The following is a 139,152-nucleotide window of genomic DNA, read 5'->3' as shown; positions in this document are numbered from 1 at the left end:
TGGTCGCGTGGTAAGGGTGCTGCCTTTTGGGGGAGGTTTATATTTGCATAAGCCGGGGGAGAGCTTGGCTGCCAGAGAGCTCTGAGCAGAGGCTCGCAATAGCAACACAAATGCTCTGAAGCACTTAATATAAAACCTGGTAAAGAAACAGGCCAGTTAAGACGAGACTGTCACCCAGGCAGCATCCAGAGTGCACGTTCAGCCCTGGAATCCTCCGAAGGGTTTGCTTGACTTCGTGGCTGGATAGATACGGTATTCACTTGTCCAAACAGAGGCCCCGAGAGCCTCCGCTCATCCCGAGCAGGAGCGGGAGGCAGGTTGTGTTGTTCTTGCTCCATAAATGGGAGGTGGTGGGGGCTGGTGGAGGATTTCAGCAACCGCAGTGAACTTGGTGGACTCAGACACCCCACTCCAAGCTATAAACACAACGGCATTAACTGGGTTCCAAAGAAAGGAGCTGACTGTGGCTCAGATCATGAACTCCTTATTGCCAAACCCAGACTTAAATTGAAGAAAGTAGAGAAAACCACTAGACCATTCAGGTATGACCTAAATCAAATCCCTTATGATTATACAGTGGAAGTGAGAAATCGATTCAAGGGATTAGATCTGATAGATAGAGTGCCTGATGAACTATGGACAGAGGTTCGTGACATTGTACAGGAGGCAGTAATCAAGACCATCCCCAAGAAGAAGAAATGCAAAAAGGCAAAATGGTTGTCTGAGGAGGCGTTACAAATAGCTGTGAAAAGAAGAGAAGCAAAAGGCAAAGGAGAAAAGGAAAGATATACCCATTTGAATGCAGAGTTCCAAAGAATAGCAAGAAGAAGTAAGAAAGACTTCCTCGGTGGTCAATGCAAAGAAATAGAGGAAAACAATAGAATGGAAAAGACTGGAGTTCTCTTCAAGAAAATTAGAGATACCAGGGGAATATTTCATGCAAAGATGGGCTCGATAAAGGACAGAAATGGTATGGACCTAACAGAAGCAGAAGATATTAAGAAGAGGTAGCAAGAATACACAGAAGAACTATACAAAAAAGATCTTCACAACCCAGATAATCACAGTGATGTGATCACTCACCTAGAGCCAGGCATCCTGGAATGCAAAGTCAAGTGGGCCTTAAGAAGCATCACTACAAACAAAGCTAGTGGAGGTGATGGAATTCCAACTGAGCTATTTCAAATCCTAAAAGATGATGCTGTGAAAGTGTTTCACTCAATATGCCAGCAAACTTGGAAAACTCAATAGTGGCGACAGGACTGGAAAAGGTCAGTTTTTATTCCAATTCCAAAGAAAGGCAATGCCAAAGAATGCTCAAACTACTGCACAGTTGCACTCATCTCACATGCTAGCAAAGTAATGCTCAAAATTCTCCAAGCCAGGCTTCAACAGTAAATGAACCATGAACTTCCAGATGTTCAAGCTGGTTTTTAAAAAGGCAGAGGAACCAGAGATCAAATTGCCAACATCCCCTGGATGATCGAAAAAGCAAGAGAGTTCCAGAAAAACATCTACTTCTGCTTTATTGACTACGCCAAAGCCTTTGACTGTGTGGATCACAACAGACTGCGGAAAATTTTTCAAGAAATAGGAATACCAGACCACCTGACCTGCCTCCTGAGAAATCTGTATGCAGGTCAAGAAGCAACAGTTAGAACCGGAGGTGGAACAACAGACTGGTTCCAAATTGGGAAAGAAGTATGTCAAGGCTGTATATTGTAATCCTGCTTATTTAACTTACATTCAGAGTACATCACGAGAAAGCCTGGGCTGGATGAAGCACAAGCTGAAATCAAGATTGCTGGGAGAAATATCAATACCCTCAGATATGCAGATGACACCACCCTTATGGCAGAAAGCGAAGAAGAACTAAAAAGCCTCTGGATGAAAGTGAAAGAGAAGAGTGAAAAAGTTGGCTTAAAACATTCAGAAAACTAAGATCACGGCATCTGGTCCCATCACTTCATGGCAGATAGATGTGGAAACAGTGAGAGACTTTATTTTCTTGGGCTCCAAAATCACTGCAGATGGTGACTGCAACCATGAAGTAAAAAGATGCTTGCTCCTTGGAAGAAAAGCTATGACCAACCTAGACAGCATATTAAAAAGCAGAGACATTGCTTTACCAACAAAGTTCTGTCTAAGCTACGGTTTTTCCAGTTGTCATGCATGCATGTGAGAGTTGGACCATAAAGAAGGCTGAGCGCCGAAGAACTGATGCTTTTGAACTGTGGTATTTGAGAAGATTCTTGAGAGTCCCTTGGACTGCAAGGAGATCCAACCAGTCCATCCTAAAGGAAATCAGTCCTGAATATTCATTGGAAGGACTGATGCTGAAGCTGAAACTCCCAACACTTTGGCCACCTGATGCGAAGAACTGACTCATTTGAAAAGAGCCTGATGCCGGGAAAGATTGAAGGCAGGAGGAGAAGGGAACGACAGAGGATGAAATGGTTGGATGCCATCACCGACTCAATGGACACGAGGTTTGAGTAAACTCCAGGAGTTGGTGACGGACAGGGGGGTCTGGTGTGCTGCAGCCCATGGGGTCACAAAGAGTCGGACGTGACTGAGTGACTGAACTGAACTGAACTGAACTGAATGATTCTATATGAAATAAATTTGGTATTGTTAAGTTTTTTTGCTTGAAAAAAGAACATGACATCAACAGTGAAAGATGACATTCTTAACAACTCGTGTATTGAGGTGAAGCCTCTATAGGTTTTCATTGCGGTGTTCTTTCAACATTTTGTAAGAGTGACTTGGGGCTTGTCTCTGGCTGTGTTGGCCCCGAAGGCAGAACCAGAGAGTATCTCCCTGGGGGACAGAAGGAGCTCAGGGCCACGCTCTGAGCTGTCCCACCGCAAGGACAGGGAAGCTGGGAGATTTATTCACCAACTGCCACTCAGAGGACCAGCGGCTCCTGGAACAGTGGTTTTCCTGCGTGTCTGGGCCACGGGCGCCCTCAGGTGGGGGGCGCAGGTATTCGCAGATAGACCGGTGAGAGGGATGTGGGGGACGTGTCCCTCCGGTTGTAAGCAGACGGAGAGACAGAGGGGCGGCGGCGGGGCGAGAGAAGGACAGACAGGGAGAGGGACAGGGAAGGGCGATCTGCTCCCAGCCCTAGCAGCCGAAACACGGCCTCCGAGTCCCAGCTCAGACTCTGGCCCTGGTCACCGAGCCCTGCTGTCCCGACATCCCTGGTCACCCGTCCACCAGGACAAAGTCCTGCTTCCTGGGGTCTGTGGGCAGAAGAGGCCGCCTGGCGGCTGGCCCCAGCCACTGTGGCCTCCTGCCCTGCCACCGGTGTCCTCGGTCCTCTGCGCAGTATCTGTCCTCCAGGACTGGGGTGGGTGGGGCGGGGCGAGGCGTCTGGAGGGCGCGGCAGACGCGGGCGGCAGGCTGGTTAGCGCGGTGAAATCCAGACAGTCCCTCCCCCGAGGTAGAGGCGAGGTCAGCAGGCCAGAGGGGTCTAGTCCCCGCCCCTGGGCAACGTCCCCCGAGCCCCGCCCCATCCCTGTGTCCTATCCCACCCCTGGGCCCTGCCACTACACCCCGCCCCCTGCCCCGCCCCACTCCTGTGCCCCGCCCCACTCCTGTGCCCCGCCCCACTCCTGTGCCCCGCCCCACTCCTGTGCCCCGCCCCCGTGGCCCCCTCCCCGCCCCAGCCCTGCGCCCGGGCAAGCTTTTCTGTCCACACAGCAAACACTCCTCTTCCCTCCCAGAGCGTCCGAGCCCTCTGCTGAGGTCAGGGAGCCGTGGAGAGTCTGTAAGAGGCACTTCACAGGAAGCGGCATGAAGTGTTTGTGCAAGGATGCGCCTCTCAGCTCTGCGCAGAGCTGAGAGCTGGGAGGGCGTTTCTGGATCCTGCATCGTGGCGGTTGGGAGTGGGGGTGGGTGTGTCGAGGGAGCAGAGGGGGTGCCCTCCCAGGAGAGACTGTGGCAGATGCCCACCCACCCCCCTCCAAGACCCCCAGCCTCCACTCTGGGCCATGGCAGCTGGAGTCTCCTCACAGGCCTGAAACCGCCTCTCCGGAAGGTGAGAAATCTCTTCTGCCTCTAAAATCTCAGAAGAAAGCATTTCTGCTCCAGCGTCTCTGTCTGGAAGCCGAGTGAGGGTAGAGAAGGCCCCTCGGCTCTGCGGAACCCTCACAGCCCAGCCCCCGGGCACAGAGCAGGCTGCCACCTGCTGGCCGGGCTCACCAGAAGCTGCCTCTTCTTGTGGCCTCATCAAAATATTTATTATCGTACTTTTAGTGCCATTCCTTAATCACACATCTTACATCATTTCATTCTTAAGTGATTCATTTGACAGCCAGCTTGCAACATTTCTAAAAATTTAACAATCAGCTTTCAAGGGCTAATATGAGCCAGCTTCGCCTACTGGATGGCGTTTGGGGTGAGGGGGGATGTGGACAAGGCGCTTGGGGTAGGACGAGGCAGGTGATCCCTACGAGGCCAGAGCCTTGGGGCGGTGGCTGGCCTGGCCTCCTGCCCTGGGTTTCCAGAAAAGCCGCATGGTCCAAGCAATTGGCTGAATGCTTAAAGTGGGGGCATCCTGCCGGGGTGCTGCTGAGGGTCCCCAGCCGGCTGCCCACACCTCCAAGTGTCCAGTGGTGCCCACATCAACACACTGGCCAGCCTGGGGGTCAGAGCAGTGCCTGACCACTGAGGGCTCATTCATTGAGACAATCACTTTGACAGAGAGCTCAGCACAGGAGCCAGGCCTCTGACTTCAGAATCAAGGCTCCAATCCCCTCAGTCTTTGTGAGCTGGGTCCCTGTTGTAAGACAGAGTATACTCCTACCCATCTCGGGGTAAGTTTCCTCCTGCCTGGTCGCTGACATGAACTCTGACATGCAGTGTGAAACACCATTTTATCCTGCCCAGGAAGGGGGGTTCCTCATATAGTGACAATCACATGTCCCCTGGGAGCTCTTTCATCTGAGGGCTCGACGGGGCCGGATGTCCAGGATGGTAGGCGGTGCCAAGGCTGGCACCCGCCCCCCCCGCCCCGGCCCAGAGCAGAGACCCAGGTGGAGGCCAAGAGAGCCTCCATGACTCAGCCCCGATGTCGCCAGCATCCGGTCCCCCATGACCCCTGGCCCCCAAGCCTGAGGGGCCGTGAACCTGCTTCTTGATGGGAGGGGTGTCGCAGAGTTGGGAACCACATCTTAAAACCTCCACCAGAGACTTTGCCTGAACTGCTCCATAAATATTTGCTCGGTGGTTGGATAAGGAAAAAGACCAGCTTGCGGATTATTTTTAAAAAGACTACTTTTTTTAGAGCAGTTTTCGGTTCACAGCAAAATTGAAAGGAGGGTGCTGAGATTTTCCATTCGCCCCCTCCCCCGACAGAGGCACAGCCTCGCCCAGTAGCAAGGCCCCCACCTGACGCAGGTGCATTTGTTACAGCGGATGAACCTACATTGACGTGTCGCAGTCACCCCAAACCCACGGCTTACATTACGGTTCACGCTTGGCGTTGTCCATTCTGTGGGTTCGGATAAACGTATAATGACTTGCATCCACCGTTACGGCATCTTACAGAGTAGTTTCGACGCCCTAAAAATCCTCGGTACCCCACCTATTTTTCCTTCCCCTTCCCCCCCCCGCCCCGCAACCCTAACAACCACTACTCTCTCACTGTCTCCATAGTTTTGTCGTTTCCAGAATGTCGTATAATTAGAATCATACAGAATGCAGACTTTTCAGATTGCTTTTTTCACTCAATGACATGCATTTGGTTTCCTCCATGTCTTTTCAAGGCGTGGTAGCTCATTTCTTTTTAATCCCTGAACAATATTCCATCATCCAGATGGGCCATCGTTTATCCATTCACCTACCGAAGGACATCTTGGTTGCTTCCACGTTTTGGCATTTTTGAACGAAGGTGCTATAATCATCCATGTGCAGGTTTTCATGCAGACAGATGTTTCCCACACTTCTGGGTAAATACCAAGGAGTGTGATTTCAGGATCATGTCAAAAGGCTGTGCTTAGTTTTGTAAGAAACCGTCATACCATCTTCCAAGGGGCTGCACCATTTTGCTTCCGGCTTGCGGACCTTTTTTGGATCACAATTTGCTAAAGTTATTCACCTTGAGGTTGAGTTGGTGGCTCCTTCCCTTAATGCTACAGCCAGTTTGGCAGGAATTCAAGTCAATTTGGACAATATGGCTGTGTGCTTCCCGGAACCAAGGCTCTGGGGCTGCTGGAGATGCTGGCACCTCTTTCAGAACTCGACGTCAGAGTCCAACTCAGGGCGCTGGACAGGCTGGCTGCCAAGATGCCCACAGCATCCTCGGGCCATCACAGCAGAGCTGGGCCTGGGGCAGGGACCCCCCCGGAAGCCTGGAGATGCAGCCAGCAGAGCCTGGTCAAGAGTCAAGTCTCTTCCAGCTGATGCACCAGGACCCCTCGACCTATGACCCCTCTGTGATCTCACATTTTGGCTGGCGGTGTCCACGACAGGGGGACAAGGCTCTACCTTTGTTGGCAGCTGGCCTGTTCAGAGCCGTTCTGGGCTTTTGGGTCCACACCCCCCCACCCATGCCCGCCCAGTGCCAGCTCCAAAGCCGCCTGCCCGCAGCTCCTCAGATCACTGAGTCTTTGATCCCAGCAGGTCCCCCCTGAGAACCTTGATTTCCAGCCACATGCCAAGCAGAGTGTCAGGTTCTGGGGGGCAGAGTCAGGCCCAGCCTCTGTGCTCTGGAGCTGGCAGTTTCATGGGAAGACAGACACAGAAGAGACAGCCCCAGCTCAGTGTGGAGGTGAACATCATCCCAGGTCCTGCCTTGAGGCCAGCAGGCGGGTGTCAGGGATTAGCTCCCCTGAGCAGGAGCAGACAACCGGGCTTTGATGGCCCAGAAAGGGGAGGGCAGACAGGGGGAGGGCCAGCTGTGCAAAGGCCCCGAGGCAGAGATCGCTGGTGTGCTGTGTGTTCTGTAGAACATGGGGGATGGTGAGGAAGGGGCAAGACTGCAGCGGGCTGGCAGGGCCCCATATTTCACCCTGGGTGTACCCCAAGTCCTGCTCGAGAGCAGTGGAGATCTGCAGCCCAAGCCCCCCAAGGGGCTGGCAGACACAGGCCTGTGTGACCTGGGGGCTGTGGCAGCTGAACCGAGGTCAGCACCGGCCCCAGGCCTCGGGCTCCAGGAGGATATTGACCTTGCAGAGAGCTGTCTTCCTCGCAAGGCTGAGCCCCATTTTTGCTGAGCATCCACCAGGCGCTAGGCTCCACGGAGGGTGTTCACAAGCAACCAGGGGTCCTTACATGAGTACCAAATGGGTTTTCCCCATTTTACAAGAAATCTGAGGCTCTGAGAGGTTGAGAATGTGATAAAAGACACAGAGCAGAGCCAAGGTTTGATCCAGGACTGCCTTGACACCAGCATGGAGAGGCTGGTCCGCAGAGAGAAGGAAGGAAGGAGAGAGGAAGTGCGTGTGTGTGTGTGTGTGTGTGTGTGTGTGTGTGTGTGTGGTGGCCCATCAGTGTCACTGGGGTACAGCAGCTGCTCCTACAATCAGCAGCTCGAGAGCTGATGGCGTGCCCTCCTCCCATCTCCACGTCCAGTGACATCACAAGGGCGGCTGGACACCAACCACGGGGAAGCGCTGACTCCGCAGCAGTTAACAGGGCTGCAGATCAAAGCTGGCCATCAGCTAGGCTCCTGCCCACACTGACAGCGTGTGTGTTGAGGTCTGTGTGTTTGTGTGTGGGTGTCTTTGTAGGTTTGCGTCTGGGTGTGCATGTGTCTGGGTGTGCCTCTGAGTATTGGTGTGTCTGAGTGTGTGTCTATGCGTGTTTATGCGTTATCGTTGTGTATGCTGGAGCATGTCTGCATTGTTCTGTGTGTCACGGATACTTACATGTGTGTCTGTGTGTCGCTGTATGTTAATGTCACTGCGTCTGTGTGTGTGCTGTCGTGTCTCACTGCATCTGTGTGTCTCTGGGTCACTGGGTCACTGTCCATACGTCATTGTGTGTGTCTGTGGTGTCACCGTGTGTGTGTGTCACTGTGTGTGTCACTGGGTCGCTGTGCACACTACCGTATCCGCGTGTCACCCGTGGCTCTGGGTGTCATTGTGTGGTGTCACTGTGTCTGTGTGTGTGTGTGTTGTTGTGTATATGTGATTATGTCTGTGTGTCTGCTGTGCGTGTCTGTGTCTCGCCTCCCAAGCTGAAGGTTGAGGCTTGAGTGAAATCCAGTCTGAGCGAATAGATGACCCTCCGGTTTGCCTGCAAACGTCCTTGAAGAGGCGAAGGACACAGCGGGAGGGGTGGGGGAGAGGGGGAGCCAGACCGAGGCCGTGGGGCAGACAGGAGAGATGGAGCCACGCAACAGAGTCTGCGGCGGTCTCCTCGGTCAGAACCTGGGCAGAGGGGCCCCTCAGGGCTACCACAGGCCTCTGAGACCCTTCCAGGCCCAACCCCAGCCCTTGAGAATGAGATCATTGGAGAGGATTCACAGAGATAAAAATATAAACTTTGTTGCTTACAAAAATCACTGGAGCCTTGAAAGCCTTCATCTCCACGTTGTCATGGCGTTGACAATACAGATAAGGATCAAAGCGACCAGAATAGACTGGAAGGGCTCTGTTATAACTCGAAGACGCCTCACGCTCTCTCCTGTCTCTGCAGAATATTCTAGATGAGACCCCCACCACTCTGAATGCACCCTCTCAAGTCCTGAAAGAGCATCCCTTCTTGAGGTGAGCCTCCAGCTCCCCCAGTGTTGTGTCTCACCGTCTGACTGCCCCCTGGCAGCCCTGTGACCCGCGCTGGGCCAACCAGGATTCTCCCCTGACTTGGCCCAGGGGGACGGGCAAGGGTCAGGCGTCTTGGGAGGTGGCAGTGGTGGCCGTGAGCCGGAAGCTGTGGGCGGCCAGAGACGGACCCTCACCCTTGCTGCCAGGATTCTTGTCCCTGATTCCAACCGCTTCTGAGGCCCAGCCCCACCCACCCTGGCCCCGGCCCCGGTTTGATTACATGAGCTGGGCTGACATCCCCTGAAACTTCCCAAGTCCTGATCTGGGCCCCCAGCTCGGCCCAGCCCAGCCCGCCCCACGCAGCCGGAGGTGAGGTGTCCCTTCTACACGTTGACCCATTTCCTGGCTTCAGCGTCACCTCCCCAGGAGTCTTCCCTGAACGCCAGTCCACGAACCCACTCCAGCATTCTCCACCGTGTTTAGTGGAAGTTGTCACCAGAGAAGAGAGAGACCCACTTGTGTTCATCTGCTCCCTGTTACTGCGAAAGCCACGAGGGCAGAGGCCTCGTCTGTCTGCATTGATCGGGACCCCTGGCGCTGCACGTTTCAGAAACCCAGTTCCAGCTGCCTTGAGCAAGACAGCGAATGCACGGTTTTCGTAGCTGGGGCATCTCCAGAGATGTCGCCAGGCCTCTGGGGCTCTGTCCATCCATCAGCCTCTCTGTGCAGCCCTTTCAGGCTTGCAGCCGGGGTACAGTGGTCACAGAGGCCACGGAACAACCTCCCCAGGCAGGGAGCCCTCTCCCACATCCACGTGACCAGGCTCAGAGGGGCTTCAGTCTCCTGGTCACTGCTGAGTGAGTCACCACAGCTTGGGGTTGGAGCATCACGGCTGACCCGCTGTCACGGGACTGGTTCAGTGGAAAGACATAAGGTCACTGAGGGGCTCCTCCAGCTGAAGGACAGCCGTCGTATTCTCTACAGTGACCATGTGACTCTCCAGCGCCCACACTGGCTGCGTAGGTTTGGCCCACATGTGCACTGGACTGACTGCGTCCTCCTAGACTCAGCGGAAACCCTAACCCTGGGTGTGATGGTGTCAGGAGGTGGGGCCTCTGTGGCCATCAGGTCACGAGGGTGGCGCCCTTGTGAATGGGACTTGTTGTTGTTGTTTAATCGCTCAGTCGGGACCGACTCTTTGCGACCCCATGGACTGTAGCCCGCCAGGCTCCTCTGTCCATGGGATTTCCTAGGCAAGAATACTGGAGTGGCTGACTATTTCCTTCTCCAGGGGATCTTCCCCACCTAGGGCCTGAACCTGAGTCTCCTGCGTTGGCAAGCAGATTCTTTACCACTGAGCCACCTGGGAAGGCCCCAAGAATGGGATTAGTGCCCTTATGAAAGGGACCCCAAAAGAACCCCAGAGGGCCCCCTCACCCCTTCCCGCACGTGAGGACTCAGGGAGAAGCCATCGTCTCTGAACCAAGAGCAGACACGGGACAAGCCGCCAGCACCCTGACCTTGGACTTCAGCCTCCAGAACCGCAAGATATAAATCTCTGTTGCTTAAGCCTCCCAGCCCGTGTGATCCTGTTAGAGCCGCCCGAGCGTCTGTGACCGATTGGAAGGCGGGTAAAGGAGTGAACACATAGCTGGCTCCTCCTTGCCCACCTCCAGCTCTCAGGGAGGCCTCGGGGGACCCGCAGACCTGCTCCACTGTGACCCGGGACGCAGGGCTCAGCCCCCGCTTACCAGCGGGAGAACCCAAGCCCAGCTAGCGGAGGTCACGTCTGTCCTGGTCTGGACGCGGGTTGGAAGAGAATCTCCAGACCCAGAGTATTTCAGAAAGGAGTGAGTTTATTAAGAACTGAGAGCAGAGATAACGAGGGCATCGTCAGCTGACCTCCCACCAGTCCCGGGAGAGCCGACCTCCTTCATGGGTTAGTAGCCGATGTTTACAGTCTCAGGACAAAGAAAATTTCTGCCGGAAGGGTGGCATCAGGAGATGGGTGAGGGTGGGTGTTTTTACCTAATGCGGGGTTAGGAAGCTGGCCAGATTCGATCAGGGGAGCCCATGGCAACGGTTGCTATGGGGCTCAGTCAGATCCAGAGACGACCCTGGTGTGGGGCTTTGCACCTGTGACCTTGGCACAGGGCTCCACAGTGCTGTCAGCACTCCAGGGCCCGTGGCCTTGCATGCCTTCCCAGAGCTGGAGAGAAAGCCAGGCCGGGGCTGGGGGCTGGGGTCGCCGACCTCCAGGGCCATCAGTGCAGGAGGTCACGGGAGAGAGCACAACTGGGAAAGAAGCCGGGGGCTCCGCTCCAAGGGGACGTGTCCTGCGATGCTCAGGCAGGGGAGGGGGAGCCAGCAAACCCAGAGCGGAGCACGCAGGCAGAGACGATGGCCAGGGGCAGGCCTGGCAGAGGCGTCTGGGCACGGGGAGCCGGGGGCCGAAGGCCTGCTGGGAGAAGACGGGGTGTGGGGCGGGCTGACCATGGCTACAACCGGAGGGGACTCCAGATGGTACCCGAGCAGCTTTTGGCCCGTAAGATGGTAAGATAGCCCTGGCTGGTGGTTCAGAGGATCAAGACTCCACCCGCCCTGGCCCCGACAGCCCACTGTCTCATGGGTGCAATGACCAAGGCCGGGGTCAAGGCGTGACCCGCCCACGATCACAGGCTGCGAAGCTGGGAGAGAGAGCGCCCCAGAGACCCTCCTGGGCGGCTGCCACCTCCCCTCAAACTGGAGAAGCCACAGCTCCCTGGGCCCCCGGCGGCTCGGAAGGCAGCCACCGCCATCAATTATTAAACATCCCTTAAAAGCCCAAGAAAACTGAGGGGGGCTGAGACAGGGCAGGCTGGAAGCAATCAGACCCCACGCGGCCTTCGGCTAAAAAGGGAAAATTAGGCCCGTGTGGGGGTGGGGCATCAACCCACAAACCTCAGAAGCTGGGAGCTCCCAGGTTTGAGCCTCCCTGGGTGAAGGACAAACCTGCTGAGAATGGAATTTTGCAAACCACGGGAGGGTGTCCGGGTCTCCTGCGTCCCTGTGACACCCTGAGACCAAGGCGCTGTGACATGTGACCCCCGTGTCAGCCACATGGGTTGGTGGGTGGGCGGAGGCCTTGTCTGAATCCTCCACCCTCTTGGGCTCCACAGACAAATGCCCGAGGACCCAGAGGTGAATGTTTGGTCAAGGGCAGGGCTTGCTCTTTCTTTTTCCTTATTTTTTGGCTGCTCCACGGTAAAGAATCAGCCTGCCACGCAGAAGCTGCAGGAGAGGCGGGTTCAATCCCTGGGTCAGGAAGATCCCCCTGGAGGAGGACACGGCAACCCGCTCCAGTCAGGTTCTCTGCTTGGGAAATCCCACGGACAGAGGAGCCTGGCAGGCCACAGTCCATGGGGATGCAAAGAGTTGGACAGGACTGAGCAACTGAGCGCTCACACACATGAGGTCGTGAAAGTGGGCCATCAGGAGAGAGATCCTTCGAGAAGGAGGAGGTTAGGACAGACACACGGAAGCATGACCCGGTGAGGACCCAGGGAGAAGACAGCCGTGGGCAGCCAAGGAGAGAGGCCTCAGGGGAGACTGACCCTGCTGACACCTTGACCTTGGACTCAGCCTCCAGAAGTATGAGATCACAAGTATTGTCATTTAAGCCGCCCGAACTGTAGTACTTGGTCACAGCGGCTCTAGGACACAAATGCAGAGCAGACATCTATCGTCTGTCCCGAGGAAGGCTCTGGTGGGCCAGACTCAGGCCGTATGCCCATCCCCACCCAACCACCGTGCTCCAGTGGGTGCTGTCCGTGACCGGCCCCCTGCTGTGTGACCAGGGGCAGTGGGACGGGGAAGCTCTCTGAACCAACACGCACTATGGCAACCCCAGCCCACCCCCAACATTTCAGGGCCTGCAGACCACCATCGACCCCTTCCTTTACAGGCGGATGAATGGAGACACAGATCAAGGTCACCCAGAGAGTCAAGGACAAGTCTGGGCTTTCTCTGGGAAAGCCTGAATCCTATTAAGTCCTTAAACGCATTATCAGGGGACCTACGTGCATTGAGTTCCTAATCCTCCAAGAGGGTTAGGAGAATTCAGCCAAGATAAGCTCCTTCCAGGGACAAAACACCGCCCTCCCCCAGCACTTGCTTCTGGGAGCTGGCACCAGCCCCTGGAGGATAGAGGCCTCGCAGCAAACACCCCTGGGCCTAAGGATGCTACCGCCCATAATAACAGCCACCGCAAACAGTAGAGGTGTTCCGAGCCCAGCAAGGCTTCCCCAAGGACAAGGCGTTCTGGGCTGGGAACCCACGAAAGAAGGTGTGGAGTCCGTAATTCCCAGTCAGATCTGCTCCTCAATGTGCAGGGACTGAGGCAGGGATCAACTAGGGGAAACAGAGCCAGCATAAGGCAAACGTCTCCAACTTCTTAAGGACCTGGAAGGCCAGGTATGAGTGGAGCTCCCTGCCAGGATGTGGGTGTGGCAGGTGGCGCTGTGTTGACCTCCGACCTTTGGACCCTGATCCTGGCCAACCCCAGTGGGTGAAACACAACACATGTGTGAAACCAGGCATTGCAGGCTGCGTGCACACACACGCAGGGGTCCCCTGGGTCCCCCCCGGGTCTCAGGGTCCACACACCAGCCATGCGGCCGATCATCAGGGGCCTAGGACTGCTCAGACAGGGGGAGCCAGGGAGTGGCCTGGGTCAGGGGTCCCTAACCGGAGCTTAGGAGAGGTTCTCCTTGGCAGTGTCCGCCTGGCAGAATCTGGGAGTGAAGAGTGAGGTGGATGGAGCTGGCGGCGGCCAGCCCTAAGGACCTCGAGAGCCTGGCTAAGGAGCTTGGGTTTGTCCTGAGGGCAGGTGGGAGCCATAGAAGGCTCTGGAGCCGTGAGTAGCACAGTCAGCTTTATGCTGGGAGGGACGCCACAGGCAGAAGAGACGAGGGTGCAGAGCAGTGGCCAGGGGCCAAGGAGATGGATGGAGAGGGGACCCCGGGCTGGAGTCCAGGGCTCAGGAGTCAGGGATGTGTTGAGGGACCCTCAGAGGAGAGGACTGTAAGACCCTAGACGTGGGGTGGGGGTGGGGGGGAAAGAGTAGTGTGCTGGGACACCTTAACAACTGGCTCTCTGGGGTGACAAGCCCTGACCTGTAGCCTCTGCCAACGCACCCGCCTGGGCCGATTTCAGGGCACCCACACGCCTTCATGGAAAAGAGTCAGCAAGAGGAATGCGGTAACCCACCTGGACGTTCCCGCCGTCCAGATATAGTGGACATGGTCTCAGAAGCTTGCTGTTGTTGCTGTGAGGTCGCTAAGTTGTGTCTGACTCTTTTGCGACCCCACGGGGTACAGCCCGCCAGGCTTCTCTGTCCATGAGATTCGCCAGGCAAGAATACAGAGTGGGTTGCCGTTCTCTCCTCCAGGGGATCTTCCCAACCCAGAGATCGCACCCACTCCTCTGGCGTCTCCTGCGCTGGCAGGTGGATTCTTTACCACCGAGCCCCCGGGAAGCCCCGAGGGTGTGGTGCCTTGATGGTTGTTGTTCCCTTGCTCAGTCGTGTCCAACTCTTTGCGACGCCATGGACTGCAGCATGCCAGGCTTCCCTGTCCTTCACCATTACCCGGGGTTTACTTAAACTCAAGTCCATCGAGTCAGTGATGCCATCCAACCATCTCATCCTCTGTCGCCCCCTTCTCCTCCTGCCCTCAATCTTTCCCAGCATCAGGGTTTTTTCCCAGTGAGTCAGCTCTTCTCATCAGGTGGCCAAAGTATTGGCGCTTTAGCTTCAGCACCGTTTAATTAATTTTTAACAATGGCTGAATTCAACAACCGTCGAGCAGGATTTCCTAAGAAGGTAATTGTCGGCTCGCAGAGCTGACAGAGCACCTCCAGCACGGCGCTGGGAAGCTGGAGTGTGCAACCTAGAAGTTCCCTCACTAAGTTCTTGGCGGGGTAGGGGGTGGGGGTATGGAGGACTGTGCCCATTGCCCTCCAAGGACCACCTCCAGCCTCGTCCCCTGCCTGAGGGACCGCCTGGCCCCAGATGCCAACCACGCCCACAGATGCAGATGTGCGCCCCTGGTGGAGACCCCACAGCCCAGCCCACACTCCCTACGTGCTCTGAGAGCCCCAGCGGCTCCTCTCACCACCTGCTGCACCGCAAGGGGAGGGGGACCCCCAGTTTCAGTCTGCCCTGGCTGTGGTCCCCCCACCCTGCAGGCTGAATATTCTCCAATTGCCCAGGGGGAGGGGTATCTGCCACCACCAGACCACGCCAGACACTGGTCAGCTGTCACAAGCCCTCTGCGCTGAAGCTGTTACCCTCAACAAAGCAGCCCCAGGGAAACGAACTGGACTTGGACAGACTTGGACACAAGTCTGCCCCGGGAGGGACAGCCCAGCCTCACCAAGAAGTCCTGCTCGCCTGGCGCCGGCTTCGTGCACTCTGTTGTTTTATTGTTGGTTCTGCAGATCGTGGTCAAGAGCCCCAGTGGCAGGCTTGACGGCCGTCACAGGTGACTAGCGCAGTTCGCTGCGGTGACACAGATACTGTTGCCAGCCCATTTTACAGACGGGGCACAGAGCTCAGCTCAGCAAGGCTAAGGAACGTCCCAGGTCCCACGGCTGGGAGGTGGAAGACTCAGGTGAAACCCAGATTTGTCTGATGGCAAGGCTCAAACCCAGGCTCAGTGGTGAAGAATCTGCCCGCCAGTACAGGAGACATGAGACCCGGGTTCGATCCCTGGGTCGGGAAGATCCCCTGGAGGAGGGCATGGCGACCCACTCCAGGATTCCCGCCTGGAGAATCCCATGGACAGAGGAGCCCGGTGGGCTACAGTCCAGGGGGTCGCAGAGTTGGACACGACTGAATGACTTTGCACGCACGCACACAAAGGCTCAAATCTAGCCTCTCTGCTCTCCCGAGGAGGGGCAATGACAAGGCATGGCGGGGCGCCGCGCGCCGCAGGCCACGGTCTCTGGGGACCCTGACAAGCAGCGAAACTGTCCGGGGATGAGGCGGGTATTGGTAGATCCCTCCCTCTCTCTGTCTGCATCCCCATCTCTATTGCCATCTCTGAAACATCCTAGTCAACAACCTCACCCCCCCTTACAGGGACCCCCGCCCCCTCCAGCACTGCTTAGAGAGCGGTCTAGGCAGATGCTCTGCTGGATGGATAATCCATCCATCCAAGGAGAGGTGTACCTTGCTCGGTTGACTTTTCTGGATCAGTGAATTACCATCTTTATAATCAGAGGAGACAATAAAGCTATTTTCAGCTCGGGAACAGTGAGTGCGGTGGCAGATCCAACCCCAAAGTCTGGTGCCGGGAGGCCGACTCTGTCCTCGCGGCTGGCAGCCTCCCCCTGCCGGGGAGGGGCGCGTCTACACGGCGAGGACGAGCGAGGCAGGCAGGAAGCCTTCAGGAGTGCCAAGGCTGGATGGGCCCCCCTCAACGTTACCGGGGCAGGTCCTGCGAGGGTGGGGGCGCAGCAGCCCGCAGGGCCCCAGGGCACCCCGCATGGCTCTGCTGGGCACGGCAGCCCCAGAGACTGACTGCTCGGGTGTTTTCTCAGCACATGGGAACAGATGGCTCCAACTCCCACCCACGGAAGCCAAACATTTCCCTGGTTACCCTGCTAATTTGCTCACAAGGCTCCTCTTGTAAATAGAGAGTACAAAGGCTCCTTCGCGCCGCGTGTCTGACGAGCAAATTCTGACTCCACGGGGGAGAGGCCTCAGAGAGAGCACAGCAAAGTCCCAGGTAAGCCCCAGGTGAGGCCAGGCGTGGGCCAGGTGTGGTCCAGGCGTGGCCAGGAGCGTCGGCCATTCAGGGCCATTTTCCTGCCACTCCCCAGAGCCTGGCTGGGAAAATTTGGGCCAGCCTGTGGCACGTGTTTCCTCATCTGATCTGTGAAATGGGCGTGTTGATGGCAAGGGACCCGGATGCAAGCCATCACGGGTGCTCCAGGAATCCAAAGATCTGGGAGTCTGGTCGCCCTGCCTGCCTTCCTCTGGGGTCAGCTTGGTGGCCCCAGGGTCCAGTGCCACTCTGTCCCCAACCCCAGTGGTAGCTGGTTCACCCAGACCCTTTTACTGACCGAGACCTTCTCCAAACCCAGCCCCGAGGCTCAGAGACGGGCTGACTCTTTGAGGCTTCTCAGCTTGGGCAAATGTTCGACCCTGGGCAAACGCCTTCCCTCCCCTGGGCCTCACCCCCATCTGTATACTCGGGAGTCCTCAAGCCTCCTTCAGAGGCCATGAGGGTCCAGTGACCCCCAGTGAGTGCTCAGGGTCACCCCCAACATGCCCAAGCCAGGGGGAGGCTCCGGGCTCAGGGGACAGTGGTGCCGAACCTTTGTGGGTGGATAGCAGTTGGCAGGATGGGGAGGGGTGTGTGGACGGGGGTGGAGGGAACTAGGTGGGCAAAAGCTTGGGCAAAGAGTCGCCTTGTTGTTGGGGGAGGGGAAGCCTCAGGAAATTGGGTGTGGCTGGAACCTCAAGGGAGGGGCTGTGGGGTGGGCGGGAGCGTCATGGCAGGTGGCTCAGAGCCGCAGGAGGCAGAGATCAGCGCTTGGGGTGCAGCAGCCAGCCCAGGGTCCGCCAAGGCTTCCATCCCCCACTGTCCTCAGTGGCTGTAATGAAGAGCTCTTCCAGCTAAAAGCTCCTGGAGCCTGGCCAACAGCTGCTGCCGCCCTGGCCAGCCTCCAGCAGGGCCCCAGGGAGCCTTTATGCCTGCTCGCTGCCTGGCCTGAGGTGTCCTGAGGGGCCGACCCCAAGATGCCACTGATGGCTTGGGGCCCTGGTCCCGGAAACCTGGCCCCCAGTGCGCCTCCCTCTGATCTCCAACCCCAGGGGTCTGGGGGGGCTCTGGGGAGCAGTGTGCCCCCACCCAGGACAGACAGGGGTGGCTGAGAAGGGACAACATCTGCCTGGCCTTGCTGTGTGACTTGAGCAAGGCAACTGGCCTCGCTGAGCCAGGCCCCTCCCCTCCTAGACTCACTGTGAGGATCTGAGCAATGACCTTGGCCCAGGACCGGCTCCTAACGCTGTCAGTGCCAACCTCCCCCGACCCCGCCAACCCTGTCCTGCTCAGCACCACACACACCATCCCTGCCCTCCTGGGAGAGAATCCTGGGGGTTTATTTATTCAAGTTGCCTTTTTAGCCCAGAGGGTTGGTTCTCATTTTCTCCAAGTTGACACTACGATGCTCAAAGGCAGAGCACAGCCAGGGATGAGCTGAAGGCGCGCATCCCAGCGTGTGATGCCTGCAAGGCTCGGGCGGGGGGTCCCGGCCGGCCCAGGGGGCCTTTCTGCCCAGGTCAGAAGCCTGGTGCCGGGGCCTACCCTGAGGTGACCGACACCACCCATGTCCTGGGGTCACTGTGAGCGTGGAATCCGGCTCGTGTATGGCGTGACTGTGCAAAGACACGCTGTTCCCTCACCCCCACCTCCCCACTGCCCCACTGGCTTCCCCAGCTCTCAAAGGGGGCTCCCGGGCCCCTGCACAAATTAGAGGAGGTGAGAGGGGAGGTGCCCCGGGGGGAGACCCTCGCCCCTCCACCGTCTGTGGAGGCCTGGCCCTGCCCAGCATGGCAGCTGGTGGGCCCGGGTCAGCGCCCAGCCTCTGTCCGGGGGGGCCTTCTGTCTGCCTCCCCCTCCCCAGCCCCTCTCACCGGTCTCTGCCTGACTCTCAGCTGCATGTCCCAGTCGATGGGAAGATTCTAATGGGCTTTAAGTTAATAAGTTGAAAATAAATTAGGTTTGGGCTCTGCAGGAAGCAGATGGACTGGAAGAGCCGTGGCTGGGGTGGGGCGGGGTGGGGAAGGGGAGTGGCGGGGCCCCTTCTCCCCCCGCCCAGCATCCCAGTGCATCACTGAAAATATTCTCAACATAAGGAAGAGGCGGAAGAATCATGCTGGGGCCCCCCAGCGGCCCCCCAGAGGAGCCTGCCTGGACCCCACTCTATTTCTGAGAGTACAACTCTCCACCCCCTCTCTACCCAGCGACCCACCTTCCTTCAACGCAGTCCAAAGCCAACTGCAGACACCGGGACACTTCGCCCCCACACCTGCAGAGCGGTAGCTAGAGGTCAATATTTGGGGATTTTTCAGACAAAATTTACCAACAGTGGAAGGCACGAATCTAAAGTGAACATTTGCGGAGTTTTGACAGATGGACATGTTGGATTAGCCAAATCTCTATCAAAATAGAGAGCATTGCTCACCCTGATGCCTCCCCCTCCCCAAGGGTAAGCCTCGACTGGATCACTGGGCGTTCATCTTGTCTGTTCTAGAATTTCATGTGAATGGAGCCGCACGACGGAGCTCTGCACCTGTCTTTCCTGTCCGTCTTTTCCATTCGGCATAACTGCTCCTGATGTCATCCGGTTACTGGGGGGAGCAGCAGCGTGCCCCTTTTCGCTCCTGAGTAGGAGCCCATGGCAGGGCTGGACCACAGCCTATTTAACCACCTTCCCTTGCAAGGCCCCGGACTGTTCGCAGTTTCTACTATTATGCATAAAATCTGTATCTGCCTTTTTGTGAACATTTATTTTCGAGATTACCTTGAGTCCGTCCCTCCCTCCAAAAAAACCAAGCCCACTCTGTAGCTGGAGGCGACAGGAAAATACCCCCATACACCGGCTGGTCTTTGGGTTGAGCACATCCCCGCAACACGGAGTCCCACTGGGGGGCCATGGTGGTCTAGGAGGCACCTACTCCCTGGGAAGGGATGGACGGTGAGTGGGCAGGCTTGGTAGCTGTTGTCACTGCAAAGGTGGGAGTTATTCTAAAACGTCCACCTTGGGCCCAAAGTGCGTCCCCCGAGATTCGTGCACAAGGGCACCCACCTGGAGGGCTGCTTAGATAGGCCACCAGCAGGAACAAACCCAAGAGCCTCCAGGAAAGCCATCACCCTAGGGAAAGATCAAATGTAGAGTATTGCCAACAAAACATGGTCTTGGGTCAAGCAAAATCTCAAAGTACCATTGTCAGGGGTAAACGATGTGGTTAAGAAATATTTAAGGGCACTTCCCTGGTGGTTCAGTGGCTGAGACTCGGTACTCCCAAGGCAGAGGGCCCCAGTTCGATCCCTAGTCAGGGAACTAAAAGATCCTACATGCTGCCACTGAGATCAAAGATACTGTATGTCTCAACTAAGACCTAAATATTTAAGGTAGTGGCTTGAAATGTTCTCAGTCAGATGAAAAGGCTTCTAAGAATCTTAAAAGCAGGCACCTCAGACGTTCTCTGTTAGACTAGAGAGCTTCTAAAAATTGTGGGGACCTTGTTCCTCAGCCCAGCACTGAGAGATGTGTGGGTGTGGCTTTTACCTATTAATAGTGGAACGGATTACAATTTGATACATAGGAAGCCCACAGCATTTTTTTTTTTTATATCAGACTGGGCTGAGCAGCTGAACCAAATCTCTGCTTCTGGGACAGAGCCCACTAGCCTACCCACCTTCCCACCCATTCGTGAGGTGTGGGGAAGGTTACAGAGTGGGCTCTGGGTGTTACCCCTGCAGACCCTGAGGGATCCTGGGAGAGTCAGTACGAGCAGGTCAGCTTTCAGGAAGCTCGCTCTGTCTGTCTCGCGAGCTGGGTCAGAGGGCACAGTGGGGGAGGCCAGGAGACCAGGGAGGAGGCCCTGGTAGCACTCCCCTGACAGGTGACTTTGCAGGGAGCTCTCGAGGCCACTGAGAGCAGCGCCCAGCGCTTGTCGAGCGCAAGCCGGGCAGGGGCCTTGGTCCCCGGCGGTGGCAGCCGCTGGCCACTTGGGCATGAAGCAGACCCCACCCCGGCCTCTCCCTGCGCCAGCTCGCGCCTTCACGAGCCTGGGTGACATAACAGGGGTGACGGTGGCCCCTCCCTCAGCCCCTGCCACAGCCCGTCACCTGCTTGTTCCAGGAGGCCTTGATTGGCTGCGTTTTTCAGCCTGGCAGATGGCGTTTCTCCAAGGGAAGGCTTCTCACAGGGATGGGAGGACAGGCATCGACGAGCAGGGTCTTTGCTGCCATCAGCGAGGTGGGGGTGTCGTCGGCAGTGACAGCGGGCCAGGCCCTGGGGCTCACCCAGCCCGGCACCCCCACAGAGAACACTTTCCTGGGTCCTGCCACTCACCCCCGAACCCTCAGGAGGCACAGCCAAAGACTCGGCTCTGACCCGATGGCTGGGGGCCTCTCTGGGCCTCAGTCTGCCCGCGGGTAGGATGGGGATGGCTCAGGGGTCCCCGGCACAGGGCAGCTGGCGGGGCGGGGGAAGGAGGTCTGTGAGTGTGCACTGAGGTCTCAGCAAGTGTCGGCGCCCCCTCCCTGGTGCAGCGTGTTGGGTATTTCACTCCTCACAATCGTCCTTCCAGTTCTCCTTTTCCAGGTGAGACCCAGAGAGGGGCGGTGCATGGCCTCAGGCCACACAGCAGGGAGGCTGAGCTCTCGCCAGCTCCTGAGGGCTGGGGGTCCCCGTGGGGGAAATGAAGTCTTCCTATCTTCCTCAGAGGGTGAAGCAAGGTCCTTGGGCATGAGACCCACGGCATGGTGCACAGCAAGGGCAGGGCAGAGGGTACAGCACGAGCCAGTGTATCAGTTATCACAGCCACAGCCATGCCGCGTAACAAACACCCTCCAGAGGCCAGCGGCGTAGACAGGAGGTGTGTGTGGGTTTCACATGAGCCCTACGGAGCTCGTGGCTGGACTGACCCTGAGGAAGGGTCCTGATATGGCAAGCTGTGGGAGTGGCCTGGCCCCACTCAATCCCGAGCCCTATTCAAATGCATCCGCCTCTCCCAGGCCCATTGGAGCCCCCACAACACAGCCCTGACCACCCCCACAATATCGCCAGCTCCTGCTAAGGTCCTCTGGACACGAGCAACATCAGTCACCCTCCCAGACCTTGGCCCTCATCTAAACCCTGACGTCGCTCCCCTGTCTTAGCAAACTGAAACTTTTCTTAGCAAATAGAAAAGGCAGGGGACTTTCCTGAAGAGCCAGTGGTTAGGACTCCGGGGTTCCACCCACAGGGAACCTGGTCAGGGAACTAAGATCCTGCGTGCCCTGCAGCATAACCAAAAAAAAAGTCAGAAATATAAAGATGGTGATGCCTCTCCAGTCCCCACACTCAGTGGCGACTACGGTTTAACATCTTGCTGAGTCTCCTTCTAGTCTTTCCTCTACGCAGAATACATATACTGTGTGCAAACCGTGTATCGGGCTTGTCCAAATAATGTGAAAAAATTCAGTGTACAAGAGGGGACGGTAAAAAAAATCAGTGTCCTTTCTCTGATCCCGCCCCCACCATCTCCTTTCTCAGAAGCAATCGCTATTTGGTAATATTTTATTATGGTGTTATGCTGATATTCACAGGTGAGGCTCGCCTATTATTTTATTAGAGAACCGTGTTCTTCAGGTTTACCAGGCTCTTTCTTTTCTCCTGTGCTCTGAAAGGATGACGTCGCACTGTGGCTCTCCTTTCTTTAAAAGTTGGGTAGAAAAAAAAAAAAAAAGTTGGGTAGAATTCCGTAATTTTGTGAAACTGCCCACACCTGGGGTTTGGGAGCAGAGAAGACATAGTTCTTTAACAAAATTCTCTATTTCTTCTCCAGTAAATGTTCTATTTAGATCTGATTTCTCATTTGATGGCAGCTTGTCTGCTCATGTTTATTTTCCCGGAAAATCATTTTATCCAGTTTTTCTAATTTGGGCCACAAAGTGCCAAGTATCTTTTGTATTTCTTCCCACTTCCTGTTTATATGTCATCTGCTTTCACATGGCCAGTTTCCACACTAAACGGTACGTCCTAGTGGTGACAAATTATTCCACTAGTTTTCCTGTCTTTTTTTCAAATGTAACAATCATGTCATCTGTCTTCTCCCCATGATGAATAGTCCTCGTCTTCTCTTCTTGGATAACGAGACTATTTGCAATGTCTGGCTATTATGGCGAATGTTTTTGTTTAGAAAGCCTTTTCTGTATTTTTAGAATTATTTCCTTGGGCTAGATTTTCCAAATTAAAGGCATCTTTTTCAAGGCAATTTACTTTCTGGGAGGATTGTTCCAATTCACATACCCCTACCCCAGGAATCTAGGCTTAAAAACCTCCTCCGACTAAAACACTCCAGGGACTTTCCTGGCAGTCCGGCGGTTAGGACTCCTTGCTTCCACTGCAGGGGATGTGAGTTTGATACCTGATCAGGAACTAAGATCCCACATGCTGCTCAGTGTGGCCGAAATAAAGAAATAAGACACGCCAGGGGCTCCAACAGAACCCCCGCTCAGGCTGGTTTCTGCCCTCTGCCCCTCTTCTTCCCCCCGAGTGGCTTCTCACTTTCTCTGTTCCAGGTACACTGATCTTCTTTCTGTTCTTGAATAGAATGAGGTTTTCTGGCCTCGGGCTGTGCACTGGCTGTTCCCTCTGCCCAGAGCACCCTTCCCGCAAACCTCGCCCCCAGAGGCAAGTCTCTCCCACCCAGTGTCACCTTCTCAGAGCGGCCTTCACTGACCTCTAGACAATGACGCCCACCCACCCCCGTAGGCACATGCCGCTGTCTCCCCCACCACTGTCTCTCTGTCTTCCAGGCATTTGGAGCTTCCAGAAATGATTGCACTTGCTTATTGCCTGTGAAACCCCATGGAGGCAGGGACCCTGATGGGTTCCCTGCACCTGGAACAATGTCTCACAGGCACCAAATAATTTTTCCTTGCACCAGGGCAGCTCCATCAGGGCCTCCTACATTGGCCCTTTCAAAGCTCGAGAGCCCTGGGAGACACCAGGCTCATTAACTCTGAGATTAAGGACTTTGAACAACTGGCCCTCTCTCCCAGCCCACCCTCTGCTCACCAGAGGTGAGTCACCAGACAGGAGGAGAGGCTAGTCTGGTGTGGAGTGAGGGAATGGCATCCAGGTAGGAACTTGGCATGGTCTCTGCCAGGCACCTGTGTGGATCCCTCCTGGGGGGCTCAGCCCTGAGTCGAGGGCTTCCCACGGGCAGGTTCATCCACCTCCCACATCTCCTCCCCTTGAGGTTGGACTCCTCTCCTGACAAGGAATTTTCCCTCCCTTCTCCCGGCATGGTGGGCTCCTCCCAGGTCACAAATGAGCAAACCAAGGCTCCCAGAGAGGTGCGCACAGGGACCAACAGCCCTGGGGGGGTTGTAAGTCCATCCACCTGGGAGGAAACTGAGGCTCCGAGATGGGAAGCCGCCTCCGCAGCGTCTGATCCCAAGCAAGCGAGCAGGAGGACCCCAGGGCAGGAGTGGGGACGGAGGCTGCAGAAGCCCCTAGACCTGCTTGGAATGCACAGGGCCTCCTGCTCGCGGACTCCTACTCATCAAAACTTGCATCTGGTCACCGGGTGACCTGTCCCACCCACTCTTCAAGCACCACAGGCCTCCCACGTGAGGGGACCCAAGCTGGGGTGGTGAAGGGGGAAGAGGGGATGGGGAGCGGAGTGGGCCTGGGCACCCAGGCAGGGAGGTGGGCATGGGCAGTGGTAGATCAGCCACAGGTCACCCCGAGGTCGCCGGGGCGGGGGTGCCCCCAGACCTCAGTCTCCGCCCCTCCGCGTCCCCGCGGGCTCGGAGGGCGTGGGGGAGGGAGGAGGGGAAGGGGCGGGGCTCCGTGCGGGGGGCGGGCCGGGGCGGAGCGCGGGGTCCCCCGCTGTGCTCGCCGCGGCCGCTGCGCCCCCGGACACGCTCGCCGACCCGGGGGCCGGCGGACCGGGACCCGCGGAGGACGCCGGCCGCGCCGGGCCCGAGGCGGGGTGCGGGGAGCCGGACGCAGCGGGCTGGGGCGCGGGCGCCCAGGGGTCCCGGCGCGGGGGCGTCGGGCGCGGGCGGGGCCGGGCGCCCCGAGGACCCCCCCCCACCCCCAGACCCGACCGGACCGAGGTAAGCGGCCATCGCGAGGGCGGCGGGCTGGGCGCGGGCCGGCCGGGACGCAGGGACCTGTCGGAGCCTTTGTCTGAGGCGCGCGCGGCCCGGCTCCGTGCTTCCCCCCCACTCCGCGCCGGCTCCGGCCGCCGAGTCCAGGGGCGCGGACAACGGGCACCCCGGGCACCCCGGGCACCCCGGGACCCTCATCCTCCCACCTCATCCCGGGATGAGCGGGCTCCCACGCGCACCCTGTCCAGCCTCCGGACCGGGCCAACCCGCCACCAGCCCCTCTACGAGCGCAGGACCCAGACCCGGGAAGCGGAGAGTGGCCGGCGGCTCCAGGCCCTGCCCGGCCGGGCGCCACCCCCTCCCCGGGCACATCCCAGCATCCTTCCAGCTGAAGTTCCTCCCTGGAAGTTCCTCCGCCCTACCGCGCCCCTACCCCTGCCCGCCCCCTCCCAGCTCTTAGGAGAGCGGCTGAAAGAGGTGGGGCCTGCGCCCAGAGGTCACCTCCCAGGGGTCCTACCGTCTGTCCTTCGCCCAGGAGCGCCGGCCTGCGAAGCGACTGCGTTGCTGTGGGGCTGGTCTCGCCGAGGGAGCCGGGGCTGGGGGCACTGCAGCACCAAGGCCAGGGGCCAGGGGCGGGGCCAGGCACCCCGGACCGGCTGGCGCCTGTGGCCGGTTGGCCAATGCATTTGCGCCAGCCTCCTACCCTGCTCCAGGTAGGGGGTGGCCCGAGGGCCTGGAAACCCACTTTCCTGTGGGCAGAACCACCAGGGAGAACTTTGGGCCAGTCTGGAAGGCTTGGCTGCGGAAAGAGCAGTAGAGAACTCACAGGCTGGCTCAGATACGGGGTCCGGGTCCAGGGCCATGCAAGGGCGTCCAGCTAGCCAGGGCCAGGGGCTCACAGGAGCCTGAGGCCCCAGGGAGACTAGCCGGCTGGCCTTCCAAGCAGATCCCAGGCTCCCTGTGCCCTCTGGCTGGAGCGCAGCCCCTGAGGGGGGTCGGCCTGGCCTTGGGGTTCACACACCCAGAGCCTTCACAGTGCCCTGGGGGCACAGTTAGAACTCAGTTGCCTCTGAAATGGGGGGAGCCAAAGGCTGTCGGCCTGGCAGGGCTCCAGAACACGCTGTGTGGCCCCTGGACCTGGCTCTCTGTGCCTCAGCCTCTCTTTCTGCGAAGCGGGGGCCTTCAGGTCTGCTGGGGTGTGGAGAAGACCCCTGTGCCCCTGTGCCTGTCCATAAAGTTTAATTAAAGCGGGACCCAAGGAGGAGGGGCCGGGGGAAGAGCTAGGCTCAGGCCTGCCTCTGTGGGGTGGAGCTGGGCGTGGGGGGGTCTGGGGGGACGGCTTGGAGACTTGCAGCCCAGGAGAGGGAGGGGCAGCCCCCTCCAGCCAACCCCCCTTGCCCTGCCAACATGAGACGTCATATCGGGGGTCCTGGAGCCACTGAGCACCTCCCAGGAGGGGCCCTGGAGGAGCACAAGGGCACAGTGGCCCAGGCAATGTGAGTGGCGGCTGCCCGTCTCGCCTGCAGAGCGTCTGGGAGCAGCGGGGTGGCCTCCTGGCTCCATGCAGAGCACGTCCGCCTCCCGGGTGGTGTGGCTTCTCAGCCAGGCTGAAACCTCAGCACAGAGGCCGGGCGTGTCCCGGGCGCCACCTCTGTCTCAGGAACACAGGCCAGGGGGTCGGAAGCGGACATCCTCCATGGCTGGAGGGAGAGGTGCTCGTCGTTGCAGACCCTGTCCTGGGCCCACCTGGGAGGCTGGGTGGCTGGGGGACCCAGGGTGTCCAAGCCTCCAGGGCAAGACCCTGCCCAGGGCCACAGCCTTTCACTCCCAGACTGAGCTCCATCCTGAGTCCTGTTCGGCTCCCCAGCTCCGGATGTGGCAGGAGGTCCAGGGCTGAGCCTGGAGGGGGGTCACGCCTGGCTTCCCAGGTCCCCCCACACACATTGCTCCTGGGTGCCCATCCAGCCGGCAGGGACAGAATTTCCCCAAGACCCACCTGGAAGCAAAGAAGGCTCCAGACTCTGAGACCCCAACTAAAACTCTCTATGGGGAGCAAAGAAGCAGGGGGAGCCCACCAGAGGCTGGGGAGCAGGTAGGCAGGCGGGGCTGCTGGAGGAAAGGAGATGAACCAGGCAGAGGCAGGGATGGGCGTGGCTATGGGCCAAGCTCAGAGAGAGTAAGAGCAGCTGTGGGCACATGGGGTCCCTGGGGGAGCGGTCCCTCTCCCCGCTGCTTCTGTGGGTGCCCTGACCCATGCTCCAGGGGGAGGGAATCAGGAAGTAGGGGCGCCACACTCAGTGCCCGATGCTGCCACGTCCCATCTCTGTCTCCGGTTCCCTACAATGAGTGTGTATCCTCTTCACAATCAGATAAATGATTAAAGGTTGTTACAAAAACAAACTGGTCAGTATTTTAGGGAAAAAAGCTAGACACCGAACTTCTCCAATGGTGCTGGAGAAGACTCTTGAGAGTCCCTTGGACAGCAAGGAGTTCAAACCAGTCCATCCTAAAGGAAATCAGTCTTGAATATTCTTTGGAAGGACTGACGCTGAAGCTGAAACTCCAATCCTTTGGCCACCTAATGGGAAGAACCGACTGATTGGAAAAGACCCTGATGCTGGGAAAGATTGAAGGCGGGAGGAAAAGGGGGCGACAGAGAATGAGATGGTTGGCTGGCATCACCGATGCGATGGACATGAGTTTGAACAAACTCTGGGAGATGGTGAAGGACAGGGGAGCCTGGCATGCTGCAGTCCATGGGGTCACAAAGAGTCGGACTCGACTGAGCGGCTGAACAACAACGTCCGTTGAGGATCAGTTAGCTCCTTTCCTCCAAAGATACAGATTTGAACTGAGGCAAGAGCCAGAGAGGAAGGACTTCCCGCCACCCCACGGGGCTGGCCCCACAGCTGCCTGTGAGACTGGGGTGGCGGGACAGAGGAGCTGTTCACCCAGGAACGTTCATTTTCATCGGCCATCAAGTGAGTGGATGTTGGAACCTCCTCCCAGAAGGCAGTGGTTCATGGGACACTCGAGCGCCGCACTCAAACCACCCCTCCCCCACCACCGCATCTGTTTCCCTCTCAACCGTACCCGCCGCTGCCGCCCTCATGCAGTCCTCCAGTCTTGTTCCCTGCTGCAGCCAGGGAGCATCTTAAGACACAAGTTACGTGACATCACGTGTCCGCTTAGGTTTGTGTCCAGCGCACTGTTTCAAGATGGGCGGGATAAGGACTCTGCAGTTTCAGTACTGAGGGCCCAGGTTCAGTCCCTGGGTGGGGAGCTAAGATCACATAAGCCATGTGGCATGGCAAAAAAAGGAAAGAGAGAGAAAAAAAAAGAGAGATGAATAGAGAGGACAGATGGCCCTGGGGGGCGCGGGCCTGGCAGCAGGGCAGTGGGGCAGTGGTCCTCTCCTGGGCTCCCCATCCGGCCTCCTTTGCTTTCTCTGCAGAGCGGCCACCATGGGCTCGGTGGGTAGCCAGCGCCCCCGGGAGGCCAGCATGGCGAGCACGCCGCACGGGAGCGTGGTGATGAGCTTCAGCTTCGACAGCGGCCACCTGGAGGAGGCGGCGGCCGGGGCCACCCAGGCCCAGGGCGGTAGGACCAGGAGCATCCCGATTTTCACGGACTCTGGTGAGTGAGGGGCAGCGGAGGGTCAGCGTTGGGAGTCCTCCCAAGCCTTCCTAGGATGGGGAGCCTCGGTGGGGGGGATCACTGAGTCCGGGGGGTGCACTGGTCAGGATGGATTAGACCTGCTGCAGTGACAGAGGAGCCCACGGTCCCAGTGTCTTCACCAGCGCCGTGTGTCCAGGCGTGTTCAGGGAAGCCTCCGTCTTAATGTGGGCTTCCACGGGGGCAGGTGCACTGACCCGTGTGTAGACTTCTGTCTGCAGGCGACGTGTGTTGTGTTGGCCACGTTCATTAGCCAGAGCCAGCCTTGCTTCACTTCAGCGCAGTACCCAAAAAGACTGATGTGAGATGCCAGGAGCCTGTTTACTCCCTGAATGTGTGTCCTAGGGCAAAGACCTCAAGCTCTCTGAGCCTCGGGGTCCCTCGGTGGAGGAAATAGGCAGAGTTGCAGAGTGGGCAGCATGCGGGTCTGGAGGAGGCAGATTTGGGTTCCAAAGAGCTCCCGTCTCTTTGTCTGCTCAGGGACCTTAGGCAAGTCATGAAAACACACTAACCCTTTCCCCAGAGGCTGCAAAGTCCTGGTGTGTTGATGTTCACACCTCTTCTTTGCTCCCCAAAACTTAAATACTGAGATGCAGAGTTAACTGTTACAAGCACACCTTATGTTGGATGATACAGGGGTGAGAAGGTGAATAAAATAAGAGCATTTGACTACTGTAGCCTGCCAGGCTCCTCTGTCCATGGAATTCTCCAGGCACGAACACTGGAGTGGGCAGCCATTCTCTTCTCCAGGGGATCTTCCCGACCCAGGAATCGAACCCAGGTCTCCCACGTTGCAGACGGCTTTACCGTCTGCGCCACCAGGGAAGCCCTAACACGCATACACACACGTGCTCAGATCAGAATGAGGAAGAAATGCCTGAGCAGCCAGTCCTTCTGTCTGCCTAGTCACACGACAGTAGCCGGTATTTATAACTCCTTTCTCCCACCCCCCACCCCATATTCCCTGTGCCCTCCAGCAGCACCTTAGCCGGTCAGGGCTCTTTTCCTGAAGGCTCTGGAGCGCTAGCAGTCCTGCTAGACTTGGGTTGGTGTCGTTTTCCATGGACTGTATCACGTAGAGCGGACATCCTGAGAGAGGCCGTAAGGAGTCTCCCGTCTTCCAGACCCACACATCTGGGAGCACCCGGATGTCCCTGACGGTCAGGATCAGCCCCCCTGCCCCTAGTGGGCACAGCAGTTCTGTCCTCTGCAGGATCACTGTGTCTTGGGGTGGAGCCATCCCGCCCTTTAGAAGGAAGCCCCCTGCGCCAGTGGAGCCTGGAGACATGGGGTGGGGAGCGAGCGTTCTGCTGTTGTTCAGTCCCTCAGTCGTGTCCGGCTCTTTGCGACCCCATGGACTTCAGCACACCAGGTTTCCCTGTCTTTCATCATCTCTCAGAGTCTGCTCAAACTCATGTCCATCAAGTCAGTGATACCATCCAACCATCTCATCCTCTGTCGCCGCCTTCTCTTCCTTCCCTCAATCTTTCCCAACATCAGGGTCTTTTCCAGTGAGTCAGCTCTTTGTATCAGATGGTCAAAGGATTGGAGCTTCAGCTTCCGCATCAGTCCGTCCAATGAATATTCAGGACTGATTTCCTTTAGGATTGGCTGGTTTGATCTCCTTGCAGTCCCAGGGGCTCTCAAAACTCTTTCCAGCACTGCAGTTTGACAGCATCAATATTACTAGTTAGGGGACCTCTGCAGGTTGTAGTGATTCCGCCTGCTCTAACTTCCACCGTGGTTCGTGGGTATGAGAACGCTAACTCTAGGAGAACCAGCCCCATATATTGGACACGGACTTAGAGTGTAGACAGCCTCCCAGAGAACACTGTCTCAGCCCCACTAGTTCTTGACCCCAGCTGGCCCTGTACTGAGTCCGCAAAAAGCCATTTCAGCGTTCTGTCCAGCTAGGCGCTTCGGTGGCCATGATGATGAGGGTTACGGAGGCAGAGAGGGTCGTGGAGGCGGTGGTGAGGGTCAGGGAGGTCGTGAGGGTCGCGGAGGCGGCGGGGGTCCGGGAGGCGGCGGGGGTCGCGGAGGTGGTCAGGGGTCGCGGAGGCGGCGGGGGTCGGGAGGCGGTGGCCTCTTGGTGCTGGGCGGCAGTGTGGTGAGGGCTGCTCTGGCCTGGCGTGGGTGGTTGTGGATCTGGTGGCTGCGATGGTGATGACTCGGGTGGCAGTGGCCGTGAGGGTGGACAGTGGCCCGGTGACCGTGGCCCTGGCTCTAGTGGCTGTGAGGTGATGCCAGCAGCCGTGATGCACAGCTGGCTCTGCCAGCCTCGGCCCTGGGATGGACGGCAGCCATGGCGACTGCCGCCCGGGTGAGGAGGGACCACTGTATGGTGATGGTGGTGGTGGTGGTCCGATGGTGGCAGCAACCACGGAGTTTTGTGACTTTCGATACTGGCCATGCTGGCAGGGGTGTGGGCAGCCACGGCCACAGGGATGGAGAGTGCCCACCGTCGGCGTGGCTTCAGGGGCTGAATGTGGCAGGCGTGGCCATGCTGATGGCGGTCACGGTGGCGGCTTCGGTGGCAGGGACACCGGATGGTGGGATGCCGCGTCTGTGGTTCGGTGACACTGAGTGGCTACGGCTGTGCTGGTCACGGAGGGGGGTGGTGTGGTTCACCGTGCCTGTGGCGGCGGCCTGCAGCCCAGCCTGGTGGCCACTGCCACGCACGGGCCTGTCCGCCTCTCGCCCGACGTCTGGGTTTGTCGGCAGAGGAGCCGGTGCCTGACGACCGCTACCACGCCATCTACTTCGCGATGCTGCTGGCTGGCGTGGGCTTCCTGCTGCCCTACAACAGCTTCATCACCGATGTGGACTACCTGCATCACAAGTACCCAGGTGGGCCCCAGCTGCACCCTGCCATCCCCGGTGCCCTGCTCGCTCGGCTCCGGCCTGCTGCCTCCAGAAACCCTCTGGCAGCACCCTGCTCCGGGGGCCCATTGTCTTCAAACTCTAGCTCGGCTGTGAATTGCTGTGTGACCCCAGGGCAGCCCCTCGCCCTCTCTGGGTCGTTAGCCCCTTTGGGGCAGAGGGAGGAGGCAGTGCTCTGTGGGGGCAGGTGCAGTGGGCGGGGCTCCTTTGAGCCCCGGCTGCCCCCTCAGCGCCCCCCACCACCCACAGGAACCTCGATTGTGTTTGACATGAGCCTCACCTACATCCTGGTGGCGCTGGTGGCCGTGCTCCTGAACAACGCGCTGGTGGAGAGGCTGAGCTTGCACACGAGGATCACCGCAGGTACGCTGCCCGCTGCCCACCGGCTCCCAGCCTCCCCTCTGGCCACCACGCGCCCCTCCATTCCCTGCGCCTCACTCTCCTTGTCAGTCAGATGGGTGCGCCTCCTCCTAGGAAAGGAAAACCAGGCTGGGCTCGTGGGGTGCAGCACATGCCGGCATGATGCCCGTACCTGGGGAGGCTGCTGTGTGCCCCACATGTGTCCTGGGGCCCTTGCTCTCCCCTGCTTTTTCTCTACCATTTGTCTCCATGGTAACATTCAGCTTCAAAGTCCAGCTCAAAAGGCGCCTCCTCCAGGAAGTCTTCCAGGTGCCCCTCTGAGACCTCTAAGATGTCCTGCCCTCCCAGTCCTAAGGGGAACAGCAGAGAGAGAGCAGTCGGACCTGGCCCTGTGTGGGGGTGAGGGGGCTCCCCCAGCCCACTGCTCACTGCTCTCCGCTCTGGCCTCTCCCCACCCAGGTTACCTGTTAGCCTTGGGCCCCCTCCTCTTTATCAGCATCTGCGACGTTTGGCTGCAGCTCTTCTCTAGGGACCAGGCTTACGCCATCAACTTGGCCGCTGTGGGCACCGTGGCCTTCGGCTGCACAGGTAGGGCCAGGGGGCTGAGGTGGGTTGAGTTGTGTGCTGGGGGAGTGTTATACAGGGTGAGCCAGGCTCAGGGCTGGTGTGTGTTCACATGCACACGGGTGTGTCCACTTTCACACATCACACACTGCACACCCACAGGGCTGTGTGCGCTGGGCACGCAGTGTCGGAGCACCCGTGCCGCGCACATGTCCACACGCCCAAGTCTTATGTGGGCATTAAGGCACCTCCCTGGTTTTCTCAGGCATCAGCTGTGCTTCACAAACTCTCAGGCATATATTTCCGTGTCAGTGTTTCTCTTGGGCAGTAGCTTTCCAATTTTTTTTTAAAAAAACCTTTTTATTTTGAAACTATTTCACACTTGTGAAAAGTTGCAAGAATAATATAATGAGTTCGCATATACCTTTCACCTTATTGTTGTTCAGTCGCTAAGTCACGTCCAACTCTTTGCGATCCCGTTGAGGGCAGCAGGCCAGGCTTCCCTGCCCTTCACTGTCACCTCGATTCACCAGTCGTTAATATTTTGCCACAAATGCTTTCTTTCCTTCTCTGGCTTTCTCTGTCTCTGCCCACTTCTAAAGTAGCTGTATGTATAAATTTCCCCATTCAGTTCAGTTCAGTCGCTGAGTCGTGTCCAACTCTTTGCAACCCCATGAATCGTAGCACGCCAGGCCTCCCTGTCCATCACCAACTCCCAGAGTTCACCCAAACTCACGTCCATCGAGTCGGTGATGCCATCCAGCCATCTCATCCTCTGTCGTCCCCTTCTCCTCCTGCCCCCAATCCCTCCCAGCATCAGGGTCTTTTCCAATGAGTCAACTCTTCGCGTGAGGTGGCCAAAGTACTGGAGTTTCAGCTTTAGCATCATTCCTTCCAAAGAAATCCCAGGGCTGATCTCCTTCAGAATGGACTGGTTGGATCTCCTTGCAGTCCAAGGGACTCTTAAGAGTCTTCTCCAACACCACAGTTCCAAAGCATCAATTCTTCGGCGCTCAGCTTTCTTCACATTCCAACTCTCACATCCATACATGACCACTGGAAAAACCATAGCCTTGACTAGACAGACCTTTGTTGGCAAAGTAGTGTCTCTGCTTTTGGATATGCTATCTAGGTTGGTCATAACTTTCCTTCCAAGGAGTAAGCGTCTTTTAATTTCATGGCTGCAATCACCGTACATATATATAAATGTAAAATAATGAACATTTTCTCTTTAAACCATTCAGGAGTTACTCCAGACATCATCACACTTTTTGCCATAATACTAACAGTTCAGGGTGTTTCACTATAGTAACAGTTAAACCTAAGACGTTTCCCCTAGAACCATGTCTACAATTGCCCAAATCAGGACACTGCACACTGACACCACACTGTCATCGAATCTATAACCCATGTTCAGATTTCACAGGCCGTCCCTATAATGTCCTCTATAAGTTTTGTCTTTCTGGCTCAGGACCACGTGCTGCATTACTGGTCTTTAATCCAAGTGGCCCTCAGTCTTCCTCTTTTACGGCAGCAACGTTTGCAAAGGTCCAGGCCAGTAGTTTTGTTGATCACGACTTCCATGAAGAAATGCATTTCACATTATGACTCAGCAAACGTGTGTGTGTGTTTATAAATGGAATCAAGGCTTTGTGAATCATATTCTCAATCCAGGTTTTGTACACAGGTCTGCTCTATTTTTAAAAAAATCCCGGTGACAACCACGAGATCCTAGGTTGCCAGTCCTGCTCGGGGGCTTCCTTCTAGACGTGGAGTCATTAGACTGTAGGGTATGAGCCAGGGTGGCTTTATCGTCCCCAGAAGCTGCTGCAGTTCTGTCTTCAAATATATATATACTTGCTTGCACCGGGTCTTAGTTGTGGTGGGTGGGTTCTCTTAATAGTTCCCTGACCAGGAATTGAACCCAGGCCCCCTGGATTGGGAGCGTGGAGTCTTAGCCACTGGACCACCAGGGAAGTCCCTGCACTTGTGTCTTATTGGTCAGGACGAGAGAGGTTATGCTTGGTAACAAATGAGCCCAGAAATCTCAGTGGCTTTGCAGAGCCAGTCTTACTCCTGACTCTTGCTACACATCCAGCCTGTCCCTGGGGTACCTTCCACACTCACTGGTACTGACGGTGGCGCTCCATTTGTAACACGTGGCCTTGTCTGTAGCTGCCCCTGAGGGGGAAAAAAGAAAAGACTGGAAGGCCAGGTGGGCTTTTCCTGCCTGGTCCCGGAGTGATGTGTGTCATTTCTGCTTGGCTTTCAGTGATCAGAGGAGGTGGGGGAGCCTGGCTCGCCCAGGGTGGGGACACGGAAGGCAGGCAGTGCTGTTCCCGCCACCCTGCACAGTGGCTGGGCCACATCCCTCTGCCCCCAGCGGTGTTCATGTCCTTTCCCCACCCCTGCCAATACAAGTGTTCTTGAACTTCTGAACAGGGGATAAGTGGTGTCTCACGGTTACCGCTTTCTCTCTCTCTCAAGTGCAGCAATCCAGCTTCTACGGGTACACAGGGATGCTGCCCAAGAGGTACACGCAGGGGGTGATGACAGGGGAGAGTGAGTATCTGCAGACCCCAGGAGTGGGCGCTGGGCCTTCTGGGCTCTGAGGCCCTCTCCCTGGGACTGAGGTGGGGCTCAGGAGCCCTGGGCACATGGGGCAGGGACGCCTGGCTGGAAGCAGGGGCGGGGCTCCCAGACGAGGAATGTGGCTGTGACAGGCATGGTCTCCTTGGTGTGCGGTCCTCCGGGATGTGAGGCAGAGGTGGGTCTAGAGTGTCTCGGAGCGCCTGTGTGAGGCATGCGTTTTGTGTCTGTGTGTGCATGTGTGTGCACATGTGTGGGGTCAGCCGATCCACACACGTGATGTCAAGTGCTGTCCCTCAGCACCAGGCTCTCCTCGCAGCCCCAGACCCGTGAGCCACCGCCGCTTGGCATCTCAGACTCACTACCCCAAGCCCACCGTGTCATTTCCCAGGGCCTCAGTGAACTGCACCCCCACACTCAAACCTGAAAGGTACTCAGCACCCCATCCTTCTGCAAGTTGTGTGGGCCTGCCTGCCTGCCCTCCGGCTGAGCCCTTCTCTCCAGCCCCCGGTCCAGGCAGCTGACCCCCTCATGCGGTGCCCCTCTTCCGCACAGCTGCAGCTCCACCCTCCACCCAGCCCCAAGCAGCAGGGGCCCCCAGGAAGGTACCTGGCCTGCTGTGACTCCCCACCTACTTGGTTCCAAGCCCACAACTTCCTTTCAGCTCCTCAAATAGAAACACGCAGAGCTCATGCCAGCCCCCTGCCAGGGATGCTCGCCCTGCCCTCTTCCCCCGCCTGTACCCCCAAATCCTGGTGTTCTATGTGACCTTGGGGTCTCTCCCCTCCAGCCTCATAAGGAAAGGGCCTGTGTACACCGTCCCCACTGTGTCCTCAGGGCGGGGCGGTACTAGGCACACAGCAGGCACTCCATCTATGCTTCCAGTGGGGCGGGAGGGGGTGTAAGCAGGCGGCGGGCTGGGGAGGGGCAGTCTGCGTGGACGTATCCTGTGGGCAAGTCTTAGGGTTGCGGTTTAGCTTGTGGGGCGGGGCCGAGCGGGAGGGCGGGGCCGAGCGGGAGGGCGGGGCCGAGCGGGAGGGCGGGGGCCGAGCGGGAGGGCGGGGCCGAGCGGGAGGGCGGGGCCGAGCGGGAGGGCGGGGGGGGGGGGGGGGGGGGGGGGGGGGCCGAGCGGGAGGGCGGGGCCGAGCGGGAGGGCGGGGCCGAGCGGGAGGGCGGGGCCCGAGCGGGAGGGCGGGGCCCGAGCGGGAGGGCGGGGCCCGAGCGGGAGGGCGGGGCCCGAGCGGGAGGGCGGGGCCCGAGCGGGAGGGCGGGGCCCGAGCGGGAGGGCGGGGCCCGAGCGGGAGGGCGGGGCCCGAGCGGGAGGGCGGGGCCCGAGCGGGAGGGCGGGGCCCGAGCGGGAGGGCGGGGCCCGAGCGGGAGGGCGGGGCCCGAGCGGGAGGGCGGGGCCCGAGCGGGAGGCGGGGCCCGAGCGGGAGGGCGGGGCCCGAGCGGGAGGGCGGGGCCCGAGCGGGAGGGCGGGGCCCGAGCGGGAGGGCGGGGCCCGAGCGGGAGGGCGGGGCCCGAGCGGGAGGGCGGGGGCGGGTGTCACGGCCCCTCCTCCGCAGGCACGGCGGGAGTGATGGTCTCGCTGAGCCGCATCCTCACCAAGCTGCTGCTGCCGGACGAGCGGGCCGGCACGCTCATCTTCTTCCTGGTCTCCGCGGGCCTGGAGCTGCTCTGCTTCCTGCTGCACCTGCTGGTGCGGGGCAGCCGCTTCGTGCTCTACCACACGGCGCGGCCCCGCCACTGCCGCCCGAGCCGCAGGGCCGGCTACCGCGTGCACCACGACGTGGCCGCCGAGGACGTGCACTTTGTAAGTCGATAGGTCGGGGTCTGGAGGCTCCAGGCACGGCCGCCACCCTGTCCCAGCTGCGGCTCCCCTCCCGCTGTCGTCTCAAGCTCCAACTCCTTCTGCGGCCTGAGGCCCTTTCTCACGGGCCGTCCTTCCTCACGTGGACCACGGTTCCAGTCCCCGGCGGCACACATGTCTGGGTCCTGAGCCCCCTCTGGCTATGACAGCCCACCCCTGAGGCCTTAACACTCCCCCCCCCCCGCCCACGCCGGCTGTGATGGACCACACCTGCGGCCTGAGGTCCGTGCAGAGCGGTCCTGGGGGCTGGGGCGCGCTTTGGTGGCGGCAGGGCCGCCTAGCCCGTAGAGGGCCCAGGGATGGCAGGTGTGGGGGCTAGGCACAGGGGCGCCGGGGAGCCGCCCAGGAGGAGGGCAGGGCAAGGGGAGCCAGAATGTTCTCTAAGGAGTTGTTCCCGCGAGTCGCCCTCACTGGGCCCTGGGCTGGGGACACAACAGTGAGCCAGAGGCCGGCCCACTTGGGGCCCCCCTGATGGTCAGGGAGGTTCCCCCAGATGGTTCTTGGCTGAGGCCTGACCCATGCGGCCGGAAGGGCGTGGGGGGTGGAGGGGAGCACAGACCCAGAGGCTCGGAGGCGGGAACCCGCACGCAAATCCCGTCCCCCTGCCGTCCTCCCTCCAGGAGCACCAGGGCCCATCGCTGGCCAACGGCGGGTCCCCGAAGGACAGCCCGGCCCACGAGGTGACGGGCGGGTGCGCCTACACGCGCTTCGACGTTCCTCGGCCAAGGATCAGGCGCAGCTGGCCCTCCTTCCGAGGTGGGCGGGCCGGGCCCGGCGTCGGGTCTGCGCGCGGGGCGGGGCGGCTGCTCCGGCGGGTGCCCCTGGACTCGCCGCCCTCTGACCCCGCCGGCCGCCCACAGCCCTGCTCCTGCACCGCTACGTGGTGGCCCGCATCATCTGGGCGGACATGCTCTCCATCGCCGTGACCTACTTCATCACGCTGTGCCTGTTCCCGGGTCTCGAGTCCGAGATCCGCCACTGCATCCTGGGCGAGTGGCTGCCCATCCTCCTGATGGCAGTGTTCAACCTCTCTGACTTCGTGGGCAAGGTGGGCGCCGCCCCGGGGGAGGGGAGGGCGCCCCCAGTTGAAGATGCACGTGGCTCCGGGTGGGGAGGGTGGGAGCGAGCCATGGACCAGACCAGGGGCAAGAGGAGGGGCAGGTGGCACTGGCCCCGGGCTCACTGGTGAGGGGTCTCTGGTAGCACAAGTGTGGACACACGCAAGGGGGCAGGAGCACCCAGAACTGGCTAGCCTGTCATTGGGCTTTTCTAGAGGAACACAAGGCTCAGAGAGGGAGAGCCATCTGCCTGCGGTCACACAGGGGGGAGGTCTGAGAAACTCCGAGCCAAGCTTAGGTAGCGGGTTCCAGCTGCCGCCGCTTCCTGCAAGGTGATGCAGGTGGGCCTGACTCCTTGGGCCGCCGTGTCCTTGTTTCCCAAATGGGGTCACGAGCTCACCTGGTGAGGGCGCTGTGAGAACTGACGCAGGACACGACTCGTGTTTAGCTGGGTGCCGAGCACACCGCAAGGCCTGTGTGTCGCCATAGTGAGGGGTTTGGTCGGTTTCCGGAGGCAAAAACGGGAAAGGACAGGGACACGGCCTGAGCCGGGAGTGTCCAGGGACAGGAGTGGGTCTGGAGAGGCGAGGGCAGAGACTGGGGCCCACAGGTCCGTCTCCCTGCAGATCCTGGCGGCGCTGCCCATGGACTGGCGGGGCACCCACCTGCTGGCCTGCTCCTGCCTCCGCGTGGTCTTCATCCCCCTCTTCATCCTCTGCGTCTATCCCAGCGGCACACCCGCCCTCCGCCACCCGGCCTGGCCCTGCGTCCTCTCCCTCCTCATGGGCATCAGCAATGGCTACTTTGGCAGCGTGCCCATGATCCTGGCGGCGGGCAAAGTGGGCCCCAAGCAGCGGGAGCTGGCAGGTAAGGCGCCCCCCTCGGCCCACTTGCCTGTGAGACTGTCCACCGCCAGGCAGGGAAACCCAGGCCCGTAGAAGTCAAGGCCACACCGGAAGCAGTTGTGTTTGGGTCCCAGCGACAAGTCAGCTCGCAGCGCATAGGCTGGGACATTCGTCAGCCCCCTTCCTCACCTGTCCCATGATGACTCCGTGAGCCTCTGCCGCGAGGCAGGCACTGTGCTAGGCTCCAGGGACACAGCAGCGATAGGCGCAGTCCCTGTGCTGATGGGGTTGACCATCCAGAGCCGACAGAGCACACAAAGACGCGCTGTGCTGGAGGAACGCAAAAGCAGCGATGGGACGGAGGAGTCGAGGTTGGGCCTCACGGTGGAAGCAGGGCGGTCTGGCAAGGCATCACCGGGGAGGCGGCTTGAACAGAGCCCTGGAGGAAGGTGTGAGGGGCCAGCCACGTGATGGTGCAAAGGAAGTGGCGGGACTAGCATGTGCAAAGGCCCCCGGGGGCCAGGGAGGTGGCGGGAAGAGGTGGGGGGAGCCTGGAAGGAAGCGCTGGTTCTGGGATCTGTTTTGACCGTAGGGCCTGAGAGCATGAGAAGGGGGCGGGGGTGTGGTCAAGAAGGACTCCCAAGTTTGGCCCTGTTTCCAAGGGCAGGAAGGCTGGACGGTTGTCAAGTGAGACAGAGAGGGGGCTGAGTGGGGAAGGGGCACTGGAGGTGGGTTCTGGTCAGGGTACCTGTGGGAAGCCCGGTGGACACTCCAGGTCATCCTTGAAAAGGTGGGAGGCTGGAGAGGAGGTGCAGGCCAGGCTGGGCCGCCCAGCACATTCCGTCAAGGTGGGGCAGCCCTTGGGCGGCAGGAGCTGGCTGTGGTCACCAAATCACCCCCCGAGGAGCAGGGCTTCGGCTCCAGCTCAGGCGGTGGCCCGCCACCCCCCAGGGCCCCCCACCCGCTGAGGCCCACTCCTGCCCGCAGGGAACACCATGACCGTGTCCTACATGACGGGGCTGACGCTGGGCTCGGCCGTGGCCTACTGCACCTACAGCCTCACGAGGGATGCCCACCGGAGCTGCCTGCGCCCCTCCGCTGCCAACGCCTCCTTCCTGGCCGGCCTCTGAGCCCCACCCGGGGAGGGCCGCCGGGACTCCCCCCATCCCTGCCTGTAGTGCCTGGGGGCGCCCAGCCGCCTCCCTGTGCTGAAGCCACCACCTTCTCCGGGCGATCTGGCCCCAGGGCTCTGCCTGGCTCTCGGACATGCTGCCCCGGGTGCAGCTGTGCTCCCGCTCCGTCTCACGCCTGCCCCCGCCCCCCACCCCTGTCTGGCGGGCCCTGCTCTGTGGGGTTACTCACAGCCGTCCCTGCCAGGGAGAGCAGACCGCCAGCCCGTGTCCCCTCCTGGGTCCGCTCTGAGGGCCCCACAGCCCTGACCCCACTGTCCGCGGCACCTCCTCCTCCACTGGGGACCCCGCTCCCACAGGCCTCCTCCCACACCCCTGCTACAAGGGAGCTGCAGCCTGGGTGCGCCCACCCCACGCCAGCACCACCCAGGCACCCTGGAACCCCCCTGACGCCACAGGCCTAGGGGTCTGTCTGCCCAGGGAGCCCGGTCGATCTCCCCGTTTCCTCCAGCCACCTATGGTACAGGAGGGGACAGTTTGAGAGCCACAAGCAGGGCCCATAGCCTGGCTGGAGTCACACCCCTGACCTAGGCCTTGAGCCCTGTCCAGCGAGGGACAGATGTGCCCAGGGGTCCCTGGCAAATAGAAGGGGGGCTGTCCCTCCAGAGCTCCAGGCTGGCTCAGCACCCCGAGCTGGGGGATTCCCCGGGCATCCTGCCAGCAGCGGGCTTCTCCAGGGGCAGGACAGGCGCCCTCCCACCCCTTCCGGGTCCCGTCCACCTGTCAGTCCACTGACTGTACCGCACTGGCCATTAAAGATGAAGGCAGAGCCTCTGCCCCACCACCGCCTCCAAGTCACGTCTGTGCTGCTGCCGTCTCTGCCCGCTGGGGTGGGAGGAGGGGTCCTGGTGGGGCAAGGCTGGCAGCGACTGGGACCAGTCTTCCCCGCACGCACGTGGCGGGCCCAGGGCGGATGTGTGAGGAGGGGCGCAGACAGGATGCGCCCTGCGCTTTCAAGGGCGCTCGGTGCCCTTTAGCCCCAGGGCGGTCAGAGGGGGCGGCTGGCGCCCACTGGAAACGGGGACAGAGAACGCCCGGCAGCTCGGCCGTCGTCCGGGGTCAGAGTGAGGAAGCGGGCGGGGGGCGTTCTGGGGTCAGGCCTCGGCTCTGTCGCTGACAGACTGTGCCTGGAGCAGATTCCTCCGCTGTTCTGTGTCTCAGTCTCCCCAGAGCCGGGTCGGTCTACTCTCTGACGTGGGCGCATGGGAGGAGGGTTGGGGAGGCGGGGACCCGGCCGAGCCCACGCGAGACGATGCCACAGGGTCCGCTCCTCGGAGCTCCGGGGAGGGGAGGAGGAGGAGGGACGGGGGATGGGGGAGCGCGCACCAGCCCATGACTCAGTTTCTCTAAAGCGCGAGGACCATCCTGGATGGAGGAGCTGAGCTTGCCGCCTTCGCCATCGGCGCACCATACTCTCCACGAATCGCCCTCAAACAGCAAAGCCATCCGTGTCCCATGCACGCCCGGTGCGCTGGGGCGCTGGGTGGGGGCCGTGGGGTCCAGCCTGAGCTGCCCAGGGCCGGGGGCGGCGGGGTCAGCGCCAAGACCCTGGCCCAGCCTCCCCTGAACCCCGCAAGAATGCGGCTTCTCCATCTCCCGCCGGCGCAGGGCCCCGCAGAGCGTCAGCACCCTCGTTATCTCTTCCAGAGTGGATGCAGCTGGGAGCACTCAGCTCCATAGGTTTTTGGTTTTTTTGGCTGCGCGGGTCGTCGTTGCAGTTCAGGGTCTCCGTTGCTGCGCGTGAACCTTCTACAGTTGCAGGGCCTACTCTCTAGGTGCAGTGCGCAGGTTGCTTGGTGCAGAGCTCGGGCTCATTAGTTGCGGAGCGTGGGCTTAGTTGCCCCGAGGCATGTGGGATCTAGTTCCCTGGGCAGGGATCGAAACTGCGTCCCTTGAATTGCAAGGTGGATTTTTAACCACTGGGCCAACAGGGAAGTCCCTAAGGTAATTATCGATATTTTCTTATAGCCCTCTTGCTAATTGCCTGGGAGTTGCATTTTATAGGTCTCTTTTTTAAACTTTCTTTTGTTGTGATTTGATGCTTGTTTTTAATGTTTGTATTCCTTTTTCTTTTTGTGTGTGTATTATAGATTTTGGGTGCTTTTTTTTCAGCTTTAACATTTTTATTGAAGTATAGTTGACTTGCAGTGTGTTAATTTCTGCTGTACAGCAAAGCAAGTCAGTAAATATCTTTTAACATATTCTTCCCATTATAATCACAGAATGCTGCAGTTACCTGTGCTGTACAGTAGGACCTTGTCACTTATCCATTCTCTATGTAAAAGCTCACGTCTGCTAACCCTAACCTGCCACTCGGCAACCGTCAGTCTGTTCTCTATGTCTGTGACTGTTTCAGTTTCATTTGTCATATTTCAGATTCCACGTGTGATATCATATGACATTTCTATTCCTGAGTTCACTTCGTATAATACTGTCTGGCTACAAATGGCGTTACTTCATTCTTTTTTACGCGTGAGCAGCATCCCATTGCATGTGTGGACCACATCGTTATTCATTCATCTGGCGGTGGACATTTAGCTTGTCCCCATGTCCTGCCTGTTGCGACCAGTGCTATGAACATAGGCGTGCATGTGCCTGAGTTCTAGAGTTTTGTCTGAATCCATGCCCGGGAGTGGAATTGCTGCATGTGTGGCGTGCGCCCCCTGGTGGGCGAGGCTGGCCCGAGGCTGCAGCCGGCTTCCTGGAGGGCAGGGCCAGAGGCTGGCGCCCGGGAGCTGGGCTCTGCTGGCCTCGGGTCCACAGGCCGCCTGTCCACAGATGGGCCGGGCTGCATCCCCCACCCAGTTAGTTGTTCAGGAGGCGGTGTCCTAGCACTGGGGCATGCAGACTGTTGGGTAGGACCAGCTCTTGGAGGGGGTGCCCCACGGCTGTGCGCACCAGCATCCACGTGGTTGGAGTGCCCAAGAATGGCTGCTGCCCGCGTCTGTGTCCCCAGGGTGAGCCATAGCTGCCCACCCCCTGCCTCCCCAGGAGACCTGCCCCCCGCCAAGATGTGGGAGACCTGGCCAATCTCCCATCAAGGTATGGCTTTCACCCTCGAGGCCTGGAGCACAACAGATTCTGTGTGTGCCCTTTAAGGGTGAAGTTTCTCCCCCTAGCCTGTGGAACTCCCAAAATTAAGCCTTGCTGGCCTTCAAAGCCAGATGCTGGGGGACGTGTCTGCCCGGTGTAGGACCCCGAGCAGGGGAGCCTGGTGTGCAGCTCAGAGGCTCACTCCTGCAGGGGTCTTTCTTCTCCAGTGTATGGCTCAGCCTCTGGCGGTGTGGAGTGGGCTGTACTGCACGTCCACCCCTCCTGCCTGTCTCACTGGGGTTCCTTCTTCGCATCTTCAGTTGCAGATCTTTCTGGCAGGTCCTGGTCCTTTCCACTGATGACTGTCCCGCAGAGTTGTGATGCTGGTGTGCTCACGGGTCCTTATGCCCTGCCATTTGGCCCACTCCAGCCTGGCCGGGAGAACTTTGCACTGACGGACACAGGCCAGCCTCCGCCCGGTAGCCACTGACCGTGTCTGCTGACCAGCGTCAGCGAGGACAGCGTCGGTGTGGCTAAGGAACTTTCCATTTCCACTAGACTGTCGCTCGCCAACAGTCGCAGGCGGCCGGTGGCTGCTCTCCTCCTCCTGGAAATGTCAGCCTCCCTCCAGGAGCTGCATCCCAACGCCAGGCCCACCCCAGCCCCTGAAATGAACCACGCCAGACAACCGTACTTTTCCAATTATAGCTTTTTCTTTTTTCTTTTCTTTTTTTTTTTATGAAAAAGATCACACAGAATTCGCCAACAAACAAAATTCCAAAAGAAACTTAAAAAAAATGGAAAACAATAATTCCCCCAAAAAACAAAACCGAAGTCTGGCTTTTCCTTCCCTTAAGATTGTCTGGACGAGGCCTCCCGTCCCCTGGAAGGCGCGGGGGCTGCTAAGTGCTTTCGTGGGCTGAACGGGGCGTCTCCCCTCTCAGCCTCTGCTCTCCCTAGGTCCTTCTCTATCGTGGGGGCAAGTACAGTACAACTGGGCTGGGGGCGGGTGGGGGGTGTGCTTGGGACAGGAGGGGGGCCCGTGAAGCAGGGTGCTAGACACTCACAATCTAACAGGAAATAAAAAATAATATTCTGCACGTCAGAATGTGTTCGTTTTTTTTTTTTATAATTTCGTAGCTATTTTTTCACAGTTTTAAAAAGTTTATATTTATATATATTTATATATATTTATCTTTATATATATAATTAAAAAGTTGACTCCATTTAAAGGCGTATGATACAGGGGAGAGTCTCTTGGTACAATAAAACTGTACAGGCTAAGAACTGCCGCCTCCCTGCGGGCATGGGGACGAGGCTTCAGCACCATGGGCTTGTCTGTAGTGTGAGGGTCTGGACCGGCGGGTGGGCCCTCCCCGGGGCCTCAGGGCATGCAGCCCCCTCCCCCTGGCGCCTGGCCAATGCTGCTGGACCACCCCCCAACCTGGCTCTGCTCCCCGAGTCCAGGCCATCCTGAGAGGGTGGAGGGTGGAGGCTGGACCCCAGGCAGGCCCGGCCAGGTCAGTGAGGCTGGGGGCAGGAGGCCAGCCCAACCCCGCGGTGGGAGGCTCAGGGTAGGTGCTGTGCTGAGGGGGCTGGGCACCAGGAGGACCCACCAGTGGTGGGAACCTCCGAGCAAGCATGAGTCTGGTTGCTCAGACACCCCCTCCCACCAAATCCCCAGCTGGCATCAGCCCGAAGGTCCTGGGGCCTGGCCTGGCCAAGTGCTTACAAGGTGCTGGGGGGCCCCCGAGGGGCCGGCAGAGCCATACCCTGATCGCTGAGAGGGGAGGGGGTCTGGACGTGCATGCATACGGGCACACACATGTACACACTTACGCGCTGGGGAGTCCACGGGCACCCCTGCATGCACACAGCCCGCGCACACGGCCGCCGAGCCCGGGCAGGCCGCCGGCTCAGCAGAGCACGGGCACGCCGTCGGTGGAGAAGATCATGCCCGTGGTGGGCTCGTAGGTGCCCGCCAGGTAGTACAGGCCCTCGCTGTCCTGGTGCTTCTTGGTCTGGAGCATCTGCTCGTACTGCTCCAGGCCCACCACCAGGCACTTGTGCGACACCGTCTGCACGTCGTTCTCGTCCACGTGCGAGGACTGGTACAGGGCGCGCTGTGGGCACACGGCGGCATCAGGGGCGGCGGGCCAGAGGGGAGCCCCAGAGAGAACCCAAGAAACACGGCGGGCGTAGGAGGAAGGCGGCCGGAGACCCAGAGAGAGCCCCCGGGACAAGGATACAGGCAGAGGCGGAGAGGGCCCCAGAGACGGATAGAGAGATACCGCACAGAGACCCAGGGACCTGAGGAAGACGACAGCAAGGGCGACAGAGGCGGAGACCGGACAGCAGTCAGAGAAGCGGGTGGGAGCCCGAGTGGGCGGGGTCACGGGAGGCCCCACCCCCGCGCTCCTACCTCCATGAAGTCCTTCCTCTGGCTGGAGGCCCGCAGGGAGGCAGGGAGGCTGCGGCCGGACTTCTGGTCCCAGGGCTGTGTGCACAGACAAGGGGCTGCTGTGAGCCTGGGCCCGGCCCTGCCTGACCCCTGGCCCCTAACCCGGCCCCCAGGCCCCAGAGCAGGGCAGCCCGGCCCACCTGGCCCTCGTGGAGGCGCTTGCCCGGGCTGGTCTCCTCGGGGTGGTAGAACCACTTGACTCGGACCACCATGTTGCTGCCCCAGGACTCCCACATGCTCTGGATGCGGCCGATGTAGGGCAGGTTGGGGCGGCCGGCCGACAGGAAGACGGCGCAGTCCCCAATGCGGATCATCTCCTTGCCGCGCACAATGGCCTTGTAGAAGAGCTTGCGGGCCTTGCCCTTCATGCCGCGGCGCTGCAGGCGGGCGGGCGGGTCAGGGCGGGTGCGCCACCCCCACCCCAGGCCCTGGGTTCTGCAGCGGCAGTGCAGGGCGAGAGGCCCCTGCCTGCCCTGTTCGGGAGCCCTGGCTCACCCCCGCGGCAGAGTGGGCCTCCAAAGGGACTTTACGTGAACTAAGACTCCGTGCTAAGAGCCGGGTCGGCGGAGGGCTCCAGGATGCCCACCCCCCACCCCCCCCCCCGCCCCAAGAGCTACAGCGCTGCAGACGCCACACCTAATGCTGAGTCCCAGCAGGACCCCCGCTCCTCCCGCAGGGTCCTGACACCAGCCTCTGAGGCAGAGCCGGCCCCTGCTGACCTCCAACTTCCAGACAGGGATGGGGAGGTCGCCCCAGCCCCATGCTCTCTGCTCCACTGGACATAGATTCCACTCAACACTCCCAGAGCCCATCACCCTCCGGGCAGCGTCAACCTGCATACACCACCCTGAGCAGAGAGCAGTGCCGGGTCTTTGCACCAGTGGGCTCTACCAAGGGCCAGGGAGGGAGGCCTGGGCAGTGTCAACTTCCAGGCACAGCCGACTGCCCCCCACATTACCCCAGGAAAGCCACTGACAGAGATCATAGCTTGGCCAACAGGATCCAGCCCTGGGCTGGTGGCTGGACTGGATTTCTCTTAATTCTCTCAACAAACACTCCCTGACGCTCTCTCAGCGCTCCTGCTGGGACAGGCCAGTGTGCTCCCAGCTCCGGCGCTGGGACAGGCCGGTATGCAGGCTCCAAGGAGTCACTGGCCCCAGGCCAACGCTGCCCAGAAGCCAGGCCGGCGCAGCTCTGCTCTGCCCTCCAGTGGAGCCCGCGCGCCTTCCCTTCAAACCGAGTCGTAAAACCCGCCTTTCCCTTCTCGGATTGGCCACTAGGCGGCGCCAAAGGTGTGGGTTTTTTTCTTTTTTTTGTATAAACAAGGAAAACCTGCATGCTAGTTTCCTACCTTACCGGGCTGGCCCTTTTCTATTTTTAATTCACTGAGTCCCTGGTGAGACTTTTTTGTTTGTTTGTTTAGCCACATCATAGCATGTGAGATCTTTGTCCTCGACCAAGGATCGAAGCTGTGCACCCTGCGGTGGAAGCAGGGAGTCCTAACCGCGGGACGAGGAGGGAAGCCCCTGGCAGACTTTCTTACCTGCTCTGTAAACCGCTCAAAGTGTTTTCAGCTCAAGGCATGTTACAAACTGATTCAAGGTGAGACGAGTGGCTAAGACCTCTAAGCCGGCTCATCTTTGACAGCAAGTATGTCAGGCCTCCATGGCTACCTTCTTCAGACTCAGCGATGCCCCCTTGATCCACGGAGTGCCTAGTGGGGCTGACCCCGCCCCTGTGGCCAACACGGGACCTGATCTGGCCAATCCAAACAGCCCACCCTCCTTCTGGCCACTGTGATTGGCTCGGGGTGTGCTCAGGCCCTAAGCCAAAGGAGGCTCCACCCACTTTCCCTGGAACCCTAATTTTTAAAAAAAGATCCTTCCTTCCCACTGTCACTTCTGAGCTAGCAGGTCAGCTGAAAGCCTCGGGGCTGACTACTGCCGAGAGAGAGGAGCTGCCGGAGAAGGAGAGCAGGACAGAGAGAGAAGGGAGCACAGGTCTGAGAGGGATCTGAAGACAGCCTTTGGGCTGCTGGATCTAGCTGGACCTGAAGCTGGAAACCGAAGACTTTTCTATTGCGTTTGGCCCTGTGCTCAGACCTCTGCAGCAGTAAGTGCACTCAGTAACAGTGACACTGGAAAGTGCAGAGAACAGATGCTAAGATAGGGAAGCGGCCAGTCGCCCTGGGGACAGGGTGGTGAGGGTGGGCCTGTCCTTGGCTCAGAAACCACCGCCAAGTCCCTGGATAAAGTGCCTGCCTGGATCAGGGCTCTGGCGGGCCTGGTCAGGAATGTCTGAGTGTGGCTCATCAGCAAAGACCCTAAAAGAATCCCTATATCCCAGTTTGCTGTCTCGAGTAGTGGTCTTGCCAAGAGAGGCGCTTTCAGCCTGGAGCCCGCAATCCAGGGTGGATGAAAGTCAGATAGCTCACGCCCTGCAGGGTCAAGAAGCAGATCTTCTGCCCCAGATGACCCCAGGTGACGAATCAAAGGCAAGGATGTTGGAAGGAGAGCACGAGCTGAGGGAGTGGGAGGACATCCCCTTGTCTGACAAAGGGATCCCCCACCCTATCCTACACAGTCTTTGGGGGTGCAGCCTGGGGCCAGGTGGAGCTGTCTGCCCCACACCAGGGGATCCAACCGCCCCTGGCTGGCACAGTGGCTAGCCCTAAAAGGCTGCTGCCAAGACAGAAACCCCCAAGTGAGTCCCGATAACATCACCATAGAACCGAACCGCTAAAGCCTGCCTGCCTGGCAGCACTGGCGTTACGGAGGCCCACACCCAGCAGGGCACCTGGCTCCCGCGTGGCCTCAGGACCCTGGCTCAGGGCAGCGGATGCTGTGGGCAAACCTGACCTGACTGGCTATAACCATGGACCAGGAGCCCGGCTCTTCCTGCCCAGGGGCGTGGGGCGGACTGGTGGCCTCTGGGCTGTTCCCCTTCTACATATAGAAGCTTCACGTATCTGCGTGCACATGCAGGTGCGTGCATGTGCGTGTACAAGTGTGTCTGTGTGTGCACAAGGCACAGGGTGGGCCAGGAGGGGTCCTTCTGCAGAACTGACCCCGACCCACTCCAGGGGCGGCCATGAACGCTGGGCCTTCTGGGCCACCCTGACTAGCTCAGGGCGGGCAGGGACCCAGCCAGGCCCAGGAGACTCAGCCCTGGACTTCGACCTGCCAAGAGGGAAAGAAGTGCCTCTGCTAAACTGCTAACCTGGCCAGCCAGAGTGAAGACCAAGAAACTCAGGACACTTGGCCATGCGGCTTTGAGACCAGCTGCCCGGTCACTACAGGCCTGCCACAGGAATGTGTGGGTCAACCGGGTGCCTCCAAGGTGGGTCTAGGTCCCCGGGACCAGGGGGGCAGCGCTGCTCTGGGACGGGTGGGACTTGGGAGTCACATGGACTCCACGGCCGTGACCCAACCCTCCACTGGGGGGCTGCTGGGACGACAGGGAAAGACGACCCCTCGCCGCACCTACCTGGGTGGGCTTGCCAAACCACTTCCAGAGCTGCCGGGCGGGCAGGAAGGCGGCTATCTTGGGCCGGTTCTCCACGGACGGCAGGCGCTGCCGCTTGGCCAGCTCCTTGGTAGTGGGGAGGTGGACGCCCTCTCTCTTCTTGGGCCGACTCTTGGCCCCAGCCTGGGCCTTGGGCGGCAGAGGAGGCGTGGGCTGTGGCGGGGGAGCCTGGGCCGCGGGCGCCGGCGCCTTCTTGCCGGGGGAGTGGGCCGAGGAGCGGGCTTTGCCCGCCTGCTTGGGCGCCTTGCTGGGGAGGGCCGGCGGGGCAGAGGGACCGGCCGTGGGGGCAGGGGCGGCCTCGTCATCCGAGCTGCAGGAGGAGTCGTCTGTGGTGGAGGAGGAAGAGGACGAGGAGGAGGAGGATGAAGAGGAGGAGGAGGAGGACGAAGACGAGGAGGAGGAGGAAGACGAGGACGAGGACGAGGAGGACGAGGAGGAGGAGGAGGACGAGGACGAGGACGAGGAGGAGGACGAGGACGAGGACGAGGAGGAGGAGGACGAGGCCCTGGAGCTGGAGGCGCTGCAGTTCCGCCCGCCGCCGCCCTGGCCGTCCTCCTCGCCCTCCGTCTCGGAGCTGCTGCTGCTTCCGCCGCTGTCGCTGCTGCTGCCGCCGCTGCTGCTGCCGCTCTCCGACTCCTCGGCCCCGTCCTGCTCGGCCTGGCCCTTGTCCGGGCTCTTGGGGGTCCCCGAGTCCTCGAACGCGAGCCCGACCGCGGGCTCCTGGGCCAGGTCGCCATCCGCAGCCTTGGGCCGGGCGGCCTTGGGCTCAGGGCTCCCGGCTGCTGGCGCGTAGCTGCCCAGGCCTAGCAGGCCCTTGGGCTCCTCCCGCAGAAGCAGGGCCTCCTTGGCCTTCTTGCTCTTGGGTGACGTCACGCCCTCGTGGTCCAGCTTGACCAGCAGCTCGGCCTCCTCCCCCGGCCTCCGGGCGCCCTTGCTGGCCGACTCCTCCGCAGCCCGGGCCTTCTTGGGCTTGGGGCGGGTGGCGGGCATGGCGATGGGCACGGTCACGAGGGGGGCAGGGGCCAGGGCTGCCGCAGGGGCTGGCAGCTCCCCAAAGGGCTCAGGAGCCGGGCAGCTGGCAAAGGTGGATGGTGCTGGGCTAGGCTGTGGGGGCGCCGGGCGAGCCTTGGGGGTCTTGGCCCGCTTGTCCACGGGTTCTGGGGGGCTCTTCTTAGAACCTGGGGTGCTGACGGGCTCCAGGGCCAGTGGGGTACTGGGGACGCCATCTGCTGAGCCCCCCTCCTCCAGGACGGCAGCTCTGTCTGCAAGAGAGGAGGAGCAGCCCCGTGAGTCAGGGCGGGGGGTCCAGCGAGCCCATTTCCCTCCTGGCCCTGCAGGGCTGGGCAGAGCTGGGGGGCCTCTCAGGTCCTCGGGATGAGCGGCTCTCACACCGCCACTGCCCCGGGCGCCCTGCACTGGATTCTGGAAGAACACGCCTGCCTGGACCTCTGGCTCAGCCTCTGAAAGATCCACAAGCGACCTGAGCCTGCTTCCTGTCAGCGTTCCCGCACAGGCGGGCAGCGGGGTCTCTGTGCAGACATCCCAAGAGTGTGGCAGACCCCACGTGCCGGCGGGCCGGCCCCCAAAACGCACCGCTCTTGGCTTTGGTGCTGGGTTTCCGCCCACGACCCCGAGCCTTGGCGCCGGGCTCCTCGGACGCCGGCGCGGCCCCGTCCTTGTTCTCCCCGGCATCTTTGCTGGTCTTCCGGCTTCGGCGCTTGGCGCTTGGCACCAGGAGTGCCGGGGACGGCTCCGCACCTGCGGGGCAGGACAGACAGCGGCTCAGGCCCGGCCTCCGCCCCCCCACTGCTGCTGGAGCGTCACTCGTCATGGGCAGAGGGGTGGAAGGGAATCGGACGTTGCAGCGTGGCCTGGACCAGCTACTGGTCAGGCCGGAGGCCCGTCTGCAGGGACGCAGCTCAGGGGTCTGCACCTGCATGTAGTGGGGCTTCCTTGAGCCGGGATGAGGCCTCTCCCCTCGGAAGCCCGGGTTTCCTACTGGTCAAGGGGCGGGGGGGGGGGTCCCAGACCACCACTCACACTGGATCTTGTAGTCAGGTGGCAGGAGGCGGATGTGCGAGAGGGGGATCCTCCCGGTGTCCCCGTCGTCGAACTCCACGGTGATGAGGTCCCCGTCATCTTCCAGGCCCAGCAAGCCTGTTGGAGGACAGAAGGGTCAGGGGAGGCCCGCAGGCCTGGGCCCCCGGCAGACGCGGGGCAGAGGGGAGCAGACACCAGACACTGAGCGGCCCCGGGCGGACGACGCGTGAGGGCAGGTGGGCAGTGGAGCAGGACGCGGGCTTTGAGCCGGGCAGTCCCGGGAGTGTGGGCTCCCTGGGTCCAGCCAGGCACGTGGCCATGTCCACCTATCCAAGGCCCTCCCCAGAGTGACGAAGGAACAGCGAGCGTGGGACCACACAGCAGAGGGAGCAGGCCGGAGGACAGCAGCTGCAAGAATGCAGCCTCTCGGAAGATGACACCCGAGTGGACGAGCAGGACTCCCCCATGCTGGGCCCACGGCACCAAAGGGAAGGAAGCCAGCTTTCACAGGGGACCCCCGGGGTCCCCTCTCCTGAGTGCCGAGCGCCTCTGCAGGCAGGGATGCAGGGGTCACTGGGCAGACTAGGAGTCACACGGCAGCTGCAAGCTTCCCGCCAGGACACTGGGCACAGCGGAGGAGGGTGGGCACCACACCAACCCGGGCGACAGGCAAGTCCAAACACTGAATGGTGACCCCCAGCCCCACTCCGAGGTGCCGGACGCGGAGCCCCAAGTCCCGAAGGACGGCGCCACAGGAGGGCTGGCGGGCGAGGAGCCACCGGTGCTCGAACTTGGCACCCCCGTCGTCAGGCCCTGCCCACACACAGCTTCCAGTCCCCTTGCTGAGCACCGCCAGGGATGAAAGAACAGCCTCCAGCAAAACCAGCAGAAGGACAGAGGTACAGACCGGAGCCCGCAGAGGGAGGGGAGGGGACCGGAGAAGGAAACGGAGCTGAAGAAACCTCAAATGGAAACACGATGGCCTCAGGGAAAAAGCGGATCCAGGAAACAGAGAGAGAGAGCGCTAAAAACAGGAAAACTCAAAGAGTAAGAAAGAACCTTTAGGAATGTTAAAAACAATAGCAGACCCATCAAAAGGGCAACGGAATAGAAGGGCCAGAAGGCAGGGGTGAGGAAATCTCCCAGAAAGTAGAACAAAAAAAAAAAGAAAAAGATGGGCAAAAGACAGCAGGAGAGGGCCACCAGACTAGTGTGAGACCCAGGGAAAGAGGGTAAATGAGGGGGGAGACTCTCCAAGGAGAGAGATGAGAGAAATCTCCAGGAACTGGAAATCTACTTCCAAACCAAAGCACCCTTCCCCCAAATACCCAACAAAACACACACACAGAGACAGAGAGACACAGAAAGAGACAGAAAGAGAGAGACAGGGAGGAATAGACAGAGACACAGAGAGGAAGAGAGAGACAGACAGACAGACACAGAGGAGAGAGACAGACACAGAGGAGAGAAAGACAGACACAGAGGAGAGAGAGAGACAGACAGACACAGAGGAGAGAGAGAAAGACAGACAGACACAGAGGAGAGAGAGAAAGACAAACAGACACAGAGGAGAGAGAGACAGACAGACAGACAGACACAGAGGAGAGAGACAAAGAAACAGAGAGAGACCACATGAGACTCCAGATCTGGGAATAGGGTCGGCGCCAAGTCTCCCATGACGATTCGGGAATAACTCTGGTGTAGGATACCTCCGACATCAGAGTCCAGATAAAATAGAATGCTGACTTCAGAAAAAGCGAGGGAAGGTGATTTCCAATGTAGAATTTATACCCAGATGAACTACCTCTAAAGACTAGGGGAGAACAAGGAGGCTCGGACGTGTGTGTACTTGAGGAGTTTCCTCCTATGGACGCTTTCTCTCCGGAAGCTGTGAGAAGGTCCTCTGCCACAAGGAGGGAAAGAGACAGAAGAGACAGACACGAGACGCGGCACAGGCGAGAGGTGGGATTCTCAGCAGGACTGCAAGGGCAGGTCCCAGCCGCCAGCTCGTGGGGCTCGGGAGGCTGGAGCCCCAGGAGAGCTGGATGGGGAGGCAGGGCTCCCTTTGTCAGGGGACTCCGGCCCAGCACTCCGTCCCCATCTCCTGGGCACATACAGGTGACCTAGGTGGCCGACAGGTGGACTCCCTTTGCCCGGGCTTGACTTGGGCTGTAACACACGCCCAGACTCCTGGCTCCCAGACGCACTGGCTCTGCACCAGCTCAGTGTCCACCGCCTGCCCACCTGCTAGCTCCGTCTGCATCCACACCCATGTCTGTGGGCTACTGTTTCCCTGTGCCTGCCCAGCTGTCAACCGCTTATTCTGCTCACGGGGTTAGATTCCCTAGAGAAGCCGCCTTCCCGGCTCTTCCAGCCCACAGGCAAAGCCCGGAAGCTGCCTCACTCCCTAGCAAGGACGAGCGCAAGACACGTAAGCCAGGTGACCCAGGCCAGGTCAGTGCAACTCCATCCTGGGACTCAGACGGGAAAGCGGGGCATTCCATGAGGACAGGGTCTGTTCAGAAGGTGAGCGAGTCCTCGGGCGTGGGGAGTGAAGCCAGCACAGCTGAGAGCATGGCTGACGCACACAGGGACCCTGAGTCCTGATGAGCCCGGGGGGCAGTCCCCGCGCCAATCACGCTCAACGCCGATAAAACTCAATGCTTAAGTCTGTCTGAGCTGGCCTTCAGGAACCAAATGGATCCAGGCTGACACGCTGAGAAATGGGGGTGCCGTGAGGGTCTTGGGGGCGGGTCTCACCTCGGACCACCGTGCCAGGGTAGAGGCAGCGGTACTGCTGGCTCCAATAGGCCGCGATCCTGGTCCCTTGCGGCAAGTAGCGCGTGGAGGCCGGCCTCACGTCGATGATCTGGGGAGGGGAGGAGTGAGCACCAGGCTGGCTGTGGCGCCGCCCGCCACCCGACGCCCTCACCGCCTCCTGCAGCAGCCCCGCGGCCCCGCCCTCACCCCGCCCCCGGCCCCGCCCTCACCGCCTCCTGCAGCAGCTGCTCCAGGCAGTAGATGTGGGGCCGGTTCCCGCGCTCACCCTCCACCACCACTCGGTATCTGCAAAGATGGGGCGAGGAGATGTGAGGTCCCCTCGGTCACCCCCGCTCCAGCCCACGGCCAGCTCTACCTCCGCGGCCACCAGGATGGGGTGTGCAAGCCGGGGGTTCCTAACTTGCCGCACAAGCTTGGGGCAGGTCTCCCCACTCTGGGCCCATCTCCTCCACACGACCAGGCGGGGTCACAGACGCAGGCAAGGCCAGCATGCCCTCTCCTGCTCCCTCCCACTGAGCCCTGTCCACCTGGGGGCCACCTGGGAGTCTGTCCTGCCCCCTGGCCCACCCACAGAGTGTGCCCCCATCCTATGGGGGGAGCGGGGAAGCCACAGCTCAGAGAGCTGAAGCAAGGCGCCCACAGAAGCCCAGCAAGGCTCTGGGTGGGGGTCTGAGGCTCTGCGCGGGGCGGCCCGCCCCCACTCACATGTCTGGAGAATGCAGGGTCTGCACGTGCCCTGCGTACAGCAGCTTGTCGTCCATGGGGATGAGCACGCGCAGGCCGTCCTTCAGTTCATCCTTGTCGATGATGCAGGAGCGAGGGGCTGCGGGCGGGCGGTGAGACGGGGCTGGAGCAGGGGCCAGCCTGGCCACCCCAACACCCCTCCCTAAAGTGTGCCCGCGCGCACACATGCCCACCGCGCACAGGCCCCCATCCCCAGCGTCTGAAAAGACCCCAGGCAGGTAGGAACCCGGCTGACGCCCATGCAAGGACCAGCGCTCGCTGAGCCTCAGCCAGAGGCTCCGTGCCATCAGACCCCACTGCGGCCCTTTAGCCGCAGTCCCCGGCCTTCCCCACCCCCACCGGGAGCGCTGTCTACTCTGGCAGCAACACCCCATGGCTGAGCTCCCTGCCCTGACCAGGCAGGCCAAGCCTGCTGCTCCCTCTTCCCCTCCATTCTCCTCCAGGCCCACCCACGCTGCTTCAGCCTCCTGGACCCAGTCTTCTTCTCTGTAGGACCCTGGACGCAGCCCCTCACTGCCATCACCTCACTCAGAGAAACCCAGATCACTGGGTGGGATGGACGGAGTGACGGGCCCAGGTCTCGGTCCCTGCCTGCACCCACACCCCTGCCACAGCCTCAGCGTGGGTACAATGGACTTCTCACCTCTTGACCTTGGGCACGGCCATGTGACCTGCTTTAGCCAGTGGTTAAGGGGAGAAGCACTTGAATCTGAAGGGAGGCCTCCCTCCAGGGCCTTCCGGTCCCTCTCAAGCCTCTGGTAGCAGGGCCATGAGAGATGCAGCCCTGAGCAGCCCAGCAGCCCAGGTAGGGCAGACCTGTCCCTGGTGTCAGTGGACTGCTAGCCATCCCATTATCACCAGCCAAGCCCAGCTGAGGTCACCCCGCCGCCCTGCCGGCAGCCTGTCCCACCCATCACCGAGTCTGCGTGCTTGGTCCTTACACAGCAGTAGCTGACAAATACACTCCTCAGTAGGTGACAAAGCTCCTCGGGGCTGGCCCCGCTCTTCTCACTGTACTCCCCCACCAATTCACAGTCTTTAATCTCAAGCTCCAGACCCCCAGGTCCAAGTGCCTACTAGAAGTCATCTCCCTGGGATGTCATCTCCCTGGGATGTCCTCCAGGCACCCCAAACCCCAGCCACCAAAGCCCGGCAGCTCCCTCTGTGACCCACCTCGATGACAGCTGCCCCCACCTGCCAACAGCCGTCCACAGGCCTTGCCTCCCCGCATCTGCTCACACAGCCCCCGAACGCTCCATCCCACCTGTGTGCCCCTAGCTCCCCCCACAGGGGTCCCACCCCCTGGACCCACTCCCCGGCCCGCCGCTCCCTCGGATCCCCCAGCAGTCTGCTAGCTCAGCTTCCTGGTGCCCACTCCCTGCCCCAGCCCTCCAGTTCCCGGTCTACACACCAGCCAAAGAGCTCACCATGAAACCGCCCTGACCGCCCTGACCTCCGCCTTACTGTTTTCAGGGCAAAGTCCAAATCCCCACCAAGGCCCTCGAGACAGGGGTTCTGCTCCGCCTGCCGCCAGTCCAAGGCCGCTCGCCCGCCCCGACTGACCAGCTCAGACTCACGCTGGCCTTGCTGCATCTTACTTCGGGCACTGCCATGCTCCCGTCCAACCGTGGGGCCTCTGCACACACCATCCCCCCGTCACCCTGTCCCCTCTGTGCAAGCCCGGCCTGGCCCACTTGGGCCCTGCTGGCAGCCGCCTCCGGGGAACCCCCTGCACCCCCATACTCCAGGCCTGAGCCAACGCGGCACAGCGGGCGCTCACCTGGGGTCAGCGGCCGCTCGGCCGCCCCACCTCGGGGCAGGTGCTCATCCTCAGAGAAGCTCGAGTCCTGGTTGGGCTCAAAGTCCTCCTCAGCGGCCATACTCTCCATCAGCTTGCTCACGGCTCCCCCCTTGCCCCGGTTCTGAGAACAGAGCAGGACAGACCGACGGCTGAGGCCGGGCCGGACCCCAGGGTCACCGTCAGGCTGCCATGCAGCGTGGCACAGAGAGTAGCCAGATCCCACCTGAGCGCCAGGAGGAGGACAAGACGTGCTGAGTGAGCACCTCCAGCTGCACACAGATCTTGGGGTGGGGGCACCCAGGGTCACCCGCATCTGTCAACTGAACAAAGCAACTCTGCCGTGCCTGGGCCCCCGGGGAACCTCACCTCCTTCTTCACCTCCTTGCCCTTGGCCTTGGCCTTGCTCCTCTTGGCGGAGGCCGGGGAGCTGGTATGAGGGGCCCGGGCCTCGGTGGGCAGGGCGGGAACGCGGGGCGGTGGCAGCGAGGCTCCAGATCCGGCCTCCTTGCCCTTCTTCTTCTGGGGATGAAGCCAGAGAATGGCTGTCAGAGAGCAGAGCAGGCCCAGGGCCCACACTCACCCTCCCGCCCCCGGCAAGCATTTCTGGTTTTAATCTTGCTTTATTACCACTATATATTACTTGTTATTAAAAAAAAAAGAATATCGACGTGCATGTAACTGAGTTCCTCTCCAATGATCCCACCAAGCGCAGAGGTGACTGGAGGGAATGATAACAGCGTGGCGTGTCCTTTCCAGAACTTTCCCCAACCACACACAACCATGTAAACTCACAGGCTACGCAAATACATTTGTGCATACACAGTACTTTTTTTCCCTTAAACATGGATGGGAATTTACCGAAAATTCCGCTGTGCAGCCTCCGTCCCCCCACCCTCTGCCAAGTGTATCTGGGAGACACGGAGGAGAGGCCTCCCTTTTTATTGTGACCAGCCGGCCGAGGTGCCTTGGCGTGGAGACCTGAAATTCATCTGGCTGCCTGCCTGCCTCTCCCTCTGCTGAATGAGGCCAAGAATGACGACAGTGTCGCTCGGCGAGGCAGGCACATTCCTGGCAGGAGCGTGCAGAACCGTGCCCCCACTGCCCGGGGCACTTCTGGGGACCAGCGGTTACCTTCCTCTCGCCCCAGCAGTGGGGGACACCTAGCTCAAAGCCCCCAAGGTGGATCTGGGATGCTCCCTCCCCTGGGGGCATGGAAAGCAGGCCAGTGCACGGGGACTGTGCAAGGCTCCACTTATCAGAGCAAAGGAGTGGGAACAACCTAGATGTCCAGCCACCCGGTGTATCCACAGATACAGTTACAAGCTTCTATCCCAGGGGCCAAGGTCCAGCATGGGAAACGCACGTGATGATATTCGGGGCAGGAAGCCGGCTCAGACCATAGAGGTGACGGGAGGCAAGGGTGGGGGTCACACTGTGCATTTTAGAAGAAACGTGCCTGATACCAATGACCGAGTCATGGGCCAGGGGAGACGGAAATTAAGACAGAAAAAAGGAGACTGGGCAAATGCTACCAAGACAGCAGCAGAAGTCACAGCTTCCACAAGAGACGGGCGAGCGCCAAAGCCAACAGCGTTAAAGGACAAAGTGGGGAATGTTACACGGACAAATGCGTCCGCTTTAATCTCTATTTGGGGGGAGAAATATATATACACAACTTTATATATGCTGAAGCAACTTGGCGCGCATACACACACACACACACACACACACACACACACACCCCACCCCACCCCACCCCACCCCATCCCACCCCACCCCCACCCCCCCGTATTTTCTTATTTCTGATGTGTCTTGTAATCCTGTTCCCATTTCTGAAACCAGAAGGCATCTTGGGGGTGGAAGGGCAATTTTTCACGTGGCTGTGTCTCCTTTCCCACCTGACTTCTATTATTGAACAGTCAGCCTGTCTTACGGGGCATGTCTTTGCAGTTGCACACTCAGGAGGGAAGGGAAATCGACAGCAAAAAAAAAAAAAAAGTTATCGCTGCAGGGAATTTAATTTTCTTCCTTTTCTTTATCATCAAATTACTGTTACAATCAGATAAAACTGGTAACTCTGTCTTTCCCACTAACCAGAAAGCCCATTTCTAAGAAACATTTCTTCTTTCCAGAAAGCCCATTTCTAAGAAACATTTCTTCTTTTAAAAAGAGAAAAGAATTCCAAAGGTGACAGGTTCTGTACACAGAGCAGAATGTTCATCGCTGGGAGGATTGCCATGGCCAAACACCATCATCAACCAGATCACCGGTGGCCAGCATGGCTGCTGGCAGGCGATGTGGAAAACCACGGGGTGGCCAGATGGTGGGGTGCTACTCCTTCACTTAGAGAGTGAGTTTAAAAAAGAAAGAAAGAAGAGTGAACTAAAAAGCTCCCGGCACACGGAATGCACAAGATCTAACTGCAAATCCAGAGAGCAGGACCCAAGAGTGTATCTCACAGAACGGGGAACTCTGGCCCTGGAGCGATTTCCTTCGTGTCTGACGTCTTAGACAGTTAATCAGTTCCGCCCCGTCTCTGACTGTATCATCAGCAGGCTGGGATCAGATGAGCCCCTGGTCCTCTCCTAACGGAAGCTGCCTTTTGGGGAAAGGCTCAGAGGGGCTGGGAGCCCTGCGGTTAAGGGCTCAGGCAGCAGGCCTCCAGTGCTCTAAGTTCAGCTCTGATAATCATCAGCCGCTGGGCTGACTGCGACGGTTCCGGGGCTACCTGCGAGGTGCAGTCTGTAAGACTTCCTTACGTGGTTTGTAAAACCCTCCTTACATGGCCTGTGATGTCAAAAGCAGTATGTACTTGGTCTCTCCCCGCCCCCTGCTGTGTTCCTGATACAGCGCTCCTACGGCGCCCTGGCATTTCTGGGCTCACAGGCGCATCCTCTGTTCTACGAAGGGGACGCGTGATGAGCCTGTGGATGGCCCCATCCTGAGGCAGAAAGACCAGCCACGACCCAAGCTTGACACTTCGGCCTCATCCCCCTTCTTGGGAGAGGAGCAAGGGGCTGGACGGAACCTGAGTGACTGCTCTCCATCATGCCTCTGTGATGAAGCGGCCACGAAAACCCCTCAGCGCTGGGACTCCAACCACTGGAGGGCTGGTCCACACACCGAGGCGTGCTAGAAGGGGCACGGGGCTCGGAGCCCCTTCACACACACCCTGCCCCGCACGTCTCCTCCACCTGGCTGCTCCCGAGCTGCACTTTTATGAGAAACTGGACCAGTAAATCAAGTGTCTTCCCGAGTTGTCATTTTGGGGAATTATTGACCTGAGGGGGGCGGGGTGGAGTCATGAAAATCCCTGATTTACAGCCAGGTGGACAGAGAGCACAGGGAACCACCTGGGACTTGCGCCTGGCCTCGGGGGTGGAGCGGGGGCTCCACCTGTGGGGTCTGCGCCAGCTCAGGGGAGTTGGAGTCAGACATGTTTCAGCAGACGACATGCGCGTCCCTCCATCGGCACATGCAGCATCCATGCAGAGCGGTGAGGACATGCCTCGCCCCCACCGTGGACCCCCCGGTACAGTCATCATCATCATGTATTATTCCAGCATCTTCTCTCCAGGGACCAGAAAAACCCGGGGTGGCTTCGGCCGTGAGGTGTCACGAATGAGGGGTCCCTGTGGATGCCGCTCAAACCGCAGCCCCTTTCTTACTACCGGCCGACACCGAGTCCCATCTCTGTTGGTGGCTTTCTCGAGAATGACACTGTGGTGTGGGGGACGTGGGGCAGAGGGGTCTGAGCCAGAGACCAGAGTTGTGAGCTGGCTGTGAGGTTATGAGTGCAGCCACCCAAAGCTGGAAGGGCAGCAGGCCTCATCAGTACAGACTTCTCACAGAGTTCTCAAAAGGTAGGTGTTCCCTCGGACCGGGGAAAAAAAAAAAAAATCCCACCTCGATTTTCACTAACTTCTCAACAAACGCGGTTTTCCTTGTGGTGAGCCTTCATCACCGACAGCAGTCACTGCCGGGAGCATGCGATAGTTCCCACAGAGGCCTTGGAACGCCGCCCGAGCCCGTGTTTCACACAACAGCACTTACTAGCCCAGCTGCCGGGTGTCCTCAACAAAGACGCCCGTCGAGGGGGCACCCAGAGCAGTGCCCAGCACCGACGGAGCTCTCAGCATCGCGCTGCCCCCCGGGCTCCCGGCCTCCCCGCCCTGGGCCTACCTTCCTGGGGTCCTTCCTGTCCCTGGCGCGGCCGGCATCCTTGCGTGGGCTGGGCAGGCCAGCCTTGGCACAGCGGCCGGGCTTGGCGGCGGGCGCGGCGCTGCTGGGGGCGGGGGGCGCCGAGGCGTCGTGCAGGAAGATCCGCTCACTGCGCCGGCGCGTCCACAGGTCGTCGTCGCTGGCCTCGGGGCCCGCCTCCGGGCCTGGCTCCTTGGGGCCCCGCGACTTGCGGGCCTTGCGCCCCTTCTCGGCCGCCAGCTTGGCCTTGTCGGGGCTGCTGGGGCCGGGGGCACGCGCACCAGGCGCGGCCAGGGCAGGACCTGGCTCCCCCAGCCCCTTCTTGGGCCGCAGCAATCCAGCGGGTGACCGCTTCCGCACCTTGACCTCGCTCTCTGAGTCGGTGTACTCGAACTCCGTGCCTGCGTGCAGGTGAGGGGGGCGGCTGTGGACGGGGCGCTCTGCGGCTCTCCACTTCCCACCCTGGCCACCCCACCCCTGCTGCAGGGACGAGGCCGCCCAGGGAGGCTTCTGCCGCTTCCGGGGAGGAACCCGAGGCCCAAGATCAGGAGGACTGTGGCCCACTCCCATCCTGAATCCCCCCAGGCTGCCCAGACTCTGCTCCGGAACCTTCGCCCCGAAGCACCGTCTGGGAATGTGGCGTCTCCTGCCTGGGCACGTGTAAGCTTCCCGGCTCTTCCTGGGCCTCCTCGGGAATCCCGGAGCCCTGGGAGGTGAGCCGGGGAGGGCCCCACACCTGCACGGCAGCAGCTCTAAGCGAGGCGGGCGGGAAAATCCACACAAAATCCCCGAGCCCCAGTAGGGCCTCGCGTCTCAAAGTTGGGGGGTCCTAGACACCCACTCCCCTTTCAAGAGGACAGGATTCCCCAGAATCCAAACAGATCTGAGACCCAGCTCCTCCCCACAGCCAGGGGGCTACTTCCCTCTGCTGCAGGGCAGCCCCCAGCTTCCGCCCAGCTCCTGGGCTCCTTGAACGCACAACCTCTCCCCAACATCCGCTGTCCTCTGTCCTTGTAAGCCCCCTGGTCTTCGCTCCTTCTGGCTCCTCTGCCCAGAGCACCATCTCTCCCTGCCCTCCACCTGAATGACTGCAGCCTCCTTTCTGAGAAGACCCACTCCACGCCCTGGGGAGTCCTCGGGCCACCCCTCCTCACCACAGGTACACGGCACACTGCAGAGGTCCCGTCTGTGTTTGTCTATCTTGGTGTGCTCCGCCCCCAGAAATAGATCCCCACCTTCTCCTGGAGCCCCCAGCGTTGTACAGCACAGAGCTTGGCCCAGAGCTGGTGGCCAGGAAAAGACTCTAAATGGGGGTGAGTGGTGCTTCTCCCCATCAGGGGAATGAAGAGGGCCTGCCTCCTCCAGGCAGACCCCAGGGACGAGATGTCTGTGACAGTCCTGGGCAGACCACCCTAGAGAAGGACTTGCCCCAGGTCCCCTGAGAAGCCAGGGCTGAACCTCAGGCCTACTGACCCTTGGGCAGCCAGCAGCCTGGCCACAAAGGCTCTTGTGGGAGGCTGAGACCCATCACCCCAACAGATGTAGCCTTGGCGGCAAGGGCAGGGCCGGGGGGGGGCCACACTCCAGGAGAAGGAACCACTTGCAAAGAACGAGGATCCTATTAATTCATCTTTTGTTAACAGACTTCCTGCTGCAGGGGAGACGGCTGGGGCTTTCTTGGCTGATTAGGGTGCAGGCCATAAGACACTCTTGGCCTGTGAGCTCTGCTTCTGGGCATGAGGGAATGAGACCCCACCTGATGACAGGTCCCTTGCAGAAAGCCACCTGAAATCCTGGACACACACAGGACACTGCAGGCTCACTGCCCAGGGAGCCAGGGCGGGACAGGGCGGCGACCAGGACTGGACACTCGCCTGGGAGAGCAGAGGTTGGAGCCTCTTGCTCATGGTAAGACTGGGTAGGAAGGTAACAGTTAAGAGCCTTTGGGGCAGCACAAGCTGTGCCTGGAACAGAGGACGCGGTCTCGTCAGGGCCCCGCGGTGAGGACAGGCACGAGGCCCGCAGAGACGGAAGCAGGGATCAGAACCCCCACCCTTGATTCCCAGCCAGCGTCCAGTGAAATGTCTCCTCCCCAAAGAAACAGGCAGAAAGGAGGAACAAAGGAACAGGCTGAGAAAACAGAGAAAAAATAGTAAAGAAGAAAATAAGACAAAAATAGGCTGAAAGCCAAGGGATTAAAAAAGACGTACAATACAAACAGTAACCAAATTGAGCTGCAGTGGCTGCAGACACGCCTCACTTCACTGTGAAGCTGCACCTTTTCACCAACTCGAGATCGGCGGCAACCCTGCGTCAAGCAAGTCTGTGGACGGTAGACTTCTTCCCTCTATGCCTCTCTGTCACATTTTGGTAATTCTCACAAGATTTCAACTTTCTCATCATTATACTATATCATCATGCTTGTTATATCTGTGACCAGCGATCTCTGATGTTACTACTGCAACTCACTGAAGGCTCAGAAGACGGTTGTCGATTTTTAGCAATAAAATATTTTTTACCTGAGGCGTGTGCTTTTTTTCTTAAGACATAATACTATTGCACCTCTACGACTACAGTAAGGTATAAACATAACTTTTATCCGCATCGGGAAGCCAAAACATTCGCGTGGCTCACTGTACTACAATATTGGCTAAATGCAACTCTGCGTTGGTCTGGAATTAAACCCACATAATCTCTGAGGTATGTCTCTACTGTTATCAGACAAAATAGGTTTGAAGACAAAAATCGAGAAATAAAGAAGGACGTTTCGCAATGATAAAATGATCAATCCATCAAGAAGACATAATTATAAACGTAAACGTAACGCAGAAACGGACAGAAAGGATTATACACCATGACCAAGGGAGACGCAGGCCAGGAAAGCAAGGTCGGTTTGACACCCTTTACAAAATCAATATAATGTACCATATTAATCGGATGAAACATAAAAACCACACGAACAGCACATCAACAGACGCAGAAAAAGCAACTGACGAAACCTAGTACCCTTTTGTGATAAAATCACTCAACAAATGAGAAACAGAAGGAAACTTCCTTAACCTGATAAATGGGAGAAAAAAAAAAACACTGTTAACATTATATTTGGGGTTCCCAGGTGGCTCAGTGGTGAAGAATCCACCTGCCAAGCAGGGCACTTGGGTTCAAGGAAGAGATCCTGGGTCAGGAAGATCCCCTGGAGAAGGAAGTGGGAACCCACTCCAGTATTCTTGTTTGGGAAATTCCGTCGACAGAGGAGCCTGGCAGGCTACAGTCTATGGGGTCGTAAAGAGTTGAACATGACTTAGCAACTAAACAACAACATCATACTTGACAGAAGAAGTATGAGAGCGTTCTCACAAAGAAATCTATGGAGCAGGGAAGCCAGGGGGAAAAAAAAATCTATTCTCATCGCTTCTGTTCAGTATTGCACGCAAGACCTAGCCCGAGCAATCAGGCAAAGAAAATAGAGGGAATATTCATTGGAAAGGAAAACATGAAACTGCCTCTATTTGTAGATGACATGATCTTATATACAGAAAAGCCTCAGGGATTTACTTTTAAAAAATTATTGGAACAAATGAGTTTAGCGAGGATGCAAGATATAAGATCAATTTACAAAGATCAGTTGCGTTTCTATACATTAGCAGCAAACGCTGCAAAAATGAACAGAATTCCATTTATAATACCATCCAAAAGGACTTCCCCCTGGCAGTACAGTGGATAAGAATCTTTCCTATATACCAGCTATGAACAAGTGGGAATCTGAAATTGTAAACATGGTAATACTTACACTAACAATCCCCAAAATGAAGTAAGTTAAATTTAACAAAATATGTAAAAGATCCAAATGAGGAAAACTATTAAAAAAAAAATCTGATAAAAGAAATCAAAGCTATTCCATTGCCATGGACAGGAAGAACTGACACTGTCAAAGCGTCATTTCTTTCCAAATTGATCTATGGATTCAACGTAATAAACCCAATAAAAAATGCAGCAAGTTGTTTTATAGATATCAATTCTAAAGTTTGCATATTGAGGCAAAAGGCCCACAACAGCCAACTCAATATTTAAAGATAAGAACAAAGTCAGAGGACGGAAGGTAACTCATTTCAAGACTTACTGTAAAGGTGGAGTAATCAAGACAGGGAGATACTGGCCAAAAACCAGACAAACAGGTCAATGGGTCAGCACAGAGAGCCCAGACACAGACTACCATAAAACCCGTCAGATAACGTTTGACAAAGGAGTAAAGGTGATACAATGGAAAAGAGAGAATCTTTCCAACAAATGGTGCTAGAGCCAGCGGACATCCACATGCAAAAAAAAAAACAGAACCTGGACGCAGACCTTACACCCTTCCCAAAAATTAATTCATGCCAGACCACAGGCCTAAACTTGCACTGCAAAAACACAAGATTTCTAGATGACGATGCAGGACAAAGTCCAGATGGCCTCTGGTATGGCAGTAAATTTTTAGATGCAAAACCAAAGGCACAATCCATTAAAAAAAAGAGAGAACTGATAAGCTGGACTTCAGTAAAATTAAAATTTTCTGCTTTGTGAAAAGCACTGTCAAGAGAATGAAAAGATGAGACCTAGTGAGAAAATATTTGCAAAAGACACATATGACTGTTATCTGAAATACAAAAGGAACCCTTAAAGCTCAGTGTTAAGATTTAAATTAAATAACCCAATTTAAGAACGGGACAAAAACCTTAACAGACCCTTCACCAAAGAAGATATGCAGATAGCAAGTAATAAGCATATGAAAAGATGCTCCACAGCATATCATTAGGAAAAATGCAAATTAAAACAATGAGAATGTCCAGAATCCAAAACACTAACACCAAACGCTGGTGAGGATGCTGAGCTACAGGAACTCGCGTTCACTGCTGGCGGGATTGCAAATTGGTACAGTTAACTTCGAAAGACAGTCTGGCAGTTTCTTAAAAAACTAAGCGCGATCTTAACATATGCATATAATCTAGTGATCACACTCCTTGGTATTTACCCAAAGGAGCTGAAAACATGTCCAGACAAAAGCTTGCACACAGAAGTCTAGAGAAGCTTCAGTGAAAGCTGCCAGAACTAGGGTGCCACCCAGGTGTCCTTCGAAGCCCTTGAGCAGGTGAACGAAGAAACCAACTGTGGTCCGTCCTGACGGTGGAATGTTTCTCAGCATAGAAAGCACTGGGCCATCCAGCCCTGAACAGACGTGGTCCCGGGAGGCGGTGCGGGCCACTGGGAATGCGCTCTGGGGTGCATGAAGTCAGGGCAGCTGGGAGAGGCCGGGGGGTTGGGGTGGCAGGGTAGCAAGCAGGGCCCATTTCCCATGGCCCAGCCCCTGCCAGGAGGGCTCAATGTGTACCACCAAGGCTCAGAAAAGGGCAAGGGGAGCTGACACCCCAAACACATGTGGAGCCACCTTGGTTTCAAACACCAACCCCTGGTGAAGGTCCCAAGGTGTCTGTCTGTCCCAAGAAGACAGAGATACGACTGGAGACGCAGAAAGAAGAGGGACGTGGGGCCAGGACACGGCTGGGCCTCCTGCCCAAGTGTTGGTCTCCGCTGCCTCTGTGTGCCCAGCTGGGCAGCGGGATGGTAAGCTGGCACCACTAATAACCTCCGCTGGGTTGCAACCCCAGGCCCACAAAATTTGCCCTGTGTGGGCCAACTCATCTCACTGAATAAACCGCCTACTGCCCTAAGTGTCAAGAGCTTCCCCTTCTTCCAGACCTTTGTGCGGCCTATTCCTTCCACGTGCACCTCGATTTCGCCTACATCGCCTTAGCCAGCTCCCATTTTTCTCTCCTGGCTCAGCCTAGGTGTCGCCAACCTGCAGTGGTCTCCCTTACCCCTGGGCTGAGCCAGGGGCCTCCGGTGGGCTCCCACAGCCCCCAGCGTGCAGATCTGAGGCCTCTGCAGACCCCAGAGCTGCCTCTGGGTGCCGAGGTCCTGTTTGCTGGGAGCATCACCAATGAAGGTCATGGCACAGCTCTGGAGACCCCTCCCCAGGGAGTGGCGGGCTGGGGGCCCCCCATCACCAGGGCCGTCCGCCCAGGCCTGGCCCGGCCCTGCAGGCAGAGTCCCCGTCCTTCTCTTGAGCCCCTCCTGCAGGCGGGGCAGTGGGACCCACCGCCAGGACTCACCCATCAGGCTCTGCCGCTCCTCCTTCTTGCGGGCCTTCTGCTTGGCCTCCAGCTGCACCACAGACAGGGACGGCCCCACGGTGGGGCTGGGCAGGGCGCTGGCTGCAAAGCGCGCCAGCAGGCCCAGCCCGCTCTCCTCCAGGCCCGGCGACAGGGCCCGCTCCCGGGCGCCCAGCCTACAGCCGCCCGCAGCCTCATCCTCCTCCAGCTCATCGTCCTCGTCCTCCTCCTCGGAGCTCTCATCTGGCATGCAGAAAACAGGGAACGAGTCAGAGCCTTGGCCAGGGCCGGCGCCGCCCCCCCGCGCCGCCACAGCGCCAGCAAGGGGGCCGCGGCTCCAGCCCACGTGCCTCCCGCCCCCCGCCGCCCCCAGCCTTCAAAGCCAGCCCAAGACCTGGGCGTCCAGGGCAGCCCAGAGGTGGGCGGCGGCTTTGGGAGTCGAGTGTTCCTGCAGGGGAGCACCAACATGCACCTGTGCTGTGGGGGGCGGGGACGGACACACGGACGAGGACTGGAGACAGCGCTCTCCACGGTCTCACACGCACACACGCGCACACACAACCCAACACACACGTGAAAGCTGGGGGAGGAGGCGGGAGGAGGAGGAGGAGGAGGGAGGCGAGGGCGGGGGGGGCAGGAGGGCGGGAGGACCCTGAGGGCGCAGGCCGGGCGCTGGCCCCAGGGTGTGTGGGGGCGGGCAGGGGGCGGTCTTGCCCGCAGGAGGCCTGGGGGTCGGCTGGCAGTAGAAGGTGGAGTTCGGTCTCATCTCCGAGTGGGTAGGGGGCTCCCATGACGGCAACCCTCAACGGGCTCTGGGGTCCACAGCTGAGGCCCAGCACCCTGGGGAAGCCTGAGGCAAATCCACAGTCCTCTCTGAGCTACTGTTTCCTTATCTGTGAGAATCTCAGCTCAGCTCAGCTCAGCCAACGGGGCCACAGCCCTGCTACACCTCCGGGGCCAGGAAGCGGGAAGGGAGCCGCAGGGCCGGTCGGCCCACTCTGCTCCGCACAGTCAGGTGCTCAGGCGGCAGAGCAGGACTCGAACCCGGGGCTGGCAGCTCACCGCCCACGGCCTAGCGGGAAAGTCAGGGAGCCCCAGCCCACCTTGCTGGGTGGTGAGACAGAAAGGTGCCTCTCCCCAAGAACTGGCCCAGCTCGGACCATCAGCACAAAGGCGGGGCGGGCAGTGCAGCTGGAGGCCGAACCAGGGAAGGTGACCTTCCGTGCACGTGAATTAAGTCCTCCGCCAGAAAGAGAGACGGCCTGGAGGTGCAGGCCAGCTTCCCCGCCTTTCTGGGGAGACAGCTCAGCTGACCCCACCAGGGCGGTGGGTGGGAGGGCACCCAGCCTTCTGCCCGTGAGGTGCTATGGCCAAGGAGGTGCCCGTCTGCCCGGGGCGCTGGGAGCCTGGAGGGGACTCACCAACAAGAAGAGGAAGGAGGACTATGAGCTACTGCCTCTCTGCACTGTCTGGGGGCCGGGAGTCACGGTCCAGGGGTGGGTGAGCCCTAGATGGTGGCCAACTCCACATTCTCCTGCCAACGCCCCCAAGCCGCCTGCTTGCTGTGCTGCAGCGAGCGGCCCAAAGAGGTGGCCTCAGGGGTGCCAGGGAGGACAGGGGGTGCGGTGGGGGGGTCTGGTCTGCCTGTCCCAGCCGAGGGAGCCCTCGGTGAGGGAGGCGGACGAGAGCTTGAGGGAGGCCCGGAAGGGGCTGAGAAAGGAAGGAGGCAGAGAGAGAGGAGGGCTGTTAGGAGGGGTGAGCGGACGGAGACCCGGCTCCCTGAGCGATGGGGGCAGCGGGATGGAGGCTGGCGGGGCGGGCAGGCGGCAGGCAGGCAGTGCACACTTGCGATCCATTCACATTGCGGACGTCACATGGTTCTGTCTCCGCCCAGTGGGCCACAGCGGCAAAGCAGGCTAAGTGTAGGCAGACTTTTGGCAGCGCCTGGGTCCCCCGCTTCGGGCAGGCCCCCCTCCACCTTGGGGCTTGGCCAATCTGAGCAGGGTGGCGGGCAAGGGGCTGGCTGGGCGGGGGGGAGGGCTGTGGGGTGGGACGTGGGGCTGCTCAGGTGTGGAGACTCCGGCTCTCTCTCCCACCCAGGGTTCTCGCTCTGGCTCTGGGTTTCTGGATGTCTGGAATGTCTGCATTGGATCCCAGAAAGCCAGGAGTGGCCTGAACCCGGCACTGCGAGATGGAAGAATGTTTGGAAAGCAAAAAGCCAAAAGAAAGGGCATGTCTCCCACAAAAGAAATGCCGCCTGGGTCACTCTGGTCTCCCGAGACCCTTTCCCACCTCGTGCTTCCACGAGCCTGCGGGCCCGCCCTGGCTCCCTCCCAGGGTGGCCAGCCTGCTCAGGCCAGAGCCCAAGCGGGTAGGGGAAGCTGAGAGAGGGAAGGTGTCTCGGGACCAAGGAGCCTTTCTGGAGTTATCCACACCTGAGGCAACAGAGCTTGCCAAGGGCAGGGGGAGGAAAAAGTCCCAACAAAGAAACCTGAGGAAATGCAGAAAAACTTTTTTTTTCCCCAGGGGGAAAAAAAAAACCACCTGTTGGCTCAATATGTGGGGGTTGGCTCTTGTCACTTGGTTTTTCAAAACCCGATCCGTAAATGCCAAAGTGATCCGCTGCTGCCATAGCCGGTGGGGGCAAACCCCGAGGGGTGGGGGGTGCAGAGGGGACACAGAGAAAGGGGTTGTGCCTACCTACGGAGCAACGAGCCGGGCTCGCACCCAAGCTCAGTGACCCGCTGCGCGTCTGCCCTACTCCCAGCCTTCGCTGTGCGTCCAGAGTGCAGCGTGAGAGCAAATGCAAGAGACCGAAACAGACATTCAAAGCGTCATGGGGAGGGGTCAAGGGTGAAGGTATGGCCAAGCTGCTGGGGGGAGAAAGCAGACACACCAGAGAAGCCAAGCCAGTTAGGTGTTTTAGTACCAGGCGTCAGGAAGGCCCTATTACCCAAATATCCCTTTGGAGACCTGACCAACGGTCTGGGTGCAGCGGAGACCCGCCTGCCCCCTGCACAGGCTCTGTCTGATGCTGGGTCTGGTTCTGGTGGGTGGGCCCCTGGCTACCAGATCTGGGATGCTGCCTGCTTCTCTGTGGGCTCTGGGCTAGGGCGGGAGAGCTCCAAACCTTGGAAGCTGGAACTCTGGCCTCTGAAGGGGAGGAGGCGTGGGGACCCAGCCCCGGGGAGGCGAGAGGGGAATGGGGAACCAGCCAGACGTGTCCACAGAGGCCTCACAAGACGAGGCCGGCGGGAGACCTACGGCCCAGGCTGTGCTCGCTCAGGTGTGGCAGCCACACAGGGAGCCTGAGCCCCGAGGCCCTGGCTCCATCCTCTCCTGATCATCCAAACGCTTCCCAGTCAGGCTCAGACCCCCAGGGCACTGCAATCCCCGCCCAGCTCTGGGGTCCCTGAAAGGGGTCTGCCCTGAAGCAAACCCTAACCCCCACCTCAGGACATCTGGGAGTGGAGGTTCTGGAAGACTGAGACCAGTCAGTCTACCAGGGAGCTCACAGGGTCGCTGAAACCAACCCTCTCTGCCTAAGTGAGGCCGGGGGGCAGACCAGCCTGGGACTCCTGGGGCTCCTCTGAGCTCTGCCCCTAACAAGGCAATGAAGCCTTGGGATTTCACAACAAAACTCGGGGACGCAGAGTGCTCTTGATCCTGCACTGCCTATATGCCCTCCAAAGCAGAAACACGTGTTAGAAAATGAGCGTTTGCAAGTATTTTTTAACCACTGTTGCATAAAAAGCTTTAAGAAAACAAAAGACAAGCAGCTTAAAAAAAAAAAAAAGATGAAGCTTGAGGTGAAAGCAGCTGACTTTAAACCTGGGAAATGAAAGGCATGCCGACAGCTCCCAGGGATACTTGAATAACAGACAACGAAGACTGCATGTTCCATCTACCCCCTTCTGGGGTGGGGGTGGGGTGGGGGGGTGAGGGTGGGGTGGGGGTGGGGAGGGGGGAGGGGGGAACAGATGAGGGAAGCGGCACCCTAATGGTCCAGTCAGGACACAGCAAGAGAGACAAGGCACACGGGTTTAGTTAAAAATGAACTCGGTATGTTTAATAAAGCTTGGTATTACCAAAATCGCGGTACAAACATCAAGTCACACGCCCACACGACAGAATTCCATTTACAAAACGTCCCCTGGGAGGCCTCCGCAGCCACGGCCACGCTAGGAGGACCCACCCAGGCCTGCGGTCCAGGGGTGGGAAGGCGAGGGTAGGGGGGCGGGCGGGCAGAGGTGGGAGAAGGGAAGGAAGACTAAAAACAGTCCATATAAAAGCTCAAAAAGAGCCAGCCAATGGTATTATCACAATGATACAGGTACAAATAAAAACAAAAATAAAAGGACCCAGGCTGATACAGCAGGCTACGCTGCCAAGACCCGGACGGCCACCTGGCCGGGCCATCCCAGCGGCTCCCGGCCGCCCTCCCTGCGCTCGCGCTCCGCTCTCGCTCTCGCACTCACTCGCTCGATAGGAAACATGGAAGGTTATTTTGTGTTTGGAGCTAGTAACCTTGGTCAAATGAGTCCTCCGAGGAATCGCTGAAGGAGGAACGGGGCTCGACCTCTTGAAGCAGCAAACAAAACGGCTGCTTCCTGCCGGCGGCCGGCTTGGGCTTCAGAGTCCGGGCGCCCGCCAGGCCCCTCTTGGTCAGCTTGGGGCCGCCAGCTGGCTTGCTATTCTTCGCCACCATGCCACACAGGAGGGAATGTGTCAGTTTGGAGCTGGAGGGGCCCTGGGCAGCCCACTCGTCCTTCAGGAATTCCTCCTCTTCCTCTGAATCCGTATCTGCAGTCAAAGTAGTTTTTAATAAAGATAAGTCACAGAGCCAGGGGAGGGAGGGGGCTAGGGTCTCTTGTATTAGCCTCGGCGCCTTTGAGGACACTCTGCCACGTGCCAGAACCAAGGTCCAAACGCCCACCGGCCATGGAACCAGCAGCGTTCCACCGCCTGGCGCGCTCTTCCCCATCTGGCCTCATCTCTCACCTGGGAGGCCTCTGAGCCGCAGGCCCCACACAACCCAGGCCCTGGCTGGGCCGTCGCCGCTGCCAGCACCACCCACCACACGGCCACAGGGCGAGCAGTCTTTCCTGGCCCTGCAGGAGGCGGGAGCCCCACTCTCAGGTAGGTCTCTGCCTTGCGCGGGGAGGTCACTGCCGAGTCCAGTCCACCCCACAGGACTGCAGCCAGCTCCTTGTGGGGAGGGAAGCAGCCTAAGAAGGGAAGGACTCAGGTAAAGCCCTTCTTTCCCAGAACACCAGCTCGCAGTAGTATTCGGGGCAAGCGTGTAAAGACTCACAACCCAGCTTCCTGCTCAGCAGTCAGCACAGTGGCGTCTGACGAATGACACTGCGGCTCCCAGCCCTACCCCGTTTCTTATCAGAGGCGGGTGACCAGCACGCTGGTTCTGGCCTCCCACGTCTCCAGCCTTGGAGCTGCATGAGGGTTTGGGGAGGGGGCTGTCTAGTGGGCACAGCTCTGGCCCCTTCCAATCCCTCCCCAGGCAGACTCACACCACTTTGGTCTGTTCTACACATGAGGTTGGTGAGCAAGATTCCATCAGACAGAAAGGATCTGAAGCCAAAGGCTGTAATCCCTTCACCTCGTCAAATCCGTTCCAAAGATGGGGAGCGTTAACGAACACATCTGCCCTCCCCAAGTCCAAGAGAAGGAAGGAGTGAGACAGAGAGAGAGAGAGAGAGAGAGAGAGAGAGAGTGTGTGTGCGTGCGCGCGCACGTGTGTATTCTGGGGGTCAGGGTTCTCTGGCTGCCTCCTCCAACATCTATGCTTTCCACTCAACACCCAACTGCAGGGTGGTCTGGCAACTTGGTGGGACGAGGACACGCCTCTGCCCGTCCCCCAGCCACAGCTCTCCCTCCCATGTGCTCCATCCTGTCCTTCTTGAAGCCACTTGCCGGGCTGGACAAGTCCATGCGTGACAAGGACCAACTTGGCTTCCCACCAGAACCCACCAAGCAAGCCACCAGATCCCTACAACCCACAGTGAAAGCGCAGGAGGGCGACGTTCTCTCTGCCCATCTCCTCCTGGTACGGCATCTCAAAGCTAGGAAACACCTTGACCTCTTCGTGACCCCGCTTGCATGCATTTACCGGAAAGGCAAAAAGACTAATGTGAAAAACAGAAGAGACGCACTCTCTCCACAGCCAGCCACTCTCTCCACTCTCTCTCACATCATAGCCACCAGCTAACTGCAGACAGGCCTTTTGACTACCCTGTGGCAGCATTAACCCACTTCTCTCAACTGAACAGTGCAGTTTTAGACAAGAGAGTAACAGAGATGAGCAATCTGAACACTGCTTTGCATGCCTACACATATCTGCCACAGTGGACTTGGCAGCCTAGAGTCCCCCCTCCCCCCTGCAAAGACCTCAGCTTATCTCTGGACTCTAGCCTGAACCCCACCTCATCCCCCTGTAAGCAGGGGAGAGCAGAGGATCCTTCCACCACCAGCCAGGCCACACCCACTGAAAGATCAAAGGAAAAGCAATCCCTGCTCTCTCTGTGATATTCCAGAACAAGCAAAGGAAAGCCCTTCCCTTCTTCGGAGCGACAAGTCTCTAGAACTGGTGCGAGGCGGCCAGGGGCCTGGGCAGTGCCGCTCAGCTCACACCCACCTGAATCTGAGGCATTTCGGCCGCCGACCCCACCCAGGGGACATTAGGCACAAAAGTAGATCCTCGCCCCCACAGCCATGAGCATCAAGGATGGAGACCCAGGGCAACCAAAACCAGAAACGTTAGACTCCAAAGACACCAGCAGCAGCTTCATCTCGTGCCAGATGCCTTCTCCCAGCTGTTTACCCACCCAGGGAGCTCACTTAGGGCTCTGGACAGCGCTCAGGGGGCGGGGGGCAGGCCATGGTATCTTAACTCTATAGAGACTTTCTTTCCTTAAGAACACACACCATTTCTTGCCCTTAACAGTCATCACCTACCCCCCGATCCCCGACCCCATGAACTAGGTGTAGGCAGAGCCGATCAAAGGCCCAGTCACACAGACGCACGCAGTCACCAAACAGAAAGCTTTCTACCCCAGTCACGGCCTGGGGTCCCCCTCGAAGAAACCCGCGGACAGATGCCTGGAGGCAAAGAGCCCCTTCCCGGCCTTGCTGCGGCGGCCACAGCCCTCGGCACCCACGCATCCTGGCATTACGCGTTTCGCCCAGGTACTTACTGAGCACCTACTAGGTGCCAGGCGGCGGGCTCTGGGCCAGCGGACGGGCGTCGGGGACGGGGGTGGGGACAAGGCCGTCCGGGCTCCGGAAACCCACGCTCCCCCAGTTCTCAGACAAGAAGAGCCAAGGCCGCAGGCTCCGCGCAAACTCGGCCCCTCAGCGCCACCAGCTGTTACGTTTCAGGGGCCCGAACGCAGCAGGGGGAGGGCGGCTGCCGCCCAGGCAGCAATCAGGCAGCGCCCATCGCGACGGGCCACCCCGCGCCGCTGAATCTGATGGGCTGGGCCCTGCCTCAGCACCTATCCTCAGAAACAAACCCGGCAACCACGTGGAGGGCCGTCGCAAAGACAACAGGAGAGGCCGCCCTGGCGCGCGCTCCACAGACGCTTTCCCCACTAACACGGACCTCGAGGATTGGCAGCTGCCTGAGGGCGGGAGCGACCCCGCCAGCTCTATGGTTTTCACGAGCGACCGCCAACTCTGTAGCACAAGGCCTCCACACCGATGGCCTTCGGGTTAGGCGGGTACAGGCGGGCTGGCGGACTTCCGCTCCCACCCGCCCGCCAATCACGAGTACCCGCCAATCACGAGTACCCGCCAATCACAGGGGGCCGCCCGAAGAGCAGTGCCCGCGCATCTCAACCCCCTCCGCTTCCGGCCTGGTACCGGCGCCAAAGCGGAAGAAGAGAGCGTCACCAGAGACCATCGAGCTTTCGAGGCAGAAAGAGGAGGAAAGGAAGGCGAGGGAGGAAGAACAGCCCTGAGGCGGCGCGGCCCACTACTTACTGTAGGAGTAACTGCTCACTTCCGAGGCGAAGGGGGAGTGGGTCGACTTGGGCTGGCCTCTGGCCTTGAAGCCCACCTCCATCTTCCTGGCTTTGGCGGCCCTTTTGTGTTTACCTTCTCGCGAGGCTTTCAGAGACAGGCTGAGGCCTTTGGCCAGCGCCTTCCTGTCCTTGCCCAGCAGGCTGTCGTAGGGCGTCAGGTACCTGCCACAGCCCCCGCTCGCTTTTGATTTCCCCCCAGAACCATCGGAGAACTTGAAGGGCGACTTCAACTTGTCCTGCTTTGTGAGGGAGAGGGCTTTGTCTAGCTTGCTTGCCAACTGCTCCTGGTCGCTAGCCATCTTCTTCTTCTTAATCTTTAGCTGGAAAGGGAAGTTGGGAAGTCGTGGGGTTAAGACATTTGACACCCACAGTGGGTCTCTGCACGAGCTCAGACGAACCTGGCCTCCTTCTCCCCGCCTCTGTGGCTTTCTGACACGCTGCTAAATTCCTCTTAGCCTCAGTTCCTCTACTCTGTAAAATGGGGGTGATTACGCACAGGCAGCACTGGGTTGTGCTGAAGATGAACTGGGAAAAGGCACGTGAAACACTTATTAAAGAGCTGTTACTGTGGTTACACTTATCTTCACCACCGGCTGGCTGTGGTGCTGTGCTTCCTAGTGGGGAGCGCCTAAAACAAACAGCGCTGCCAGGGAGCCAAGGGGGAGAAGGTGGCTGGATTAAGGGAGGAGGAATGAACCCAAAGATGGAAAACCAGATCACAGCACAGCTGGTCTGCTTATCTCAGCTGCCTAAAGCAGGTGATGAAGATGGCCTCACAGCCTAAACCAGGCCATCCAGCTAAATGGGCTGAAGCTGCCAAGAAAATGCCTTGAGTGTGCCTTGGACGCCTGAAGCAGAAAGAATGATTAGAGATTTCACAGATAAATTCCTGCTTACGCGTCTCCCATCAGCTGGAGTCATTTGCTGTTGAAACGTGCAGCTTCAATGGCCCTCATATGAACATTTCATCGCTATTTTCTCTCTAATCAGGTAACATTTCAGAAGGAGCGAAAAAGTTGGGATAGTGTCAATTAGACAGCAAGAGTGCCCTTCACGGTTCAAGAGTACAAAGGGTGCTGACGTACAGACTACAAACTGGCTCTCTTCCCCTCCCCACGGACCCACTTTCCCCTATGCAGGTCCTTCTCTCTGACGCCTGAATCAACCATAAGAGCCCCCTCCCACAGGGCTTTTCTGGGAGGGACGACAAGGTATGTTAGTATTCAGCAATAAGGGCCTTCAAGTGGGTGATCTCAATGTTCTGCAGAAACAAGAAAATTCAAGGCGTTGGCACTCGCCCCTTTACCTCAGGAGAGTTCCCAGAGGAAATTACAATGGCATCAAGCCCTTGTTTCTTCAAACTCCAGAATGGTGAAGCTGCTCATTAAATAATTATACATGAAACAACGGAGTAATTGCACTATCGGGGTGAGAACTTGCAGTCTCTGCGCTTCAGCAGAGGGTCAAGGAGCACACACAGAGGACGGGCTTTCAGCCTCAGCGCCACCTGGGGCTGTGTTACTTTGCCAGCTCTCTGACCTCCCCTGGGCCTTACTTTCCTGCTGTGCACAATGACCAGGATTGGAGGAGTGGCTCTGGCACTAAGGCAACCACCCTCAACAAAAGTGTTTGCACCCAGGTTACTATTCCATTTTATCCACAGTGATTCCACAGTTAAGTGTATCCCAAAAGTGTCTGCGCAACAGGGCCAGGAGACCTGCAAAGGGGGTGTGTGAGCCCCAGCAGCCCTGCCAGACCCTCTGCCCCAAGCCAACAGCACACCTGAAGGACAAGGCAACCAACCTGACTCATGAAGTCTGACGAAGTTTCGTGCTCGTCCCAAGGCTGGTTCCTCCCCCGGGCTTTCCCCGCTCCGCCGAGGGAGTCGTGGTCCTCCTCAGGCCCCTTGTGTCTCTTCCTCATCCCCGCTCCCAGCTCGTAGTCATCTGAGGTCAGCAGGGGCTTGCTGCTCAGCCTGAAACCCAGACATGGAAGTGGTCAGCGCCCCGGCCAGGCAGCATTCAGGCCGGGGATCCGCCCTTATGGCCCTGAAGGGTGGGCTCTGGATGCTGAAGCAGACTGTGATGCAGACTGACGGGTCTGAAGCACTGTGGTGCCAGGACTCTGGGACACTTGTGAAGGAGGCAGAATGAGCGTTTAATGGGGACGGGTCGGGGGGGGGGGAGAAGAACTTCTTGAAAGCAGTGTCTCTGCCGGCCCCTTTTTCTCTCATACTCCTCCACGTACACACACACACATCTTGTCATGGTCAGAGACCTCTGTACCCAAGCATGCCAAGAACACGGATCAGAAATGCCACGGACATCCACCAGGATGGGGCAGGGGTTACGATCAAGAGCTGCTGCGAAGGAGGAGCGACTCGCTGTGCTGTACCTGCGCAGCACAAGCAGTCAGGCCGCGGTCCCGGTGGCCAGCTTTACGCTGAAGCCTCACAAGTAACAATGAGATAGAAGTAACTTTCACCTGGTCTTTACTATGTGTCTCACTCCATGTCTGTGCTTTTATTTTAACTATAAAACAACACTTGGTTCCACATACTGCCCTTTATAGAGGAAGGTGCTCACCTAGAAGAGCTAACACCAGGCCCAAGGTCGCAAGGCGCACAGACCTGGCACTCGGCAGAGGCAAACCTACCTCCGGGGTCTGCGCTCCTACCCAGCAGCTCCACGTGCGGGCAGCCCCAGCCTCTGCTCGCTCCTCCAGGAGCAGCTTTCCCCACCCGCCTGTGGCTGGTAACAGGGTATTTCTCTCTGCATCCTCTGGTCAGTCAGGGGCATCCAAGCTTAAATGCAAGACGGGGGGCTCTTGGGGCTATCTTCTCCTGAGAAGACCACGGCCTCTCCTGCGGCTGTGAACGTGCCCCATGGCCCCTCTGCTTCCTCACCCAAGCCCTGCTGGCCGCCAGCCCTGCTGGCCCTGGCTGAGGCGTGCTCTGGAGGCCCAGGGAAACCACAGCACCGTTCCTCTATCCACAGCTAATCCAGAGGAAACGCTCTCACTCCGGCCACATATGGCTCCAAGGAGCCTCTCCCCAGTGTGCATGGAGGCGGAGGCCCCGGTCACAGGGAGCACCCCCGGCACAGTGTGCCAGGAGCCCGGGAGTGACACCGCCCAGCACGGAGGGAAGCAGGCCCTAGCCGCGGAAGACGCCGGAGCAGCAGGAAGACGGGCCTGACTCTGGGGTGACGCTCGACTTGCTGGCTGGGGTGAGTGTGCCTGTCCGCTCCACACTCGCCCTCCTGGACGGCCCAGGGCAGCGCGCCGTGCTGCCCGCGAGCTGCCGATCCCGGCGGGTCAGAGCCTGAGGGACGCCAGGTCCCCGGCGCCGACACAGGCCCCGCGTGGGCCCGCGCGCCTCCCCTCCGAGCTCTGTGCCAGTCCCCGACCCACCGAGGGGCCAGCCTTACTTTCCGCTATGGATGCGGCTCTTCCCTCTCTTGCGGGGGGGCGACAGGGCGCTCAGGGCGTGGGTCCGTTTCCGCGGCCTGCCAGGGCCTCTGCGTGCCAAGCTTCTATGGGGTTCCTCGCGCCTGTCCCTTAAAGAGAATCACACGCTGGGCTGTGAACCCGGGGGTGGGGGGGGCGCGGAGAAGGGGGCGCATGGAGCGCACACGTCACTCGGGGCCACGCACACCTGGCGGCCTGCACGGCGGACCTCCTGAGCGCGGCGCCTACAGAGCCCGGGCCGCGGGCGGCGGGCGCACTCACTCGGAATCGCGACGCCGCTGCAGCTTCAGCAGCTCGCGCTGCTTTTCCTTGTACTGGCGCTGCACCTCCGCCAGCCGCATCCGGAAGTCCAGCTCCATGGCGTCCATGCTCTCCAGGGAGGACTTCATGGCGTACATCTGCGGGGAGCGGCGGGTGAGCGCAGGGTCTCACAGCAGGGATGCCACCCTCACCCTCACCAAGACTCCCCGTGTACACGCCAGGGACCGGAAAGCCAACCCTGCGGGGCCGTGTCCAGGCCGAGGTGGCCCGCAAGCGCCACTCGGGCAGGGCCAGCATCTGTCATGCACACATCCGCTCTCCCCGAACCCCCAAGCTGCTGCCCACGGGACACACCCTTGACACATGATTACGTGGTACACGGAGGCCGGGAAGAGGAGACAACTCGCTGGGGACCGCCCCGCAAGGTGGTGGCAGAATCTGGGCCTGCAACTGTTTCCCCTAGGCGTGCAGCCTGCCAAGGCCCAGGCCAGGCAGCCTCTCTGGGCGCACCTCGTCCTCCCCCGAGCCCACTCCCCCAAGCCACACCCGGGACACCTCACCCGCTCGTCCTTCTTCTGCATCCAGCTGTACTTCTTGTTGGGGTTCAGCTCGCGCGGAAGCCGCAGGTTCTTGAGTGGATCCACGAAGGGGCCGTCCAGCACCTCCTTCAGCACGTGGCTGCTGGCCGCCAGGAGGCTCTCCAGCGAGGGCCGCACGGGCGGGCCCCGCTCTGCGCCTGCGGGAGGAGGCAAGTGAGCCCATGCTCTGGGGGCCGGGCTCACAGGCACCTCAGCGACCTGCCTCAGACCCCAACCTGGGAAGAGGACACGGGCCAGAGTCCCGTCCTTCACAGCACATCCACTCACAGACGCGCAGGCAGTCACCCGAGAAAGGCAGAGCCGCACTCTAACAAGGCGACTCCTATCTGTCCTGAAAATCTTCCATAAGGACTATGCGTGGTTTTCACCATCAGAAAAAAAATAACCCCACGATAAGTTCTGTAAATTGCAAAAGTCACATGTGCACATGACAGAAACCACAGACCAAGCAGAGAAGTGTCCCGAAACACAAGCCTCCTTCCTCCCACCACCTGGGCCCTTCCCCGGAGGATGCCTCTGCCGACACTGCATGGCAGGTGGTTCCAGAAACTTTTACACACATTCAAACACGGGTAATACCCAGGCATCCTTCACAAGCAGAAATCGGCACCCATCAGTACACACCACATCACACTCTGCTCGTTGCTCCTCAGCGTGTCTCCGCATTAGCACAAAAATATGCGTTCATACTGTAGCTTGAACCCGAACAGAAAGTGCTATTTCTGTAAGTCAGAACCACTAGAGCATCAGCAATTTTACGCAGCAAAACCGAGAAACAGCAGCCGAGTTTTCTCTTGGATCGATAAGCTTTTAATTTGCTGTAACAATCCCCCACTGATGGCATTCAGGTGGCTCCAGATTTTTTGGGGTTTTTTTGGTAGTGAACAGATAGGCACCATCTCCGGAAAATTCCTGTCTGTGCAATTAACATGATCAAGGTATGTATGTTTATCTTTTATTAATAATCCGACTGCCCTTCAGAAACGCTGTAGCAACTCAGGATGTCAACGGTGGTACCTGAGAACCTATTTCTCCACAGTCTTTTTAAAATAATATGAGTTTTCATTTTCCAACTGATGTTTCCTTTGTGATCTAACATATGATAAATTTTTGAGAACGGTCCGTGTGTATCTGAGGGGAAAAGTACATTCTCTTTTTAAAGTTTTTAAAAGTATTTATTAATTTAGCTGCACTGGGTCTTAGCTGTGGGATGCAGAACCTTTAGCTGTGGGCATGTGGGATCTACCTCCCTGTCCAGGAATCGAACGCAGTCCCCCTGCCCTGGGAGCGTGGAGTCTTAGCCACTGGACCACCTGGGAAGTGCCGGTAAAGTATATTGTTTACAACCAACGTGCAGAATTCCCTAACGTCGACATTAGCAAGTGTATCGCCCAGATCAGGGCTTCTGAACCCTGGCGCCATTCACATGGCCGTGGGCTCGAATGTCTGCTGCAGACGTCCTTGCCTCCACCACTAGGCGTCAGCAGTGCCCCCCTCAAGTCACAACCACATGTCACCAGCAGCGAGTTGGGGCAGACACTGAGGCCACAAAGCAGTGAACCCCACCAGCCTCAAGCAGTTGGCCCTAGACTGAAGCACGTGGCCCAAACCCCGGGTGACACACCCCACCCCAATCCCGTCGAGGTCCTCCGAGCTGTAAGTTTCTCAGTCGCTGGGTAAGGCAGGGCAGAGCTGCACCATCAGAGGGGACCACACAGTGACTCCAACAGCTGCTTCACCCTCCAACGCACCAGCCTCGCTGGGGTCCCCAGGACACAGAGGGCAGCCTGGTGGCCCGAGGGCAGCAGCTGCGTGCCCCCAAGTCCGCATGGAAAGCCCTAACGCCATCACAGCTCAGAAGGCAGAGCCTTTAAAGAGGGAACCAAGTTAACGTGAGGGTGCCAGGGTGGGCTCTGTCTGATCCAGCGAGACTGCGTCATCATAAAAGGGGATGTTTGGCTACACAGACACACATGGAACAATTCCACAGGGAAAGGATAGCTGTCCACAGGTCTGCTGAGGAGAGATGCCTCAGGAGGAACCAACCCAACCCTGCTGAGACCTGGATCTAGAACGCCCAACCTCTAGAGTCAGGAGAACACATGCTCTTGTTACTCAAGACTCGTCTCCCCGCCCCACCCCACTGTGCGTGTATATTACAGCAGCCTGAGCTAATACCCCAGGCCTGCGGCTGTACCAACGCGAGGTGACTTGGGAACCGGCCCGACATGCACTGGAACCTCCGCGGGACCAGGCGTCCGTCAGAGACTACGGTGCTGGAGGGAGGGAAGGATGGCCTCTCGCCTTGGGACACCCATGCTTACTGCCCACGGGCGGCTGCGTGGGGCAGGAGTGGGGAAGCGGGAGGGCCAGCGGCGCCAGGAAGTGACCAGGACCACTCGCAGCCCAGGCCTGCAGGCCCTCTGCAGAGCACCAACACTCAGGGTCTGTCCGTGACCGTCGGAGTCAAAGGGCCCCTAGGCCCTCCCCTGCACGCCGGCGCCCCCAAGCGCCCGCTCCAGCCTGATGCCGCCCCCCACCCCAGGATCACAGAGCCTACGCTCACGCCACCAGACCTGCACTGCAGAGTGCCCAGCACCACCAGGAGCATCCGAGTCCATGCCGGCCGCCGGGCTCCCCCTGAACGCGCCCCTCCCACTGCTTCCCCGCCTCAGAAACCTTTCTTCTCTTCCAGCAACTCGGGTCAAAACCCTCAGCCTCGTCCTTACACACCCAACTGCAGTCCCTTCACAAAGCCTGCTGGCTCCGACTTCCACCCAGAACCCACCTGCCCACACCTGTGCACCCCTCACCACCCTGGGCCCGGATGCAGATGGGAGCTTCTACTGGGTCTCCCCACCCCGGCATCAGCCCCCCGCACAGCCCCCAAAGAGACCACAGTGAGGTCTGATCCTATCAGTGCAACTCAAATCCTCCTCGTTTCACGCCAAGTGAATAAAAGATGACCCCCTCCCCAACAGTGATCCCACTTCCCGGCAACCACTCTCCCCTCTGGGCTCCCCTCCAGCCCCTGGCCTCACCTTTGTTCTACCCTGGGCCAAACAGTCATCCCAGGGCCTTTGCACGTATTCTTCCTTGAGCCTGGCATGGTTTTCCCCAGAAGAATCTCCCTCCGCCACCTATTGAGAGGGGCTTCCCTGGCCATCTGCTATGGGAGACCACCTTCCCACCCCTGCCCTGTACCCCTCCCACTGTTTGGGCCTCCCGCTTGTCACCCCAACAGTGCTGAGGGCTGCACACGGATAGCCTGGTTCACTGCTGGTACCCAATACTGCTGGGCATACAGGAGGAGCTAAATGAATGCATGAATCAGGCAGCAGCAAGAAGATGGGCCAGAGCAGGCAGAAGCCCCCAAACTTGGTGACCCACCCTCAGCCCTCTCCTTCGCAGAGGCCCCTTGGCCTGTGTGGTCCCCACTGAAAACCCACCAGTTGGCAGGATTGGGAGAGGTTTGTTTTCTTGGGTGGGGGGGGTGGGAACTTGTACTGAACTATTTAAATGAAAGAAAAGAAAAAAACAATGCACTTGAACAACAGGACTCCCCTGGTGATCTAGTGGTTAAGAATCCACCTGCCGACGCAGGGGACACAGGTTCGATCCCCGGTCCATGAAGATGCCACGTGCTGCAGAGCAGCTAGGCCCGTGCACCACCATTACTGAAGCCTGTTCGCCTAGAGCTCGTGCTCGACATCGAGAGAGGACGCTGCAGCGAGAAGCCCTCCACCCCCTGCAACGAGAGAAAAGCCCGAGCACAGCAACCAAGAAAAGAAAAGAACCCGCAAGACAACAGACGCCTGCGAGGAAGGAGGTGTCACTCGTCCGAGCTTCTAGGAAAGGGGGCACTGGACCCTGATGATGAAAACGATCTGGTTCTGGACCAGCAATCCCAGCCCTGGGAACAAACCCCTAGGAAAGCAGAGGTGCAGACAAAGATTTTTCTCCAAGAGTAATCATCACATTACTCACAGCAGCAAAAGGAAGGGAGGAAGATTACAGAATAGAAGGCAAATTAAAATGCCTGACAGTTGAGGATTGGGACAACTGAAGTCTGGGGGCCTCCACCGGGCAGAAAACTGCGTAGTTCCAAAAAAATGTTTAAGAAGGCACAGTTCCTGAAAATGTTTAATAAAGGATATACTAAGGGAAAAAGAAGGCTGAGCACCATAGAACTGATGCTGGAGAAGACTTGAGAGTGCTTGAGAGCCCCCTGGATGGCAAGGAGATCAAACCAGTCCATCCTAAAGGAAATCAACCCTGAATACTCATTGGAAGGACTGATGCTGAAGCTGAAGGTCCAATACTTTGGCCACCTGATTCGAAGAGCTGACTCATTGGAAAAGACCCTGATGCTGGGAAAGACTGAAGGCAGGAAGGGAAGGGGACGACAGAGGATGAGATGGTTGGATGACATCACCGACTCGATGGACGTGAGTTTGAGCAAGCTCTGGGAGTTGGTGATGGACAGGGAGGCCTGGCACGCTGCAGTCCACGGTGTCACAATGAATTGGACGAAGAATCGGACATGATGTAGCAACTGAACAACAATAAAGTGGAAAAGGCAGGTAACAAAACATTGCTTACAAAATGATCTTAATTTTAGAAACTTGTGCAAGTGTAGAAAAAGTTCTAAAGGAAATCCAGCTGAACACCCGGCACTGCTCTTACGACCTCCCCCCAGCTGTGCGCCACCCCCGACCCCGCGAGTGTTCTGGCTGGAGTGCAAACTGGGAAGGCTGCGCCTGACTCTGGCTCTTTACATATTTCTTGGAGCACTTCGATTTCTATGCTGAACATCAGTGGTTTTGTGCCAGCCCAGAATTCACTGAAGACACTTTCTTTTCTGCTGAAGGCACTCCATTCCTTCTGAGGATGACCACCCACCGACACACACACCTACTTCCTGGAAGTGACCACTCCCCCATCCAGGGCTGGGCAGGATCAGCCCAGTCCATCCCATCTCCGGGGATACAGGCTTTGCTTCTGCAAAAACCATGAACCACAGCCAGCCAGCTAATGAGTGAATCACAGCATCTTTGCCAGAGCTACCTGGAGAGAGGTGGCCTCTTCTGTGTGTCTACTGGCTACAGTCCACGGGCCCGAGGGCTTGGGGAGAAGTATCAGTGACCCCCATGAGGAAAGTGGACCCACCCTGAATGAAGCCAATAGAAAGCAGTGAAGCTATGAGAGGGAGGGACAGGGAAGAGGGAAAAAAGAATTGGACTTGACTTGGTTTGAGCACCTGGATCCAGCCATACCTGAAACATTACCTCATTACTGACAAATTGTGATTCCACAAGCCGATAAAATTTTCCCCGACTTTTTCTAAGCCAGTGAGTCTTGGCTGCTCCCAGTGCAGAGCATCCTGCTAATTCACCACTGACAGAACAAGGAGAGACTTCACACTAAGAAACCCATAAGCTGGTCGCACAGCAATGTGACTACACACCACCGCCCTGTGCGTTTAAAAATGGTTAAGGCGGGGCGTCCCTGGTGGCTCGGTGGTAAAGAATCGGCCTGCTAGTGCAGGAGACATGGGCTCCATTCCTGATCCAGGCAGACCCCACATTCCCCGGGGTAACTAGGCCCGTCCAACCAGAGAGCCTGGAGCTGCAGCTGCTGAAGGCCAAGCACCCGGGATCCGTGCTCTGCAGCAAGAGAAGCCACTGCGAGAAGCCACTGCAATAAGAAGGCCACGCTCTGCAGCTGGAGAGCAGTCCCCGCTCACTGTGACTAGAAAACGCCCAGGCACTGGGAACCCAGCACAGCCAGAAAAGAGCAAGCAAAGCAGTGAAACTCACGGTAAGTGTATCCCACCACAATGTTTAAAACTTAACTCACAAAGGGAAGAACGTGAAGAGAAGTAAACCATGTTCTAGAGATTCTGAAACTTTGAAAACTCCACTTAAAAAAATATATGTATTTTTTTTACAGAAAGGGAAAAAGCAGGAATTTCACAGTGGCCTAGTGGTTATGATTCTGTGCTCTGGTCGGGGAACTGAGGTCCCAACAAGCCTGGTGGCACAGCCAAAAATAAATAACAATTAAAAAAAGAGGCCAAGGAGGGGAAAGCAACCCCCAGAAGCCTCACCTGCCGCCTCCTGGCTCCTCTTTTCCAGCTCTAGCTCGGCGATCTCGCTCAGCAAGGTGATGCCGTGCAGGAAGCTCTGCTCCAGGACGAGGCTCTGCGCGGCCTCCAGCGTCTCCAGGACCGGGGCTCCAGTGCCCGGGGAGGGCAGGGGCCGGGCCTGGGGCAGTTCTGCAGCGGCCGCCAGGGCATTCATGCCAGCCAGCGGGTCCTCCAGGCTGGGCAGGAACTCCTCGGAGCCCACCTCCTCCAGGAAGCAGGTGTTGCCGGGCACAGGGCCGGCCTCGGGGGCCTCCAGGCTTGGGCACTCGCCCTTCCCAGCGGGCATGTCACAATCCGGCAGTTCCAAGCTGGGTCGGGGCTCACTCGGGGCCGCCTGGGCCAGGTCCTCCTCACTGGGCACTGCCTCCGCCAAGGGCACAGCCACGGGCACGTCCACGGGCACCTCCACTGGCTCCTCCTTGGTCTCTACCAGCGGCTCCGGCGTTAGCCGTGGCCCCAGGTCCCGGGCGGCTGCACAGGACTCTGTCAGGCCTGGTGAATCGACCCGCGCCTCGGCCCCGTCGGCAAAGTCTGGGCACCCGGGGGGCTCCTCGGGCCCCTGGCCGCCGGCACTCAGCGCCTGGGCCTCCAGCAGGCCGCCCGCCGGGCTCGGGGCTGCCAGGGCATCCTCGGGGGGCAGCGTCAGCGGGGACCCCAGGGAGGGCAGCTGGGCGGGCTCTTCGTCCATGTCCTCCACCTCCGCCTTCACCTCCCGCTCCACCAGAGGCTCTTCGTCTGGGACCTCACGCAGCGGCTCTGGGACCTTGGACGGGGACAGGCGCAGGGGCTTGTCCTCAGGGGAGAGCGCCAGGCGCTCGGGCCCGTCGGCTGGGAGCGGCACGTCGGGGGCCAGGCCATCGGCGTCGGCAGCCGCCGTGGGCTGCAGCAGGAACGGGTAGGGCCTCCCATAGTGCGGTGGCAGGGCTTGAAACGGGTACCGGGCTGGGATATCTGCAGAGAACATGCGGGTCAGTGGGGGGCCCTCCGACCCTGTGCAACAACTGTGTCCCCGTCAACACCCACCTGCCCGCCACCCTCTCTCCTCAGCCGCCCTGCAGGGCTGGAGGCCCTTCCTGACGGCACCTAACGAACCCCAGGGCGTCTCTGCACATCTGGGCCCCAGAGAGGGAAAAAAAACGACCACCCTGCAGTCCCCAAGGGCAGAACCCTTGGTCTCTGGTGCCCCTAACCTCAGCGTCTGGCGCAAAGCTGGACCAGAAGAACCTAGTAATAAGCCCCTGAACGGGGGGCTTCCCTGGTGACTTAGTGGCAAAGAAACCACCTGCCGGTGCAGGAGACTCGGGTTCGATCCCTGGTCTGGGAAGACCGCACGCGGCACAGAGCAACTAAGCCCGTGGACGGGGCAGGGGAGCCGGGACAAAGCCCACGCACCCCAGGGCCCATGCTCCGCGATGAGGGACGCCACCGGCATGAGAAGCGCCTGTACCGCAACAGAGTAGCCCCCGCTCCCCAGAACTGGGGCAAAGCCCTGCGCAGCGACGAAGACCCAGCACAGCCAGAACAAATGAAGTTGATAAAAAGAAAAAGTTGTCCCCACCCAGCCCGGTGGACTCTGCCGTCCACCCCGCAAGAATCCACCAGCCCCACCTCTTCCTCAGCAGCGTTGGGACGTTCAAGTTGTTAAAGAACTGACAGTAACACTGGGCCACCCCCCACCTTTTTACCTCCGACCTCCCCCCACCCGGAGAGCAGGGTGGCGTGCAGCTGACCGCAGCATCAGGCCCCGTCCGGGGGGCGGGCGGGGGGCACAAGCAGTAAGGGCTGAACAGGAACCAACGAGGGGAGATAGATACACGGAGCACCCCCACCCCACGCCACAGCCTGGCCTGTGCACCACCCTCGACTCGACTGTTAGCAAGACATCGGCCCTCCCAAGAGAGGGACGCCACCAGCCCAAGACCACACACAGCATCCCACAGGCCGAAATCTGAACTCTGGAATTCGAACGCACGTCCTCCCATGGGACGAGGAACACAAGCCTCAGGCCCCGTCGAGGCCACCCGCTGCGTGTCCCCATGGGCACAGGACACGTGCATGCCACCCATGGGCGGGGGCACGACCCAGAAGACACGGCCCCTGCGGGCCAGGCATCGTGGTGCCAAACACCTTGCAGACGTTGCTCTGCTCCACGCTCAGAACAAAGCCTCCTGAGCTCAGGACCTGCTTCTAACATTGCACCCGTTTCCTCTGACCCTCCAGCGGAGGGAAGACCAGAGAGGTGATGGCGGACGGTTCGTTCCAGAGCTTGGCAGCAGGCCACGTACCAGTTTGGCCAAAACACCAGAAGGAACTTCCTGGCGGAGCCAACATGGCAGGCACTCAACGGGGAAAGGAAGGAGCAGCTGAACCGAGTGAGTGGTGCCCGGGACACCCGTTTCACTGGCTCTTACCTGAGAACAAGGCCTGGAAGGGGCTTGGGGCTTCCTTCTCCAGCTCTAAGTCCTTCTTCTCCACGACGTTCTCGGGGGCCTCCTCCTTGCGGGCGATCCCCGGGGTGGGCGGCGGGGAGGCGGGCGGCGGGCTGCTGGGGTGGGAGCTGGGCGTGGCAGGGTATGCGTAGGCGGGCGGCTTAGACACGTCCTCCAGCTTCTGAATGACCTTGGCCTTCAGGGCAGCCACAGGGGACGCACGGGGAGAAGGCGGCGGGCTCATGGCCTTGCCGTAGGTGCCCGTGGGGCCGGTGCTCAGGCCAGGGGGCTTCCGTGGCAGCAGCCCCGGGCCCGCAGCGCCCAGGCCGGCCTTGCCCGCGGCCTCCAGGCTGCGCTTGCTCACCTTCTCCTCCATCTCCACCCGCTGTTCCTGGGCCTTCAGCCGCTCCTGCTGCAGAGGGGGCCGGCAGGCAGGGTCAGGGCGGCAGGACCCATCACCCAGCACCGGCCCCGTCCTCCCAGGCTCCCCCGAGCCCACGGAGAACGCCAGGCAGGGTCGGGGCCTGCAGGACCCTGCCTGAGACGGACATTCCGTCCCGGCTCGCATAACAAGCACAGCATTCCTTGTAGAATTCCAGCACACGGGGCTGGGGGAAACTCCGGTCGAGACCCTGACCCTCCCCTAGGACCCCCAGAGACAGAGCATGGGGGGCCAGGCAGAGGTGGGAGACCCCTGAAGATGCAGGACTGTCCCACCCCCCGCTCCACCATGGGCTGAGGACAGCTGCCTGCACGGAGGACTCACTACCTGAGAATCCCCTCCTGCTTTATCACAGCAAGGTCTCAAACACCTCCGACAGTGAGCCCTTCCTAGGCTGTGAGGAAACGGCTCAAAATCAGCCCAGGCCCAGCAGGCTGTCCGCACACAAAAACACTGTTAAGAAGGGCTCCGAGCCCCCAACCCTCACCACTGTGAAATCTCAATAAAGAACTCGATGACACAGAAATTAACAGCCGCTCCATTTCCACAGGAGGAAACCTGGAGCCCAGAGAGGTGAATTCACTCGCCCGAAGGCACTCAGCCAGGCACAGCAGAATTAAAAGGTTCAAAACCAGGGCCCCTTTCTCTGTATGTCATCTCTGTTGACTCCTTCAGAGCGGCTGCCACACGAAAAAAGAGGGACGCGGCCAGGCAGAGGACAAGCGTCCAGGAACACCTTCAAGAAGGCAGGAGGGCGTGGGCTTTGGGGAGTCCACCCACACAGGAGGACACCAAGTGTCACCCATCTCATGGGACCAGGCAACGTGGGTGGAGGCCAGCCCTGGCCCAAGCTGGGCCAGGCGGGGCTCAGGAAACGGCAGGAGCCCACTGGGATCCCTTCAGCTCCCAGGCAAACACCTCCCATCCACAGGAGGGGCCCCCTCTCCTGCCTCGGTTTCCCCATGGCTCCCCAACCCCGCCGGGCTCTGTCTGCCTCTCGGGCTTGCTCACCCCATCCCCTCTGCCCAGAGGGCTCCTCCACAACTGACTTCTTCAGGTCTCTGGACAGACGCCACCTCCTCTCGGGGGCCCTCCCTGACCTCCCATTTCTCCCTCCCCATCCAGAACTGGACTGTCTGCCGGCTGACCCCTCTGCCGCGCCGTCAGTGGGAGGGGGCTCTGGGAAGGGTCTCCACGGCCCCACCCCAACTCACCACCAGCTGGGCGCTCCTCTGCAGCTCCAGGGCCTGGGCCGCCTGCTGCTGCAGGTAGAGGATTTCCTGCTGCCGCAGGAAGTGCTGCTGCGAGAAGAGCTGCAGCTGCTGGGCGTGGTGCAGGGAGCTGCGGCCCGGCGGGTACAGGGCGGGCCAGAGGGGCGGCACGGCGGCCCGCTCCATCAGCTCCGCTGCGGGCGAGAAGACCGTGCGGCTGAACCCAGCTCCCGACTCCCGTCACCCCGCTTCACAGCCGAGGCCCAGAGAGGGACCGCGCGCTCACACAGGGCAGAACGGGCTCAGCTGGGCCTCCAGGTGCTTCCTGGGGGCCCCGGAGGCCACACAGCGGGAGTGGCCGACGCGGCAACTCCACACCTCCTCCCACTACACCCAGTGTGCCGCAAACTGGATTCCCGAGGGCTGGGGGCACCGCGGCGGAGGCCAGGCCCCCCACCCGGGCAGCCCTGCCTGGGTTCTCCACATGGGCGTTCTGGGTAGGAACTCATCAGAACAAGGACCCTTGTGGCTCTGTGACACCCCCACCCCGTTCTGCGGCGGGAACACCCCCTCTCCACCACAGGAGGCCCATGGCCTTTGGGACAGTCTCACTGTATGAGGCCCTCACAGCCCCTGCCCCCAACCACGGACCACCACTTACCAAAGTGAGGCAGGTGGTCGCTGGGAATGACCACCAGCTGGCCTGACTGGGGGTCCCTGACAAACTGGTAGGCTGAAGGCAGGGAGCCCCCCAGGCCAGGCGGAAAGGCAGGCGTCATGCCCTGGTGCAGAGAAGGGGGGCCCAAGCCTAGGAGAGACCGAGCCCAAGTCAGTGCTGGGGGCCACTCCCTACTTCCCCTCCCTTCCTGGGTCTTCACAGAGGAAGCCATGGATAAGGGCTGGCTGGCTGTGAACCCTCCCGTCACCCCTTCTGACCACTGTCCACCAACAGGCCTGGCAGAGGAACCCCACGAGGCTGCAACCATCAATAATGACCCTGCTTGGGCATCCCTGGTGGTTCAAATGGCAAAGAATCTGCCTGCAATGCAGGAGACCTGGGTTCAATCCCTAGGTTGGGAAGATCCCCCAGAGAAGGAAATCACAACCCCATTCCCATATTTTTGCCTGAGAAATCCCATGGACAAGGGAGCCTGGAGGACTACAGTCCACAGGGTTGCAAGAGTAGGACACGACTGGGCGACTAACACTTTTCCACTTCGGACAAGGGAGAGAGGTGAACTAGGGGGATGAAAGGAGGGGTCCTGCCCCACACGAGCCCCCAGCACAGTGCTCTGATGGAAACACTCAGGCCTCCACTATCCCCAGCCCCCACTCACCGTAGGGGTGTCCGGCGAGCCACATTGACGTGCTACCCGAGCGGGGCAGCCAGGGATGAGTGGCCAGGTGGGCCGCAGGGTCGGCGGACCAGCGACCAGAGCCCGCCAGTGCCGGGCCCCCGGTCACCATGAGGTTGGGGTTCAGGCCATTAGCAGCACAGCTGGTGGGGTGCAGGCGGGCCAGGTCCGCCAGCTCCTTGCTTTCTCTGGAAGGGGAGCGGAGGCGTCGGTGAGTCTGGGACGGCCCCGGGACGAGGGGGAGGAAAAAAGGGCCGTCCCAAGGGACTGGTGGACACCAAGCCACTGCTCAGCACCCAGGGGCAGAAGAGCCAGCTGGGGCTCACCATAGGGGCCCCAGGCCTTCCTCGGGAGAGGTCCCACTCGCTCAAGACCACCCCGCACCTACGCAGGGCCACCCACCCCGCCCCGGGGGGCCCCCCAGACCTCACCTGAGCAGCTTCTCCTGGTCTCGGTCCAGCCGCGCCCCCAGCAGCCTCTCCTCCCGGTGCCTGGCCCGGTCATCGCCACAGTCCTCGTCGGCTCGGCCGTGCCCTAGGCGGGCAGGAGGGCAGGAAGTGAGCCCCACTCAGAGCCCCCAACAAGCTCTCAGCATCTGAGGGGGTCCCTCACCCTGGCCAGCGCCCAGAAACGACCCTCCACCGCCCTCAAGAGCCCATGTGTAACTCTCCCAGGTAAGCGGGAAGCTGCAGGAACACGTAAAAGAGATGGCGCCGCAACCCAGGATGAACAGAGCGGCACTCGGGGCGGGGTTCCCTCCTTTAGTGCTGGAAAGGCAGGTGCTGGGGGCGGGTCGAGACGAGCGAAAACCACAACCCAAAACAGCAGTCGCCACGCAGACGCGGAGCCAAGCCCGGGTCACGGGGGAGCCAGCCCGGGTCACTGGGGAGCCAGCCGCCACCCGGAGGCCCTGCCATGGTTCCGGCGGTTGCACACGTGTGGCTGATCTCTTCAAAATCAAGACGGAAAACTGAAACCGGAGAACCCGATGTGCGTGGGGTGGGGGGGGCGACTGGAGGGTGTGGAGCTGCCCCCCAGCTGGCCCATCTAGGCCCTGGTGCCCAGGAGGCACCCCCAGCCCCCCACAGCCGGTCCCGCTGCACCTCCCCTGGGCTCCCCACCCCTCCCAAAGCCCTGACCGACTGCACGGGAGCTCAGCCCTCCTCGCTCGCCACCTTCCTCAGCCCCTCAGCCCCGGGTTATCTTCTACACTGTGAGCCAAAATTTAGAGCATGCACGGTTGCGGAGGCAGACCAGGACCCGGGAGGCGGGTACAGCCACTGGTGGCAGAGACCACTCAGCCAGCAGCCAAGACTTTTCTCAAAAGAGAAACCAAGGAGTTTGCTGGTGGTTCAGAGGGGAAGAATCCACCTGCCAACGCGGGGGACGTGGGTTTGATCCCTGGGCCGGGCAGATCCCACGCGCCACCGGGCAGCGAAGCCCTCACACCACAGCTGCTGAGCCCTTATGCTCCAGAGCCCGGGGGCCCCAACTACCGAGGCCCCGTGCGCACTAGAGTCCATGCTCTGCGACAAGAGAGGCGACAGCAATGAGAAGTCAGTGCGCGCAGCTGGAGAGACGCCCCAGTAGCAGCAACTCGAGAAAGTCCACGCGCAGCAACCAAAACCAAAAGAGAAACCCACTGAGGCTGGACCAATTCCTTCCCCGGGATCAGCCGCCCCGGGGCCAGGGCCCACCCACCCGGAGCTCCAGAGATGCGCTCAGGGAGGAAGGCGCCCCCAGCCCGCCGGCACATGGACCTTGTCAGTTACTACTCTGCTGCAGACAAGTGTCCCAGTCCCCTCTCCAGGGTCCACCAGCAGGCCCCCCACCCCCACACAGCCCCCGGGGGGATCCAACACGGCAAGGTGCCGTCGGCCTCTCCCTCATTTCTTCCCTCCTGCACCCCCAACACCAGGAGCTCCCAAAGACCTCCTGAGAACTGTTCCCCAGGAGAGGCTTTCCTTTCAGGAAGGTGGGAGCCCACCATCAGGAACAGGAGGCAACCAGGCAGGGAGAGACAGCCATAAGCCCATACACCTGATGGACTAAGCAGGTCGGGGAAGGGATACCCCTCAAAAGATAGCTGGAGACAGGCTGGGGGGCAACCAGGGGCAGGCCCAGGAGGTTCCAGAACCCCCTGGGGCAACGAGGAAGCAACATGCACAGCTAAGTAGAGAAGAACCAGTGAGCTGGGGCACCGGGCAGGCGGGGTGAGAATGGGTCAAGAAGTCTTTCCCACCTTGCCCCTGTGGGTCACAGAGCTGAGTCCCAGGCCGCCCGCCACCTCACTCCACGCGGGGCCAGAGCAGACCCTCTTGTTTGTGCTAGCGCCCAGGCCCCATGACTGTGCCCAGCTCGTGGTAGGAGGCCGGGAAGCACAAGGCAGTGGGAGAGAAGGTGGGACCCAGCCAGGGTACCCAGGCCGCCAGAGTCGGTGCGGTTCCCAAGTCAAAGGGTAGCCTGCACCCTCCCTCCCGCCCACCCCCTTCACCAAGGGCTGGAAGGGGCCCTCCTCACAGGCCCCACCTCAGGAATGAGGCCCTAAAGGGCGGCCACACTTCTGGGCAGGGCCACTCAGAGTCCTGCAGCTGGACTGAGAAACCAGGGCACACACCTTCTCTCGGGGGAGAGCCTCCCAGGCCCACAGAAACCCCAAGGGCCCTCCATGCATGGGGCCACGCTGCCCTGGGGGAGAGGCTTTGGCAAAGAGCTCCTGGTGCTCCCAGAAGGGTCACGTGCCTGGAGTGTGGCCTGTCCCCAGGAGCTCAGTCCTCAGGCCTGACTCCTCTCCACCGCCCTGGTTGCCACTGCACAGGCCTCAGGGGCTTCCCACTGCAGGCCCCACTAGAAGCCTGCACGCAGGCTAGCCCAGCTTGGAGAAGCCACCACCTGCAGGGTCCCTTAGTCCAGAGCCCCAGACCGCTCCCTCTAAATTCAGCTGTCCAAAGAAATGTGACATGCCCTCCACCACCGTGGCCCAGGCACCACCCCGACCTCCTGCCTCAACCTGTTCCCCCTAGCCCCTGCTCACCCTGTCCCTCCTAGAGTGCCAGGCTGCCCAGCTGTCCTGTCCAGTGCACCCCCAGTCGCACTCAGGGCCATACACACTGCTCCCTCCACCTAGAGTGCTCGTGCCCGGCCCCTGCAGTAGTCTCCCCAGGAAGACCTCGGCCCATATGCTGCCTCCTCCAGGAAGCCCTCCCAGACCACCTCTCCTCTATCATGCTCCCGTATTTGTCTCCCTCACTACATTGAGCACATCACACTCTGCCTGTTGGTTATTCACCGTCCGCCTCCTCCATCAGACGGTGCACTGCTCTGGCTTGAGCAGTCCCACTCCGAGGAACCCACCTCTCCCCTTACACAAAGCCTAGCACAGGAAGGTGCTCAGCGTATCATGGGAATGCGAATGAACGAATTCGTGAGGACATCTAGAGGGCGATGCAGAGAGAACAAGAAGCAGGTGCAAAGGCCCTGGGGCAGGAGTGTGCCTGCCTCACCAGGGCGAGAATGCCGAGGAAGGAAGCAGGCAGGGGAAGGGCGGGGTGCAGACTGCACTCAGGGTCTTGCAGGCTGTGGAAGGGAATGTGGTTGAGAGTCCGTCCAAGGTGAAAGGAGAAGCCAGAGGAAGTGCTGAGCAGGGATGAGACGTGATCTGACTAAGGCTTTGAAAACCGCCTGCGAACAAGCAAACCAAGAGGGCCCTTAGCTTGTCTCTGCCGAGCTCAGGTTGGCGGGGGGCCAGTTCCTCCAGGGGGCACGTGTGTGGGGTAGAAGGGAGCCAAGCCCAAGGTCCCACACACACAGAAGACCCCCTCCTCCTCAGCCCTGGAGGCATGAGCAGGGTCCGAGGGCCTCTCCATGCACACGTTCATCCAGTGGCCGTCAACCCAGGTGAGGAGTCCCCGCCCTCACCCCAGCCGCCCCAGATGAGGAGACCGAGGCACAGACAGGCAGAGGCACTGCCCAGGTCACACTCCTGACTGCCGAGGAGGCGCCCAGCTGGCGTCGGGGTCTGCATGAGCTGTCCGGCCGCCCCCGACACAGGTGCAGGGCCCCCAAGCAGAGAGCCTGCACAGGGTGAGCACCAGGGAAACGCCCGCCCCACAGCCACTGCCTGTCTGCAGCCCCGCCCCGGGGCCCGCGTCCCCAGCAGTGACAGCTTCTCTGTGGGTCACAGCCTCTAATCCCAGCCATTATTGCCCAGGCTGAGGCCCGGTTCCCATGGCAACCTCCTCTTGGACTCCCATCTGCACATTTCCACGGCTCCGGCTGACTCTGTGCTCGCTCGAGTCTGGGGTCAACGCCACGGCTTATAGGCAGTGCAACCCCGGCTCTGCCGGGTGATACGGACAGTGGAGCAGGGTTCGGGGGGCACCATCACAGCCCCCCAGATCTGGTCCCCAGTTTTACGCCACCACAGAGTTGACAACGGGCAAAGGGGAGAGGTGGGAGGCACAGCCCTGGACTTCAGGTTCAAGCTCAGCCCGCCTGCTCTAGCCCGCGTGACCCAGGGCAAGTCACTCCACTTCCACAGGCACTGCTCTCCCATCTGGAAGCTGGGGGATGAACAGATCATCCGCTGGGAGGCTGCGGGAGGAGACGCTGGCCAGGGCTATGTGGGGCTGCCTGCACCCGCCCCCAGCTAAATGGCAGGGACAGTACTGGTCTGCTGGCCTCTCGAGCATCGGCACCGCTGCCTGGGGGCTCACAGGCACACACAAGGCCCATCCTTCATCCATCTCAGGGTCCGAGATCCCGGGAGCCAGACCAGACCCTGAGTGAGCCCCCTCGGGACATTTCTCAAAAGAGATCTCAGGCTTAGGGCAGAAACTCTGAGCCCTGAAGACTCTGAATGTGAGCACAGAAAAGGGAGGCCTGTGTATGAAGCACCTGCTGCCCATCAGCCCACCTGGCGCCAGGGAACGAGGCAGCCCTCCCAGCGCCACGCAGTGACCGTGGACACCACGGCTCGGGGGGCTTAGGCCTCTAGTTCAAGGGCACACCGCTTGAGGCAGAGCCTAGACTTGAACCCACTGCCAGGGAAAGGGCTCACTCCCCAGGAGGAGCCAGGAGGCTGGGAGGGCCCAGCAGCGCCAGTCAGGGTGGTGCCAGCTCCTTCCTCCCTTGAGGCCATCCAGAGTAGGGGAAAGCCCACTTCTTATGTGGACGTCTTTTTAAGGAAAGGTGGCGGCTCAGTCAGTAAAAAAAAATCTGCCTGCAGTGCGGGAGACCCTGGTTCCACCCCAGGTCGGGAATGGCCACCCAAACCAGTGTTCCTGCTGGAGAACCCTATAGACAGAGGAGCCTGGTGGGCTATACAGTCCACGGGGTCGCAAAGAGTCAGACACGGCTGAGCGATCAACACTTTCACCTTTTTTCACGTCAAGGTTCCAAACACCTACTTTCCAACTGTTGTCAGCAAACAGGAAAACAGCCTCAGCCCCAAGGCTCCTGAAGGCCGCATCCCCAGACTGGCCCCTCCTCGCTTTCAGCTCCCACTCTCTCTTACACACACACACACACACGCTTAAACACACACATTCTCACCTACACTCTCTTACACACACACACATTTCTTCATACACATTCTCTCACACACTCACACACATTCTCACCTACACTGTCTTACACACACATACACATTTCTTCACACACATTCTCTCACACACACACACACATTCTCACCTACACTCTTACACATTCTCACCTACACTCACACACACATTTCCTCACACACATTCTCACACACACATTCCCTCATACACAAACATTCTCACATACACACACACTTACACACACACATTCTCACCTATACTCTTACAAACACACATTCCCTCAGACACATTCTCACACACACACTCACAACCACAGACACAGATCCCTGGGACCGAGACAGGTAAGCTAGGTATCAGGAAGTGATCCCAGCAGGAGGGCCATATCGCTTCTCCTGAGCATTCTTCTACAAAAAGGACCTCCCAAAGGTCTTTTCTCTCCCAGAAGGATCTACCTAGTAAGAGGCCTTGTCCACCACCCACCCAGCCACCTCCAAGCAAAGGGCTGATACCCAGACTTTTGATTGCCGACTAAGTAAGGCAAGGCCTCAGTGAGCTTCTAGGATCTGAGGGCAGGCCTCTCTGGCTCCAGGCAGGGTGCTCCACACAGAACCATGGCTTCAGTCGGTGATTTAATAAAGCTTCCCTAAGCGTCACTGGCTCTGAGCCTTCCAGGGCTCTGACCCCAGCCAGCCACGCCCACACCTCCACACACTAACACACCTGGGGCAGCAGAGGGGCCGCGGCGCCCAGCCTGCAGGTGGGGCCTTTGGCTCAATGCTGGGCTCTCTCTTTGCGTCCCTGGTAGCTCAGATGGTAAAGCATCTGCCCACAATGCGGGAGACCTGATTTCGATCCCTGGGTTGGGAAGATCCCCTGGAGATGGAAATAGCAACGCACTCCAGGACCCTTGTCTGGAAAATCCCACGGACAGAGGGGCCTGGCAGGCTACAGTCCATGGGGCTGCAAAGAGTCGGACACAACTGAGCGACTTCACTTTCGCTTGGGCTCTCTCTGGGCAGCCGAAGCCCAGAGTTCCAACCAAAATGCCGTAAGTATCAACTATGCAAAATTCCAGGAAGGAATCCAACTGGGAAAATATGCAAGGGACAAAACTAAATATAACCAATCAACCCCCTTCGGACAAGATATTCAACTTCACCAGTAATTAAAAGAAATGTACCATTACTGCCTACCCAGCTTAACATTTGTTTTCTTAATAAAACACAACTCTGAGTAGTCTAAAATGAAACAGACTGCAAACAAGCATATAAAATCTCTAACTACCTAAGAAGTCATCCATTGTCGAGACCACAGGGACGCCAGGGGGCCCTGGCTTCAAACGGTCACGCTCAGTCACTCATTCCCCCGCTTATCAGACACCTACTATGCACCAGGCGCCACGCTAGGTATTGGGAACACAGAATTAGGTAAGTAAGGCACGATTACCTCCCTCAAGGACTTAGAATTGAAAGCTTAAAGCTAATCTATTCGTCGGAATCTATTCTTAGAAAATGACTCAAAATATCAGGGAGGCGCAATGCACAAAAATATTCAGAGCCACTTCCTAAACACAAAAACATCAGAGCGAAAGCTGAAACGCCACTAGGGAATGGCAAAGGTAGCTATGGTGAGTGCTCTGGACGGAACAACAGAGGCCATCAAAACTGCTACTTATAAAGAGTTTGCAAAAGCAAGAGCCTACCTACCTGGCCAAAAAAAAAAAAAAAGCAGAACCCAAGATCACAGCGCACTGGGAGCTCTGCAGATCGGATGGGAAAATGAATCGGGCAGAAGACCTCTAGGTGTTCAGGGTCACGGAAACAAATCTAGCGGTCCCTTCACTTCCCTCTCCTTTCCTGCAGTTTACACATTCTTCTACGTGCATAACAGAAGCAGCAATAAACCCTAAGCAGCAGTCATAGCCCACAAGGGGGATAGAGGACAAAAAGAACCAGGACGGTTGCGAGAGAAGGGTGCGGAAGGGGGCGGTGGGCAGGGAGAAAGGAGCGCAGAGGTAGGGAGGTGAAGGGGAATTAAAGGTGCAGGGGGCGGAGGTGGGACCCAGGACTCACCTTTGACGTTGCTCAGCGACAGGGACCGCTCCTGCTCCGCCAGCCCAGGTGCCAGCCGGCCATTGCCGCCACTGTCCTTCTGCCGGGCCACGGCCACGGCAATGCCCACAGGCGGGTGTCGCACTTCCGCCTCACCCTGGGCCCCGGAGCCCTCACGGCCGAAGGCCTTGGCACTCTCGGGCCTCTCCGGGTCCCGCTTCAGCTGTCGGCCACCGGATGCTGCAGGGCCCCCGGGGTGCGGGAGGCGCGTCTGGGCGCGCGGGGTAGCTGTGGGTGCCGGCTCGGGTTTCATGGTGCCCAGGCCTCCGAAGGGGCTCTTCTTGCCGCAGCCGCCCGGGCGCACGGTCACGGCCTCGCGGGCGAAGCTGCCGCTGTACTTAATGAGGCTCTGCATGGCGGAGGCCTCTCCGGGCCCGTGGGCCGCGGCATGGATGTCGGCACCTGGCCTGGCACAGGTCCCGGCGCGGGGCAGCGCACCCCCGGGGTCCAGGTAGGCCTTCTTGGAGGCGGCGGCAGCGGCCTCCTCCTCGGCGCGGCTGGCGTGGTGGTGCTGCGCGGCCAGCACAGCCATCTGCGTGGTGGCGAAGTTGCCCAACTCTAAAGGTTTCCACTTATGCTCAGGGCCGGCGGGCGGGGGCGGCCGCCCGGGCTCCAGGCCGAAAAGCTTGGCGGCCTGCTGGGAGGCGGCAGTGGCAGCGGGGCCGCGCAGGGCGCGCTCGCAGGGCCGGGGCTCCGCCTCGGGCTTGAGCAGCTCCTTGGCGGGGAGGTAGGCCCGGGGGTCTGGGGAGGCGCGCGCGGCCCGCGCCGGTGGGGCCTCGGCGGGCGGCGGCCGCTTGAGCGAGCGGATCACGGAGCTCTTCTCGCGGAGGCTCTCAGGCCGGTCCGGGGGTGGCCGCGGAGACCCGGGCGGGCCCTGCAGGACCCCGGGCCGGCCCACCTCGCGCTCCCGAGCCCGGGAGTCACGCGCCTGCGACGCGATTTGGATGGGCCCCGGGCGCTCGTCGAAGGCCTCCACAGAAGGCACGAAGGTGGGTGCCACCACGCGGTGCTCGCGGCCCGGCTCCCGCGCAGCCGCCGCGGGGAAGATGGTGTAGACGCCGGTGGGGGCGGGTTGCGGTGCGGCGAAGGCCCCGGAGGCGGCGGGGGGCACAGGCGGACCCTTGCTTGGCGGCGGTGGGGGCGGCGGGAGTGGCGAGGGGCAGGGGCAGGGCCCGGGCAGCAGGGCCTCCGCGCGCCGCAGCCGCGAGCTCTCGTCCTGGCGCGCAATGTCCTTGGTGCCGCGGGCCCCCTCGGCCACTAGTGCGGGGAGCCCCACGTCCCCGGTGCCGGTGCCGTTGCAGAGGCTCAGCGGCAGTGGTGGCGGCGGGTTTTTGCCCTTCGACTCGGCGGTGGTCGAACCCGGCGCTCGCAGTGGTCCCGGCTCGGCCAGGAAGGGGGACAGGCGCTCGAGGAGGCGTGGGGGCCCTCGGTCCTGGCGGCCTTCCACCCTTGCCTCTTGGGTCAGGTCCACCACGCCGCGCAGCCCAGCCGCCTCTTCCCGGGCCCGTGGGTCCTTCTTGCCGAATAGTGGGGGCGGCTCCCCGCTTCGGCCGGTTCGCTCCTTGGCAGGACCTTCCCGAGAACAGCCTTTGGTCGAGGCGCCGGAGGAGTGGCCGCCAGGGGTTCTGGAGGAGGCCGTGTGAGAGTGCAGGGCGCCCGGGGCACCTGGAGCCCCCGGGGCAGGCAGGTAGAAGCCATCTGCAAAGAAAGGGCGCAAACGTGAGCCAGGGCCCCCACTGCCTGGTCCAGAGCCAAGGGGAGGCCGGGACGGGTGCCTGGACCCCGGGGCACGCAGGAGGAACACGCATTGCTTGCAGTGTGGCTTGGGACAGGACAGCTCTGGAAATGGATGAAAAACAAGTTGAAACCTCATCTCGGCCACCTACTAACCTTTCTGAGCCTCAGTTTCCTCATCTGTGAAAGGGGGAGAGGCCAGAATTTAGAGCTGCACAGAGGGCCCAATAGGATTAGATGAGGACCCAGTAGCTAGGAGGTCCCAGAAGGCTACGGGTGGGCCCTGGGAGCCTCTCTGGGCTGGAGTCTTGGGAAACACAGCCAGGGTGCAGTCTGGAGTGCTGGGGTAGTGGTTCCCCCCAACCCCTCTCCACAGCCCACCCCCAAGTCTCCCCACCACTCCTCCCCTCTGACCTTTCTGGGTATCGAAAATGCTGGGCTGACCCAGCTGGCTGAGGAGGGGGCTCCCGCTGCTGGGGGGCTCCAGGTGGCTCAGGTGGAGATAGGGTGGGTACAGCCCGCTGGGCAGGTGGGAGAAGCCTGCAAGAGAGAAGACGCGGCTGAGACCCCTGCACCTCCCCCAGGGGGCTCCCCCAACTCTCTCTGCTTCTTGTGGCTGTCAGGCCCCTCCCCCTGGTTCTGGAAGCCCAGGTTTAGCACCAACTCCCCAGAGCGGGGATGGGCCCCTCCCAGTCCTGGCACACCAGGCCTCCTTCCGGTCCCAGGCAGCCCCTGGGACTCCTGAATCCCCCGGGAAGGGAATCAAATTGGGTCCAGGGGAGGGCAATGACGACGATGATGCAGACGGCAGTTCTCGTCAGAGGCCAAGCCCTTCAACTGCTTTGCCTATGTTCAATTCACATTCACATTTCAGAGAGAAAAAAAAAAATTCTATGAGGCAGCTACTCTTCATATCACCATTTTACAGATGAGAAAACTGAGGCTCAGACAGGCCCACTTGCCCAAGGCCCCCTCCGCACCCCACCCCTAACCGAGGAGCCTGCCTTTGAACTGAGGTCACCAGGGCTCTTAACCTCAGCCCAACATGGACCTTGTTTGAAAGGTGGACTGGTTTAACTCCTCTGCTGTGTAACCCCAGCAGGTCCCTTGCCTTCTCTGAACTTCAGCCTACCCAGCATAATCTCCAGCTGCTGGGTCTCCCAGGCAGGTGTTGCTAAGAAGGAACTCTTCCTGCCGGGGATCCTCCTAACCTCTCGAGCCCCCTCCACTCCCACCCATGATGCCCAGAACCAGGGCTGTAAGTTACAGGGCACAGAAGACAGGAAAGAGTGGCCACAGAGAAAGAAACAAGAGGCCGAAAAGGGTACAAAGAGGAGAAGGCCCGGGAGGCCCGGGAGATGGGGAGGCCCGGGGCCCTAGGGGCAGCCTCTCAGCCCGGGCTGTGGGTGACACAGGACCCCGGGCCCACTGGCACCCCCTTGCCACGCCCTCCGAGGCCAGGAAGGCAAGACTATCCCCGGCCACACTGGGCCCGCCTCTCCTCCCACAGCCCCAACTGCAAGGACACTGACGACCATCACAAAACAATGAGGAACATGCTATGGGTCATTTCATCACTGAAACAGCGCTTGGTCCTGCTGCTTTTGCATCTGTAAAATGGGCATGACGGTCCCTCCCTCACAGCTTGTTCTGAGGATGAAGAGTTCCACTGCACCGCGCTCCGTGCAGCGGAAGCCCACTGCGTGTTCAATATTGTTGCTATGGTTACTGGTATTTGTTGGCAAAGGAGAAAAGGGAGTCAAGGAAGGCAGAGCTCAGTTGCTTCAGTTGTATCCGACCCTTTTCAACCCTCTGGACTGTATGTAGCCTGCTAGGCTCCTCTGTCCATGAGATTCTCCAGGCAAGAACACTGGAGTGGGTTGCCATGCCCCCCTCCAAGGGATCTTCCCCACCGAGGTATTGAACCCGTGTCTCCTATGTTGCCTGCACTGGCACGTGGGTTCTTTACCACTAGCGCCATTTGGGAAGCCCCAGGGAAAGCAGGGGGGCAAGCAGATAGCACAAGGCACCAGAGGTAGCCCCCACCTCACCCCACCCTCCCAGGGCTGGTGGAAGCAGGAAGCTCAGATGGGACCCCAGCCCGGAAGGACTGCCCAGCGTCCCAGACCCAGAGGTGGATGACCCCCTTTGTGTGGGACACCCATGAGTCAGGACAGTGACGGAAGTGCTCAGTGACAAGGCAGAGGAGGAAGCGGGGAGACAGCGGGCGGTGAAAGGCCCAGGAAAGCCTGAACCTGCAGCAGCTGCTCCTAAGACCCCGATCTTCTGGGAGCCGGGCACACACCCCAGGACGCCCAAAGAGGCACCAGGTGTCAGTGAGCACCCAGCATGTAAATCCACCAGAGCCCCAGGGCCGGGAGGAACGCGGAGACCCCCAACCCATCCCTTCAGGGACAGGGGAAACTGAGGCTCCAGGGAGGCCCAACAGGAAGCCAACGGGCAGACCCCCCGCCCACATTTAGGAGTGCCACTGCAGAACGGCAGCAAGAGAGCCCTGCGGTGCCTGGCCCCACTGCTCCCACAATTACAGTTACTGTTGAGCTAAGCGCCAGGGGGACGGCGGTGAGCGGAACAAACTAGGCCCGGCCCTCAGAGCTCGGCCCACTGGGAAGACAGGTATTTCATGAAAAAACACAGATAAAATGTGTGGTCACAAGCAAGCAGGAGAATGCACGCAGGGGAGGTGAGCCAAGCCCTGGAGAATGAACAGGAGACGACAGCCCGTGAGCTGGGGTGAGGGGCTGCAAGGGAACAGCATGTGTGAAGCCTTCAAGTCGCCGAGCGCTTGAAGCACAGAGCGGAGGCCGGAAGCTCAGGGCTGGGCCCCGCAGGCCACACGCAGCATGGAGGGGTGACCGTGGGGCGAAGGGGAGAGGGCAGGCTGAGAAGTGCTGGGGACAGCGGCCCGGGCCCGCCCGCCCGGCTCGCTCCTTACCTTCGTGGGCGTGCGCAGCCCACAGCTGCACCATGGGCAGGTTGCTGGGGGTGGGGGAGCGGAAGGAGAGGTCAGAGGGCAGGGGCACCGGGCTCCCATGGGATGAGGCCGCTGGCCCCATCCCGCCAGCCACAAAGCTGCCCAAGAAGGCCTCGCCTGCAGAGAGAAGGGGGCCGTCAGGCAGCCAGCAGGCCCCCGCCGCCCAGCCCACCGCCCCAATTCCCTGCCTCTGCCCTGCCCCACCCCAGTGCCTTGGACTTTAGGACCAGCCTGGGTCAATGCAGCAAGACTCCAGGCTGCAGAAAGAGACCCCAGGTGCCTCCACAGCACCCAGCACTCTTGGCAGACGGGCATTATTTTCCCTATACTGGAGGGAATGTGGTTCTCCCCATCTGCAGCTGAAAGCTGAGGCTGGGGAGGGGGAGTGGGAGCAGGGACCTCCAGAGGACACAGAATGAGGAGGTGGCAGGGGACTCAGGTTCTGAGTGCCTGGACCCGGGGGAACCCCTGGTTCAGTTAGAGAAGGACCTCCGAGGACCCCACAGCAACCCTGGACAGGCGCCGGGATCAACTCTCAGCCAACCCTGTGCGGAAGGAACAGTGTGCCCATTTAACAGATGAGGATGCTGAGGCTCAGAGATGGGACGTGCCTGACCCCCACGACCTGTGAGCAGGGACTCTGAAGGCAACCCAGAACCACAGGAATGAGCCAGTGAGCCGGGGAAGGAATGAGAGCAGCAGGCAAGGGAGCCCCAGGGGTCCCTCCACTGGGGTCTCTCCAGGGGAGGCAGGCAAGACAGCCCGCCTGCCCCGGTGGAAACCACACCCACCCCGGCCACGCCCCTGTCGGCCACAGGGAGGCCTCCTCCTTCCTGCCCCACACCCACCCTTAGGGGGAGACCCTGGCAGGGGCCCTGCTCACAGCCCAGGGGGACACCTACAAGACCTGGGCAGGGGGCTTCCCTTCCCTGGCCTTTGCTTCTCAACAAAATGGAGAGAATAAGACCTCCCTTGATAAGTGTAGTGAAGCCAGAAGGGTGCACTTAACGATAATAAACTTCAGCACTGCCACGGAGGGCACCAAGCGCCAGCTCTGGCCGTCCGAGAGGAGCACTCCCCGTGTGCCCCCCGGGTAACCTCTCCAACTCCGCTGTTTACATCGGCCCAGAGCGAAGCGACCGTGGGGACGCAGACAACGTAAGACTCGGGGTAGCCAGGGGGTCCCAGCCCAGCCCTCGGGGGCCTGCAGACCCCACCCGACCTGAGCCCTCAACCCACCCCGAGGGCCTGCAGACCCCCCTCAGCACCTCCCGTGGGGCACAGGGCACTCTGAACGGCCACTGCGTCCCCCCAGGATGCAAGGGGCAGGGCCTTCTCCCTGTCTCCCAGAGCTATGGGAGGACACCTTCTGGCCACACGTGGCGTCACCACCGCCCCGTCGGTGCCCCCCAGTGCCAGCCCCGCCGGCCCCCTCACCGGACTCCAGCGCCAAGCCCTCAGGCCCCAGGGCCATGGTGGCCGGTCCGGCGGCCCGTGTGGCCCCAGCCTGGGCAGCGGGGCCTCGGGGCGCCCAGGCCCCGGCTTCCTCCTTGGTAGGCAGGCGGGCGGCCGGCTCCGGAAGGGGTTTGCGCAAGGGCTTACATCAGCCCCCGGCTCTTCCTGCCCCGGGCCTGCCCCTGCCCCGGCTTGTGAAACCCGCCCAGCGGCACTCCAGGCCCGGCAGGGCGTTGGGGCCCGGATGCCACCAACGGCTCTCACCTGCCACAGTGTTCAACGGCGCCCCAAACTGCCTCCCCTGGGGGCCCCTGGCCTGGAGATGCAGGCGAGCCTGTGTCCCCCACTCCCCCGGAGCAGCATGCAACTCTGTGAGACGGGCTCGCCAGCCCCAGGACGCTGGCGTTTATTTGCACAACTGCAGTGTCCCCACCCGCTTCTCCCGTGACACCCCTGAAGCAGAGGATCAGATCTCAGAGCCCACAGGAGATAATCCCAGCCACCGCCTCCTTTTCCACCTGGACCCTCCGCTCATTCCCACCTCAGGGGGCCTCCCCGGGGCCTCAGAGAAGCCCTCTGCCCAGGACAACCTGGCAATGGAGATGCCATGAGCCCAGGGGAGGATGCCCTCCCTGCGAGCGGGGCTGTGGGCTCTCCAGGGGCGCCCAAGGCCTGGCACAGAGCAGGCATCAACTCTTGGCCTAAAGGGGCCGCGTTGTATGTAATCTGCTCAGGGCCAAAGCAGACGGACCCATGTCAGGGTTGGGAGGGGCGGCACACACAGCCCAGACCCCCGAGGATACACGTGCCAGCCCAGGCCTCCCGCCTGGTCCCCCTGGGGTGGGAGTCGGGCAGCTGACCCCCACCCCAACCCCACGAGTGTCTCCAGACTGCCTCTGAGCTCTGCACACACACCCCCAGCGCTACCTTCAGCTCTCCTGAGAGTCTAGGCACGCGTCTTCCACTCCGCACATCCACCCCCGGGGATACAGCCATAGCCTCCTGGGTTCCCCGAAAAGGGTGGGGGGCCCCCCAGGGCTCCGGAGGCGGGGCAGTGAGAGTCAAACAAGAGCCCACCGACTCAACGAGAAATCCTCCAGCACAGTCTGCAGTGGGGAGCTGGGGGCAGTCTCCACCCCTCTCATCACAGAGTGAGGTTGAGGGGGGCCTGGTCCCCCTGCCTGGTCCCCGGCCTCTGTGCCACCTGCCCACCCATGCAAGCATCTTAACTCCAGGCCCATGGAACACACAGGGCGCCCATCATGAAGAATCATCATTCACAATCAGAAAGGGAAACCCAGCCCAATTCCAGCGGACCCCAGGCTTCACGAAGATGCTCAGAGTCTCCTCCCAGGCCTTCCACGAGGCACAGAGCCCTGGGCCAGGGGCAGAGCCAGGGCTGAACCGGGGCCCTGCAGCCCACACCCCCTCCTACAGGGCGGCCACGGGTGGCCCCCAGGACCCCCATGGTAGAGCCTTCCCGCTGGCCGGCCCGCCACCCTAGACAGACCAGGGCCTGGCCAACCAGTGACACCCGCCGGCCGGTGACCCGCAGGACCTGCGCCTGTTTTGGATCTTTGCTGGACACTCAGGAGCCACCGAGCCCTCGAAACACGTGGCTGATGAGACTGAAGAACTTCATCTTCAATTTTATTAAATTTTAATTAATTTAGACTTAATTTAGCCACAGCCTGGGTGGAAGGCTTCCTCCTTGCCGGAAACCGGAGCAGGCCAGGCCCCCACCAGAACAGGGCATGATAGCGGGGCCCCCAGGAGACAGTCAAAGACGAACCCTGGCCCCCACGCCCAGGGCTTTGGGACTCTTCCTTAACCCCCCCAGACTGAAGAGCAGGGTGACAGGAATCTCGCCCCCTCCAAGGGGTGATGCAGACTAAATGAGTTCATATTTGCAAAATACTTTCATGAAGTGCCTCATTATTTATAGTTACACAACCTGTGGCGCTTTTCAACTGTGGTGTTGGAGAAGACCCTTGAGAGTCCCTTGGACTGCAAGGAGATCCAACCCGCCAATCCTACCTAAAGAATCAGTCCTGAATACTCATTGGAAGGACTGATACTGAAGCTGAAGCTCCAATGCTTTGGCCACCTGATGCGAAGCTCTGACTCACTGGAAAAGACCCTGATGCTGGGAAAGACTGAAGGCGGGAGGAGAAGGAGACGACAGAGGATGAGATGGTTGGATGGTATCACTGACTCGATGGGCATGAGTCTGAGCAAGCTCTGGGAATTGGTGATAGACAGGGAAGCCTGGTGTGCTGCAGCCCATGGGGTCACAAAGAATCAGACTTAGCAGCTGAAGAGCAACAACCTGGGGTTCAGAGAAGGCCAGCAACTGCTCAAGGTCAGGGTCTGGGGACTTCCCTGATGGTCCAATGGTGAAGACTCAGTGTTCCCAAGGCGGGGAGGCCCAGGCTGCATCCCTAGTCAGATAACTAGGCCCCACATGCCGCAACTAAGACCCAGAGCAGCCAAATAAACATTAAAACAAAAAGCTCAGGTTCTGAGCAGAACCACCACCTCTACCCAAATTCCATCTGTCATTCCTTAAAATAAAATTTTAATTCTGAAACTCAAGAGAACTGGTGATTGCCCCTTACGAATGCACTAACTGCCACGAAGGCTTCCCCGGTGGCGCAGTGGTAAAGAGCCCGCCTGCCAACGCAGGAGATGCAAGAGACGTGCTGTTCAGTCCCTGGGCCGGGAAGATCCCCTGGAGGAGGAAATAGCAGCCCACACCAGTATTCTTGCCTGGAGAATCCCATGGACAGGGGAGCCTGGCAGGCTGCCGTCCACAGGGTCGCAGAGTCGAACATGACTGAAGGACTGAACACACACACACACAGCTACCACTGAACCACACACTCTCAAGTCGTGAACGGCATACTGTGTGAATTTCACCTCAATTTTGAAACACACACACACACACACACACACACACAAGCTCCTTCTCTCTGCCTCTGAATCCCTCCCTGGGTCTCCCCGACCCCACTGCCCAGGGTGCCTCAAGGCTCAGGGTTCCCCAGACGGGCACCTTTCCATCCTGGCACACCCTCCCACAGACCTGAAAGTATAGGAATCTCATTACACCCATTTTACAGACTAAGAAACTGAGGCTCAGAGAGATGATCCAGCATCACCAAGCCTGGGCAATCAAGTCCCGCGGGTGATGCTGCAAGCACTCCGCACACCAAGGCCTCAGCTCAGGAGTCCCACCCAGCTGCACCCTGAGGGAGGAAGCCCCCCACACACGCGCAGGACCTGGCCCTCAGAGGTCTTCTCTTGTCCCCAGTGAGAGAGGAGGACATCCCGGGGGCGAGAAAGGAGACACCAAGGCCTGGCTATGGGGCAAAGCGCTCCTGCCGCTGCCTGGGGAAGGGGTCTGGGGTCCCTGTGGAATGTTAGCAGCAGGGAGCTGGGCACTCCACCCAGCCTCAGTGCCCCCAACCCCATCTGTGTGCCCTCCAGCCCTGAGCTAACAGGCCCGCCCCTCGCTGGGACCCACCACCATCCCAGCCCTTCCCACCCCAGGCCATGCCCCATGGGAACACAGCAGAAAGCCACGAGTAGGGGGTGCGGGCCAGCCTGTTCTCCGCCATCGCGAGCCCGGCTTATCGACACCCTGAACACAGGGCGGGCTTCAGGGCTTTGCAAGTCAAGACTGGCCCAGGTCACCAGGAGACAGAACTCGAATCCTGAAAAGATGCTTGCTTCCTCCTGTCACAGCTCAGGCAGGGCGGCTCCTGGATGCTCAGGGCTGGGGAACAAGACCCCAGCCCTAATAGGCCTGCAATGCCTGAAGTTTTAGTTATCTGGCCCTTTCAAGAAGCCTGCTTTTCCACTCCTGTTCAGTGGGTGGAGAGGGACAATAAACAAGGGACTACAGCAAAGAAGGAACTAGCTTGGATGTGGTCAGGATGCACCCGTTAAGGGGCTGCACGGTACTCACCTGCCAGCAGTCCCCAGAGAGGACGCCGGTGAGGCCACCTGAGCCGGACAGTGGGACCGTGCCCCTGAGATGCATGGAGTCCCTGGGGATCCTTCCAGAAGCTGACTATATCAGCATCTGACTATGTAAGTGACTATAAGCTGACTATATAAGTGACTATTCAGGCACCTGAAGTCCTGGCTGGTGGGGGCAGGGAGGGGACTCAATGAGATCATGGTGGGTACAAAGGTCTGGGAAACAGAGCTGGGCTCAGAGGACTTTATCATAGCCTAGACATGGACCAGCAAAGCCCCACGGCCCCAGGGCCTTTGCACAGCAGCCTGGAATCCATTCCTCCTTCCAGATAGAGTTATCTGTTTACTCCCATCTGTACATACAGTCATCCCTTCTCTTACAGTCTAGGTGATGCGGCGGCCTTCCCTAACCAGGGCTGTCTTGAACTGCAACCCACCCCGCCCCCTCCACGCCCTTTCCTGAATTATTTTTTCCACCATGCTTATCACCACTTATCAGACCACATCCAAGCTAGTTCCTTCTTTACTGTAGTCCCTTGTTTATTGTCCCTTTCCACCCACTGAACAGGAGTGGAAAAGCAGGCTTCTTCTTGAAAGGGCCAGATAACTAAAACTTCAGGCATTGCAGGCCTATTCTGCCTGCCTGACAACACTTAAAAAGGACTGGGCTTTGTCCCAATAAAACTTTATTTACAAAAACCAGGAGATGGGCTGGATTTGGCTGCAGTTTGCAGACTCATGCATTACAGTGAAGGTTTACTCCATCCTGGAACCTCCTCCGGCCCCCCCCCCCACTGTACACAGTAGGTGCTCAATTAATATTTATGGGTGGGAGGGATGGGCAAGGTCATGATAAGCAAGGACTGAATGAAGGACGCAGAGACTTTCTCGGGTCCCACTTTACAGCCAGAAGACAGTTTCCACCCTTCATTTCATTCTCTCTCTGAGCCACCCCCCAACCCTACCATCAACTCTGGGGGGTGGGGAGGATTCTTATCCCTTTTATAGAGGAAGAAATAGGCTCTGACCTGGAAATCTACACTTTTCCACTCAGCCACACCACCCAGACTCAAGACCCTGTTTTCATCTTTTTGCTCATCAAGAACCCTCCCCAACCAAACAAAGAACAAACATGTTTTTCTTCCCCCTTCCTATCTTAAAAGGTTTTGGCCTCAAAAAGGAAACTACATCCCTTAAAGATGTCACCAAAGGCTATCAGAACATCTCATGAGCACAATCCGATCAGGGTTATCACCAAAAAAAGAGTCCATTCTAGCCCAGAGCATGGACATGTGACTTAGCCGTTTCTATGACAGCGCGGAAAATAGTTCGAGGACCCTCTGGATAAAACAACCTTCAGACTCCCATTCACTCCAAGAGCCTTCTGGAATATCTAGGCGGGAGAAAGGGTTAATGCTCTGTCTTATAAAGAGCCTTATCATTCAGTAAGAACCCCGAGCAACTCACAGATGAAGAACAATAAATAACATCAGAATTCAGGTAAAAGCATCGCTATCGAGACAGGATGACGTCATATTTATGTACCAAATCAGCATATTTCTGGTTCAGTTGTGGGGAGGGGGAGGGTGGAAGGGAGCAGCCCAGGGGGAGTAAGGAGGGAGCCAACATCCTCAGCTTTCGGAAATAAATCAACAAATCACCAAAAGCCCGGACCCATTTCGGGGGTCCCTCCTGAGAATGCCCACTGCAGCCAAACTGACCCAGAGATCTAAAGCAATCCTGACCCACATCTCAGCGGGGAAGGGGGGTGTGCCGGGTGGGGAAGGACGGAAACTGGACACCTGTCTCCAAAGTGACACAGGAATTAAAGGCGGGGTGAAGACTTGTACAGATTCCTGCATACCCACGTTTATAGGAACATTATTCATAACAGCCAAAAGGTGGAAGCAACTCAAAGGTCTATCAGATTAAAAAAATTTTTAATGTTAAAAATGTGCTCTATCTTTATTCAGCCTTAAAAACAAAGGAAATTCTGACACCTGACGCAAGGTGGATGAACCCTGAAGACAGGATGCTAAGCGAAATAAGTCAGACACAGAAGGGCAAATATTGTTACAATCATTGCACGTCTAGGAGGTCCCTGGAGGAGTCAAACTCACGGAGACAGGAAGTCGAAGGGTGGGTGCCAGGCGCTGGGGGAGACGGCCTGGGAGTTAGGGTTTAAGGGATGAGAATGCCCTAGAGATGGATGGGGTGACGGTCATTCAACGGTGTGAAAGCACTTAATGCCACCGAACTGTCCACGTAAAAATGGTTAGAATGCGACGCGTACGTTACATGCGTTTTACTAGTTAAAAGAGAAAGTGACACAGAGACACACAGTCAAGAGCCAAGGCCACGCTGCCTTCCAGATGAAGACAACGGGGGAGGGCTTCTTGCTCATTCGCTCAGTCGTGTCCAACTCTGCGACCCCAAGGAGAAGCAGGTTATCAGATGCCAACAATGCAGCCGTTGCGGCGTGGGCGTGTGGGTAGGGAGAAACAGGACCAGGGCGACAGGAAACAGGCCCACGAGGTGGAGAAAGGCAGTCTTTTCAATAAACACTGCTGAGCCCCTTGGCCACCCATCAGGAAAAGCCTTGAATCCCGACACCCTCCTTCACACCATACATAAAAACCCACTCCAGGAGCACTGCAGACCTACACAGGAAGGGCACAAGCTTCAGAAGAAAACACTGGGAAACTCCTTCGTGGATCAAGGGCAACCAAGGCTTTCTTAAAGACCCCATAGAAAGCAGAGACCATGAAGATAAGACCAATAACACTGAAGTACATGAAAATTAGGAACATCTATTCGTCACGTCACACTACTGGATGAATGAAAACGTGAACCACCTCGTGGAAAAAGACCTGTGCCCTGGGATTTCCCCTGTGGTCCAGTGGTTAAGACTTCACCTCCAATGCAGAGGGTACAGGTTCGATCCCTGGTTGGGGAACTAAGATCCCTCATACCTCTTGGCCAAAAAACCAGGACATAAAACAGAAGCAATTATTATAACAAATTCCATAAAGGGTTTAATAATTGTCCACATTAAAAAAAAAAAAGACCTGTACCCCCAAGGAAGGGCTTGTATATATAAAGAGCACCTGCAAATCAATAAGCAAAAGACAGACAACTCAATGTAAAAACTGGCAAGATTCAACAAGAGGATGGCAAATAAGGACGTCCAAGTTAGCAATAACTCCTCAAGGTACTCAGCCTCTTAAACCATGGAGGACGTGTAAACGAAAACTTCTACATACCCACCAGAAGAGTTAATATGTCAGAAAAGTTAAAACGGACAGACAACATTAAAAATACACAACCTGAGGGGACATAAATTATTAGTACAACCATTCTCAAACAGTTTGGCAGACTCTAGACACCTTTCTGACGCAGTAACGCCCTTGCAGGTATGTGGAGAAAAGATTGCAAGTTGGAATTCAGAGATCTTCCCCACTAGTAATCACCAAAACTGGGAAATAACCCAAATTCCAACGATGAGCTGGATAAACTGTGACGATGTCATAGGAGGGTACCCGTTCAGTGAGAGAAGGCACTACAGCGACCAGGGCAGGATAAAGCTCACGACCTCACACAGACGAGAACACACTATATGCTTCCACAAATGTGAAGGGCACCGAGGCACAACTCGGAGAGCTGGAGGTTTCAGGCACAGTAAGGGTCACCTTGGGACAGGGTGACGGGGCAGGACGCCTGGGTTTCTTCCTTAATCTGGTTCCGTCGGTGAAAAAACTAACTGAACTGTACGTTTATGATCTCTGCTTATTTCTGTGTCCCTTAAGCCCCAATTTAAAAATATCCTTTAAAAAATGGAGGGCAGAGGGCGGATCTGAACACAAGTGTGCAAAGTGTTACCCTCTGAGTAATTTCCATGGAACTCTGACATGGACAGAACTTGCAAAATCCAAAATAAATAAATAAAAATGACCCCCAAAAGGAAAAGGGGAAGTGAAAGAAAAAATTTTTTCATACCCGCTACCTCTGCTAAGCCCCTGGCTCTCTGGCCAGAGAGCTCAGGTCTGGCCCCCAGATCCCACACTTCCTGGCTGTGTGACCCTGGGGAGGGGACACAACCTCTCTGAACCAAACTTTCCTCCAAAGTAAAACGGGGAGTCCCCCTGTGGACTAGTGGCTCCAGGCGGTCACTGCCGGCCTGGGTTCAATCCCAGATCGGGACACAGATCCCGCAGGTTGTGCTGTGCGGTTAACAATAATCGTGCAAAGCTCTCCCCTTTAAGACATGGAATTAAAAGTGAAGCAGGACGGGCCGGCAGGAAAGGAGGGAATCTGTGACAGGCCGTGCCTGGCTCCTCTATCTGGTGTCATTCCCCTTTCCTGGAGGAAGGTGACCCCAGACAGACCAGCAAGGCGAGGGTCAGAGCGAGTAGTGGGGTGCTTACCTCGCACATTCTTGCCCCTGTGACTGACCCACAGGACCTGTGGCCACGGTCGACGTCCCCAGGCTCCCATCCCTACGGTAACCGGCTGAGAATCGTGTTTCTCTTCTAACCTAAGCAGAGGCTCAGAAGCCACGAGATCAACCTGCCCCGCCCCCTCTAGGTGGGGAGGGGTCCGGCTGGGCCTGAGGGCTGGCCTGAGGGAGGCAGGAGGGGCTTTATTCATCCAGCTCCCTGGATCCAGCCTCCCTCCCCTCCAGCTGGAGCCCACCACGACCCCCAGACGGTCAGATCCCGACAGGCACCTTTTAGTCACCCAAGACCTCCCAGCCCGTCCCCAGCAAGAGAAGGGCAATCTGGGTGTAACCCCAGCCTCCCCCCAGCCCAGAACCAGCCCCCGACCCCTGGAGGCTAGGCCTTTGCCTAGCTCCCACCAGACGCCCAAAGTAGAGGCTCAAATCTAAATAAAGGGAATCCCCAGGCAGGCCGGAGTGGTCAAGGTCTCAGCCTGGCCAATGATATGCAAATGAATCCACCCCAGCCTCGCCCCAGGGCTCCAGACGTTCCCAATTCGAAAGCAATTACAGAGGATTTCCCCATTGATTTCTCTTCCCACCACCACCCCCCCCCACCTCAAACGGAGAGGAAGTAAGGGTAGGAATAGAGGGAGGGCGTTCTAGGAACCGTGGGGGCGTCTGTCCCAGCGGGGAAGGCGAAGACAGAGAGGGACCAGGTCTCTTGGGCACCCAGGACAGGGGGCTGGCTCCCACAGAGACCGAGCAGGACAAATTCTGTCCCAGGCTCTTCCCTGGCCATCCAGTAGTTAGGACTTCCGCGCTTCTCCAGCAGGAGGCAGGGATTCAGTATCAGGTTGGGGAACCGAGATCCCTCAAGCTGCACAGCACAGCGCTCCCACCTCCAAAAAAAAAAAAATCCCCTCCCGAATGCTGGAAGGTCACAAAAATAACAGTAACACGGTTTAAAAAAGGGGACGTGTTGATCACTAGGGAGCCCTTGAGGGGCTTGGCTAGATTCTCAGGGCTGGTGTGGGGACCAAAACGCAAACGCAACTAGAGTACCACCCTTTATCCTTGAAATATACACTCAGTTCTTGGAAGAGCGACGGCCAGTGTTAAATTCCCTGCAGCCAGTTAGGGCTCCTGCCTGGGAGACGGAGAAAGACGAAAGTTCCACAAAGGTCAACAAGTCCCACACATGGATCCCAATCCATCAGCTTGTTAGCATTGCTTCCTTTTTTTTTTTTAAGATGTACGCTTTCTAAAATATTTTGTTTATGTGGCTCTTCCGGGACTTAAGTCACCAGAATCGTCTATCTTCATTGTGCCATGCAGGATCTAATCCCCTGACCAGGGATCAAACCCAGACCCCCTGCATTGGGAGCTCAGAGTGTTAACCAATGGACCACCAGGGAAGCTTGGAGTCCATGTGCTTGACTATTATGTGATTTTAAGTACTTGTAAAAGGGAAGACTAAAAGTTCACATACAAAGAACGAGAATCAAAATAATATCACACCCTCAAAAAGCTGCACTGGAATTTAGGAGGTGGCATTGTAATTCCTTCAAATGATTTCCAAACTGCCAGTCAAGTGTGAGGGTAGAGTAAAGGCATTTTCAGGTACATGAGGCCTCAATAAAATGTGCATTCGTGTACCCTTTCATAGAATGCTACTGCAAGATATGCTCCAGCCAAACAAGGAAATAAAGCAGAAGAAAGGGAGGAATGAAAATCAGGAAACAGGAGATGCAACACGGCACAAAGGGACAATGAGTTTGAACAGACCTAAGCCCCAGGCAAACCAGACTAGAGCAGAAAGAAAAAGTGCAGAAAGGAAATCCCCAAGAAAAGAAAGAGGCAGTTCATCCAACAGATTTAACCAAATGAAAAGTACACCAAGAAATGAGAAGACAGAGATTCTAAGAAATCCCTGCAAATGAGGGGTTTGGGGGGGGGGGGTGTGCAATTAATAACTCAAGGAAATAAAGAAATGAATTTTATTATACCACTTGACTCAAATACCAACAATATTTACAAACCCAAAGCCGTAATAATAACACTGCTGCTGCTGCTGCTAAGTCACTTCAGTCGTGTCCAACTCTATGCAACCCCAGAGACGGCAGCACACCAGGCTCCCCCGTCCCTGGGATTCTCCAGGCAAGAACACTGGAGTGGGTTGCCATTTCCTTCTCCAGCGCATGAAAGTGAAAAGTGAAAGTGAAGTCGCTCAGTCGGGTCCGACTCCTAGTGACCCCATGGACTGCAGCCCACCAGGCTCCTCCATCCATGAGATTTTTCAAGCAAGAGTGCTGGAGTGGGGTGCCATTGCCTTCTCCGAATAATAACACTGGTTTAAACAAAACTGTATTTCACAAATATTGAGAGGAGAAAGGAAGCAGAAATGGAGGTGGGGAGAGAACGAGGCAATAAAACAATAGACATTTACTAAGTGCTTATTATTTCCCAGATACTGTTCTAATGCTTTACAGGTATTAACGATTCATGATACAGATACTAATTATTATCCTCATTTCACAGATGAGAAAACCAAGGCAGGAGAGGCAAAGACACTCGACTTTGGTCTCATGCCAATATTAATAAATGGGAGTCCGAAAAGAAACTTAAGACAGTCTATGCAAAATCCTCATCTTCCATAGGAGTCAGTAAAGAATCTCAAACTCTAAAAAATAACCAGGTGTAGAAGCAGGTTATTACACAGAAATATGGATGAAAAGGCCAAAAGAAATAGCCAAGAGAATTAAAAGGGGGCACCAGGAATGGAGAGACAGGAGGCAAGAGATTGCTGGTTCTCTTTATAATCCTAACAACACTATATGACTTTTTTTTTCCAATATTTATTTATTTGGCTGCACCAGGTCTTAGCTGCAGGACTCAGGATGTTCGCTCTTCTCTGAGGCATGAGGGACCTTTCTAGTTACGTCATGCCAATTCCTAGTTGCGCAACACAGGATCTTAGTTCCCTGAACAGGGATCAAACCCCGGCCCCCTGCATTGGGAGCACAAAGTCTTAACCGCAGGACCACCACGGAAATTCCCCCATCTGACTTTTAAAAGGACACCTAACCTTTACTCTACAGTTTATACCAAGCGTAATGCAGAAGTATATGCTTCTCCTGGGTGAATTTTATACGATGCAAAGTATTCCTCAATACAAATACAAGAAAAAAAAAACAATTTAAGATACATGCACAATTAGATACTACTACTGACTCACCAGAATGAATAGAATTTAAAGCAACTGACAATCTCACGGGCTGGGAAGACAGGGAATGGACTGTACAACGGTGCAACCATTGGAAAGCTCACCAATACAAAAGCTGACGCTACACACTCTGTGACTCACCAATTCCAGGTCTAGATACTATATATATATATATCTCCAAAGAAATGTGCACCTATATGGGCTAAAAGACCATGCTCATACAATACCAGCACTATTCATAGCAAATGGTGCAAAGAAAATAAATGTCCATCGACAGAGGAGTGAGTGAACTTCCCTGTATTCACGTAGTGGGATACTAGGTAATAACCAGAAATCAATGACTGCCTCACGCCGCAGATATGGGCGACTCTTACACACCCAGTGTGAGTGAAAAGAGACAGAGATCAAAAGGTCAGATTTCATTTATAGCAAGTTCAAACACAGGTAAAACTAAGGTACAGAAATGAGCCTGGGGGTTGGGGTGGGGAGTGACCGGAAGAGCACAGAGGGAACACTCTGAATATAGGAACCTTGAGCTGGCTGGTGGTGACGTCACCCATTTGTAGGATTTGTGAAAGAACAAGTACTGACCTTTCGAGACTGAAGCGTTTTACAGAATGTTCACTACACCCAAAGATGAGAATAATAAAAATGATGGGTTCCAGATGGGACCCTGGAGTCTAAGGAGCCTATGGACCATCCAGAGGGGCCAACAACATCCTAGAGGCCCTCAGAGAGGACCAGACTAGAGCCAGGGATTCACGGTGAATGACATATCTTAATTGCAGCAATCACTTCTACTGCCAATTCTGCAGAGGGCTATTTGTGTGCTAGACACTTCAGGGCCACTAAATGAACCCATTTCATAGATAAGAAAACTGAGGCTTAGAGTCATCACCCAGCAGTCCCTAGGCCCTCCAGCCTTCAGCAGTTATCTGGAGATTGCGGACAGAGCCCCAGCTGGTGTATGGAGACCCAGCCCATAACACAATTATTCATGACAGTGTGCGAAGCAGGTTTTCCACTCTGAGCTAAGGGTCCATCTCTTCGTTACCTGGGATGCAGATGGTAAATGCATTCGAAGCCTGCAGAGGCAGTGAGCTTTTATGATCCCCACTAAATGGCCTTGACTTCCTCCAAAGTCAAATGCCAGGCCTCTTCGAGCAGCTGGTGCAGCAAGGACCCTAGCCCTGGGGGAGCCAAGGCTGACCGCTGGCCAGGGCCCCCCTGCCCCGAAGCCCCTGGGCAGGCCTATGGCCTGTGCCCTCCAAAGTTGGGCTGGGAAGCGAAGGACAGGGGAGGTTCATGACAAGTCCCCAAGTGACCAAAGAGAGGGCTTAAGGGACCTGGTGGCGGGTCAGCAAGATCAGAATGCAGACTGGTCCACACCAGGAGCCAAGCGCGCCCCGAGCTGGCCACGTTCAAATCAAGAATGCTCCATCACCGCCATCTCCTCAAATCCGCTCCCAATTCCTGCAAAAGCAGCACCGACCAAAAACCCCATCTGTTGTCCTCCTTATCAGCCCCTCCACATCTATCTCCGAGGCCCCGCCTTCCCAAGGAACCACACCCCAGCCCTCCCCTCCAGCCCCCCTCCCGGGTGTCCATCATTATCCTGATAGCCTCCTCATCACTGACAAGTCCCCAGCTTCTCTCCCTTCTACCAGCCTCCAGCAATCCAGACTAACTTTGTTAAACGCCTCCCTGGAAACAATTTCAAAGGAAAATCTGAAGTAGTACAGCGAACAAACAGTCCAACTGCCCTATGACCTCCCTGAAGTTCAGCAACTGTGAATCGCTTTCTCACCCGACGTCGACGTGTTATCTGAAGTCATCTGACTTATCATCTCCCACATCTAAACATTTTAGATGGTTTTTTTTTCCTCTTCCTGAGCCATTCCTGAGCCTAAGCTGCAGACCTCACACCCCCTGCCCCTGAAAGTCTCCCCTCTGAAGAGCAAGGCCGCTCTCTTACATAATCACAGTACGACTTCATGAAACGTGATCCTGACTGGGTGCTATCAGCTAATCTACAGTTCATACTCCAATTTCGTCAACTGCCCCAGTGATGTCCTTTAGAGCAATTTCTTCCCTGATCCAAGATCCAATCGAGGGCCACACAGGGCCTCCTGCTGTCAGTTTTTTTTCGCCTCCTCTAACCAGGAACAGTCCTCAGCCTTCATCTTGCCGTCCACAACGTGTTTTGTTTAAGAGTCCAGACTGGTTCCATAAAATGTCCCTCAATTTGAGTCACTCCCTCCATTTAAAACCCTCCACTGCCTTCTCACTCCTCAGTTTGAAATTCCAAGATCTCATTACTGGCCTTCAGGGACCTGCAGGGTCCCATCCCCTCCCCTTCCCCTCCTCCCACCCCTACCCCCCCCCACCCCCCCCATCCCCCCGCCAAGCTCCGGCTATTCTCAGGGCTCCAGCCAGTCACCACTCTGGCCAAAAAGAGACCCTTGGCATTTCCCTTCCTTCACAGCCTCTATCTCTCATTAAAATGACTTCCTTGGCGGACTTATGTTTACCGCCTGGCCCCCGCACACTAAGACGGGAGATCCAATGACACCAAAGACTTCTGTGTTTGGTCACCACGGAGCCCCAGGGCCAGAGCTGTGCCTGGCACGCAGAAGGCCCTTGGAAATCCCTCTGCAGAACAAATGAACAAGTGCACAAAGAAGAAAGCGTGGGGTTGAGAGCTAAAGAACCAGGAGGCTCAGAGAGTAGGAGGGGAGAGCTGCAGAGGCCCTTCCAGATTCTAGAACCTCCCTCAGGCCTCCCTTGGGCCTCTGCCCAGAGGATGCACCCAGCAAATCTCCCTTATCTTGGGGATCGCATCACTCCACCAGCCAGTCCCACTGATTAAGCTTTTTAAATCAATCCCAGTAGGCCGACAGGCTGGATTCCAGAGATAGAGCTGATCAGACCCTGGAGAAGGCCCACGGCCAGCTATTGTCCACCGGTCAGTCCGAAGTGCAGGACCTGACCCTGGGTTCCTACCTTCACATTCACACAGCCTCCAGGGGCCAGGCCCGGGTGTGGGGGCAGGGAGAATAAACATCCAAACACAAAATCCTGCTAACAGCTCTTTAATTGCAATGGTGAGGAGGACTGAATCCAGGCCTCCCAAACCCAGAGCAGAGGGGCTGGCGACCAGGTGCTTGTCACTTACTTGTCCATTTCACCAACTGCTGCGAACATTTCAGGGCTCACACACCTCACAATACTCAAGGATATGGGGAAGAGAACTGGGACTCTTCATCCCAGGCCCCATCTATTCCTGATTTCACCTCCTCTTGAGCAGAACAAGGAGTCATCCCTCTCCCCCCAGACCTCATCACCTCCCTGAAGACCCTCACTAGCCACAACTCCCTGTCACTACCTGCCTGAATGGGGTCCCAGCCACCACCACCTCCTCAGCCAGGGGGCCCTTCCAGCTCTGAGCTCTCCCCATTCGGCCAGCTCCCTCTTGCCTTGGAAAGCTGGATCTACCCAGGAGTTCCCACCCACACTGGAGTCCAGAGGTAATTGGGCCTCTCTGGCTGTGTGACCCCGGGCAAATAGCTCAGCCTCTCCAGGCTTCCCAGTACAAAAATAAACAAAGATGAGGCAGATAACGCTGGCGAGACTTGGAGAGCTGACGGCCAAGAAGGTGATGCGCCCGTTGAAAGAGAAAATTTAGCACCTGCACCCCGCAAGAAGGGCGGGGACGTTCCCGGTGAAGGAATTTGTAATCCGGCCCCACCCCAAACAGTGAATGGGGAGCCGCTCCCCACTGCTGGCTAATGGGATTAGCCCTGGGCTCGCTCTGGGCATTGGCCTGGGGTCCCTAGGTTTCTGGGGTCCCTAGGTCTCAGTACGGACACCGTACTGAGAAGGTGCAGGGAACGAGAGCCAGTGCAGCCAGCCTTCCCTCCTCGGCCGCACCGGCCTGAGGGGCGGCCCCCGCGCCTGCCGGGGTGGCGCTTCCCGCGCCGGGTTGTTTCCTCCATGACCTCAGCCGCCGAGCACGCAGAACTCAGGCCGCTCCTAACGTACAAGGCGCCGGCACAGGCCTCTGCGGCCACCTCCCGTTGCACTTCCCCGTCCTGCCTGCCCCTTCACCAAGCCTCTTCGCCCCGTGCCTCAGTCTCCTCATCTACCTAATGGGTCTGGCTGCTGCTGCTGCTGGGCTCAGCGCGCCAGCCTGGTGTGCGCACTCAGGGGCCCCCTGGAGCAGCAGCTGTTTTCCCCGGCTTCTGGTTAGAAGACTTGGCGGCTGCCAAGCCAGGCCCAGACTGGAGACCAGAGGCTTGCGGCGCCCTTTCCCAAGCCTCTTGGAAGGCGAGGGAAGGCCCCGCCCGTCAGAAAGACCCCGAGGTCTGATTCCAGCAGCCTTGCCACCTCCCCAGGCCGGGCCAAGCAACCCCCGGAGCGCAGACACAAAAATGACCGCGGCTTCTGGGGGCGCGCGCAAAGGGGGGTAGCCCCGGCCCTTCCTCTGGCTAGGGTCTCCGGCACCCCTCCCTGGCCCGCAGTGCACCACTTGGGAGAAAACCCTGGCCCTCACTGTGGCAGCTCTTGGGGGACACGCGCGCCCCAAGGCCACGACCCGGTTCCTTGCCCACCCCCCCTCAACAGACACACGCCCCCCGCAGGCAGGGATCTTTGCGCGCGCGCCCCTCCCCCGCCCGGTGCCTCACAAAGGCCCTTTGTCCCGCCGAGCCCTGGAACTCAGGTTCCTGAAAAGTTTCAAGAGAAAAATCAAAGAAAGAGGCAAAAAAAAAAAAAAAAAAAGGCGAGCGCAGCGGAGGGGGCAGGGTCGGTGGGGCAAGGCCACGGCGGCGGCTGCGGCCGGAGGTGTCCCTTCCAAGACCCCAAGGCCAAGGGAGCGTCAGGGGGTCCCGAAGAACTCACAAGAGTCCTAGATTACACTTGGTGGTGGGAGAGGTGGGTTTTGTTTTGTTTTGTTTTGAAGCCAGGCACTGAAGCTGGAGGCAGCGGGAGAGCGGGTTCTGGATTTCCTGCAGCGGCCAAAGGCAGGTCTGGGGTCCCGGCCTCTGGGAGTGCCCCCACCAGACCGCTGCGGCCCAGGCAGGCTTCCCCCTTTCCCGTTAGGTCCCCACCGAGCCTGGGCAGCCCCGCTGGGGAAACGGCAGGATCCAGCGGGCCTTCTCTGCCGCGCTTCCATGTCAGACCCAGGGTGTTCCCGCCGCGGTTCGTGCCGGGTCGATCGGCTCCCGCGCCGCTTCCGTCCCCGAGCTTCGGGATGGCGGCCGCCCAATATCTGCATCCCTGCGGCGGGGCCCGCCAGCCTTGCTGCCAGAGAATAAGGGGTCCCCATGGCCCGTGGTGCTACCCTCCTCCCGGGGTACGGGTCCTGCCACTGTTCCCCGGGGACGCGGGGTCTTCTCAAGGGCAGCCGGCCGACCACTGAAGGCCGAGTTCCCAGTGTTGGGGGTCTCTGTTCTCTTGCCCACCACCCCCACACACACACATACACCAAGGGCCTCGACTAGCTGGAGACCCCACACGAGAGACTAGAAGCTAAGGACCGACTCCTGACGCTGGGCGCCTGAAAGGACATTTGCCAAGAAAAGCATTGCAGCTCTGGTGCAGACGTCTCCAAAGGCTGTGGAGCGCGGTTTGTTCTTTTCTCGCCCAGATTTTGAAAACTCCAGCCCAGGCTCCAACTGCAGGAGCCCCGGATTTGGAATCGCCCCTGGTGGCTCCGATTTCGGCCGACTGGAGCGCCTCGGGAGAGCCGGACGCGCCGGGGAAGGCTACAGAGTCGAGCGCCCCTGTCCGTCAGGGCCTCCAGACTGGCCTCTGCCCCCGGCGGAGAGACCCCCTGTGCCTGACCGTACCCCGCGGTCACCCAGTGTGTCCGGGTCGGGGGAGAAGGAGGGGCCGAATCCCCAGTGCGAGCTCGGGGATGGGGGAACAGACCTGGTAGTTTCCCCGGGGCCGGCCTCCCCCGCAGGATCCCGAGGGTACAAGAGGGGGCGGGCACTGCGCTGGGCACTTACCCGGGTGCGGGTGCAGGTTGAGGCCGGCCATGTACTTTCCGGGCGGCAGCGGACCGGGCAAGCCTGAAGCGGGCAGGCGTCCGGCCGTGGCCGCGCCCACGCGGTGGCTGTCCATGGCCAGGCCGGACAGCAGCGGCGGCGGGGGGCCGTGCACGGACCGCGGGGGCCCGAAATCTCGGCCATCCATCCTCCGCGGGAGTGCCGCGGCCAGCCCCCCACCCGGCCCGCGGGCCTCGCTCAGTGGGACCTAAAAGTTCGGCGTCGGCGTAGTCCCAGAGTCCTCTGGCGGCGGGGGCTCCGCGGCGTGCATGGCGGCGGCGGCGGCCAGCGGGGCTTGCGCTCGGCTGCGGGCCCGCGGCCCGAGGCGCACGGCCGGCCGGCGGTGGGGCCCCTCCGGGCGGCCAGGCGGAGCGGCGCGAGGCGGCGCACAAGGCGTCTTGGCGGGGAGAGGAGACGGGCCGCGGAAGAAACAGAAGGGAGGAGAAAAGAAAAAGGAGGGGGGAAAAAAGAAACAAAGTTCAGAAAGTCGTCTTGCCGTTCGGGACCAGGGGCTGCCGAAGAGGCCAGAAATAAAACCGGGAGGAACCCCTTTTCCATAAAAAGTTCAATTCCATGCTCCTCCCTTCGGCGGCTTCAGGCTCCTGCACACCCGGCTCAAAAAGTGGCCAGCCCGGACTCTACTTTGGCTGCTCACGGGTGCTCCAGAAACTGAGGAAGGCCCCTCGGCCGCGCCCGGAGCGCGTCAGTACAAACCTCCGAAGTGTGTTGGATTCCTGGGCGTCACATGCTCCAGGGTTTCAAATCGTGAAACCTTCCCGTGAGCGGTGCGAAATCGCTCCCTAAACACTATGTCACTATCTGATCCGAAAAGTTTAATATTTAACCTTTGGGGGTCCTTGTCTTCCTTATCTGAGTTTGGCTTCCCTGAGCTCGCCCCGAGCCGCGGGATTAGTTTTTTTCACGACAGAAGGTACTAAGTGGGTTTCTTATTTTTAAAGAGATTCATCGCCCCCTCTCGCCACCCCACTCGGGCCACTATGAGTCGTACAGTCTAAGTCCGAGGACCCGAGACGTGGCATTCTCGGCTGAGGACTGGAAAGAATCCTTCAAAACAAGCTTTGGTTTCATTTTCCAATGCCCTGGCCTGGGAATCTTGCGGCCCGAGGACGTGGCCTAGCGCGGGGGATTTGGGGGGCGTCAGAGAGGAAGGGAGGCACTCAGGGGTCTCGCTCCTACCCTAGCTTGCCCCCGACCCCAAAAATAACCTACAAAGAAAACCTTGGCGGCGCCGGCCGACCGAGGGGCGCCTCCCCCAGCGTTGGGCAAATCCCCGCGTAGTTCCAGTATAAAACTGTTTGTTTAAAAGATTTGCCGATTCCCGTGGGGGCGGAAGGGGGGTCTGGGAGGCAACCCTGCCCTCGCCCTCCGTCTGCCCTCGGCAGCTCGGATTCCTGATTCCAAGAGGCCGGGACGCTCCTACAGCGGCCGATCTCGCCAAAGCCACCGGGCTCACGGCTGCCCGCCCTGCGCCCTGCGACCAGCTGCCTCCCAGGCCCCAGATCTGCAGACCCTTTCAGCCACAACCCCCCCCCCGGGGTCCTCCAGACTCCCTCCCCAAGTTTGCTAAGGGTGCTTATTTTAACCCGGTCTTGGTTACAAACACCCGCTCCCTCCCTCGCTGCCTCCCATCAGGCTCTGGTTACCAGATCCGCGTTTACTTTGGAAAAAATCTAAGATCGCCACATCCGAAGATACATGTCTTAAGGAGGCGATGAGCTTTCCGTGATTTTTTTTTAAATGTTCTTTGTGTAGCTTTCCTTTAAAAGCCAGCGTTTCGGGGCATACCCCAGCGCCCCACTTTGGGGAAATCGGGGTGAAACCCCCCGCAACACCCTTGCTCTGGTAGAGAAGCTGGTTCGGCCATCTGCGGGCTCTGCTGCGTTCTCCCTACTTTTCTCCCCCTCTTAAATGCAGTTAAAATGGCTGAATTCCGGCTTTTAATTAAAAACAGCCTATAATCGAAAACGTCTAGGCGTCCCTGGCTCCCCCGCCGCCTGCCGGGAACCGAGAAGGGAACCGACGCCCCTCGGCCGGGCTGGGCGGGCTAGAGCAAGGCTGGGGGCTCAGGCGGGTGGCCCAGGGTTCAGGGGCTCGCCCCCACCCCTCCCAGGGCGCCCCACCATGCCGGCCCTGGTCCCCCCGATTCTGTTCTCCAGAGCTGGGGAGCTGCGGGAATCCCCGGCGCACCCCGAGGGAGAGGTGGGGTGGGGGCCATCTGGATAAGTTTGGAGACCATCGTGCCCGGCCAGGGGGCAGGCGGACGGCCCGGCGGCGTACCTGGCGCGGCGGGGCTTCCAGATCCGGGCTCCGGCGACGGTGACTCCGGTGGCGGCCCCGGCTCCCGGCGCAGCTAGGCGCCCGTGCTGCCCGCCATCCCGCGGCCGCAGCTCCCCTTCGCCACCCGCAGCCGCCTCACACTTTTTGCCCGCCTTTCCTTTTTTTGGTAGAAAACCGCTCCCCGGGCCGAGCGCTCGGCGCGCCAACTCCTCCGCCCTCCCGCGGCCGGGCTCCCGCAGCCCCCGGAAAAGCCAGCTTTCCTCCCGCCGAGCTCCCCGCTTTTTAATAAAATCCAGGTAGCGCCGGTTTAAAGAATCCCAAATCTCCATATACAGCCCGGGATTGGAAAAGGTACATTACACAACCCCCCTTTCAAGTTCCTCTCGCTGGATCTAAAAAAAAAAAAAAAAAAACGAGCGGGGGGGGGAGGGGTGACTGGGGGAGGGGAACACTCTCCGGCGAAGAAACACGCATTGTTCCCGGGTGCCCGCCTCCCCGCGGGCCGGCCCCCGGCCGCCACCCATTGGCCGCGCGCGCCGCCCATCACGCGCATGTAAACACCCTGGCCCTCGGCCATTCCTATAAAACCAATTACGGACCAAGGGGCTCCAGCAGTTTCCAGGCTCCCCTCAGCGGGGCTGAATGATCAAAACTGGTGGTGAGAATTTTTCCCGGCCGTTTCTAGGCAGCCCTCCCCCTCCACCAGCTCGGACCCCCCCTTCCTCCTCCTCCCTTTTCCTCCCACCTCCCCCAGCGTCTGGGCTGAGTGATCCGAAGAGAGGAAGATGGTTGTCGCCGCAATCCTGGGCTTTGCAAGGCGCGGTTTAATGGGCCGCCTGTCAGCTTCCTGCTCGCGGGAGGAGGTGACAAGCCAAGCAAGCCGGCAAGGGCCGAGGGCCCGGCGGGCTTCGCCCCGCGCCCGGGGCCCCCCGACTCCCCACCTCCCGCGAGGCGCGCTTTCTAGAACGCGCGGTGGAAGACGCCAAAACGGACAAGGGCGGCTTTTTCCCTCCTCCCCCCACCTCGCTTTAAAACAAAGCAGCGATTCATTCCCTCTCCCCGAACAGCGCGGTTGGGTGGGATGGGCAGGCGAGAAGGCCGTTTTCCTAGCCCTGGTCTGCGGGTTCCTCCCTGAAACGCGGTGTCAGATGGTTACTGATTAATATTTTGGAGAGGCCGCGGCGGCGGGCAGCGGGTGAGTTTCTAATCTTCTAAAAGGGGTTCCTATAGAAACGCGGGCCAGGGCGCGCCCCCCGCTCGCCCCGGCCGGGGCTGCGGCGCTTTGCCTCGCGCCCCTCCCCAAAGGCTCTCTTTGCGTGGGCGCTCCCCTCCCTTTCTCTCTCCCCCCGACCAAAAAAAAAAAAAAAAAATCAGAGCAGAAAAAAGGATTAGATCGGCTGAGCGCGAACTGACTCCCTCTCGATTCTGACATTTCAGCCTATTAGCATTTCTCCACGGGGCCTTCTGAAACCTATTAAAGTGTAATATTAAAAACCTCTTGGCTGGGGGCCTCTCTCGCCTTCCATCCGCCGCGCCCCCTCCAGGGAGGGCGAGACCGGGAAAAAAAAAAAAAAATCTGTTGAGCTCAGAGGAAGCAGCAGCCAAGCCCAAAAAGTGCTTGGCTGGCCGCAGCGGCCGGAGGGGGAGGGGAGCCCCAATCCCCCAGACTTTGTACTTTTATTTTGCGCTTTCAGCAAAATCCTTTCTGGGTTGAGTAGCCGGGAGCTGCCCGCGGCAACCTACTTGGCTGCGGGCGCGAGGAGTGCGGACATGGTCGTAGGGGCCGTCCTGGGCGCCCGCACCCTCCGCAGCCCCGCAGGAACCCGTGCCCAGCTAGGCATTACCTACCCTTGAAAGGAAGCTTGGAGGGGCAGAAATCCTTTCCGATCCTGCCTCAGAGACCGACCGTGGTGATTAGATTTTAATTAAAACAAGAGGAGCCCGCTCTTTCGCCCCTCGCTGCGGACTCAGCGTTTTTGCATCGTTCGTTCTATTTTTTTTCCCCCAATCCATTTTTAAGCCAACTTTTCTGGAGGAGGGGGATAATGAGCTAGTTAGCGCCCATTCGTTCTATTTTCTTTACTCCACTTTTAGAAAAAGAAGGGGGTAGGCTTGGAGAGCCAACTGGGGGTGTCTTAATTTAATTCCAGTATAAATTTTTGGGAAAAAAAGTTCAGCCTCCTGAGGGCAGTTTCAAGTTGCCCTTCCTGGAGCCTCCTGCGCTGGTTTCTAGGCTGCCCTCTTTTGGAAGCTGGAGCTCTGCGTGCGCGGGGGGAGGAGGGGAGAGAAGGAAAGAAAGCCTCGAAAATAGCCGGAGCCGAGGGGAAGGAGTGGCGGAGCAGGGCAAGCAGGTCTCAGTGGCGGCCGGAGGCTCCCGGTGCAGCCCCGGGACGCCCGGGAGCACAGACCGAGAGGAGAGGGGGGTTAGAGAAAGGAGGTATTGTGTTGTGTGCCTTGGGGGAGGGGGGGTGACTGCAGAAGTAAAGTGAATGCAGCTGAGCCGCGCGAGGCTGCTGGAAGCCAAAGCCGGGGAAGGGGCCCTGCGTGGGGGCGCAGCCCGGGTGGGCGCCGAGTGTCTCCAGTCTTATCCAGAGGCCTTTGTGGGTTCCTAGTAAACCCTCCCACTCCCGAGCCCCCATCGCTCAGTATTCAGACCCCAAACACTGATCCCCCATCCCAACACCCCCACCCGGGATCTGGAATGTTTTTCTTTGTTTTAATATAGCTCAAGAAAAAAAAAAAAAATGTCGAGAGAGTTGGGGTGGGGAATACAAAGGGCTTGCGGGGGTGGAAAAAAACAAAAGCCTATTTTTATAAATGTTTAATGTTTTCACCCCTGGATGCTCCAAGACGCCGTAATTGTGCCGGCGCGGTATGTGTGCCATAAATCATTTAGTTGCTAATAAAAATTGTGCCTCTTTGCCCTGGATTTGCCAATGGCGTCTGCATTTTCCAAGTGTGCGCCTCGTCGGCGTGTCGAACCAAGCCTGCATTTCATTAGGGCCAAGGTTTGGGGGGCAAGCGTAGGCCCCCTCCCCTCCCCATACCCCGGACCGCTGTGGGCTGCAGCCCCCTTGTGCCGCCCTCCCCGCGTATAGCCGCGGCCCGCAGAGCCCCTGGTGTAGGGCCTGGGAACCCAGAGGTGGCGGCGGCGGCTTCTCCTGGCTAGCCGGACAGACCGTGCCGGGCAGTGCCGGGTCTCCGAGCTACAACGCGGGTCGGGGTGCTGGCCGACCTGCGTGCGCCCGGATCTTCGCCCCTCTCCGCCGGCGCGCCGCCGCCCGCACTCGCCGGGTAAACAGGCGGCCGGGAGCCATCTTAAGGGCGGGGGACGGATCCCAAATGGAGAGGTGGGCGCAGTCGAGGCTGCTTTTAAGACCCCCCGCCATTCGTAGGGGGCCTCCGGGGCGCCCCCGGCCGGCCCTCGCGGTCTGGGGAAACACGCTGCCCGCTCTGGTGGCCACAACTCAACGTAAACCCGGGCCTGGGCGCCCCGCGCGGAGCGGGCCACAGCGCGCGGGCTCCGCAGCCCTCCCGGGTCCAGCAGCCATCTTCCACCCCTCCCCCCGCATACTTGTGTTTACTCGGCGGGATCCGTGGCCAAAAAAGAGTGTGTTGACGCAGTGTGTGTGTGTTTTGTACTGGCTGGGCGGAAAATCGGCTGAAGCGGGGAACCTCCTCGCAACCCCAAACCTCAGTCTCCGGAGAACCCGCCCAGGCCCGCGCTGTTGTCCGCGGTCATCCCCGGGGCCGCCAGAGCCGAGGCCTTTTGTACGTTCCCGGGTCTCCAGTTCGGTGGACGCAGCCCGACTGACAATATTCTTTCGCTTTGTTTTAAAACCAAAGGACAGGCCAACCTTGGACTCAGCGCTCCCTGGCCGCGCCTTTGTCGCGGCGCGGGCTGAGCGTTCCGCGCTTTGGGGCAATCCTGCCCAATTCAGGGTCAAACCCTGCACTCCCCAGAATGCTGGTGTGGCTGGCCGCAGGGACGGCATTCTCCCCCAACCCTTTTCCCCACCCCACCCCACCCCCCGAAAAGAAACCATCGTTTCCTAGGCCCGAGCCACCTCCACCACTTGCCCCAAGCCGCCTTGGGCAACGGGACCGAAATCCCCGCGCTCCACCAGCCTCTCCATGAAGGCAGCCCCGGGAATTCGCCGGCCTCCGCTGCCCGCTTGGGAAGCTGTGTCGCAGTCTTTTAAGCGCCTGTTTTCAGGTTCCAGATCCGACGACCAGGGAGCTCCTAGCCCGGGTGCTGCTAAAACCCGGAGAGGCCCCGCCCGGGAAAGCCAGGCTCGCCATCCCCTTGCCGGGACTGGCCCAGTCACGACTCGGTGCCGAGCCGAGGTTCGACCAGCCCCGCCGAAATCAGTCTCGACCCGCCAGGAAGCCTAAGGACGCCTCGCCAGAGCCCGGAAAGCCGCAGGGGCCAGGACGCACTGCACACAGAGCCGACACCCCGGAGCGTCTGGCCGTCCGGCCGGTCCGGCGGATCCCTGCGGCGCTCGGCTCCGCCTCCAGCCCTGGCCTCTTCCCCAAGCCGGGTCGGGTCTTCCACTCGACTGTTTGGCTCTTAGGGAAGGAGACAGTCTCCGGCGCTGGGGGCCGGCTGGGGCCATAAATCTGGGCGCGGGGGGAGGGAGGCCTCCTTCCCACTGCCTGGGCCGGTATTCCGGGTGGGGCCGGCGTCTGGACCGCACCAGACACCCTATCCTCCAGGTCAGGGCGTGGGGGCCCTGAGATTAAGCACAGAGTCAAGTCAGAAATTTCCTTGTTGGCCAGAGGGAACGAACAGCCTTGTCCAGTGGGTACCACCAGCTTCCATCCCTGTGGCCGAGGGACCCTGAGGGGGCCTGGGCCTCCCCTGACCGCTCCCTGGGGTAGGGGCGCCCAGTGACGCGCTTACTACTTGGAAGGTGAGGTGAGGGTGCAGTGGACGCGCACCGCCACCTGCCTGAGCCCAGTTCAGGCTCTGTGCCTGCCATCCTGGGGCGACGACTGGGTCACAGTGGCTTCTCGGAACTCAGCCTCGCAGTGCGGACTCTGCGGCCGTTCTGGGCCATGCTTCTGCCCTTGGAGCGCTGTGGGTGCACCATGTGGGGAGGGGGACTTTTGTGTGCATCGAGGACCTAACAGGGTCTCCAGGCGCCTTGCCTGTAAGCAAAGGGCTCGTCTGGTTCCCCACCCGGTGCCAGCCCCATCTCCTCTCTGCTGTTCCCTCTGGACCCAGTTCGGCCCTCTCGTCAGCCACCCTCTTTGTCGAAAACAGGCGAACCAGCGGGAAAGCAGGAGTGGGTCCAGCGCTGGAGACAGCCTGGCAGGGGTGGCAGTCTTTCTACCCCATACAGGAGCAGGGCGGGTAGAGGGGGCCTGATCCAGATGGGGCGGATTTGCCATAATAACGCTCAATGTCACCAGCTTTGGGTGTCTCTTTGCCAGAGGGGCGGCGAACCGGGCCTTCGCACCAGTACTCTGCATCCGCCGACGAGCAGGCAGTGCAGCTGTTCATCAGGACAGCCACCTCCGGACAGCCTCCTGGACTTTGGTGGGGACAGCCGCCGAAGGGGGAGGCGTTCACACACACACACACACACACACACACCACTTACACATTCACCGTGCCTCCTGGGATCCTCCCGGTGCCAGTGCCACGACAGCAAACTGGCACGTGGAAGATGCCGGAGGCGGAGGGTTTGGAAACCTCGCTGCGAGATACTCACCCAGGGAGCTTCGGCTCCTTCCTAGAATTTCTAAAAGCACAAGTGAAGGGACCGAGGCCTCCGGGCCGAGCCCAGAAGAATTTGAGCGCTCCCCTCGGCGGCGGGAACGCAGCCTGGGAGTGGAGAGGCGGCTGAGCCGCATTCCAGCCGCGCCTCCCCCGGCCCCAGCCCCGCGGCGCCCCAGGAAGCGCCTCCGAAAACAAAGCGCTGCGGTTTCAGCCCAAGGTTAAAGTCCACCGCGAGCGTTTTTCCCCCCCACCCCCAGAATCCGAGAGCGATAGTGTTTCTCCAAATAAACCGCCAATAAATCAGCCCCGGGACCGCCTGCTAAGGAGCTCTGCTGACCTTGGGGACTAGGTCTTCTGCTAGACCCGTCGGGGGAGAGGCACCGGGAGGGGCCCTGTGTGCCAGCCGAGCCCCCCTCCCACTCCACAGAGGAGCAGAAGGACTGGCCAAGGGCATTCAGGGGCGCTTATTGGGGTACTAGTGTGCCCAGGGGATGGGACAGCTGTGTTATTTGCGGGGGGTGGGGGCTGGCAGTATCTGGAGGGTGAAGCTGACCACGTGTCCATTGAGCGCCTAGGGTCCCCACACTGTCCTAGGCACGCAGGGAAGGAACACGGGGCACAGCAAGGCCTCTGTGGGGGCCGCCTTTGTCTGGGTGTGCCTGGGTGTGCTCCACAAGCCTGTGTGTGCGCCTATGACTAATGGGATTTATGTATGTCAGCGGCCAGGGTGACTAATGGAAGGCTTGGCAGCCTGTGTGCTTGTGGGGGGCTGCTGGGGGGGGGTGCTGCACCTCTCGATGGGGAGTCAGTGCCCCCCAGGGCCCTCGATGGGGAGTCAGTGCCCTCCAGGTCCTCTTCTGCTACCGGTTGGCAGCTCCATTTGGGCCTCTGAACCCCCGCCCGGCAGGCCTGTGCATGCTGAGAGCTCCGGAGTAAATTCCGGGGGCAGCCTGGCCCCCAGAGGCGTCTCCGCCCCTGCCCGCCGCCCTGCCCCACGTGGCCCCTGCACACCCAGCCCAGCCCACCTGCATCCACAGCAGGACGCTCAGGCTTCCTCTCCTTCCGTCTGAAAATTCCTTCTGATGCAAACCTCTGCTCCGTGCAGGCTTGGACAGTCCTCTGACATGGGTGCTGTCGGGCTCATTTAACAGACCAGAAACCTAAGGTGCAGAAAGCAGCGGTGGGCCCACCCGGGCGAGGGGCGATGGAGGATACCAATGGGGAGTCCCAGCGCCCCTGGGAGCTCCCAGCCTGACCACGGCTAGCTGAGAGAAGGTTCACAGCCGGCTGCACTAACCCAGCCTGCCACCCGCCTCCTGCCTTGCCTCGTCCACCCTCTCCACCTCCTGGGGCCTCTTCTGCCCTCGCCTGGGACGGGGAGGCAACAGGGGTCAGAGGTTAATGGGAGCCCCTTTGGCCCAGGCCTGGTAGGGGCAGGGTAAGGTTAGGCTGACTGAAGGAGCCTCGCCCCCGTTCCCAGCTGGGAGGGCTCTTTGGTCAGGAGTTCAGGGGGCCTGGGGCTCCCTGTACCTGGAGGAGCTTGGGCTCAGCACATCCTTGGAGAATCCCACCTCCCGTCTCCCTAGGGGTCTCCTGGTCTAACATACCACCCCAGGCTGGGCATTCCTCCAGGTATTCATTCTGCTCCTTACACACACCTTCTGTTGCACACGTCTGTGCCCCTGTTAGAGACACACTCATCCAAGGGGTCCCCAGGAGCCACAGAAGTGAGATGCCTTCCTAAGACCACCAGTCTGGGTGACAACAAGCAAGCCAGACAGGTTTCAACCCAGCTCTTCGTCTTCGTGCTCCTCACTGGTCCTCCTCCGAGGCCCGTGGTGGCCTCTCTAGGGAGGGGACGGCAGAACCAAACCCTGCTTCCCAGGCCTCCCAGGAGCCTCCTACCCCCACAGGCTTCCAGGATGTGTATGCATGGGTGTGTGTCTGTGTGTCAGTCACACACGAGCCTCTCTCACTCTCTTCACCCCCTCCCTCCGTTTTTTTTTAATCCTTCTTTGGCATTTTTCTTTCAAGCAGAAAATAAAAACATTTCCCATGGCTACAGCTTTGAAAGCTTCCCTCGCCTTCCTGCCTCTTTCTCACCCCTACCCCTGTCAGTCCATTTCCAGAGTCAGCAGAAAGTCAAAAACAAACCCACAAAGATCAAGCCTGACAGCCACCCCACCACCACCACCGCCGCCTTCCCGTGTCCCTCCACTTTCTCTGCCTGTCTTGGTCTGTCTCCACCCGGAGTGGAGTGAGAGGCAGCCCCACCCCCACACACATGCACGCACGCACTCACATACTTTGTGCAGCCGCAGGGAGTCTCTTAAGAACCTTCTAGAGCCACCCTGCCAGAAAGGCCTGCTTACGCTGTTTCTCCTGCTGGAAATATGTGGCTTCTCCCCCACCCTCCTCTGTCCAGCCCAGCTCACCTGGCCCAGCTCCCCTGGGCCTTCCTCGTGGAGCCCCTCTGCCATGTGTTGAATACCTCCCCCCCAAAATTCATGTGTTCAAGTCCTGACCCCCAATACCTCCAAGTGTAACATTACTTGGTAAAAGGGTCGTTCTACCTAGTGACGATGAAATCATACTGGAGGAGGACTGGTGTCCCAATACGAACGGGACGCAGACAGAGGCAGAGGCCAGGAAGACATCCTGCCCCTTAGTCCAGAAGGAACTGACGCCACCCACACCTTGACCTTGGGCTTCCCGCCTTCAGAACTGAGAGAGAATCCATTTCTGTGGCTTCAGTCAATGGCCTTTTGTTATACCAGCCTTAGCAAACCAATATACCAGCCTAGTTTTTCTTTTTCTTTCTTTTGAAGGATCTTGGTTCCCAAACCAGGGATTGAACACACAGGCTTGGCAGAGGAAGCACAGAGTCCTAACCACTGGACTGCCAGGGAATTCCCATACTATCCCAAGAGTCAGGCCTGAAACAAATGAACAGAAGTGGGACGGCATCTAGAGGGGGAACGGGTTGCAGTCTAGCCAGTAGTCCGCAGGGAGTCAGGTCTCCTCTTATTCATGGTGCATCGTTAGAATGGGCTAGGTTATGTGGCAGTGACAAAAATCCCCAATGTCTCAGTAGTTCCACACAGCTCATACGAATGTGTTCTCCCCAGCACGTGGTCTGCTCTGAGCCTGGGCAACCCTCCAGGGCAGCTGAACTCCATGTGGTGACTCAGCATCCCAGGCCACTTAGATTTCCTGAGTCGTCCACCTCCATGTAAGGTTATCCCGGGGAGGAGAGGGTCATCACAGAGGACTCTCACTGCCAGAGCATTTATCATTCCTTGTATTTATTCCCTTGCGTTTGTTTAACAAATACGTACACGTCAGGATCTGTGCTAGCGCCTGATGACAAAGTGAGCACAATGAACCAGAATTCCCCTCCCTGTGGGGCTTCCAGGCCAGAGAAGGGGACAGCTGGTTAACAGAGAGCCCTGAGCGTGGTGAGCACTGCCAAGGAGAAAGCCCAGGAGCAGGAGGAGGAGCCACGCCACCCGGGGCCTCCACCTAAAACAAGAAAGAGAGGTTTTAAGTGGGCCCCAGGGACTTCCCCGGCAGCTCCCGAGATAAGAATCTGCCTGCAATGCGGAATACCTGGGTTCGATCCCTGGGTTGGGAAGATGCCCCGGAGAAGGGAATGGAAACCCACTCTGGTATTCTTGCCTGGAAAATCCCCACAGACAGAGGAGCCTGGCGGACGACTGTCCATGGGGTCCCAAGCAACTGAGCAAGTAAGCACAGGGACTCCCCTGACCCAGAGATGAAGAATCCACCTTCCAGTGCCCGGGATGTAGGTTCAATCCCTGGTCAGAGAACTAAGATCCCACATGCTTCGAGGCAACTAAGGCCACACACCTTACCTACTAAGCCCACATGCGGCAATGAAGGTCCCTCCTGCTCTCAACTAAGAACCGACGCGGCCAAAAATAAATAAATTCATATTTCTGTTTTAGTAAAAAGGGGGCTTCCCAGGTGGCTCAGTGGTAAAGAATACACCTGCCAATGCAAGAGACACAGGTTCCATCCCTGATCCAGGAAGATCCCACGTGCCACGGAGCAGCGAACCCCATGCACCTCAACTATTGAGCCTGCACTCTAGAGCCCAGCTTGTGCTCTAATAGCCTGGAAGCCGCATCCACCTAGTCCGCGTGCCTTAACTGCTGAAGCCCGAATGCCCTAGGTGGGTCAAGGACGCCCTCCCTCCCTCTCAGGTTTTAATTATCTTTCCATTGGCCCCCATCCTCTCCTGCGAACCTCCATTTTCTCTACGTGGTAGGCTACGGCCACATGCAGCAAGAAAGAGGCAACTCCCCAGCAGCTTATCCGGAAAGATGGAGACGCTGGACGGAAAACAGACTGCCAATGAGCTGTCTTCCCATCACACTCTTCTCTAAGGGCAAGATCTAATCAGACCTGAGGAATGACTGATGGATGAGATTTTTCCACAAAGCCTTGCCCAGAGGCAGAGCTTCACTAGGGGCGGAGCTTGTACCAGCCGCAAACCTGGAGGCTTTCTCCGGTCCCTCCCCTGCCTTGGCCTCCCTCTTCTCCTCTTTCTCCTCCTCCTCTCTGGTTCTCTCTCTGCCAGTCCCTCGCCACACCCCACCCACACCGGGTCACCAGGTCACAGTTCCAGCTCCAGACGATAAAATGCCACGGCTGCAGGGGCCTGGGGCCCCTCAAGGGGCTGTCATGACACACTGTATCCTCCAAGGATGTGTCCCCTTTCTATGCTGTGACCTTGACATTTCTCCCAGTGGAGGTGGAATCTTGCGTCTCTGTCCAGACACGGGAAGTGATACCGTGACTTCCAGAGCAAGGTCAGAAAAAGAAGACGCGGTGTCATCCCTTTCGTGGTGGGGTTTGAACTCAATGCTGTCTGTCCCTAGCCAGGCTGCCTGTGCTGGGGGTGCTGATGGAATGACCCTGGAAGGAAGCAGGAGGGATCTGAGGAGCCAGCCGTCCTGGGTTCAAGCCCGATTCTGCCATTCACTTGGTATGTGACGTTCACAGGCTGTTTCCCCTCTCCGAGCCTCAGTTTACTGGGCTGTAAAGTGGAGCTCCTTTCCTGAGAGCAAGCAGGAGGGCTGTGCTTACAATGACCATGCAGCTGGGCCTGAGATGCACACGGTTCTGAACGCTCGCAGGCACCCAGGTAGCCAGGGCGCACAGAAGCCCCATGCTCTGGGTAGCCACCACCTCACTCCCTCTACTGCCAGCTGGGTACTGAGCAGGTGCTCAGGAAAGGACGGGTTCCCAGCTGGCACTGTGTGGACTGTGGTCAGCCCTGTCCCCAGGTCACTGCCCCGGCACTTTTTGACCAGGACACAACTGAAGTCAACTCTGTTGCTGGCCTGGGGCCGCCATGCCAGCGGCCACAAACTAGGTGGCTGTTGCTGTTGTTCAGGCGCTATGTCGTGTCTGACTCTTTGCGACCCCATGGACTGCAGCATGCCAGGCTTCCCTGTCCTAAACCATCTCCCAGAGCTTGCGCAAACTCATGTCTCTTGAGTCAATGATGCCGTCCAGTCCTCACCCTCTGTCACCCAGACAGCAGAAATTTACTCTCTCACGGTTCAGGCCAGAAGTTCAAAGTCAAGGTGTCAGCAGAGCTGGTTCCATCTCCGGGGCCGCGATGGAGAATCTGCTCTGGGCCTCCCTTCCAGCTTCTGGCGGCGGCCAACGTTCTTGGCATTTCTTGGCTTAAAAAGCCACTTTACTCTGACCTCTGCCCCCATCATCCAAGGCTGCCCACCCTCTGTCTGTGTGGCCTCACCTGGCGACCCTCTCTGAGTGGTTCTGTCTCTGGGTTTCTTCTATTTGTTTATTTTGGCTGCACTGGGTCTTCCTGGCTGTGCACCAGCTTTCTCTGGTTGCGGCGAGTGGGGCCTCCTCTCTGGTTGCTGCTTGGACTTACGGTGGTGGCTTCCCTTATTCCGGACCACAGGCCCCAGGTGCACAAGGCCAGGAGCTGCAGGCACGGCCTTCGTTGCCCCGAGGCATGTGGACTCTCCTGAACCAGTGATGGAACCCATGTCCTGGCATTGACGGACGCATCCTTAACCACTGAACTGCCAGGGAATCCTTGCCTCCTCTTTTTTTATTATTTTATTTTATTTATTTTTGGCTGGGCCTTTGCTGCCGCACACGGGCTTTCTCCAGTTGTGGTGAGTGGGGGCCGCTCTTTGCTGCCGTGTCCGCAGGCTTCTCATCACGGAGCTGGCTTCTCTCATCTAAGCTCGCAGGTGCGGTAGGTGCGGAGCACGGGCTGAGTCGCTATACAGCACGTGGGACCTTCCCAGAGCAGGGGTCGAAGCCACGTCCCCTGAACTGGCAGGTGGCTTCTTAATTACTGGGCCTCCAGGGAGCCCTCATCTCCTCTTCTCACAAGGCCACCAGTGGCACTGGATTAAAGGCCCACCCTACTCCAGTGTGACCCCCTCTCTTAACTGACGACATCAGCAATGACCTTCTGTCTCAATAAGGCCGCATACCGAGGTTCCAGAGCGCAGGTCTGGAACACAGCTTTGTGGGACACAGAATCCCACCCACAACACCAACCTTGGGCCTTTGACCCCCGCCTTATCCCAGAGCCAGGACACAATTGGAAGCCCCTCCCACAGAAGGACTGGGGTCCTCCAGCCAGCTGCGAGACGGGAGAGGAGGCTGACGTCTCATAGTGTAGGGGCAGCGCACACATTCCCCTCCTAACAGGAGGGTCTGCAATCAGAAGCTGCCATGACCCGGAGGGCTTCCCTTGGTCAGGGCAGGTGGGAGGGGCAGGAAGTCGTTGCCCACCCAGCAGCCCTTGACTAGAGTGAGGGCATCCACGCCCCCTGCCAGGTTCTACATGGTCTCCAGGGTCCCCAGCATGCTGAGCCCTGGTGGGGGGAGGGAGAGATGGACTGAGAGTTTGGGGCTGCTTGGTGGATGCAAACAGTCTGATTTAGAATGGATAAACAAGGTCCTCCTGGACAGCACGGGGAACTATATCCAATCTCCAGACAGAAACCACAATGGAAGAGACTATTAGAAAGAAGAATGAGGACGTCCCTGGTGGTCTTGCCTCTCACACGGCTACAGATAACACTGGCTAAGATGCTGCCAATGCAGGGGGCTCCGGTTCGATCGATCCCTGATCAGGCAATCAGAATCCCAGTTGCTGCACCCAAGATCTGGCACCACCAAATAAGTGAAAATAAATATTAAAGAAATAAATTACCACCCTTGGGAAAAAAATGTATATATGTGTGGAACTGAGTCACTTGGCTATACAACAGAGATTGGTACAACATTGTAAATCAACTATACTCCAATTTTTAAAAAAATGATAAAGGAGTTCCTGGTGGTACAGTGGTTAAGAATCCACCTGCCAATGAGGAGGACACAGGTTCGATCCCTGGTCTGGGAAGATTCCACGAGCCTCGGAGCAGCTAAGCCCATGTGCCACAAGGACAGAGCCCGTGTTCTGCAACTGTTGACGCCGCGCACCCTAGAGCCCGTGCTCCGCAGCCAGAAACGCCACTGCAGTGAGAAGCCCAAAAGTCACAACTAAAGACTGTGTGCAGCAGCAAAGACCCAGAGCAACCCGAAAACTGAAAGTAATAAGCGAATAGGCGATTTTTAATGATCAAAACCCAATTGCACACCTTGTTCTGGCTGGGTTTCCTTGCCTATGCCACTCCCCTATCTTTCTTGGGCAGCCCCCCAAATAAACTGCTGGTGCCCACATCCTGAATGCAGGGATCCGCCTCTGGGGTCCCTTCCTATGGCCACCTGCTGCTGACCCTGCTTCAGTCACATCGTCTCCACCTCCAAGAGGCCAACAGGGGCTCAGAAAGGGCCATCTCTGCCTGGGTCACTGAGGCTGCAGCTGGCAGGCAGAGGTCCTCCTGCACGGCCTTTGCTGGTCTCCCTGGGCGTGGTGTGGGCGGCCGCACTGCTATGCCTTAGAATCTCGTTACGATGTGGAGACGGAGGCCCAGGTTGGGGAAGGGACGCGTCCAAGGTCCCAGGGTGGAATGGTGATAGACGATGGAGGAGGGACTTGAACTCGGATCTCTCGGGAGCTCCAGTCAAGATGAGAGAATAGGGCCTTCCCTCACGGCCCAGTGGTTAAGACTTCACCTGCCAATGTAGAGGGTGTGGGTTCGATCCCCAGTCCAGGAGCGAAGACCCCTACATGCCTTGCGATCAAAAAAACCAAAACATAAAACAGAAACAATATCAAGACTTTTAATTATTTAAAAAAAAATCTTTAAAAAAAAAGGATGGTGGAGTAGGAGGAAGTGAGTTCCACATGGACTCACCTTCTCACAAATCCACCAAGAAAACATTTATGGATGAAGCAGTTCTCACAGAACGCATTCTGAACACGCAAAGACGACCTCAAACACCTAAAGGACAAGGAGGATCTCTACATAACCAGGCAGGACGAAAGGCAGGGCGGGGATAAAGAGGAAGCAGGATGCGACCCGCGCCCCTGAGAGGGAGCAGAAAAACAGGTCCCTGACCGTCTTGTTCCCTCCCAGCGGCCCCCACCATCCCTCCTGCAACTGTCTGCAAGCCTGAGGCTGCTTCAGTCCACCTGGGCCGCCACAACAGACATTCGTGCTAAATCGCTCCAGTCGCGTCCTACTCTTTGCGACACTGTGCACCCTATGGAGCCTGCCAGGCCCCTCCGTCCACAGGACTCTCCAGGCAAGAATACTGGAGTGGGTTGCCATGCCCTCCTCCGGGGGATCTTCCCAACTCAGGGATCCAACCCGAGTCTCTTTCGTCTCCTACATTGGCAGGCAGGTTCTTTACCACCTGGGAAGCCCCACAACAAAGACAGGACGACTGAAACCACTGAAGCGTACTCATCACGCTTCTGGGGGCCCGACATCCGAGGAGTCAGCAGGGTTGGTTTCCTCTGAGGCCTCTCTCCTTGGTTTGCAGGCGGCCATCTTCTCCCTGCATCTTCACACGGTCGTTGCCCCGTGCATGTTTGTGTCCTGATCTCTTCTCGTAAGGACACCAATCCTGTTGGATTAGGGCTCACCCCAATGACCTCATTTTAATTTAATTGCCTCTTTAAAGTTCCCTTCTCTTGCGGCTTCCCTGGGGGTGCAGTGGTTAAGACCCTGCCCTTCCACTGTCGGGGCAGGGGGCACAGGTTGAATCCCCGGTTGGGGAACTGAGATCCTACACACCGTGTGGTGCGGCCAAGATAATAAATAAATAAAGGTCCCGTCTCCAAAGAC

At 58.8% G+C, this 139,152-nt stretch overlaps 2 protein-coding genes and 1 long non-coding RNA gene across 7 annotated transcripts; 1 reads left to right on the top strand and 2 right to left on the bottom strand.

The window, feature by feature from the left end:
- LOC102180279 lies at positions 10,580 to 15,999 on the bottom strand. The gene is made up of 3 exons (XR_311096.3): positions 15,925 to 15,999; positions 15,128 to 15,252; positions 10,580 to 11,172 (listed from the first exon to the last, which is right to left on the bottom strand). It is a non-coding gene; the product is annotated as an uncharacterized LOC102180279 (long non-coding RNA).
- SLC29A4 (solute carrier family 29 member 4) lies at positions 16,398 to 40,415 on the top strand. Of its 3 annotated transcripts, none has more exons than XM_018041019.1 (11): positions 16,398 to 16,483; positions 28,053 to 28,234; positions 30,998 to 31,123; positions 31,406 to 31,519; positions 31,976 to 32,104; positions 34,568 to 34,642; positions 36,235 to 36,482; positions 37,160 to 37,295; positions 37,400 to 37,587; positions 38,224 to 38,464; positions 39,430 to 40,415. In XM_018041019.1, the coding sequence occupies exons 2-11, from the start codon at positions 28,063 to 28,065 to the stop codon at positions 39,570 to 39,572; spliced, it is 1,572 nt and encodes a 523-aa protein (XP_017896508.1). In that variant the 5' UTR covers positions 16,398 to 16,483; positions 28,053 to 28,062; the 3' UTR covers positions 39,573 to 40,415. The 3 variants fall into 3 exon arrangements, with proteins under 3 accessions (XP_017896508.1, XP_017896507.1, XP_017896506.1); XM_018041018.1 differs by lacking the exon at positions 16,398 to 16,483 and adding an exon at positions 24,555 to 24,604; XM_018041017.1 differs by lacking the exon at positions 16,398 to 16,483 and having other exon boundaries at positions 27,956 to 28,234.
- On the bottom strand, positions 43,357 to 122,124 carry TNRC18 (trinucleotide repeat containing 18). 3 transcript variants are annotated; one of them, XM_018040296.1, is made up of 29 exons: positions 121,828 to 122,124; positions 102,681 to 102,836; positions 100,139 to 100,264; positions 97,952 to 99,688; positions 90,750 to 90,852; positions 90,301 to 90,506; positions 89,625 to 89,771; positions 88,967 to 89,157; positions 87,293 to 87,722; positions 84,843 to 85,832; positions 78,695 to 78,870; positions 78,135 to 78,271; positions 77,834 to 77,962; positions 76,209 to 76,380; positions 74,365 to 74,725; positions 70,894 to 71,169; positions 66,367 to 66,609; positions 60,200 to 60,618; positions 56,384 to 56,536; positions 55,997 to 56,138; positions 54,178 to 54,295; positions 53,682 to 53,757; positions 53,452 to 53,560; positions 50,692 to 50,808; positions 50,245 to 50,409; positions 48,613 to 49,913; positions 45,267 to 45,503; positions 45,088 to 45,162; positions 43,357 to 44,788 (listed from the first exon to the last, which is right to left on the bottom strand). In XM_018040296.1, the coding sequence occupies exons 1-29, from the start codon at positions 122,012 to 122,014 to the stop codon at positions 44,582 to 44,584; spliced, it is 8,886 nt and encodes a 2,961-aa protein (XP_017895785.1). In that variant the 5' UTR covers positions 122,015 to 122,124; the 3' UTR covers positions 43,357 to 44,581. The 3 variants fall into 3 exon arrangements, with proteins under 3 accessions (XP_017895785.1, XP_017895786.1, XP_017895788.1); XM_018040297.1 differs by lacking the exon at positions 77,834 to 77,962; XM_018040299.1 differs by lacking the exon at positions 102,681 to 102,836 and having other exon boundaries at positions 44,582 to 44,788.

The sequence above is a fragment of the Capra hircus genome, chromosome 25 (assembly GCF_001704415.2).
Source record: "Capra hircus breed San Clemente chromosome 25, ASM170441v1, whole genome shotgun sequence".
Taxonomy (NCBI): domain Eukaryota; kingdom Metazoa; phylum Chordata; class Mammalia; order Artiodactyla; family Bovidae; genus Capra; species Capra hircus.
Note: the sequence above shows the minus strand (reverse complement) of the source record. Positions and strands in the feature narration are given on the sequence as shown.

Excerpts from the sequence above, each read along its gene's own strand:
- SLC29A4 (XM_018041017.1), top strand. The coding sequence starts at position 27,961 with ATGGCCCTGGGGGGCGCGGGCCTGGCAGCAGGGCAGTGGGGCAGTGGT. Across the intron at positions 31,124-31,405 it reads CCTGCATCACAAGTACCCAG|GAACCTCGATTGTGTTTGAC; the intron begins GTGGGCCCCAGC and ends CACCACCCACAG. Across the intron at positions 31,520-31,975 it reads GCACACGAGGATCACCGCAG|GTTACCTGTTAGCCTTGGGC; the intron begins GTACGCTGCCCG and ends CTCCCCACCCAG.
- TNRC18 (XM_018040296.1), bottom strand. The coding sequence starts at position 122,014 with ATGGATGGCCGAGATTTCGGGCCCCCGCGGTCCGTGCACGGCCCCCCG. Across the intron at positions 99,689-100,138 it reads CATTTTCGATACCCAGAAAG|ATGGCTTCTACCTGCCTGCC; the intron begins GTCAGAGGGGAG and ends CTTTCTTTGCAG. Across the intron at positions 89,158-89,624 it reads CGACCACCTGCCTCACTTTG|CGGAGCTGATGGAGCGGGCC; the intron begins GTAAGTGGTGGT and ends TCTCGCCCGCAG.